This window comes from Dermacentor andersoni, chromosome 7 (assembly GCF_023375885.2).
Source record: "Dermacentor andersoni chromosome 7, qqDerAnde1_hic_scaffold, whole genome shotgun sequence".
Classification (NCBI taxonomy): domain Eukaryota; kingdom Metazoa; phylum Arthropoda; class Arachnida; order Ixodida; family Ixodidae; genus Dermacentor; species Dermacentor andersoni.
In genome coordinates this window covers 28,370,591-28,514,769 of record NC_092820.1, presented here as the reverse complement: position 1 = coordinate 28,514,769, position 144,179 = coordinate 28,370,591, and the positions used below count along the sequence as shown (strand labels likewise).

Genomic DNA, 144,179 nt, shown 5'->3' with positions numbered 1-144,179 from the left:
AATATCTGGCGCGAGTGACAGGGATAGACATTTCCGGAAATTGAAATAAATGAAATTAATGAAAAAAGTTTGGTTTGCTAGGTACGTGTGGAACCATGTGTTATTGCTGGAACTTGCGAACGCGGCGTCTTTCTGCAGGAAAACGTGAGAGGTGGTTTCGAATCAATCTCGCAAACAGAGAAGCCTTTCTGGCAACCGGATAGCCTTGACGATAGCTTTTCTCGGTGGTGAGGGGATAAATAATGTTACTTGTTTTTACGCGATGATAGCAGCGAGACAAGCTTTTCGAGAATTCCGGACTGTTTTGCCAGAATCGAGTTCTAGTACAGCAAGCTAAACATCTTTAATGACACAGCGTGCGCTGAAGGGGCTACGTTCTCTAAGCTGAACTGAACAGTACCATCACGGGCTTATCGCCTGCAGTCAAGACGTTTGGTTTCCATGTTTTTCTTTTTGTAAAGAAATTTAAATAGTACAAACAGGTTGTTGTGGTATCGAGCTGCCCAGGGAATATAAACACAACGGAGAGCGCGGTTTTCCTTAAAAATTAGCCATCTGCTAAAAATATCTGTGGATATGCGCTAGTGTGCAAAAAGGTGATGATAGTGAGGAGATGCTGGGAAATAACAACAAACCAAATTTTCGAAGCACAGAAATTCTTACGTGTACATGACATCGCCATGAACGCCTCTCGCGCATTCGAATACATGTGCATGCATAATATGTCCATGTGCTCTGATGAGCGATGTCGGTCTAGAGATGCCGCAACACATATTTCAATTTTAGTATTTGTGATTCATCTTTCTTGCTCTTTGGACCATGATTTGCTTGTACAAGGTGCTCTAAATTAAGCTTTGTGGTTTTCATAAAATTAGGCACTGGAAGGCACGCGAAGACCACCTGTGCAAATAAGTTATGTGGCCAGGGGGACACAAAGTGAGAAAATAATTGCAGCTGTCAGCAGCCCAGTTAAATAAAATTGAATAATGAACTTTTTTGTTGACTGCAGTAGTTCGGTGTGTTTGTATTGAAACGTTAGAGGCAGCCGCGTTTCTGCGCGGTATCAATTGGAAGAATTCTTCTAGCCTGTCTGTGCTCCGAAATATCCGACTCCAAATTTTGATTGTAGTTCGCATAATTACGCATGCGAGAGAGTGAGGATCGGCGCCAAGCTCCTCCCTGGTGTGACGCGGCTGTTGCGCGCGACGTTTAATCTGACAACGACGCTTAATCTGACAACTGTCCCCCTTCCCTTCTCGGCTGGCGAAACAAAACATCCGAGAATTCGTAACCGCTGTCGTAACACGCGACCGCGCAACCTGCAACGATGGTGGCAGCTGCCATGCCGAGATAACGGCTCGAGCGGAGAAGTGGAGGGCAGTGCCCGTGCGTAACGGTGACTAGACGAGCGGGCAAGGTTCTCAGTGGGGCTACGCAAATGCAGTGGCTGCTGATTTCCAAGTATGGCAAGTTTTATTGAAATAAAGAGCAACAACTGCACGGCACGCCGCGCTGTCATATCTTGATTTCACCAGCCGAGAAGGGGGACAGCTTTACCAATGCCTCCGCCCCGCTCTCAGACTAAACGCCGCACGCAACAGCAGTGCCACACCAGGGAGGAGCTTTGCTCCGATCTTCGCTCTCTTGCATGCGTAATCATGTGAACGACATATAAAATTGGAAGTCGGATAATCTCGCAGCAGTGACACGCTAGAAGGATTCTTCCAACTGATACTGTGTAGATACACGACTGCCTCTAACTTTTCAATACAAACAAACCCAATTACTTCAGTCAACAAAAAGCTAATTATTCAATTTTAGTTCATTGGGCTGCTGGAAGCGATAGTTATCATCTCACTTTGTGTCCCCCTTGCCACAAAACTTATTTGCACAGGTGGTCTTCGCGTGCCTCCCACCGCCCAATTTTAAGAAAACCATAAAGCTTAATTTTAAACGCCTGGTATAATGTTCACTCTTGAGCAATACAACTGAGCTGTTAATTCAACGCTTCTGGCGTCCGTTTTGACTAGCACCCGTTGTCGTTATAGAGCTGCTTGTTGATTATATTAAAGCAACGCGGCCATCAACTTGCGCTGATCGGGCTTGTCCTCCTTCATAAACTGATCGCATCGACGTGGCACGAATTATGTATTTAAGAAGTTGTTCATGGGCTAGTTGATTCTACCCATCTGGAACACATCTTGCCGCATATCCTGGATTTCGTAGCCACCTTGAGAGTACTTCTTTAGGCATCACATTACGCCTTGGCTGTGTGACAGTTCACTCATTCATCTTCTGAAGCACTCATTTCACGGACAGCTTTGTGTTTAGAGCTGAAAGTTGGTGTAGTTGGGTTTGCGTCAAGTGCATTATAAGATTTTACAGCGAGAAAGACGCTTGGAAAGGAAGCAAGTGGGCAGAAGGACGCTGAAAGACTCTTGCTTTCCTAGTCTATTCTCATAATGCACTCAACAGAGAGTTGTGTTCGTTCAGTTCATTACACAGTTTTTCTGCAGAGTGTGTACGGAAACTTTCGTAGCTATTACGCCTATGCTATACATATTGAAATTCTATAGCGCGCGCTGTACAAAGCTATCAGTCGTGGCTCCTTCGCGCGAAATTGCTTTGGCCGGTTTACGAAAGTTGTTGGTTCAAAAGCTCAGTTTTCGTGGGTCGTCAGTAGTCGTAATGCGAGATCAACTGAGATTATTGCATTTCCCTGACACTATAAACGCAGTGTGAAAAAGGGCTGCTTTTACTGACGTGTTGTACTTATGTTGAGCGTTTACTTTTCCTCTCCTGAGAAATTCCTCTACCGAGACTTGTATTGATTGGTATCCAGTGCATTTCATGGCGTCGTTTTTATGTATTAGGGTTTGCTTCCTTTATTGGTCCTGTTGAAGCACACCTCAAGTTCTTAACGACACCGCTATGCTTCTGCCAATGTTTACGCACTCGTTCTTCGGTAGCACACTGATCTCCGCTCCTCGGTGCCTTCGTAGCTGAAATAATAGGAGCTGAAATACTGCCTGGCAACGATGCGTAGGAGGGAGCAAAAGATGAAGCCAGGCTCAAAAGGGACGAACAGTGGCTCGAAAGCCACACTGGAAAATTGTATTGGCCGTCAAAAACAGAGAGCACGTAAGCACAATATTTTCCGGCGCAGCCTTGGTCCCCCGGGAGTGCCGAAGGCTGCGGCTAGCTCCCTGCACTGCCAACGACACCGTGATCACGTACATCCCCGTAGGACCGACCGGGTGCCAGCAGACGCAGCAATGCCACGGCTGGCAGTTTGTCTTCCCCACGCTGGCCGACTGCCAGAGAGTCTGCTTCGGTAAGTGGTGCGCGCTGCTATATTGAGCGGACAAATTTCGTACGCGCGCTGATGGGCGCCTAAACAGCCTATGGCGAATCGAAAAATTAAAGCTGCAATCATCCTTGAGGATTAGCTATGTCGTGCGAAGCATTTCTGAAAGATGTAGACGGTGCAAGTGTGTACAAAAAGAGGGGACGATGTATATTCCTAGGGGTGGGCAGCGCAACGCGGACGAAGGACAAAAGGAAGTGCAGGATACGTGTGCTTGTATCGTGTACTTCCTTTTGTCCTTCGTCTGCGCTGCGCTGCCCACCCCTAGGAATATGTTCAGTCACCAACTCGCCCATCTTGGTGTGTTAATTCAGGAGACGATGATTTGACAACGACGATGTGGCGAGGACTGCATGGCGACCACGGGATAACGATGGTAGAGCTACGACGACTATGAGATGACGACGATCGTGTGACGACGACAACGTGATGCCGATGCCGGAGTGATGCCAACGTGATGACGATGATAAGATGATTAGAATGGTATGACGACGGCATGACGACAATAATGTGACGTTGACAGCGTGTCGAGGATGCGCAGGCATGACGGCAAAGGAAGGACGAAGGTAGAGTCACCACGACGGCGTGACCACAAGAGTATGACGACACCGCCTTGACGACCGCACAATCGCTACGAGAAAATGACGATGAAAGATCACGACGGCATGACGGTGACCTTGTGCTGACGACGCGATGTCGATAATGGCAAGGCGAGAATAGAATCAACACGAAAGTATGACGACAACGGCAACGAAGACGGCGTAGTGACGACAATATGACAACGCAGTGACAGCAACAGAGTAAAAATGGCCGAATGATGGCGATCACATAACTCCGAAAGAATGACCACAGTATCAGGAAGGCATTGGAATGACAACAACATCATTACAATGATTGCGTGCTGGCGTTGAGCTCCCGTCCGCACTCACGTCAGCGCTCACGGGCATCACCTGCCACCGCGAGCAGCCTTATTTCGTGCTATATCCGATGTTTGTTTACACAATGTACGGTGTCGGCCAATTGGGCCGTCCTAATTTGCACTGTATCCAGTGTTTGTTTGCATTATGTCGAGCTGCTTTTTGAGCCGAACAATCTTCGGGATCAGCCCGCGTTTTAGATCGCAGCTCTTGGGCGCTTGTTCCTGCAGTGAGCGTTGGCGTCCCTCGTAACCGAGCGAACGAGCACAGCGAAGGATGAAAAACGGCGATAGCGAGGAGAGTGCGAGGAGGGAAGCGGAGGAACAGGGTGTGGCAAAAGCGTGAGAAGAAAAGCATAGTGCCGCGCAAGACGGGCTCTGTGGAGACGATGGCTATGAAATGGCGCCAGGGTAGCGCGCGTCGTCTGTTCCCTGATGACGCCACCGATACCGTATATGGAAAGAAAGCGCTGCAGAAGCGGAGATCCGTCTGCGGCTGTTGCTGTGAATCGGGCCCCCGCATCGCCCACGCACTGCCTCTCGCGATCTCTTGATTAGCGAGGATGTCGTGCCACACTTCGCTCCGTTTGCAACGTGCCGCACGAGACAGATTGTCCGCGCCAGCCAACATATTGCGAAACGAAAACAAGTATCGAGCGTCGCTAAAGTTAGGGAGTATCATAATCGCCGGTGAATTTTTTTTTTCGTGGACAATGTTGACACGTTCTTGAGTGGGACCTTGCTCTGACCATGGTTTCGAGTAGGCAACGAAATGCTTGGAACGTGAAAACAATTGCGCGCTCATTTTCGGTCGTTTCAGGTCCCTTTCGGCCCTGAAATTTTTTTTATCACATATTTTTTCTACCATGTTATTTCGATTCTTTGCCGCATAAGAAACCGAAATTTATGAAAAAACTGTTTGTGTTTAGTTTCGTGTAATGTCTGGGATCATGTCCTGAAATGAGGACATGAGGGTCCAGTGAGTGCAGAAGAGACAAGAGTGTATGTTTTGTAACAGTTTATTTTCCAAGGTACAAACATACTTCGACGCAGTAAATAAGGAAGTCGTTAGGCTTGCCTTTTACATATTGTTTTACACATTGTTTTATGTGTGTGATCTGCTCATCAATGCATAACCGTTCCTTCAACATAATGTCATGGCATCTTTTTTGGAATGAACTGAGCAGCAGTCTCACTTTCCAGAGGCGGTCACTTGCATCGTTCTCTTGATTGACATCAACAATGTGTAGGCAGTTGCGAAGTTTTTTAAAACGGTTTCCGGACATTTCCACATTTGCGAACATTTCTGTTTTGAGAACGGGCTTCCAGTATGAGCGCAGACGGGGGTATTAAACGACTCCCATTAGCAAGTGTAGAGAAATAAGCTTCCTTATTTCCTCTTCATTCGATTGGACTGATTTTCCTTCTCTGAACATCGAATACATGTTTGTTTTGTTAGCCAGCTCAGCAAACACGCTCTTCGGTGCGTAGCGCGAGAAATATTCGTACGGAGTTGGCAGCTCGTCAAGACAAAACTAATTCTCGTCACAAACTACTATAAAATCAGCAGATGGTTTGTCAAAAGCTCTTCTGGACCATGACAGTTCATTACATGGTTGCTCTTCATCTGATTCTCCAGAAGTTTCCGACGAATTAAGGACGCAGTCATCGCTTCCTGTTTCCTCAGGGATGAAGTCGTCATCTTCGTTATCATCTTCATTCTCCCCAACGTCTGATAAATTTCAATAATCAAGTTGGGCGAACATTTCATCTGCGTCTTCGAGCGGCACAAATAGAGACCTGCGGGCCCTAGTTGCCGGGTAAAAGAAGTGAGGTTTCATTCCAGCACCTGAAAAAAATTGGCGGAAGGCTTAGCTTGGTTAAGCCTGGAAGATTGCGAAAGCAATACCCTTGGCTGCGCCTTCCTTGGTTCGGCTAATGGTGGGGACATGGTTGCCCTTTGTTAAGCTTATGGCTATACTCATCCGACATAGCGCAAGGCAGCGCGCCGACCACTGCGAGGAGCCGAGCAGTGTTGCCACGACACATTAAAAAATAGCAGATTTTTTTGCGAAAAATCAGTAGAAATCAGTAGATTTTTAATTTCAATTTTTGCACTCAGTTTATGAGCCCACGAATTCAGTGCTTGTATTAATACTCTGTTGAAGTATTGTAGCTTCCAGGAAATAGTACAAAAATTGACCCCGAGATTCTTAGCGATACTTTTGAAAAACCCGGGGATCTAGACAGCCATTGTCAAGCACGAATTTAAACACAGTGAAGCCCTCCGATGGCCTATTCAAAGGCATCAGATGGTAGTTAGTACCTGAAAGCCTTAGAGTATAGTATCTTCCAGACAGGGGTAATTGGAGATCGCTGGGAGAGGCCTCCATAGAGGCCTCCGTGCTGCAGTGCACGTAAACATGATGATGATGGCAATGATGATGATGATGATGATGATAATGGTGGTTTCATAGTTGTGGGGTTCGGTAGTGAACCCACTTCCACAAATTCACCGCCTCACCTTTTCCCATAGAGCATAGAAACCCTATGCCTTTTCCCCACTTGGCTCAAAGACAGAGGTAGCGGCACGTTTCAGAGTCTCGAAACGCAACAATGTATGTTAACCTCGGAGCCAACCACGTTTTTCTTTCTCTCGCTAGGTGGCATCACATTAATATAACCTCTGGACTTACTTTTGGAAATGCGGTTGTTTGCTTTAAATCAGGGGTACAATCAGGACTCGACGGGAACCAAAGGTCAGTGGGTCGCCTCGCATTGGGCGCTCACGGGAAGACTACAAATGAAGCTGTGCAAGGGGATATGGGCTGGACTAGTTTTGAAGTGAGGGAAGCTCGCAGTAAAATTGAGTATGAAGAACGGCTGAGGAATATGGAGGAAAGTGAATGGGCTGGGAGAGTGTTCAGGTATCTGTACAGGCAAAACATTGATTCACAGTGGAGGAAAAGAACTAGGAAGCTTACCAGCAAGTATGCGGCCTGTGGGGTTGGCAACACAGCAACAAAGAAGGTCAAGCGGAAAGTCAGAGAGGCTGAATTAATCTCATGGGTGGCGGCAATGGAAAAGAAACCTGCCATGAGTAACTACTTAAGAGGAAAAAACGAAATCAGGAAAGAAACCATTTATGATAACTCAAAGGGAAGTTCATTACTTTCCGAAGCGAGATCGGGATGCCTTAGAACACGCACCTATAAAGCGAGACATAAGAAGGAAGAAGAAGCATGTGCTTGCTGCGGTAAAGCTAGGGAAACAACGGAGCATATTTTATTAGAATGTCAAGACGTGTACCCAGCGGTCGATTTAGGCACCACTGGCCTCCTTGAAGCCCTTGGGTTCAGCGGGAGCAGTGGTAAAGCAAACAGGTCCGCAAGAGACATCAGTAAGAGGCGATTGGAAGATTGGTGGAAGAAACGTAGGGTAACGACAAAAGACGGAGACGTACAAAAGCACAGTTCGCAATAGGGGATCAGAAAATTTGGACGTGGTAGTTCATAGTGTTTTTTTTTTCTTCATTGGTTAACCTAGGTAGGATATTAGGCAGTATAGTAGCAAGAGCTTGGTGGCGCAAGCCATCGCCCCGTTCCAAAGGGGACGCTCATAACATCCATCCATCCATCCTCTGTAACCTCTATAACCATCCATCCATCCATCCTCTGTACTGAAAAAGTTGCAGATTTCGCTTTCGTTTGAGTAGAAAAGCAAGAAAATCAGCAGATTCAAGCGCTTTATCACTGAATCAGCAGAAAATTTTAAAAATCAGTAGATCTACTGATAAATCAGCAGCCGTGGCATCACTGGAGCCGAGCTGTAGCCCCATTTATCCTCCTAGCGTGACGTCACACCAGCGAGCGCCCCCTCTCTGTAGCGCCGCAGCAGCGGCGCGCAAGGCTTCGCCTCCACCAGCGATGCCGCGAGCTGGGGCCCCGTCTCTCGGTCAGGCGTGACGTCACACGGTCACGTGACGCGCAGCTGTGTAAGGAGGCGCCACGACCACCGATGGGCCGAAAGTGCGAGCAGTATTGCTTTCGCAATAATAAACAGAAGTTGCTTTACTTCGAGGCGCCACCCTAGCCCAACACGCAAGACGCGGCACCCACTCAGACCTCGTGTACTCAGATGAGTACACACATTATTATGCATGTGGTGACTCAACTACGCATCCGTGCGGAATGTTTTAGATGATTATATCTTCTATATGGAGTTAAAACATTCTCCTAAATTCTCAACTCGCCAGTAACAGCAGCTTGCAAGTGAAAAGAAAGAAGAAACACACTTGCTTGGCCCAGCTTCGACGTCGTCGTCTGCCATCTTTGTTGTCTGTTGCCGGTGCTCTGGCCAACGCGAGCGCACGACAACTGATGTCCATGGCGATGGACATGCCTGCTGAGTTATTTCAGTTTCTGTTTTTGTTTCGTTTTTCTTGTTTATGGCGCAAGCCATGGCTTTAAGGTCTTGTTCTCGTTTGAGGACATCAGGGCCGAAAGGGTTGTGTGGTACGAACAGCGTCACACGCGTGGTGCCATCAATGTATAAGTTCTCCGGTGGTCATACGAGGGACATCAATACTGATTCGTCGGCTAGCCAGCCTTTGCCATGAAGTTGCATGCCTGCTCTTCCGCATCTCTCTGAATTCGCCTCGTTTAGCATGTTTGGCATTGCGTGTGCGGCAGCAACAGCATGCAGCCGTAAAGTGCGAAGTACTGCTAAAGTGAAGTTGAAAACATTTTCAAACAAGAAAAAGTGCCAACGTGACTTTTGATATTTATTTAGTGTTCACGTCTCCTCTAGAGAAATACGCGGCGAGGAGGCGAGAACGCCTGTGCAAAGGCTTGTAAAGGCGAGACAGAAACCAGTGTCTCGCCTGCGAGCTGAGATTGATTTTGGAGGCCCTTTAAGTCCTTAAAGCGTGCATTCTTGCTTGAAGAAAAACATTTCATTTGCATCAGAGAATATGATTATGGCTATATTACAGCATAAAAGAATTTGTCCTATCATTTTCTAGCCCTGGGTTAAATCTATGGCTAGGTTACGAAAAACTGAAACGCGCTTCATGCATGAAAAATGCTTTAATGTTTACATGTTTCCGCACTGCACGAGCTCTTACTTGCCAAATGAGCCGCTTCGAATGTTATGATACCCCGCAAAACACTCAATGTACTATTGTATTCCAGCAGTAATAACATGCGGCGGGGAGGGGGGGGGAGGAATTGACAGCATAACAAAGAAACTTGAGAGGAATGTAAGGAGCGTGCAACCAGCGATGCAACGAAGTAACGTAAGCGTAACGTTAAGAGGAAGCTTCAGCTCGGATCCAACTGCAATGCCGGCTATTCAAATACATGTAAAACTCAGAAATGTTTTTATTGATTGAAGACTGATTTTAATGAAATTTATCGGAGTTGAGAGGAAAAGATAATCCTATGTGACTGCATGAAGCGGAATTTTGATTTCGGGCCTGATTTTTTAAACGATAATTTACGAAAATGTGTAACTTTTAAAGTATAGACACAGATAGAAGCACGAAGTTTAAAAATCTGTAACCCTCTATCCAAAGCAGATATCGAAGTTCCATAAACAGCATCCGTTGGAAGGTACGAAGAGGACAGATTTGATATCTCAATTTATATCTTGCGTGAATTTGTTGCAATACTTACAAGGGCTTTTAAGATGTCCTGCTCACATATTAGTGGTGTATTTGAGAGCCAGGTATAATACATTACTTTTGTCCGCATTAGACGTACTATTTAAGGCGGTTGACAAAGGCGTGATATTATTTGCGATGCTCACTTAGAGTTGTAAACTTGATAGTTTCGCTTATGAAAATGTCTGATTTTCCAGAATTCTTATGAAAAAAAAAATGACGGCCTAAATAAAGAATCCGCTTCCTACATTCAATACATTTTACATTTTTTTCTTTTAAACGCAACAAATATAAACTAATTTCTTCAAGCAAATGGAGGTAGCCAATGCAATAGTTGTCACTGAGAGGAAAAGAAGGAACTGTAAAAGCCATGTAACGCGTAAAGAAGATAACAGGTATTTTATTTGAGTTAGAGAATGGGGTGCCAAAAGAAGGGAATCTCTGTTGAGGACGACAGGGAATTGGGTGGCGAGAAAAATTAATGAATTTGCAGGTATTACATAGAATCAGCTGGCGCAAGTGCAGTGAAATTATAGATCGCTGAGATCCTGTAGTTCAGCTAATTAAGTTGATGATGATGGCGATGAAGTACTGCCTAGATAACTGGATTTATGCACCTGCATGATTCAGCAGCATGAATCTTTGAGTGTTAACCGTCGTTCCGGAACGCCATACACTGAACATGGTACTTTAAATTAGAGAGTGACATGTCAACATGTTTTCGTCGGACAACAGCACATGGTATCAAAACCTGTCTTTGTCTCGCGTAAACGTTCCATACGGACTTGGGAGTTGAGATTCGGTATGTTGCCCAGTTGGCGACAGGAGCGTAGAAGTTATTTTAATGCGAAAGCATTGTATGTCCTATGAGGCAGAAAAGCCGACGTTGTCGGCAACGAGTGGCAGTAAAGATCATCATCAACTTGGATTAAGGTTGATTAAAGTGGATTAACGTTGGTTAAGGTATAGTAAGGTGGATTAAAGTGGAGAAGTGTGGATTAGGGTGGATTAGGGCGAGAAGGTGGAATAAAGTGGATTAAGGTTGGTACAAATGCGAGCAAGGTGGATTAAGGTAGAGTTTCAGTTTAGTGGTGACAACTTTCGCAATTCGAATTCCGTAAGGATACTTCATTGACTGTCAGTTTTGTATTTCGACTGATCGCCATCGACGTCACTGCGGTTTTGCGCGAACGCAGGCAACATGTCGCGGGGGTGCGGGTCCCCGGCTCCGTCGGTGCACTGCAGCAACTGGTCCCGCACCGTACGTTGGTTCTACAACGCTTACACGCTGGTCTGCCAGGAGTTCCGCCAGCTGTGTCTCTCTGGCAGGAACCGGTTTGCGACGTATGACCAGTGTCTGCGCGTATGCGTGACCTCCTGATGTGGCAGCCGTCTTGGCCAACACGGGTGCGACGGCACGTTCAGAGTCCAGAGTGCTCGATATCGAAGCCATTCAGAAGGAAACAAGGCCGCACGGTGTACGGCGCATTGACATCGATAATCATGTACTACGACCTCGCGAACTCTAAATATGTTCGATACAACAGCCGAATCGCTCCAGACAGTGCAATAGATAATAGAAGAAACGAGACTTGCTTGCTTTTCCTGCGCACATATCTCGCATCTTCGTTATTATTATTATTATTATTCGTCCAGACGTGCAGTAAACAATAAACAAAACAGACTGAGTACCCGCTCTTCAGGTCACCAACGTTTGCAGGTCCGTCCCGCCAGCATCGACAGCGATGATAGTCGAACCCGTCACATCTCTCCGTGGCACCACGTGACACGAAAAATGGGTTAATCCTAAAACAGCCGAGAATAGGCAAATGTCACTAAGTGTTCTCGGGTGGTCTGGAGCCTCTGCGCAGGTCGTTTGCCAGTCTTCGCGGCTGGGTTTTTTTACTAGCAGAAAGTGAATTTACGTTGTTTGCTATTGGTTAACGCTTGTTGCGAAAACAACAACAACAACGATAATCAGGTTGCGGCTGCTTGCTGTTAAAATAAGGTGAAAGGATTAGTTACCAGCCCAACCAAAGCCCTGGTGACCATCAATGTATAGCAGAACGAGCGGCGAATATGGCCGCTGATGATGATAATTCATTGGCATTCCCTTTTAAACGGGGTGGTGAGAAATAGTCACCTAGCCTGCTTGGGTTACTCAGGTAGGCTATACGTGCTTTTCATTCTAGCATTTTTGTATACGTTGCTTTCACCTTTTTTTCTTCCCCACAACTCCTCTATGTACCTTGTAGAGCCACCTATGCCTCTAAGGGATCCAGTCGTACCAATCTCTTCCCTGCTTTTTAAAGCGAAGCTTTCTTTGCCTCTTTCTTCGACTTTCCCACTGCTGCTGCTGTCTAGCGCACCGCGTCAGGAGGTGGTTCAGAGCGTGTGCATACATGACAGGAGCGCGGCAGAGAGCAAAGGCGACGCGAGAAGCTCATTTGGGCCTCTGCACCACGTCAATGTGCACAATGCCCTCTAGAGCTCTGTGCGTCGCCGCATTAGCCTCTTGACAGCTGTAATTATCCGTGACCCCCAAAAAAGCACTGCCGAAATTGCAGCGCTTACCTTGCTGCTAGCGTGCAAGTCCAGAGGGAAGCTAAAGAAAATGGTACAGGGGAGGGGGATAGATAGATAGATAGATAGATAGATAGATAGATAGATAGATAGATAGATAGATAGATAGATAGATAGATAGATAGATAGATAGATAGATAGATAAACTTTATTAAAAGAATAATCAGGAAAACCGCTAATGGTCGGGGCCCTTAGTCCAGGGCTCCGCTGGCTCTTGCCATCTTCTCAGCTCTCGTAATCAGCTTGAGCTGGTCGTCGAGGGCCGAGCTGGACAGCAGTGCCTCCCATTGCTCCCTCGTTGTGTTCGTGTCTGGGTGTTCTATGTTGTGTAGTGTGCACTCCCACGTAATGTGGTATAGGGTTGGTGTGGCCCCACACCATGGGCATTCGTCCCTGTAGGCTGTGGGGTGTATCCGATGTAATATGTGTAGGTTCGTGTAAGTCCCTGTCTGGAGCCTACGCCAGGCAGCGGCTTCTTCTGTCGTTAGGTTTCGATGGGGTGGTGGATATCGCAAGCGACGCCCTCTGTGCTAGTTCACGATGGCTGAATACTCGAGGTCGACAGGGTCCAGGTCTTCTGCAGCCGGCGTGATGAGTGCTCGGTTATGTACGAATCCTCGAGCTGCTCTGTCGGCTTGCAGGTTGCCCGTGATGCCAGTGTGGCCCGGTATCCAGATGATGGTTTGGGTGGTGAAGTCCTCAGAGTCCTCCTTGAGTATTCCGGCTAGGACTTGTGCAGCAGGTCTTCCAATTCTACCCTGTAGGAAGTTGCGACAGGCCTGCTGGGAATCCGTGAGGATCGTCAATGATTGGTTTGCGTGTAGGCCCTCGCGGATGGCTAACGCGATGGCCAGCTCTTCGGCTTCCTTAATCGTGCAGGGGCGGGTCGATGCCGCGGAGGTAACGTGGCCTCGGTGGTCGCATGCCACTGCAACTGCGCCCTTGTTGTTCGTCCCATACATGGCGGCGTCCGTAAAACGGGCCGTTGTACTGAACCTGAACGCTTTCTCCATGTACTGGGCCCTTGCTCTCCTCCTGCCGGAGTGTAGGTTAGGGTCCATGTTGCGTGGTATCGGGGCAACGTGAAACCTGTCCTGGACGTGACGAGGTATCAAGCAGGTTTCTTGGGTTCGTGCTGTTATTGCTGGGAACCCCAAGGTTTGTAGGACCTGCCGGCCCGTGCGAGTCCGCGCAAGTCTCTGTTGTTGCGAGACGTAATGGGCCTCTGTCAGTTCGCTGAGGGTGTTCTGCAACCCTAGCGCCAATAATTTTTCAGTCGATGTACTCATCGGCAGGCGCAGAGTGGTCTTCAAAGCCATCCTCAAAAGTGTGTCGGCCTGCTTTGTCTCGGACAGTGTGAGGTGGTAGTAAGGCAGGCTGTACGTGATTCTGCTCACCACCAGGCTACTGGCCAGTCGGAGGGTGTCCTTTTCCTTCATGCCTCTGTTTTTGGATGTTACGCGGGAGATCATGCGTGATACCGCCTTGACACTGGTTTTAAGGAGTGTAAGGGTGTGTGTGGCCCGCTGGTTGGACTGCAGCCACATGCCCAGCACCCTCAGCAATGGCTTCTCTGGTATGAGGCCCCCGTTGAGGCGTACCTCGAGTCTTCTTGTTGGGTCTGTGGGGACTGTGTGGTTACCCCGGCCTCGCCAGATTCGTAGGAGCTCAGATTTCTCGGGGGAGCATTGTAGACCCCGTTGGCCGACGTAATCTTGGATGAGATTTGCTGCAGTTTGCAGCCGTTCTTCTTTTTCAACGAGGGACCCTGTTGTGGTCCAGAGCGTTATATCGTCTGCGTAGATTGCGTGCCGAAGACCTGCTACATCCTGCAGTTTGCTTGCGAGACCGATCATGGCGACGTTGAACAGCGTGGGAGAGATGACAGCACCTTGTGGTGTGCCCTTGTTGGGAGGGTGGTACACTGGAGTCTGGATCTCTCCCATCTTCAGCTCCGCCGTGCGGTGGCTCAGGAAGCTCTGAACATACTTGTACGTTCGCTCGCCGCAGTTGGTGTCGGCCAGCCCTTCTAGGATTCCTTGGTGGCTGACGTTGTCGAAAGCCCCTTTGATGTCGATTGCTAGGATGACGTGTTCGCCGCTGCGGGAAACGTTACTGAGGACTTCTTCCTTGATTTGAAGTAGCACATCTTGTGTGGACAGGCCTGCGCGGAAACCGAACATGGTGTCCGGCAGGTGCTTGTTATCTTCCAAGTGTCTCCGTAGTCTCGTGTTTATAATTTTTTCGAACACCTTGCCGAGGCAGGACGTGAGCGATATGGGTCTGAGGTTTTCAATTGCCAATTTCTTGCCCGGTTTAGGGATCATGATTATTCGTGCGTGTTTCCACATTGCCGGTACAGTACCTTGTTCCCAGTGTTGGTTGAGAAAGGCCGTGAGCGTGGAGATAGACTTGTCGCTCAGGTTTCTGATCATCGAATTCGTGATTTGGTCCGTGCCCGCCGCTGTGTTACGGGTGGTGGCTGCGATGACTGCTCTTAATTCGTTTTCGGTGATAGGTTCCTCCATTAGTGGGTTGGGTTGTCCTGTGTAGGGTGTTCTACATGGTTGTGTGGGAGTGGGATCTCCATAGCACTTGGTCTTGATGGCATCGATGAGGTCTTGTTGGCTCCCTGGGTAGGTGTGTAGTAACCGTTCCAGAGCCCTGTGTCCTTCTCCTTTGGTTTTGGTGGGGTCCAGGATGGCTTTTAGGATGTGCCACGTTTTGGCCGTGTCCAGCGTGCCACTGAAGGAGTCACAGAATCTATACCAGTTCGCTGAGGCGAGTTGCATGGCATATTCTTCTGCTTCCGCTGTTATTTGTGCTATGCGCGTCCTCAGTTTCCTGTTATATTTTTGTTTTTTCCAGCGGCGGGTAAGGCCCCTTTTGGCATCCCACAGGTGTAGCAAGTGGGGATCCACCTCTGGGGTCTCTTCCGTTCTGGCGATTTCCTTTGTGTGGCGTTGTTTATGTCGACGGAGATTGTCGCACCAGTCTTCCAGGTTCGTGATTGTGTCGGCATCCTGTTCTTGGGATTCCCTGATTTTTCGCCAGTCAGTGAGTTTAGCTGTGCCGATCTGCCTGCGTAGGCGTCCAGTCTGTAGTGTTATGTTTAGTATGTAGTGATCGCTGCCTAGGTTTTCGAGTGTGTTGAGCCATTCGGCTCGCGTGGTTTGAGTGATGAAGGCGAGGTCGGGAGTGGTGTCGCGTGTTACGCTGTTCCCTTCCCTCGTCGGTATGTTCGGGTCTGTGATGAGTGTGAGGTGGCATTGTTCAATTAGTGTTTGTAGCTGGAGACCCTTCCAATCCTGCCTCAGGTACCCCCATAGCGTGTTCTGAGCGTTGAAGTCGCCGATGATTACCAGGGGACTGTCTTTAGCGAGGCGGAGGGTGTCCCCAAAGAGTTTTCCGATGTTTGCCCGCCTTTGGCTGGGGGGCAATAAATATTGAGGATGAAGGCGCTCTGTTTCTGATTGCCTTTGTATATTATTTCGAGAAGTACATGTAGTATGTCCACGTCGTCTATGGGTTTGTGTTGTATGTTTGTGATGTTTCTGTCTACTAGTGTGGCTACCTTCCACTTGTCGTCTTGACTTGTGTGGTATTCTTCGTAGCCATGTAGTGTTGGTCGGGTACCGGGCTCTTGTAGGGCTATGACCCCCGGTGGCTTTGAGGAATGGGCGATCAATTGTGTCAGCAGCCCTTTCTTCCTCCGGTACCCACGGCAGTTCCATTGCCAAATTTCTAAGTTTTCTTTGACTTGCCTGTATCGTCTAGGCATTGTTGGACGTTGTGGTCGGTGATGTTACGATTTGGTTCGGGGCTGCTACAGGTGTGGCCTTGTAAAGGTTCTGTCGTAGCGTCTTTCGTAGTTTTATGGAGTGAAGCTGGTTCCTAAGCTTGCTATCTACAGTGGATTCCATGTGTTTTATTGCTGCATCTGTGCGTTGTATTGCAGTCTGTGTTATTTGTTCCAACTGGGCGCGTGTAGCGTCCATGAAGGCTTGCATCTGGGTGCGGATGGCATCGACATGGGTTTGTAGGTCAATGATGTCCTTGTGCGGAGCCATCTCTTGTGGTATTTGTGTGAGCTGTATCACTTGTTGTTTGAGTTGTCTGTTTTCTTGCGTGAGTGTTTGTATCTGTGCGCGCATGGTGGCGAGTTCCTGTTCCAATTTAACAGATGGTGGCGTCTGTGGTTTCTTATACGAGGGGGAGGCTACTGCTGCCCAGCTTACCTCGTGCTCTTTGGTGGTAGTCCTCTTGAGTGAGGCTTCCTTGGTCTTTCGGTGGTGTTGCTGGGGCCCCTTGTCCTTGAGTGCCGCGGTGGCTGGTGCTGCCTGCTGTCCTTGTTTGGGCGTCGACCGAGATCGCCGTCTGGGCGACCGAAAGTGAGACCGGGGGCGAGAGCAGGAGCGGGACCTGGACCTTGGGTTGGAACCGGACCGGGATCCGTAGATGCTCGGAGACTCCGAGTAGTCGGAGTCTTCCCGCCCGGAGCTGAACCATCGCGGGCGAAGGTCAGCCGCCTTGGTCGACTGAGTGACCGGGCGAGGCTGTCGTTGGGTTTTGGGTGTAGTGGTGGTGGTGGTGGCTTGTTGTTGCACTCTGTTGCGGCCGTGAGATGGGCCCCTCCGCACAGGAGGGGCCCATCTCACGGCCGCAACACCAGACCATTAACCCAGACGCCGGAACACAAGTGTGTCCGGCGTCTGGGTTAATGTGGTTGCAAACGTTGCACGCACGAACCGTTGGGTTGGGGCAGACGTCTGGTCGGTGTCCGGTGATTCTACAGATGGAGCAGAACTGTCTTGTCGGCTGGTAGTCTCGGCAAGGCATCTCCCCTCCGTAGTAATACACAAATCTAGGCCCCTGGGGTCCCTCGAAGTGGAGTAGGGCTGTCTGGGATTGTCCCAACATACGGGCCCGCACGATGCGGACTCCATGTGTGCGGACCCGAAGATTCGCCATAAGCTCTTCTTCGCCGGTGCCTGCGTCGATGCCATGTACGACACCTTTAAGCAGGCCCTCGGGTGTTGATAGATACACCTTCACAGGGTGTGATCGTCCGTGAAAGGTGAGGCTCATAATTTTCATGACGGTGGCCGCCGTGGCCTCGTGAGGGGTGCTCACGATGATGATGTTCGAGCCATGTCGCAGGCGGACGATGAAATCATCCCCCTTGCAGGTCGGCGCACCTCCGGTGGCTTGGACGATCGCCTTGGCCACCTGGTGGGTCTGTAGTTTTCGAACTATGAGGCCCGGGGTCGGGCGGATAATGATTTTCATGTCAGTGCGCGGGAGTGGAGGCGCGCGTCGGCGAGGCCTGCTCCTTGCAGCCGCGTCTTCAGAAATAGGTGTTCCGGCTCCGCGCTCTTCGCAGGTAGCTTGCGACGTGGCTTTCGCGGCGGCGGCTGGCGCCTGGGTTAGAGCTAGCCCTAACGGTGTGGCTTTCGATGGCGGGGTTTGCCCGACTGGGTCTTGCTCACCAGTGGATTGTTGTTTTTGAAGACGGCGTTTCCGATGAAGGGAAACGACCGTTTGCCACTGAGATTCTTGATTGTGGAGCTGCTCCGAGAGGACGGGAGACGGCCCAGGCAAGGCCTCGTCAGGCAGGGGTCTCGGGTGACTCTCGGATACGACTTCCATGGTTTTGGTGTCGGTGGGTTGGTGGGCAATGGTGCCTGGGTTTCCCGCGATCGTAGCGTTCCGGGCTGTGTCGCCCCCACAGCTCACCGTAGAAACGGTGGCTGCTTGCGGGTCTCCGAGCTCCCGCGCGCCAGCGTTCGGTGTTAGGGCTAACCCTACCGTCGGCGTGGCTGAACGAATAGGGCTCTCGTTGGTCTTAAAACTGCGGCTCACCGATGTTCGGTTCCGTAGAATCCCCTTGATGTTTAGAAATATATTCCGCTGATCCCAGTGGTACCAGCGGACTTTGGACGGTTGGAAAATTTGAAATAACGGAGCCGACGAGGGGGAGAGGAGGCACAGAATGAGTAGAAGGGACGCAGTCGCGAAACGACTGCGCAAGAGCCTTGTCACTCTTCCCTCGCAGTTCCAATACAAGGTGGGGGGGTGAGATTGGCAAAAGGGGACGTCAGAAGGCAAGAAAACGCTACTACTATAGACAAGACCAACATTGGATACGACTGCGATTGTGGGCAAATAGATTGAAGTTCAAGGTGCGTTACGGTACGCACGCATATTTGCCCAGCGACAAATCACGCAGGGCTGCAGAAGCAGAGCCGGATATTAAAGCGCACCGCAGGGTCCAGGCGACACTACGAAAGCGGTCGGTCCACTGTGGAATCAACACTTCTGCACCCGCCGCGGTAGCTTTTCGGCTATGGCTTTGCTCGAGATCACTGCCCTGATCCCGACCGCGGCAGCCGCATTTCGACGGGGAAAAAAAAGAACGCTTGTGCACTTAGATGTAGGGGCACGTTAGAGAACACCACGGTGTCAAAATTAATCCGGAGTCCGCCACTATGGCGTGCCTCATAATGCGAGTGCGGTTTTGGCACACAGCACCGTAATTCAAATAAAGTTTCGTACTTCTGTCGCGACGCGATGTGCCATGTGAGGCAATGACAACGCTCAACCCTCTCAGATGTGAAGTATGGCGCACAACAACGCCTCAAGCAACCCCCCCCCCCGCCCTCTATATTCTGTGTACTACGCACACAAACAGCAGTGGTGCATGCAAGGTAACGTTTAACATGAACTCACCACTCTCCTGTTGGACTAAGAGTGCCAGAGGTTAAACATGCGCCGTCGATATCACCGCAAATTATCGTCAATCAACGCTAACATGCTAAGAAAGCTTCGCTTATATCAATGCCCACAGTGCGTGGGACGACTCAGCGCGGCCTAGGCCGATCGCGGGAGAGGCAACTGAACGCAAACTGAACGCGCATCTTGAACAACGATCTACGATCGCGCCCCCGGAAGGTGTACACTCTAAAAACAAAGAGAGTTCCGGGCACTCTCTTTGAGGGAGTAGCTGCTTGTCCCATATTTCACTCTCTTTTCGAGAGTAGATCGACCCTCTTTGAGAGAGAGTAGGTAAACTCCTCCTGACAGAGTTTTGTTACTCCACCGCAAGGGATTGCTAGTACTCTTCCGCAGAGTGCTAATACTCTCCCCGCAGGGGTAATAGTACTCCGCCAGACCGAGTACTTCTACTCCCCCAAACAGAGTGCTTGTACTCTTTCAGGACAGAGTGCTAGTGCTCTTCCCAATACCCTCTTAGCCAAGTCCTGGCCACGCATGCAGGCAGGAAATCAGATCAAATTAGGGCCGCTGATAAGTAGTTCATTAGGCGGCTCCTCAGAGACAGTGGCCAAATTCCAAGCGGCCTTCAGAATAGTTCAGAGCATAGTTACGCAGGATTTTAAAGCCATTTTTCCTGGCTATTTGTTGCCTACCATGAGGCGTGACTGCTCTGAAGCGGCCTATGCGTATGCGTCCCTAACGCCACTGCGGAGAAAGAAAAAAAGCTAATTAACACTTAATCCGCAATTATCTTGGCAAATTTCACAATCAGGAGTCACATAATCGAATTAGAACACAATTCTCAAGGGAATCACATACTTTTGAAGAATCACAGTGCTCTCTACATCACGTGGATTCGAACCAGCGTACACTCGCATCTATACAATTCAAGGCACACATCCTAACCATTAGACCACAGCGCCACCACGCCCAGTCATGTTCTTTTAGAGGTTATATATATACCAAATGTATTTGAGGAATCGCCTGCGATGGGTGGGGTTTCTCTGCAGTGTGCTGTGCTGTTGTGTACTGGAATACGTTTGCGTTTGCATCATTTCCATTCATTGCTACGACTAACGAAGGAAGACAACGTAGACGACAACGTGATAACTATTCACGGCTTGTCGTCACCGAAGGAAAATAACAAATGTGCCGTTCAGCTCACGATCGAGTGCTTCTCCCGTCCATGCATATATCTTCTCCGAAAATACGCGGATACAAAGTATCGCGCCAACCATCCACGTATGTGAATTTAATTCGCGCGTATACTGGTGAGCATTTCTGTTTATTTTTTCCGCCAGTTCCATTCGTATATGGTCAACTGCGACGCCAGTACCAGGCATTGCGACGTGCGTCACGCTGCCGTGTAGGCGTTCTTTTCAAGTGCATTAGTTTAAAGTTTGGTTCAGTCCGCTGTGAGCTGTTGTTCTGCATTAGCAGCGGAACGTTAGCGTTTTGAAGCGCATGCATTCCAGCATTTGGAGACTGATTATGCCGATAGCCGCGTCACATGCATTGGCACGCATGTTTAAATGACTAATGTGTCCACTTGTTGCGCGTGCACTGCTCGTATCCTGTGGCAGTGCTCTTTCTAAAAGCTTCGAAGACCATCTATACTCATACGTGTGTTCAATATATATGCACAGGATGGACTTGCCGGCTAGTTGGTTGAGCATTTTAGAAGAAGAAACAGCGCAACACAAGGAAGACGCAAAAACATGGACCACACCACGAAGCGCTGGTGTGGTTGATGCTTTTTTTTCGTCCTTGTATTTGCGCTGTTTCTTCTTCCACGATACACGCACACCACAGGTACCCGAAAGTTCAGGAGCATAGGCGGTTAACTTTGTTTTCCCCGTTTTCTCTCAGTGTCAATGGCACAGTGCGTTGCCCGGAATTGTGCACGCTTACCCCCATATGGAGAAATGCACCATAACTTGAAGCACATGCTTGACTTGATCTAAATGACGCAAGTCGTGAACGCACCAAACGAAAGGCAGTGATCGTCTTGGGGGACGCTCGCACCAGGCGTCCCAGAGGAAGGCTGATTTAGCTGTTCATATGACACAACTCTGACACGCCAACTCATATTAGCAAATGCACAGGCATGCCCAAAAGAATAAGCGTATGCAAAGCGCCCCTGCAATTGTAATTCCACACAGCAGCCGTTATATTCGATGCCGATGCATAACTAGCTGCTCGACAATTCATCGAGTTCGTAGACATAAGCATCCTTTCAGTTTCGCACCGTGCTCGAAAATCGCAACAGGAGACAAAACCAGACCTATAATCACACCATTTCAATACATGAGCAAAAACAGTTCAGTCTTAGGGATAAACACTGTGCGAGCGATTTAGTGCGCGACGGCGACGAGCGACGGCTTCGAGCGACAAAACGGGCCGTCGCTTGAACAGATGGCTCGGCTCTGGAAATCTAGAAATCGTTGCTCGTCGCCCGGAAGTGCTATGAGCGACTAGCCAATAGCGCGAAGCCGGAACTGGACGTACATCGCTCAAATACTACCGATTGTCGCGCGGAACGAGCAAATGATTCAATTTTTATACGTGCGAGGATGAGAACCTACTGCAAGACCTCCGGAAATAGTTTATGCTACTTTTTTATAGTAAAATACATCAACGTAATTCACTAAAGCACGCGTCACGCGTGATTGCAGCCCTCATACCGGCAACACCGGGGAGGCGTCGCTCGAAATCGTCGCTCGCACGGAGTACGACTTGTAGGCGACGAGCGAACGCGACAGCCATCTCCATGGCGTCGCTTGTAGCTGCCGCGCGCAAGATCGCTTACATACATACATACATACATACATACATACATACATACATACATACATACATACATACATACATACATACATACATACATACATACATACATACATACATACATACATACATACATCTTTATTTCAGCAGTTCACATCTTATTACACATATCGTGCCCGCATAAGCGCAAGTCGCTTGTGGGCGGGTCACGGCAGACATGAGGTGCTAGCTCGCTGCTAGCAAGAGAAGTATTACGTATATGTTACATATCTCAACAGCTTGAAGATAATACTGAACAGGAATATTTTACTGTGTTAGTAGCATGAGAAAAAAATAATTAGAAAAATAAAATTTGCCTCTATTTCTTTGGGAAACACATAAAAAATAAAAAAGATCACAATCTTTTTGCTTATAAGACAAAAGTGTAAATATTGATAGAAACTGTTTAAAAGAACATAAGCACACAATACCTGTCAAGTATTTTGAGGATGAAGTAACCAAGCTTTAATTTGCTGTTTGGCTTCTTTTTGGGAATTCTGTTGAATTATTTCTTTCGGCAACTGGTTAAAATAAAACGGAACGTAATATTCTCGACACTTTTTACCATAGTTCGTATATATACGTGGTAACTGATAAAGGCATGTTTTTCTTAGCGTTTTAGGTTTACTCTGTATCATTTTGTAGCGATTCGAGAAAATATTACGAAGAAGTATCACTTTTACTGGTGTTGGGCTGCTGAGCACGAGGTCGCGGGATCGAATCCCGGCCACGGCGGCCGCATTTCGATGGGGGCAAAATGCGAAAACACTCGTGTACTTAGATTTAGGTGCACGTTAAAGATCCCCGGGTGGTCGAAATTTCCGGAGTCCTCCACTACGGCGTGCCTCATAATCAGAAAGTGGTTTTGGCACGTTAAACCCCATAATTTAGTTTTTTTTTATCACTTGTACAAACAGATCCGAAAAGGACTCAACACCTGCAAAATTACTTCTTACGTCATTGTCTGAACAATCGTAAGCGGTACCATACAGTATGCTCGCAGCTATACTATGCAATAGCTTATCCACTCGATCTACTTTCGTTTGTGAGCAGGAACCAAAAACTGAAATACCATATCTGAGCACAGACTGGCCTAGAGCCTTAAAAACTAACCTTCGCAACTTAACAGGCTCGTTAAATTTCAGTGTGTATAATTGAGCTGCTACCGTTCGTAAACGCTTCATTATGTAGTCAATGTGGACATCCCACAACATACGGTCGTCAAAATGAAGACCAAGGTACTTAACCGTAGAGGATAGCGGTAGAGACAGGCAAGAGCATTTTAAACACTGAGAACCGTGTAATTGAATGGACAGGTCTAGGCTAACAGTCTTATGAGGATTTCTGAAACATATCATGGTAGTTTTGACTTTGTTTAAATATATTTGATTAGCATTTAACCAATCAATCACACGTGTTGTGTCTTCTTGAAGTAGTTTTACGGCTGCAGAATACGATTCGTGTGATATAAGTAGTGCAGTGTCATCAGCGTATTGAAATATTGCAGCGTTCAGTTGTATGTTGGCAATGTCATTTACGTAAATGTTAAATAAAAGAGGTCCCAAGACCGATCCTTGAGGTACACCATATCTAACTGATGTAAAATCACTATATCTATTTTTTATAAAAACTACATGCATACGGTTTGAAAAATATTTGGAAAGAATTTCGAATAAGGACCTCGGAAACCAATACTTTCTAGTTTGTACATCATGATGTTGTGTTCTATGGTTTCAAAAGCTCTTGTCAGATCTAAGAAAATGGTGTTTATGGTGTTAATGGTGTTATATGGTGTTTATACTTTTTTCAGCATAAAACATGGATTCCTCATGCGTTTTCAGTAAGTTCAAGATAACGCGCCCAATTGACCTCGTGCAGCATGCAGCTGAATGCTTGCGGCAAAGTTTCTAACTAGCACAGGTGCTGCGCGTAACATCAGTGGTCGCAGATTCCCCCTGGGCGAGACACCGTCAAGCGCGCGGCTTATTTATAACAAAAGCATGCTGCCAGCAAAATGACGCCTTCTGTTATGCGATTCCTTATTTCAACAGCGTTTCGTACACAGTAGACTGCAAACTGAATAAATTCAAACACACAAAACGCACGCTAATCACGCTCCGCATAGGCTCGGAATCAAGGGCTGGTGAACAAACCATTTTAAGCGGCCTCTCGCCTGGCGTCTTATTGAACATACCATAGTTCTGGCAGCGTTTGCGATTTTCAAAGCTCTTACGGATTACGGCTAAGTGATAAAATCACATGCAGTTATCGCGACAACTGGCTTTTTCGATTGACATCGAGAGACACAGCGCGTATGCCTAGTCCGTTGTCAATCGCGTCGGCTAAGCGCAGCGACGACTTCCTGGCGATAGCATGTCATATACGGAGAATGTGCACCTAAGTTAGAATTCACTTACCGTGGAGGATTTGTTGTTATATCCAAGGCATGACGAACGACTGTCGTGTTTTCGCGGCGACGCGAGATGGCTGACACACGATCTCCCTTGGACGGCCTTCGTCGCTGCTCGCTGGACGGATCACCTTTCTCCGATGCTGTGTTGTTCCGCGATCTTGAGCGCGCGCGCGCGCGCGGTGGACCAACTCCGAGTGAAAAAGTAGAGCGCTCGCTACGCGTTCCTTTGAACTACGGCGGCCTGTTCTCTTAGAAGCAAAACGATGTGTTCTTTGCTCAGCGTGCATGAGTGATACATTGCCATGTTCGGGGCCAGCCACCTACAGTTGAAGCAGAAGATTACGCTACGTTTTGTTCTCTAGTGCCGCAAGAGTAGAACGGGCATTTTACTCTCTCTCTGAAGGGGAGAGTGAAAAGCACATTTCACTCTCTCGTTGGTGACAGAGTGAACAATGCATTTCACTCTTCTCGCCATCTTGCGAGAGTAAAACAACGCTTTGAGGAGTAAATCGGCCGCTTCACTCCTGCGATACCCTTCCTAGTTTTTAGAGTGTACGTTACCTATGGGTGTCTCTGGATGAAACCCTTTCGCATTCCATTAGGATGTGCCAAGTGGTCTTCACGTTTTTGCTGCAGCGTACACAACCATTATCTTGTTGCAAATATTTGCTCTGCGAGATCGCCACGAGATCGAGTAGAGTCGCCCCCTAGCGGACACTGGCTGAACCACGATAGTGTGGATAGCGGGTCGCGTCGTCTGCTAGCCGCTATTTGCACGTGCGCGTACGGCGCTCATATTATTTAACGTCTGTTTAATCCGTGCTTGTAGCGCAGTCGTAAATGGCGATATGGATTTTTAGACGACGTAACGACCCATTTTGACTTTGTGCTGTAGTCTTTGCATTGCAATGAAATCAGTGACTGCATATGTGTAAAGTGCGCGATGTGTGATTGTCGCGCCTTTCCGTTCGTCAAAATCATTCAAACTTCATTGCCGCATTGTCATTCAAGCATCACACACACACACAAACGCACACACGTACGCACACACATACACACACACACACGCACACACACACGCGCACGCACACACACGCACACACATACACACGCACACACACACGCGCATACGCACACATACACGCACACACACACACACACGCACACACACACACATGCACGTACGTACGCACGCACACACCACACACACGCATTAGGTCTCGGTTTAAACAAATAAAGGAGTTCGCTGTGATACCTGAGCTCTGAGCGCAAGATCGCTCAGCAGTAGGAAAGAAAATCTTCAGCGCTCATCCGATGTCGCAGGGTACATTTGATCTACTGCATGACGGTGGTTGTGACTGCGCTTAATCGCGACCATCCCTTAGCTGGTCTTAAGGCGCCTTGCTATTATCACACAACACAAATAATTTTTGTCCCGCAAGTGAAGTTTCGCGTTTTGGCACTTTATCTTCTACAAAAGAAAAGCGGAAATAGGGCATTACAAAATAATCTCCACTAATATTTCAATCGCTACAACTATTCTATAACATATCTTATATATATAGCAAGGTTACCATAACATATATATATATATATATATGTATATGTATATATCAAGGGTCCCAGAAAACTGGAAGAATGCAAACAATGCACTAATTCACAAAAAGGGAGACGGTAAAGAATTGAAAAATTATAGGCTCATTAACTTACTGCTAGTATTACATAAAATATTCACTAAAATAATCTGCAATCGAATAAGGGAAACACTGGACTTTAGTCAACCAAGGGAACAGGCTGGCGTCAGGAAGGAATAGTGTACAATGAATCACATCCATGTCAATTATCAGGTAATCAAGAAATCCACAAAGTACATTAAGCCTCTCTATGTAGTTTTCCTAGATTATGAAAAAGGTATTTATTTCAGTAGAGATACCAGCAGTGAAATAGGCATTACGTAATCAAGGAGAACAGAGCGCTTACGTAAATACCTTGGAAAATATCTGCGGAGATTACACATCCACGTTAATTCTACACAAGAAAAGCAGGAAGATACCAATAAACAAAGGGGTCAGACAGGGAGACACAATCTCTCGAATGCTATTAAATGCGTGCTTGGAAAAAGTATTAGAGCTATTCAACTGGGAAGGCTTAGGAGTGAGTATCAACGGCGAAAATCTCGGCAACCTTCGGCTTGCCGATGACATTGTTCCATTCAACAACACTGCAGACGAGTTACAACAAAGGATTGATTACCTTAACAGAGAGAGACTAAGAGTGGGGTTGAAGATTTATATGCGGAAGACAAAGATAATGATCAATAGCCGGGCAAGGTAAGAAGAGTTCAAGATCGCAAGTCAGCCTCTAGAGTCTGTGAAGGAGTACGTTTACCTAGATCGGTTACTTACAGGGGACTCTGATCATGGGAAGGAAATTTACAAAAGAATAAAAATGGGTTGGAGCGCATTCGGCAGGCATTGTCAGATCCTGAATTGAAGCTTACTATTATCATTAAAAAGAAAGGTGTACAATCAATGCATTCTACCGATGGTGACATGTGGGGCAGAAACTCGGAGATTGGGAAAGAAGCTCAAGAACAAGTTCAGGACTGCGCAAAGAGCGATGGAACGAATAATGTTAGGCATAACGTGAAGAAACACGAAAAGAACGGTGTGGATCAGAGAGCAAACAGGGATAGCCGATATTTAATTGACAGTAAGAGAAAAGAAGTAGAGCTGGGTAGGTCATGCAATGCGCAAGTTAGATAACCGGTGCACCGTGAGGGTTACGAATGGGGACCAAGAGAATGGAAACGCAGACGAGGGCGGCACAAGACTAGGTAGGGTGATGAAATGAAGAAATTCGCAGTCGCTAGTTGGAATAGGTTGGTGCAGGAGAAGGGTAATTGGAGATCGCAGGGAGAGGCCTTCCTCCTGCAGTGGACCTAAAATAGGCTGATGATGATGGTGATGATGAATTTAACGGGCTCTTTACCATCACATTGATACGTTGACGGTACAAAGCGGGCATAATTTTTACAAATAAAGAAACCAACGTAATAAGGTTCGCTCCTGAAATGATTTGAAATTATTCGCAGCATTATCATGCATGTAATCACGCAAAAAATAATAATGCCAGAAGTCAGTGTTTTATCTTAGCGCAAGAAAAAAAAAAAAAAGAACTGTGTGAAGTGACACAGCGATCCCGCCAGTTCGCGGTCATTCATAGTGGAGTACCATGTTTATTTAAACTAATTTAGTAATTACAATGTATTTATTAGGTGATAGAAAAGCAAGTAAAACGTAGTCATGTATGCGTACAAGCGGTGAAGAAGAGTCACAATAACAGCTACTTTATCTTAATTTTACAGGAATACAGTCATTGTTACAACCGGCGCAAGAATACAAGAAAGTTCAATGGCACAGCTGCAGCGCCACAAGAATAGGCTGAGCGCATTCTGAACACCAACAAAAAGCACCATGGATGTACCAGAGCGGAAAGTGCATTTAGCGCTCTTCTCACGTATAGTAGAAATGCTCGGTGCATTTCGTGTGAACATGTGCTTTTGAAGGGCAATATGTTATCAGTTGAAGGTAGTCGGAGCGTTTCATTGCCGAACAATCAGCCCAAATCGCTCACAGAGAAACGTCACCGTGTAAGTCTTAGTGCGCGCTGCCGACCACCTGCACATATGATGATTTATTGGTATCCCCTTTCAAACGGGGCGGTGACAAATGGTCACCTAGCCTGCTTGCTTTAATCAGGTGTACTGTGAATCATTTTCGTTCTAGCGTTAAAGGGAAGCTGAAACGGCTTTCAAATTCCATAAATTGCTGGGGTTGGGAAAAACAGACCTATTAATTTACGGTTCTCAAATTTTTTCTTCGTTTTGTTAATATAAGGGGCGGAAATAGCTTTTTAAATCCCCCCGCGGACACGCCCCCATCGCTTCCCGGAGTGCCGGGTGAGGAGGCAGCCGGAGGAGAGAACCGGCGAGAGTGACGTCATTCCCGGGGAGCGTGCCGGCGGACCGGCGTGCTGGCATGTGCTGGCGTGTTTCTTTCCGTCCTGCTCTTTACTAAACGACGCTACGAGAGATCTGCCGCCGCTGACGTTTGCTTTCTTTTGCGATTTTTGTGAACTGTGCTTTCTTCCTGTGCTGCGTGAATGCCTACAGCCAAGGGCGCCCAACATGCCCTCGTTCTGTGAAGCATTCGGCTGTGCGAACACAAGCGGCCGAGACGATGTGGTGTTTCACATGTTCCCGAAAGACAAGAAGCTTGCAGCGCAGTGGGTCCGTGCGGGTAGGAGAGAGAATTAGAAGTACGTTCCATAATGCTTACAACTCATCTGTGAAGCCTGAACAGAACAGCGTGCTACCAGTGGGGAGAAACTCCCCAGTTTCAGTGGCAGAGGTCATTGGCGCCATCTCTGTATTGGGCGAACCCGAAAATCCGTTTCCCTTGCATGGCCTTGTAGATCGTCGAGCGCACGCGTGCCGATCGAGGTGGCCGAGCCCTTCCCCCTCAACTCCTCTGATATCGCCCTCCTTCGTTACTGCCTCACCTTCGACTGCCTCCGCGCGCACGCCATGCGCCCCCCCCCCCCCCGGCCCGGCGCCAGCTCAGCCCGCTGCATGACGTTTCATGTTTCGTTATCTGCTGTTATCACGAAGCGCGCGCTGCTGTGCGTTCACCAGCGTGAGTAGTTTCGTCAGTATCGTGGTCCTCGGTAGCTGTGTGCTTGTGCTCCCCGATGTTTCGCCCGTTTCACGACTCGTACCGATCGTGCATCGTGCAGTGGTGCACAAATACTTCAAAAACAAGCCCTGCAAGGTTGTTCCGGGTGCCTAAAGACGACAGGTGAGCGCTCAGACCCAAGGACATCAGAAGGCGCATGTACACGAACACAGCCCTCTCCATATGTGTGCTCCAATGAGGCTCCGGACGTGGTTGCGTCTTGATTATGCTACACTTGCCTCTTCCCGGTAGAGAAGGCTGACAAATAGATGCTCCTCCTGATTGTCACCTGGTCTATGACTTGTGTTTTTCCGTGCCAAGTTTCATTCTGCAACTTCAGTAACTTGCCCAGCTTTCCATACCGCCCTCAGTGCTTTTTCTGTGTGTCACGTTCTACAAACGTACTAACAGCTGAAAAATTACTGTTCGTGCCTGTGTACTATCTCAGTAACCACCGATGGGAAAACCGCGTGAACAACCTTCATGTGTAGGCACGATACACTTCTTTTTCTTCTGGAAAGCATGAGCATTGCAAGTGTCCTACATGCAGATTTTTGCAGTTCGTGTTTACTATACAAACGAGTGCCCAGTAGATACGACTTAGTGCCTTAAAGGGCAGCTGAAGAGTCTGTCGAATTCAATAAGACGCTTATATATGGATGCGGGAACCTTATAAACCATGAAGGTAAACTTTTGGGGGGGATTTTTCATTTAGGACCGACGCAATCATCAGTTAAAATTGCGCTGTAGCTCCGCCCCCCTTCGAGCGCCACGCGCTGCTGCTGACGCTGACGATGCGAGCGGAGACCGGAAACCGCGGCTTAGTGATGTCAATACTGGTGTTCCGCTCCTTCACAGTCTCCGCGACTGTGCCTGACCGGGCTTATTTCTGCGTGCGTGCCGTCCTAATCTGCTGAGTTCAACCCTACATTCCTTTATTTGTGTGTACATAGGAGTGGTAGATGACGTGCGCAGCATCAATTGAACTTGTAGGCCGATCATGCCGGCGTTCTGTGCAGCCTACGCTTGCACGAACACCAGCAGCCGCGACGATGTTCCGATGTTCCATTAGTTCCTGCAAGACAAGAAGAATTACACATAGTAAGACAAGACAAGAATTATACATAGAATACATTTACATGCATAGAATACATACAAGACAAGAATTTTATTGCTAAGCATTGCATTCGGGTCGAAAGAAAAGTCGTGTTGTTGGCCTATTTTACCTGGTCTTGGATTGAGGAATAAGCCTTTCTGCGAATGTTTTCTATGTGCTGCTGCAAAAGCCGACTGTATCGTATCAGTTCAACGAGCACAAGCTATCTTGGCACGCTGGTACGACACGTGCCTTTCCTTGCCCTCTATTTCCACTCTCCCCTTTCCCTCGCTCTGGTATAAAATGCCCAGCGCAATAAACATAAGAGTTCACTGTTGTCTTGAAACGCCTGCGGTTGGTTTCTTCGACCGGGACCCGGTCGATACATGGTGTCAGAAGTGGGATGCTGAAGCCCTGTATGCCTGCAACAGAAGACCAAGGACATGGAGTACGTAAAGCCACCGGAACCTCTGGGCCTGGCGACCAACGGAGGACGGACGTGGAAGCTATTCAGGCAAAAGTTTGATTTCTTTCTGGCAGCCACGGAATGCTCTGAAAAACCGAGGTCAGAGGCAGCGAAGACAGCACTCTTCTTCAGCGTGGCTGGTGAGGAGGCCCTCGAAGTTTACAATAACTTCACGTTCAGCGAAGGCGAGGACAAGCAAGACTATGCGACTGTCATAGCTAAACTTGAGGAATACTACGTCGAGCAACAAAACATAATTCACGAGCCTTACGTCTTCCGCTCTCGACTCCAGAACGAAGCTGAACCTTTTGAACAGTTCCTTCGCGCGCTGAAGAGACAAGCACAGTTCTGCAACTTCGGAACGATGATGGACGAGATGGCGCGGGACCAAATTGTATTCGGTACTAACTCCCAGAAGCTTCGAGAGAAGATGCTAATGGACAAGTTGCTTACCCTGGATAAAGCTGTTGCTCTATGCAAGGCGGCGGAAACGTCAGCACGCGAGAACGCGCTGTGGAAGAACACAGACGGGGAACTTCACGTGCTTGCAGCATCGTCGAGCCGAAGCGCTGCGCAAGCACCATGGCAAGTCTTTAAATGTTTCCGCTGCAGTCGAACACATGCAGCACGACGCTGCCCAGCCTACGGGAAAACATGCTGCTTGTGCAAGGGGCGTAACCATTTCGCATCATGCTGCGAAACAAGAGAGACCGTCCGTGAGGTACAGCACGATTTTAAGACTTTGGACCAAAACGACGATTTCAATGTGTTGGACGTCGCCATCGGTAATGTTATCAGTGACCGGGACTGGATCATGACGGCAAATGTTGAAGGCAAGGACATCAACTTCAAGATCGACACAGGGTCTCAAGCAAACCTTATACCACTGTCGCTTTTTCGAAAATTGAAAGCCGGTTCGCTGAAGACAAGTCACGCAGTTCTACGGTCGTATAGCGGCAGCGTCATCAAACAGCTCGGCAAGTTTTCGACGCACGTTACCATTGGTGACCGTAAGATATACACTGACTTTTTCATTGTTCAGAAAGACCACAGCTCCCTCCTTGGTCTAAAAGCCTCAGAGCACTTAGGGCTTATCAAGCGGAATGTCGATGCTGTAACAACGAGCAGCAGCTCAGCGGTCGTCGAGGGATTTCCGCAGCTCTTTAAGGGAACAGGCCGTGTACAGCGCGAGTACAGGATCACCCTTCGCGAGGATGCTGTGCCCGTCATCCAGCCAGCCAGACGAGTGCATTTGGCGCTCCGAGAATCTCTCCGTGCGGAACTACAGCGAATGGAAGCGGAGGGCATCATCGAAAAAGTCAGCAGTCCGACAGATTGGGTAAGCCCACTGGTCATCGTGCTTAAAAAAGACAAGTTGCGGGTATGCATGGACCCAAGAAAAATTAATGAATCCCTTAAGAGGCAGCATTATCAGATGCCCCGCCGAGAAGACATAGAAGCGGAGCTTGCAGGCGCGAAGATGTTTTCTCGCCTTGACGCTAACACCGGGTTTCATCAGATCCCTCTGGATGAGCAGTCTTCCAAAATATGCACGTTTGCAACTCCATTTGGCCGTTACCGGTTTCTTCGACTGCCTTTTGGCATTTCATCGGCAAGCGAAGTGTTTCAGAAGGCGCTCAATGAGATATTCGATGGCCTGCCAGGTGTGCGTGTATATGTGGATGATGTGCTCATTTGGGGTGCTACCAGAGAAGAACACGATGGCAGGCTGAGAAACGCGTTACGAGCAGCAGCAAAAGCGGGGCTGACATTTAATGCGTCAAAATGCTTGTTCGGTGTTGAGGAAGTCTTATTTCTTGGTGACATTATCAGTAACAGGGGCATACGTCCTGACCCTGCTTTGGTCGAAGCTCTGCTGAAGATGCCGGCACCACAGAACAAGCTAGCAGTACAAAGGCTCTTGGGCGTTGTCAACTACTTCGGCAAATACGTGCCGTCGCTCTCTCAGCGCACTTCCATTTTGTGTTCGTTGCTAAAAAACGATGTTGTGTTTGACTGGACGCCTAATCATGAGAGCGAGTGGGAGGCTATATGCAAAGAGCTCAGTAAATCGCCACTTCTAGCAATTTTCGAGCCCGGCAGAGAAACAAAGATAACATCAGACGCTTCTCAGTACGGTGTCGGCTCGGCACTCATGCAACGTCACGGAAGTAGCTGGAGGCCTGTGGCTTACGCTTCAAGAGCTCTGAGCGAATCGGAGCAACGCTATTCGCAAATCGAAAAGGAATCTCTGGCGCTGGTTTTCGGATCTGAAAAGTTTTATCACTTTGTATACGGTCACCCGTTCATCCTTGAGAGCGACCATCGCCCATTAATTGACATACAAAAAAAAAAAGCCATTGCTGATATGCCGCCAAGAGTACAACGTTTCTTTCTGCGGTTGTTGAAATATAATTACACCTTATCTTTTGTTCCTGGAAAGCAGATGGTGGTGGCAGACATGCTTTCCTGGGCACCTGCTCCTCAAGATGACACAGCCTCGCCCACAAGTGACGTCGAAGTTCACGGAGTCACCGTAGTATCGGCACTCGTAAGTGAAAGAACCGCTTCAGGGCTTGCAAGTGAGACCGAGCGTGACGTATATCTCAACCAGGTACTACAAAAGCTAGGGCAGGGGTGTGCTGTGGAAGGTCCGCTAAAGCCTGTTGCTTCTGAGCTCTCTGTAGTAAAAGGAATTCTTTTGAAAGGAACGAAGGTGGTAGTGCCAAGTAGCATGCGCTTGGAAATATTAAAGCGCATTCATGCAGGGCATCTCGGCATTGGAAAATGCAAAGCCCAAGCAAGACAGTTAGTATACTGGCCAAATCTGAATGCTGACATTGAAATGCTGATCCACAAATGTCCAGTGTGCCAGACTTATGCGTATAAGCAGCACTCAGAACCACTCATCTTGCGCCTAACACCCACACAAGCCTGGTACCCTGTTGGTGTTGATTTGTTTCAGTACGGCGGCCAACATTACCTGTGCGCCTATGACTCAATGTCCAACTTCCCTGACGTGGAACTATTGCCTAATACCACAGCCAGTTCTGTGATACAAAAATTGGGGGCCATATTTTCTCGTTATGGTATACCGACCTAAGTTTGCACAGATAATGGCCCTCAGTTTGCCAGCCATGAATTTGCGCTATTTGCTCAGCAGTACGATTTCAAACATGTCACATCCAGCCCAGAGTACCCTCAGTCAAACGGTCTTGCCGAGAAAGGTGTACAAATAATAAAGCGCATTCTAAAAAAAGACAAAGGATGCGAATGAAAATTTTTGGCTTGGTGTCCTGAATTACAGAGCAAGTCCACTGGAGGATGGCCGCTCACCAGGGGAGCTGCTGCAAGGAAGACGTCTGCGCACGCCCATACTGGACTTCGGACCCCTTGCAGCCACGCGAGTCAGAAAGCACAAGCAGGGCAAGCACAACAGGCGCGTACTTCCTGGCCTCAAGAGCAACGACGTCGTTCGCATAAAGGGGACGGCATGGGCACGAAAAGCCAAAGTGCTCGGATCAGTCGGACCACGTTCCTTCTATGTGGAAACGCAGGACCGTAACACCCTACGCCGTAATCGGCAGCACCTCTTGGCAACGAGCGAACCTTTTGAGGACACTACAGACGAAGAGTATTGCCATGAAGGCTAGGTTCCGGCCTCTCTAGAATCTCGCACATCCGACTCAAGTGCACCAGTGGCAAGTTGCACGCAGCCACCTTCGCAACAAGTTAGTTGTACGCAGCCATCTTCGCAACAAGTTAGTTGTACGCAGCCACCTTCGCAACAAGTTAGTTGTACGCAGCCACCTTCGCAACAAGTTCTGCCACAACGAAGGTCGCTGCGTCACACCCGTCCTCCTGAACGTCTGGGATACGATCAAAACTTCCAGCAGACAAACCAACGGCGTTGAAGGGGAAGATGTATCGTATCAGTTCAACGAGCACAAACTATCTTGGCACGCTGGTACGACACGTGCCTTTCCTTGCCCTCTATTTCCACTCTCCCGTTTCCCTCGCTCTGGTATAAAATGCCCAGCGCAATAAACATAAGAGTTCACTGTTCTCTTGACATGCCTGCGGTTGGTTTCTTCGACCGGGACCCGGTCGATACACCGACTACCTTCTGTTCCCCTTGCCACCGTTACTGAAGTTGTGGCCAAGTGCGAAATAATGTGATAATGTGTATTTCAGTTTTTAGTACAATGTTATTTTTTTTCTGCCATGTATTTTTCAATTTGTTCAGCCGTAATGAACATGTCACGCATTTCATAAACTTTCGTGCAGATTTATAAGTAAGCTCTTTTTTTATATGGCTCTCAATCAAACAATGTTAGCATTTTATTCTATTTTTTAGATAGTTTGCGTATCATTGTTTTTGCCATTACCAGTGAGTTTTCCCTTTTTATAGTTGTCATGACTATGTCATAGATGTTGTCCAGTTTTGTGCATATATCAGAAGCTTGTCTACATTTCAGTCTTGAAGGCTTTATATAAAAATCTTGTCGTTTTTATGTGTGTGTACATGAAACGGCCTTCGCGTTTTCTAGCGCTTTCTTTTGTTAGTTCACCGTCTGTGAACTTTTGTGTTTAGAACTCTTGTATATCTCATGCACCTTTCACTTTTGCTCATTTTTTGAGCGTGTATCAGACCACGTTATCAGAAAGATGTTTTCAGAAACGAAGTCAATAAAGCGAGACCAAATATCTGTTGTATTGGAAGTGAAATTTTTTTTTATGTCCCGGCACATGCTGGTATACGTATGGGCAACACTGCGTGCGTGCCAACGCATAGCCAACGGCGCACCACGCGCCAGCTCGCAAGCAATGCCAATGCGCTGCGTAGCGCGCGCATTGCTTGCGAGCTAGCGCGTGATGCGCCGTAGCACGCGCGCGAAAAAAAAAAAAGAAACGCGCCTCGTACAGATTAACGAAAAAAGTAAGCGGCGCGCGCGCCATGGGGGAAAAGAGCGGAGCGGATCGGCATAATAAAAACAAAAAGAAAAAAAACGTTTGAGAGAGGAGGCGCAGCGTGACTGCTCTTCCTGTTGTCATGATAACGTAAACAATCGTGTGCGCCGCCATTTTGCTTCTGCGTCGCCCATTGGTTAGGGCCGTAACTGAAGGGGACCTTGGTGCTAGCGTCAAAAGAGCGTCTGCTCAAAAACAACCGATGGCAGCCATGCGGAGATTCACCCCCCTGGCGCTACGCTCTGAAACGGCGGCGCCGACCGGTGATCCCCGTGAATGACGTCAAAGCGGTCCCGATCAATCAACGGCAACAGCGGCGTTCGCGCGATGCCCTGAGGCGCTGGTGTGCGTTTTCTTGCAAAAAAACAGCGCTTGCGTTAGTTTCCGCCCTTTTTAAACTAGATATTCGTGTTCAATGGGCTCAAAACTGTAGAATGCCGCAGGGAACTCATTTTTTTCGACAAGTGTTTCAGCTTCCCTTTAAGGGCCCCGTGTCGCAGAAAATCCGGCGTCGGTGTCCGGCGCCGCGACCTCCGGGTCTCGCCGGGCGGATCTATTCGCATTCGATTAGGATGCGCTAAACGGTCTCCGGATTTTTGGTGCAACGTGCATGAACTTGTTGCAAATATTTGCCCCGGTATGGTTTTCTTTTTATTAGGCGACCAGGTGGAGCCTCAAATACCAAGGCACTGCCCTTTGTGTTATTGTACAGATTTATCATTCTAATTTGTTTCTTCCCATTCTTTCAAATCACCGTGACCTTGTTTTGTGCCTATTTTTTGCGTCCGATTGGCCATCTCTGTGTCTTTTACTTTGTTTCTGATGACTCCTCGTTGTCTATTTACACTTTCAATTACCTTGTACTTGCTTGCCTACTTCTTAACCTCTAGCTCCATTCTGTATCCACGCGTTTCCGGTACAGATAACAGTACACTTTAACCGCCCATTTATTTTGATTCACGTTCCTGAACCTTCTGCAAAATTAATTTTGCTCTCCGTTTCTCTGACTTGAAAAGAGGCCTAATCTACGTCGCCCTGCACTGCATCATTTGTGCTTTTACTGCGGGCACCCAAAGCCAACCAGCCTACCTATAATTGGTTAGCTTCCAGCCCCGACAACATGTCACATTTTAGGCAAAGAATGGCGCTTGTGAACGTTAGCCCTGGCACGATTACTCAATTCCAGATTGCACGCACCACCTCATATTTATTGTTGTCCCAAAGAGCTTTATGTTTCAGTATTGCTGCGTTTCGGTTCTCCTTTACTTTCAGATTACCTGGGCAGGCAATTGATTCTTTCCAACGTTTATGTATACGCCGAGGTAATTATATTGCTTGACTATTGGTGTCACTTGCTGTTAAACTGACGCCACGTATCTACTCGTCTCGATATTAAAGATGATATAATTCCCGATTTCCTTGTGCTAACGCGGCGATGCTGCCGCCTCTTTGCCAATATCAGGATGGCAAACGCTACCGTGACTTTGTCATCGACTGACCTAAGCTGATAAGGCGAGAAAAGAAGCAGCTCGAGAGTGGGCGCGTGCTTCAACCGCGACCAAACATACTCAGGCGGCGGCCTCGTATGGCGCCGCCGCGTGGACGGTACCTTGGAAGCGTTCTGCAATGAGGACAAAGAGTGCCAGCTGCTGATAGCTCTGTGCACTGTGTTCTCGCCGCTTACTTAGCATTGAAGAGAAACGCACAGGCCTGTATCTTGAAAACAATCTGCGAAGGTGGCAGAGTGCGGCGTGGGCTGAGAGCTCCATGAACGCTGTGTTCTCGCCGCTTCGTTGGCGTTGAAGCGAGAGGCAGCACACAGGTGAATTCACTCGCTGCTGCCGGCGCTATGTTGAAAGCGATCGTCTTACTTGACGGACGGACGGAGGACGGCCGATTTTATAGTTGGGCAAGCATGGAAATGCTTACGGGTTTAAAAGAATGTGCAGTAAACCATCGTAGACGATTGCCAAGGTCGGCGATAGCTTTCTTGTGTGACACTGCTATCACTGTGCCATGCCGCGATTGACAGCGAACCGTGCGCGCGCAATTTGATTCGACGAGACTTTCCTGGCATAGAATCGGTCACAACATTAAAGAAATTTCGATGCAGTTATGCGTGTCTTAACCGTACGTTATCTCGATAACGTCACGCTGCGCGTGACTGCTGTCGCCTACGCCAGCCACTCACGCGCCCCTCTGTCTCGTCTCCCGCACCTGCGCTTCCCTTACCTTTCTTCTGCTCTCCTCCTCTTTACCTGTTATCCTCTCCAGTTTATTGCTTGAAAACGCCGTTCGTCCAACGATCCAATGTGCGCATATTAGACGAAGGAAAGGCACGAAAAAGCTTGTTGACGTGTGTGCAAAACTTTACTCACGCAATTTTTGTTTTTCCCGTGTGAGATGTTAAAGTAAGTGAATGGTGCTTTACTATATCAGCTGTTTCTACACGTCACGGCACAGTCAGCTACTGTCTTTCCTGGAAGAGCACATGGCAGTTCGGCAGTCGGCGCCAAAAGGCCGCAGGATAGGGCGCGTCTCCACTCCAGGGCTGTGAGCGACGACGTAAGGCAAGGCGATGATGGTGTCGCGTTACGCGAGCGTCCGGTTGATGGTGGACAGCAGGACCCTCCAGGCAGCCGCGTTGAAAGGACAGCGGCCGCCGCGGTTGAAGGCGTCGCAGTCGCCGCCTGCCTCCCCCACCTGGCGCGCGCTCCGTAGGCTGCGGCTGAGCAAAACCTCGTCCATGAACGTCAGGCTGCGAGCACATCGAGTGAAGGCAATCAGCAACTTCCCCGTCCAATGCCCTCGTTGTACGAATACTTTCAGTCAGGCATGTAGGCAAGGGGCGGGGGCCGGGAGGGTCCGCCCCCCCCTCCCCCGAAATTAAGCGGCTTACCCCCCCCTCCCCCTATCGGGCCAAGGCACCACTCCTCACACATTCCTAAAGCGTCGACAAATCAATCTACTCGGCGGCCAACATTTTGCTGCCTTTTACAGCAAAAGCAGTGTATGACACTTCCGTAACCTTTTCCGGCGTCCGTTAACTGAAAATATCATCATGTGGGCCGATCCTGGTGATAGTGCAGAAAGGGTGCAAGATCAATGGAACATACCCTTGTGGACTCGGGAACCTATAACGCGCCCTTCGGAATTTTAACGCCTGCTTCACTTCCACCGCGGGTCGGCCCGGCAATGCACTACCTTCGGGATGGATCCACATTAGGGGAGCGCTTAACGCCTGCTTCAGCCCCGCCGGGGGTGGGCCCGGTATTGGAATACCTTCGGGATCGGCCGACGTATAACGAGTTAATGCCTGATTCACCTCCACCGCGGGTCGGCCCGATATTGCACCACTTTCGGGATTGGCCCACGTATGCGGGATTCTTAACGCCTGCTCACTTCCACCGCGGGTCGGCCCGATATTGCACTATCTTCAGGCCGACCCGCAGCGGATGTGAAACACTTTGCTTTTCGTTTGAGAGCTTTGACTGTCGTCAGCTTTCGCTGCCATTCCATCTTCACGGAATGGAATATGTCTTCAATTTGTTTGCTCCTTCTGTATGGCGGTAGCTATCGGCATCTCCTGGGGTGTGGAGGCCAGTTTTGTCATCGATTCGTTGCCCGCGTGATTAACTCAAATGAATTCAGTTGTCATCATCTATTGCAGCAGGCAGGGCGTAGTTGATTGTTTTAATTATAATGTTTTATTTTATTTATAATGCACAACACAATTTTTATGTCGCCATCTATTCAACGATCACGCGCATCCCTGTTGCTTCGTTAGTTCAACCTTCTTTGTTTAGACTGATCCAGCGCCAGGAAAGGGATTCGGCTCATATTCGGCTGGTCTGTATGCTCGTGGAAGGAGTTGTGGCCGGAGAAAACGCCAGTTACGTTTAATTTTTCCTTTTGCTTCATTATTTCGTCGAGTGACGGTTCGTCACGACGCTGGCAGATCCTCGGAACCATATATCCGCGATATGGGTTAGTTAAGGTGGAAAATAAAATATTGCGAAACAGCGTCGATCATCGGACCCTGCAATAACCCGCAAACCAATAAGCAATACGACTGTCAGCCATTACCTCGCCTCGTTTTTCCCTTATTGTACAGCACTTTTCGTGCAAAATTGGCAACTGGAAACAAGAGTCGCAAGGAGATGAGAAATTAAGCGATCTACTAAGCGAGAAAGCCAAGGCAACAGCCAAACAGGGAGGAAAAGCGAAAATTGTTTGTGAAAATATTTATGGCTCAACATCTTTTTGTTTAAAAAGGAAGTAGAGAAAACGCCGCCGGAACTGGAGAATAATTCCGTGTGTTTTGAATGATGCTTCTACAGTTGTCAATCGAGCCGCCTGACATAGCCACTTCCCTGCTATGCTAATGGGAGGGGGGGAAAGTTCTAACCTTCCGCGGTGTGCGCAGTACGTCTAGAACCGCAGCGTCATGCGCTCTACGCAGTTGTATGGGACTGGTGACCACGAATCGTTACGCAACTTCCCAAATAACAACACGAGTCGGTTTTGCTACTTGGTAGAGCAGTAAACGAGGGATGCAAAAGAACTGTGACCGTTCCGCAAATATACATTTCTCTAAAGTTCTTCCAGAGCTAATTCAAAAAAATGTTACTAGAAATCTTTATTTTGCACTTTCGCTTGTTAACTTGTTCTTGGCAAGGTTCCTCCTGCGCGTCTTTCATGCGCGAGTCGATTTGATGTGGTTCTTTGTTTGCCAAGTAAAGAAGGTGTATCTCACAGGCGTACCTGTGGGGTACACGTTATTTCCATTCTCTTTTGCGGCTTTACGCGTCTTTACAACAAATGGTGGGCATCATTGACATTTGTACTAGTAAAAGTACCCTCCACCTCATTTGCAAAGAACCGTTACCTTGGGTTGCCCCCCCCCCCCCCCCACCTCCGAAAAAGAATCCTGCGCACGTGCCTGCTTTTAGTGATGGTGACCGATAGTTGCTGCGTATCACACATGAATCACCACTCTTCTCAGAATTCTTAATTAAGTTGCTGTTTTCGGCATTTAAGAACCAACAGCGCTCATTATGCGCTACAAAATGGAACACAGAAAGGGAACGCAATTCATTTCAGAGTAACCATGCCTGAAACATAACTAAATACACGTGACGATCAGTTTCGCGAGAGCTGGGACGTGCCACGTTGTCGATCCAAATGCGGTGATCGGATGTAGGGCTGTCAACTAGCGTATTCGCTCACTAAGAAACAGATATAGTGGTTGTATACCACAACAATGTTATTAAAGTGAAAGCCTTAGGAGTTTATGTGTTAATTTTGGTAAAATAAATTATGGGGTTTTACGTGACAAAACCACTTTCTGATTATGAGGCACGCCGTAGTGGAGGACTCCGGAAATTTCGACCACCTGGGGTTCTTTAACGTGCACCTAAATGTACGTACACGGGTGTTTTCGCATTTCGCCCCCATCGAAATGCGGCTGCCGTGGCCGGGATTCGATCCCGCGACCTCGTGCTCAGCAGCCCAACACGATCGCGTCTATGTGCTGGCGGTTGCTTTGGCCAAATTGCGCCGTGAAGAAAATGGTCGACGCCGCGAAGAGTAAAAAATCATGCGAACAAATGCTCAGATAGACGTCACATTTCTCAGGGAGGTTCCTGTAAACAAAGTAAACTAATGGCTTTGAAAAGAAAGTTTGGCACATAGGCCTCTGGGGTGCGAGACGAGCGGGCTTCCCTGAAGCCATGGCTGCTCCACGATACTGGTTTACTAAGGGCGTGCCTAGTGCGTGCCTGACTGCACATGTTGCTCCTGCCACTGCTGCTGCCACTGCACTGGCTGCTGCTACCGCTGCTCGCGCATTCGTCGTATTCTTCCACCGCTGTCTCCGATCCCGCTCATCGCGCCAGCGTTCCCGTGCTGCCTTTCCCACTGCGTAGGCGCTGACGGCACGGGCCCATTACCAGTAGGGGCGCCGATTTCGGTGAGTCCTGTCGTGCGCTCTGATGGACAGTTGCCACAGTTATTCATAAAGGTATCTTAAACGTGACAAAAAGTGTGCCAAGTGTGCGCTCATGCTTTCGGCCTTAACGTTTTACAAGCGTGTAACAGTTCATTTTTTTTTTACTTCTCTGCTTTGGTGGTAATTTTTTTACGATGGTTCATGCAATAAATTATTTTAGTCACATAACGTGTACGTTTTTTTCAATATTTTTCAAGTAAGAATCACAACCTGGTATTATTATACACAGACGGCTTTTACACAGCTGCATTACTAGCTGTCACATGTGATGGTCAATGGATGTTTTTAAGATTGTTTACGAGGCTTTTTGTCCATGGACCACAGACTTATTTCTTCTACATTTCCAATCTTGAAATAAAAACAATGAAAAATCCTTGAATTGCACTAGTAGTGCACGCTAGTCACAACCACTGTTTTTAGTTTGCGCTAGTCCGGTTCCTGCGGGCACTCTGATGCTGTGGGTAGCGCGACATTTTCTGCAGAAAGTTGCATTGTGCAAGCTAGAGTGCTCGTGCTTGCAAAGCCATAGACAACAAGTGTCTGAGCGCCACTGGTAGTAGCCAGAGCCAGGACCTGCTTTCGTCACGAGGGGTGCTTTACGCATTGAGAGGCGCTTTGTTAGACTCTGGTGCGTCAGGTTCGGGTTGCGTGGTGGTTTGAGCGAGTTCTCACTGTGCTTCTAGTCACTTCCCTCGCTCTCCGTTACACGCAACCAAGACGTTTGCACTATTAAAATGAAAAAAAAAAAGAAAGTGCCGATCCCTCTTGGGAATCTAAGCTGGGACTGCTAAGAATTTGACAGGTTGCTCGCTACCTAGCATCTTTTTCGATATTTCAAAGCGTTACTAGATGGAACATCACGTTTTTGAGAGGCGATAAATCTTCTGTGCAACGATAGTGAGCGTGTGACGACAGCGGAAAAAACGAGAACGATACTGTGAAGGATGGCTAGACTGGTTTATTCTACTACGGCGAACAAACGTGACTACTTGTTCAGTTAGGACGTAGACTCATACAGAATTCTGTACACAATAAAGGGCTTTAGGTACGGACAGACAGACAAAGAACTTTATTTACAAGGTCCTGAAAAGCTTTGCCCTAGGGCAGAGCTGTGAGTCGCTCCCACGTGGGCACTTGTAGGCCGAGCCTAACCGCCGCATCATGGGCTCTCTGGACAGCCCAAGTTTGCCGTGAAAGTTCTGAGCTCTGGATGGCAGAGCTCCAACCTTCCGTCATGCGATTGGGTCCCTGTAACGAGGGGCATCACCAGAGCATGTGTGCGACATTGCTAACAGCCCCACAGTCGGGGAAAGTAGAGCTAAAAGCCTCTGGAGTGATCGTATACAAAAGGGCCAGGATTGGATAGGACTTAGTCTGAAGCATGCGTAAAGGGGACGCCCGAGGTCTAGCCAGTTTGCTACGAGGCGGAAGTTAAGTCCTCCTACCCAGGTGATAGTGCGTAGTGATTTCGCTGAAAGTAGTGAGAGTGTCCCGAAACTCGATAATCCCGGAGTCGGAGCTCGATCCTGCTCCAACGCGGTAGGTTAGTACTCGCGCTTGGGAGTGGGCGATGTCATTGAAATTGGGAAAGGAGTCAAGGTGGGGATCGAGATGCGCCGGAAACCACGTGATGGTGCGCGGAGAGATTATTTTGTTCTTGAGAATCTCGTGAGCCTCCTCAGCGATGGAACCTGAAGCGAAAGCCCTGACCGCCGATCTCGAATCAGTGGAGATTTGTGATCTGCTGTTATCTAGGAGTGCTATAGCAACTGCGACGTGCTCCACTCTGGTTGGTGTTGAGCACTTCAGGGAAGCCGCATTCACTATCTGTCCGTTGTGATCAACGAGGGTAATAGCGAAGTTAGACGGCTGCCCATATTGGGCTGCATCGACAAAACATGCCGAGTAGGGATCGTCTTTGGTACGCTTAAGCAGGGCAGGGCTCGTGCCCTGCGTCTGCTTACGTTGTGTTGAGGATGAATATTACGGGGAAACGGCGAGACTAGTATGTTGTTCCTTTGATCTTCTGAGATTTCATATTTCCGCTCTTCCATGAGGATAGGGTTTATCCTAAGAACGGCCAGGATCTTCTTTCCAGCCGGGGTACACGATAGACGGGCCAGTTGGGCTGACTCCTGGGCCTCGATTATCTCGTCCGATGTGTTGTGCACTCCTAGTTGCATAAGGAGATCCGTGCTCGCCCGTAACAGAATGCCTAGTACTTTTTTGATACTTTTTCTTGTTAGCGCGTTATTCTTTTCTCCTCGGAGTTATACCAATTGTGCATGGCTGCCACATAAACTATATCACTCATGAGGAAGGCGTGGAACGACGTGGAACGGAAGGCAGGAACGAACGGAGGTTGTTTTCTTGAAGGCCTCCACGCCCTCGAGACTCAGTTGATGAGCCTGATCATGTTCTCAGTTTTGGCTGTGAGCTTGTCGAGCGTCGTATTGTTACTGCCATGGGATTCGATGAACATACCCAGGACCGAAATGGTGTCTACTCTGTGGATAGCACAGATGCTTTTAGTGTAGAGTTTGATGTTTATTTCAGACAACGGTTCCCAGCCTCTAGGGTTGGGTCCTCTCCTGACTGGCCTGTAGAGGAGCTCAGACTTACTCGGGGATCATCTAAGCCCCGTATTTTCCAGGTACATCTCTGATCTACAGCCTCCTGTAATCCTAAATGAACATCTGCTTCGCTTCCTCCGGTGCACCAGATTGTGATGTCATCAGCGTAGAGCGTATGATTTATCCCTTCTACGTTGGAGAGTCCTTGCGATAGTTTCTTCATGGGAATGTTAAAAAGCAGTGGTGAGACTACCGCTCCTTGTGGCATGCCTATGGTGCCCCAACTGAAATTGTCGGACTTGAGGTCACTGATTTTGACCATGGCCTTGCGATCCCTGAGGAACGAGCTTAGGTATCTGTGGAAGGCGTCTCCGAAATTGAGCACCGAGATGGAGTTCAGAATGTGAGCATGAGATACATTGTTAAAGGCCTACTCCTGGTCTAGGCTTAAAATGCCTGCTATATCTATTGCGGTGTTGTCAATAATTTGACACTTAATGAGCTTCGTCACGTCCTGCGTTGACAGGGCCGGATGAAAACCGATTATGTTGTACAGAAAAAATCCTTGTTTCTGGATATGCTTGGAAATGCGATTGTGTATGACATGTTCCGCCACTTTCCCCACGCAGGACGTAAGAGGAATGGGTCTGAGGTTCGAGAGACTCGGGGGTCTTCGAGGCTTTGAAATGAGGTTGTCCGAGGCGATTTTACAGGACTCCGGGACAACTTCTCGTTCCCATATTCCATTGATCTCTGTCAACCATTCTATAGAGCCGTCGCCCAGGTTTCTGAGGGCCCGGTTGGGGATGCAATCAGGAGAAGGGGCCGACCTGCCATTTAAATTCTGGAGGGCCTCCCTTACTTCGCATGTCTTGAAGGTGTTATCTAGCTCGGGGCAAGATGAGCCTTTGTAGGGCGGATCGTCTTCGTCACTCGAGTTGCCCAGTGGCAGATACTTGCGAGCGAGTCTTTCAAGTACGGTCTTTACTGTCTCTGATTGTGATGCCTCGTGTAGAACCTTCGCTATCACATGTCGTTGATTGGACTAGGTATTGGCATCATCGAGCAGATGCCTTGAGTGGTTTCCATTTAGCTCCATATCTCATCTGGCCATCCATGGCATTGCAGACCTCATCCTACAGTTGTCTGTTCAGGGTTCGGCCGTGATCTTCTTAAAGGGAGGCTGAAAGCTTTTCCAGAAAAAATGAGTGAAGAGCAGTACGTCGTGGTTTTCAACCCTCTGACTTCGAATATCGCATCGAAATTGAGCGATAGAAAGCGCAAACATATTCCATTTCGACAAAAAGTGCCGCAGCAGACACGCCCAGCTCGCGCGCCTCGTTTCCGCCTGTGATTGGTCGGGCGCCTCGTGACGTCAACAATGTTGTTCGTCCGGACCGACTGCTACCGCTACACACGAAGCACGGTGCAAGGTTGCTTGACGCTGTTTTGCTGAGACGGTCATGGAAAATTTCGAGCGCTTGCGTTTCTCTGAGGAGTTCGGCGTTAAGTCCAAACTCCACGAGAGCCATTTTGCGCGCGACGGTGACGGGTGACGGCTTCGAGCGACAAAACGGACCGTCGCTTGAACGGATCGCTCGGTGTTGTCACTCGATCACTCGTTTCTAGAAAGCTAGAACTCGTCGCTTGTCGCCCGGAAGTACTATGAGCGACTAGCCAATAGTGCGAAGCCGGAACTAGACGTACATAGCACAAATACTACTGTTTGTCGCACGGCACGAGCAAACTATTGAATTTTACACGTGCAAGAATAAGAACCTAGTGCAAGACCTTCAGAAATATTTTATGCTCCTTTTTCAGTAAAATACATCAACTTAAATTGATAAAGCATGCGTCACGGTAGTTTCGGCGCGTATATTGCTGCCCTCATACCGGGAAATCGTCGCTCAAAGCCGTCGCTCGCGTGGAGTTCGGCTTGCAGGCGACGAGTGAACGCAACAGCCATCGCCTCGCTTGTCACGCTGTCGCTGTCGCGTTGCAAGATCACTTGTGAGGGGTTTATACTTTACTCCCTACATGTACGAGCCGATTGCGAAGAGCCGGCCTCTCCAAGAAGCAAAAAATGCTGGTTCAAGCACTGCTTTCCACGCGAACGAAGGCGACGTGTTAGCATCTCCTTGTGTTGGAAATGTTGTTTGGCGAGTATGTTTTTGCTAAGCTGCATTCAGCGTTCCAGTGAGTACGTTTCCGGGCAAACAACTATAGTGTTATGTTCCTGCATGCCTCCTCGTAGAACGTAAGCGGTGATGCGATCTTCGTCATTTGTGCGCCGCCCCAAAGCTGTCGGCAATCTACACAGACGGTTTAAACGCGGGAAAAGTTTACCGGCTGCTGTAGCACGTGTAGTATAGAACCTTCATCAGCGCACCATCCGCACGCTACTCGTAACCGGCGAATCCCGTCGGCTACGTGAGATGGTCGGTTTCTTATGTGTGCCAGAGAAGGGGGAGCGCAGCGTCCTGGCGTGAACAGGCTTTCCAACACATGCAAACTTTACGCTTGCACTGCGTTATGGTAGCTGCATGCAGGCTGTTTCACAACACACGTGCGAATAAAAAATGCGCGGCGCTTGGCAATGAAACCTGCGTCAAGGGTGGGAGATAAACATGCACCTTCCGTTCGGCGTGATAACACGACGGAGAAACCAAAGCACGCATTATTGATAAACTCCGGTAGTAATCGTCACGGAAGTGGTTAGAGCACAACACTGTTGTTCTTGAGAGCTTGAAGTTGTTTCGCTTCACAGCAGCCTCCCACTTAGTTGAAAGGCTTCTTGTCTTGCAGGAAATAATGGAACATCGGAACAACGTCGCGGCCGCTGGTGTTCGTGCAAGCGTAGGCTGCACAGAACGCCGGCATGATCGGCCTACAAGTTCAATTGATGCTGCGCACGTCAACTACCACTCCTATATACACACAAACAAAGGAATGTAGGGGCGAGCTCAGCAGATTAGGACGGCACGCACGCAGAAATAAGCCCGGTCAGCCACGGTCGCGGAGACTGCGATGGAACGGAACACCAGTGCTGACGTCAACACGCCGCGGTTTCCGGTCTCCACTCGCATCGTCAGCGTCAGCAGCAGCGCGCGGCGCTCGACGGGGGGTGGAGCTACAGCGCAATTTTAACCGACGATTGCGTCGCTCCTAAGTGAAAAATTCCCCCCCAAATTTTACCTACATGGTTTATAAGGTTCACGCATCCGTATATGAGCTTCTTATTGAATTCGACAGACTCTTCAGCTTCCCTTTAGGTTTTGTTGAGCTCCGCGATCTTTTTGCGGAGCCTTCGGTTGAGTTTGTGCCCTTTTCATCTGTTCAACAGTGGCGTTTTAGCTTCAGAAGATGAGCGAGGTGGCTATCCATCCTGTCCACCTCCAGTTCAGTCTGGACTTTCTTTGTCGCCGCACTGATATCCTGTTTTAACTGGTCAGCTTACTGCTCTACGCTAAGTACTGAGTCATGTGCCTGTGCTCGCTCTTCTGAAATCTTGCGAAAGTACTCCCAATCTGTAATAGTGAACTCTTTGAGGTCCCCGCTTCTCAGGCTGAGGGATGTGGCCAGGATATTATGATTGCTGCCCAGGTCCACTTGGAGGTTGGACCAAGAGGCCGACTCGACATACCGTATGAAAAAGAGGTCAGGCGTGGTATCCCTAGAGCAGGAGCTGGCTATCCTTGTTGGAAAAGCCGGATCTATTATAAGCGTGAGGGTATTATTGACTGTAGTTTGCCATAGGTCAACGCCCTTGCGGTTGGCTTGTTGGTACCCCTATGCTCCTTGTGGAGCGTTGAAGTCTCCGGCAACCAGGAGTGGGAGTGTATTGGCCTTGCTAGTAGCCCTGTTGAGAATTGCCGCGAATCTTTGCCTGAGGTCATTGGGTGCACTGTATGTGTTAAGTATAAATAAGTATATGTTAAGTATATGTTAAGCAAGCTCCTGGATCAGAACTCCTGGTCCCCTGGAACGCAGGTGGCCCCAAGAACGGGAGCGGGAGCGGGTTTTGGGGGCCTTGCGGTCCCTGGAAGTCGAGCGTTCCGTCGAGCGACCCTAGAAGGGGCACGGTCCTGGTAGCCACCATCCTCGCCGCCGGGGTGTCGGGATCGGCTCCTGGATCTGCGCGAGCTGCTGAGGGCCGGCTTGAGAGGGGTTGGCGACCCAGTTGGTTGGCTGGATTGCTCGCGGTTGCGCCGTTCTCTTCTCCGTTGTCTAACTACAAACGGAATTTGAAACCTTTGCTGGCAGGTTTTGTCGGCCGTGGGACAAGGGCCTCTGCAGAGGGTGCACTTCGGTGTACATTCGTGCTTATCGTCCGGGTTGCTCGCACCACAGCCACGGCAGATTGCATTTTCAGGAGTTGGGCAAACGTCAACTCTGTGACCAAGCCTTCCACATGCATGGAAAACGTCATTTTGTTTGCGATAGAGCGAGAATTTGACCAATGTGGGACGGCATTTTACGTAGTCCGAGACCTTGAGTCCATGAAACAGGATGACTACCGTGCTTGTGTTCTTGATTCTTTTGACCTCGAGGGTGCTTGGATGATTGGGTTGAATGATGGGGCGTTTGAGCTCCTCTAGCTGGATGGTTGGATCAATGTCGCGAATAACTCCTTTGCATGAGTTTTCGGGGGCTGCCACATATGTACTAACTTCGTAAATTGCTTGTCCAATAAGCATCGCTCTCACATCGGCGTAGGCCATGGCACTGCGCATTGATGGTGCGCTTGCCACCAATATGTCTTGCACCTTGTTCGGACATACAATATCTTCCGCCGTATCCGCCTCCGTAAGTCTAGCGGCGGTAGTGAGGGCCTGGGAAACTCTGAGGTGGCCCATCTTCTTGATGTCCAATCCTCCACGGGCACAGATTATGACTCGAACATGCTCTATCGGTCGTCGAAGCAATATGGAAGGATGGTTAGCCGTGTCTTAAGAGCCTGGCACGGAGGTAACAAATAAAATGAGAGAGCATTGCGTAACGCAGCCAGCCTTGGCAAGCAAGCTCTTCGTGATGCCATCCCCTCCGCTTCTTCGCTCGCAAGATCGGCTCAAGACGTGACCTCCAAGGCACAGCATATTTATTGGCCGGGAGTTGTTTCCGGTAGGTTTTATTCGACGCGCATTTAGGCTGCCCTACCTGCTGCAGAGCTGGAGGAGAAAGAACCTACTGCGCGCTCTGATGTGACGATCGCATGTTGGACTGATATGTTTGGCTTCAATCGTGTTGCGCTATGCTCTCCCCTAAGTATTTACGTCCCCCACGGTTTTCAGTCCGTAAGCGTAGTTACCTTCACGAAACACCTAGTTACTGGGGACGTGAATTGCAGCAACAACACTGGCAACGACAACTTGTGACGCTGCGTCCGACCACAACGCGTTAGGCAGGTTTTTGTATTACGTGGGCGTACTTGTCGAAGAAGAGGCAGTTTTGCCCGAAGGCGAATCAGTGAACACGATAGCATGGTTTAGCGTTCAGCTCCAGCTTCTCGCACGGCTTTCTTACCATACGTGCTAATGACATGGCACTGCGCAGTACGCCGGTGAACTCCTGCTGAGGAACAGTGCCCTGACGGATTTGTCGCAACGATAGCGCTACGAGGAATGCCGGCGGCGGCAGCGGTGCCGGCTTGGAACCTTGGTGGTTGAGACGAGCGGAACACCGTCTGCGTAAGCCGGCGCCCAGTCAAAGCATTAGAGAGATTTAGCTTGACGTTTGTTCTTGCTTCGCTGAGGCCAGTGTATGCACCACGGTGTGGTGTACACACAGCTGCTCATCACAAATTATATCTGTATGCGCGCAACCCTAATGCCGGCAGCAGAAGACAGAACGTTGCCCTGGCAAGGGCAGGGCCGGCAAACGTAGTTGGTGTTTCCGCTTTTGCAGCCAAACGCAGTGCGCGTCTTAGGGAGGCCTTCTAACCTTTCGGGCCCGAGCTGCGCGCGCACACCGGTACTGCCACAGCACGACCACGGTGGTGCAAATGTGCCTAGAGTGTCCGTATAATCGGTATCAGAATAAAAATAAAAGCAACTCTGCATGTTAGGTGATCACATGCAGACGTCCACGTCTACGGCAACCTGGTATTGCGCGATGGGCGATACGTTTACGGAGAAACTACAACTCCGTAATGGCTCTAAGTGACACTTGACACAGCGTCTAGTGCAGAATCGTTGAGTTGTTTATGTGTGTGCGTGAAGCGTTAAGGTGACCGTACGCGAAGGCGCGGCCTTGTGAAGGTGACGTTACCTTAGCATGGAGTCGAGTACCTCCACAGGGCCGGCTTGGCGGCGCTGCTTGCTCTGCATCCCGTCGCCGCCGTCGGCGCCGAGGCGTCCCACGGAGCACATGGCCACCTTGAGGCAGGCGTCGGGGTCCACGTTGTAACGCTTCAGCACGGCGTCAAAGCGCGCCGAGACGCTGTCCTCGCTGCGGTTGCCACCCCAGCCTGTAGTAATAGGAACCAGCACACAAACACACACTGCAGTTCCATGGGAGCACATTTAGCTGCGCATGCACATTTCCAAACCGTTGCGACTTCGTAGATGGTGCTACGTGGTCGACTTGTATATGCACATGTTCTCATCACCATCGCCATCAATATTTTTCTTTCGTGACAAGGAAACTGAGCAAGTGACAGAGCCTAACGACACTTACGTCATCGCCATTGTGTAAACTTAATTATCATTCTAGCGTATCCCATTCCTAGGCAACAAAAGGTACAAACAATGCATAGAGCGAAATCAACCAACTAACGGACATGCGCTACGTATGATACCAGTGCCCGTCTGACCGCGCTGCACGTGCACCACGTACTGTCGGTCTGTCCTGGTCTTACGATGGTCAGGCAGAAGCACATGAGACATGGCATTGTCTAACTGGAGGCATGGCCCACCCCTCATGTCGATGCTCTTGTGCACTAGAGACACTGTTGGAGCTCGTACGTGAGGCCGGTTTGGCTGTTAGGTTGTGAAAGCGTTTTAATGCTTAAGCATTCTTTGGCGAGTACCACGGCAATTTTGCTAGCAAAATCGTCTCCGTAACGTGATAAGCGTGACATTTTACCATAGGGATACATACGGATTCATAAGAATGCATGGGGAAGCCTATACTAGGGGTGGGCCAACTTGAATTTGGGCGTGGGCCAACTTGAAATTTGGAGCTGGGCCGACATGAAATTTAGGGGTGGACGAACTTGAAATTTGGGGTTTGGGCAACGAAAATTTGGGGATGGGACAACCGAAACTTGGCAAACAGCGAAAGCTAAGTAACAGCCCAGCCAAATAGTTACACATTAGTAGACAATTATCAGAATTTCTGTTTAATTATTTTCTTTTTCTTTGTTATTTAGTTGTTTGGTTTATAACTCTTAAGAGAAGCCCCCTTCCTCCTCCCCCACTGCTTAGGCCCTTAGCCAGATTCTTGACTGTAGTTAATTTTTTCTGTCTTCCCCGTCCCCCCTGCCGCAGTGTAGAGTAACAGGCCAGAGAGAGAGAGAGAGAGAGAGGCAACTTTATTCGTCAGAGTGGGGAGCAGAGAGGCCAGATAGACGCATCGCCTGGCGGCCATCTGGCCTTCCTGACGAGCCCATGAATTAGCAGGCCAGATCAAGGTATAGCTCAGGCCGACCTCTCGGCCCTTCTGTACATAACTTTCTTTCTCTCTCTACCACAAATACACAGTCCAGCGTTACAGAGTCTGAAGAAGCATTATTTGGCCCGTGTTCTTAGCAATCTGGTAGGCCTTACGTATGCCGGCCCCTGCAGGGCGCAAGGACATTTCAATGGCTCCGATGCGGCTGTTATTTGTTTATGATAGTGGCACCGAACCGCGAAGTACCCCTTAAGGACTCCAAGTTTCTCGGCTCATGCTCTTGTGGGGTGGCTGATCGGGCTGCGCACTCCATCTCTGCTATTATATTCCAACCAACGTTTAGAAGTGGCTGACCATGTTCCGCTCCTCTCGACAATGTGTCTTTCTGATTCCCCTACTTCGACGAAGGCAGAACGGTAGGCACCTGAAGTAGCAAACCTTTTACGGAGAGAAAACCTCTGGAAGCATGCTGCAGGCGTTCTGTGCAAAGAGAAGATATGAGGAGGTGCTAATATGTATTGAGCATTATCCAGAAATAAATTCAGCTAGGCAGCTCTGAATCGCAGAGCAGATAAGCAATTTTCTCTATCTTAAGTGGTGCAAAGATGAGATACGTATGTTTCAAGCTCATATTTATTTTCTAAGTTTAATGTGAATACGGCAGCACCTTCAGGAACAGCTCACTGTGGAAGAGCATAGGATATACTCAATCTGCTGTTCCTCCGAGTGAAACATTCGATGCAATTGTTGAAATGTCGTAAACATGGTGCAACACTGACACTTCGTATGCTACCGCTAAACGTTGAGTGTGCGACTTCAAAAGTCGCCATATGGCTGTTTAAACCGAGAAACACAACGAAAGTCCTGTTTCTATCTCTGAAGTGTGCCTGCAAGTGTGAAAGCCACAAAGGACATAATGGAGGACGGCCGTATATCAGCCAAAATTACTGTTGCACACCTGGGAAGGTGACGTGAGCGAGCAGGTGCCAATACTGCAAAAGGATGGACAGTTGGGTGAGTTGGTACGATAACATATTATTGGTTTATAGTACTCGTCCTGTCTTCTTGTAGTCTTCGTCTGTGCCCCTTCGAGCTACAAAGCAAGAATATGTTACAGGTGCCAATTCTCACCGAAACTAGGAAATAAGAAAGCGTGCAGCAAAGTGGATCTAAAAATTTTCGACAGCTGAACAAAAGAGGAAACGTGCGCAGACATCAATGGAAGTTCTGCAACATTTTGCTAAAAATCAGTCAAATTTCTTGGACAAACTGGTAATGCAAGTGAAACATGGATTTCTATGATCTCGAGGCAAAATCATCCTTGTCATTGCCTGCTGGCGCTGTAGGGTTGTGTTTAACAAAAAGTCGAGTCCCTTTATTTCCAGTCTCCTCGTTCATTCACAACGAAGGTCTGGAATCTGGCAGCCTTGGTGTCATTAGGTAACATGCGAGAGTTTTTTAGCGAGATGCCTCTTCTTCTAAGTAAGTGTTAAACGACGCTATCGGACAAAAAGTGATATGCCACATCCATGTCATATGTCATGGCCCTGAGTGGCGCTGGCTAACACTCCTAGGGCTAGATCTAGTGCACATATATATACAAGATAGTGGATGGATTGATGGCCGTCGCCGTAGCACAATCGGTAGTGTAAGACACGGGTAATTCGTAGTTTGTGGGCTCGTCTCCCCTCGGCGACAAGTTATCTCTTCGTGTACTTTCATTGTCCCTTTTCTTTATTATTTTCTACATTTAGAGTTCAGCCATCGTTAATTACCTCTAAGCTTTCCTAGCCTTTGTTGCCTGTTAGCTTTATAGTGTCATGATTAACAAAACATCGCGCCCCCCTGTTTCCCTCCACCTCATTCAGGCTAAGGAATGGCTGCACATTGGTTCCCTCAGGTCAATGTTCCATGTGCAATGGTTGGTGCGGAAGAAAATGGCAATAGTCTATTTTTTTAGATAAGAAAAAAATTCCGCTGTTGAACTACCTTCAACAAAGTTCAACCATTATTGCAGACTATTACTGTGCTTTCCTGACAAATTTGAAAAACAATATCAGAGGAACACGTCAATGAAAGCTCTTCAAATGCGTAGCATGACAAAGCTGTTGCATGATACTGCCTTGTCGCGCACTAAAGGTGAAACAATGGAAAACTGACTTACCTAGGCTTTCAAATGATGCCCAATTCACCGTACTGACCTGTGTTCTTCTGACTACATTTGCTCCACAATCTCAAGAAACACCGAAACATGCTATCATTTGGGAGAGTTCTGGTGGCAACTAATCTTACAAATGAGTGGTTGCACCATCAACCGGAATAACTTAGCTTGCAGGGACTTAAAAATGTGCAAATTGGCATAGCAAAATGGGCTTAAAATTGGCATAGCGACATGCAGCATTTTTGTTTCTACACTTAAGTTCTCTTTGAAGCCTAGCGGGTCTAAAGCGAGATCCAAGGTACGTCATCTCGGCGCAGGGCCGTGTTGTGGGGTTCGTTTTGCAGTTGCCTGTCCTTGTTGGATGTTTTGGGGCGATGACATCATTACACAAGTGGTCGCTGCGAGCCAAGGCATCACCCCCTGGCCACCAGCCATTCTCTTCCTGCCCAGCGGTTGTCAGTGCTGGACAGTCGAGATTTTCCGGGCCATGGAGGCGCTGTTAAGAACGGTCCGCTGAGGTGTAAGTTTTGCCAGCCAGTTGCGACAGCGGCGTCAACTTTTCTTGGACAATGCGCGACGTCTGCCACTCTGCGTCGCGGGATTTCCGAGATGAGTTCGACGAACCAGGCTTTGTGACGGAACCCGCCACTACCGACCTGGTCTGCTGTGAACAAGGGAGTCCCCGAGGGAACGTAGTTCGAGGCCCCTTCCCACGCATCGTTCCTGACGTCAGCCCCGAGTTCTGCGAAGACAGTCTGACCTCGGTTGAGGACCGTGAACCTGTACGGAAGTGTGTGTGTGTAATCCCTCGCGCGAAGAGGCGGCTCGTCAACGGTGCCTGGTCGGCCGTTTCCCTCACCTTGAGATCGAGGTGGGACCGAGTGTTTATAAACCGCTGTTGTGCGGCTTCTCAGGGTACTTTCTCTCGCAGTCATGCTAGACTGATGAACTGCAACGTCCTGATGTAGATACTGTAAATAAACCCATATTCCTCGTTCTCTGTCAAGCCGAGGGTCGTGATGAGCTCGATCATGGCACGTACGTAGTCGGAGGAGGAGTCCGCCAGCCACTCCTCAAGTGTCGCAAGTCTACGGGTGGGGGATAGTTTGGCAAGGTAGCATGAATAGGGACGGCTCTCCGGACAATCCCACAGAATGTGAGCATTATCCCGGAAGCCGCCACATACGATGCAAGCAGGTTTACCAGGCAAACCTTGTAAGTAGTGTTGGAAGTGTGGGGACAAGAGAGAGAGCGTCTGTGCACGCCTCCATAGTAGCACCTCTCTTCGCTTCATGCGCGTGTCTGCTTGTGCACACTTCATGGACTTGGTTCATAAAATCGTTAAGTTTTTCGCGCCTTTCCGACTTGCGAAGACATGTTGCTCATCTTGACTCCGTGGGTCCGGCCACCACAGAGGAGGGCCCGGGAGATTTGCGCCGGATGTGGCATGTGCCACGTTGTTCCCCCTGATCCCTGTGTGACTCGGAATTCACTGAATCCGCACTCTAATGGTGGGGTGTGCGTTGAGGTGCGTTGTTAATGCTGAGTGTAGTGCCGCGGAAACGTTTCTGGCTGCGATTGCCCTGCATGCAGCCTGGCTGTTTGTTCGCATGAGCAGGCTTTGTTCGTGTGGATTTGGCATGGTCGCGGCCTACACGACAGCTGTAAGTTCCGCTTGATGTTGTGATGTAATATTGCAGTGTAGGCCCCATGATATGGGTGTAGAGTCGTTTGCCACCCCTGTGCAGAAGCCTTGATTATTTGTAGAGGCGTCCATGTATAGGAATCAGTCCTCGGTGTCGTCCTTGACGTGTAGTGCTCGACTCTGTCGTCTTTCTGTTTTTGTGTCTGCCCCCCATATTACGAGGTACTCGGTCGACAGTAATACGGTCTAGCGTGTCCCACGGGGGATATTGTTGTTCCCTGTCTGGGCATTGGGGGATATCGTAGCCTAAATCACGCATAAATGCCCGTTCCTGTCTAGCTAGCTTCAGGCAATTAAATTTCGCCTCTTGGTGCAGTTGTTTCAGCTCGTCCAGTTTAGGCAGCACTGCCGTCTCATCGACTCGGTTGGATCGCGAATATGCAAGGGTGCCTAGTATAACTCTCGTTATCTGCTGGAGCATGGCTTTAAGTTTGCCTCTTTGTGTTTTGGTAACTTGTAAGTATGCATATTGGTCCATTATTCGAGGTATACCCAAGGCCATGGTGAGCCTTCTGAGTTGGTGTTCTTTGATACCTCTCACCCTTTGTGTTGTTCTTGTAAGTAGCCTCTTGACGTCATGGAGCTGCTGAATTGTTTGCCGCACCCAAACATCCGCCTTACCATTGTCCTGCAGCAAAAAGCCCAGGACCTTGATAGGCGTCTTTCTCGGGATGATATCTTGGTTTACTTGCAGTGTTATCGGTTTTCATTCCTCTTCTGCCTGTTGTTCGCTATGGTTGGTTAGCACTATGTGTTCGCACTTGGCACTGGAGAAGGCGAGGCCCCTTTCTTGAAGGTATAGCGCCGTGAAATTAATACCTGTTTGTAGTGTCTCTTGAATTTCAGCTGGAGATCCTCTGCTGGCCCAGAGCGTGACATTGTCCGCGTAAATTGTAAAGTGAAGGTCTTCTACACGCCTCAAGAGAGTTGGCAGCTTGCCTAATGCTAGCGAGAATAGTGGGGGTGAAAGAATCGACCCTTGGGGTACACCTGTTGTCAGGTACCGTTTTTCGGGCTCTTATTCATTTACCTTCACGGTGACTGTGCGGTTTCTAAGAAACTCTTTTACGTAGTTCTAAAGTTTTTGACCTGGTTGCATGGTTTGCAGTCCTTCTAGTACCGGTTGGTGGGTAACGTTATCAAGTGCTGCTTTGATATCCAACCCCCACTATGGCTCTCAGTTGGCTGCTGCTCTGTGCTCCATATATTTCTTGTATGGCAAGCTTCGCAACCTGTGTGCACATGTGCTTTCGAAAACCAATGACTCGAGGACCGACAGAAGTGCAAGATTCCTGCTGCCATAGCAGTCATGTAAGGACCATTCGTTCCATAATAGGTCCCGGACATGATGTTAAAGAAATGGGTCGAAGGCAGCTAATTGCGCTTCGGGTCTTATTGCGCTTTGGTATTGGGATCACAGTAGCCATTTTCCAAGTCTCCGGCAGGTCACCGCTTTACCAAGCTTGGTTGATGGTAGCCAGGAGCTGTTCCAGTTGTGTGTTTGGCATAATGCGTAGCATCTTATTGTGATGCCGCCCGGTCCACGTGCCGTGTATGTTTTGCTTGCATTGGTGGCTGCTTTAAGCTCCCCAATTGTAAATGGCTGGTCTGCAGGTACCTGGACGCAATCTTGTATGGATGGTAGCTGTCGCTGATCTTTCTGTAAGGTTGCCGAGGGGAAGAAATGGTTGGCTATTTGTTCTGCGAGATCATACGCTCCGATTTCCACCCTCATTTGGATTGCTTCCAGTTGGTTCTTTCTCCTGGGTTGCCCAAGAAGCGCCCGAAAAAGCGACCAGGCTCGGCTTGTGTGCATGTTGCTTCCAGCTTGCTGGCATATCTACATCCAGTTGTCAGTTGCGAGTTTGTCGGCGTATTCTTGCGCCTCCTTGGTGATGCTATCTATACGGGTTTTTAGGAGCTTGTTCAGCTTGTTCTTTTGCCATTTTCTGAGTAGCTCGTGCCTATTGTTCCATAGGTTAAGTAGGTGTTTGTCTATTTGCGGGTGGTCTTCAGTTCTTTGTACAGTCTTGGTTAGGCCCTTGTACGCGGTGCATAGTGTTTTCGCCCATTGTTCCAGGTTATCAGTACACCCTCCTTGGAGAAGACTCCTGAAAATATCCCAGTCTGTGATACTTGTGTCTCTAGTGCGATTTCTTTTAGTCGCGCATTGCTTCTGTGGTGTGGGAATGATTATTTCTATGACGTTGTCATCACTACCCAACGTGTCCCCGGTGTTTTTCCACTCCACTTCCTTAGCTGTCCGGCCCCAAGTAAAGTTTGGGTTTGTGTCTCTTTCCACTGAATTTGCAACACGAGTGGCAGTTTCTATGTCATTCAGAAGCGATAGGTGCGCATCACTTTCGTTTTGTAGGAGCAGCCTTTCATTTGGTGTACTATGATTGTAGTCCCACGTCTCATAGTGGCTGTTGAAGTCGCCTACCCACAGCAAGTCCTTCTTGCTATGTTTTGGAGCAAGCTAGTCCATATTTTGCGATAAACCCCTCCATTAGAAGTACGGTAGGTGTTACTAACGGTTACGTCGTATCGTTTGAATAAGCGGCATTTAACCAATACGCTTTCCTCTTCCCCGTTGTTCATATTGTTACGGGGATGTTTGGAGTATAGGACTGTATTTACAATGTATATACAATCAGAGTCAATGGTGTTAAAATGACTGACTAGTAACAATACGCAGCAGCCAGCGTCTCGCCGATCTTCTTCCTCTCTCCCTTCTTTCATCGTTCCATAACAGGACCCCCGGGTGGCGGTGTAAGCTATCACGCACTCGGTACCATTCTGCTGTTGGGCGAGAACAGCGCCAATGCCGTGGTCACTTGCTTCAGTGTGACTTCGGTCGATGCAGATGGGTCAAAGGGGGCAATTATGAGAGGGGTGGTTAGAAACCCGATGAGAGAGGCGAATGCGTGAGCTTGCTCGAGGCCCCACGAGAATGGCGTGTTCTTCTTCAGAAGATCTGTCAAAGCCCGAGCAACGTCAGCGAAGTTTTTGACGAAACGGGGAAAGTAAGAATACAGGCCGACGAAGCAGTGCACGTCAGAAGCAGAACGTGGCACAGGGGAACTGCGTACGGTGCGAACTTTTTCCGGATCGGGTTGGACGCCGGATGTGTCAACGACGTGTCCTAACACGGTAATCTGACGGTGCAAGAATTGACACATCGTGGAGTTCAGTCGGAGGCCCGCTTTTCGGAAGACCGCAAGAATGGCAACGAGTCGGGTAAGGCGGCTGCCGTATATGGGAGAAAAAACAATAACGTCGTCAAGATAGCAGAGACAGGTGATCCATTTGTAGCCTCGCCGAAGAGAGTCCATCATACGTTCAAATGTCGCAGGAGCATTGCATAGGCCAAAGGGCATGACTTTGAACTGATATAAGCCATCCGGCGTGATGAAGGCCGTCTTCTCGCGGTCCATTTCATCAGCTGAAATCTGCCAGTAGCCGGATCGAAGATCGACGGACGAGAAGTATTTAGCTCCATGCAAGCAATCCAAGGCGTCATCGATGCGTGGTAGTGGGAAACGCCTTTTCGGGTGATCTTGTTTAAATGGCAAAATCGACGCAGAAACGCCAGGTAACATCTTTTTTTTTTCACATGGCCGACAGACGAAGCCCAAGGGCTGGCTGATGGTTCGATGACCCCTTTGCGGAGCATTTTGTCCACTTCTGAAAGTGGTTTTGGCACGTAAAACCCCATATATTATTATTTTGTCCACTTCTGATTGGATGACTCGACGTTCAGCATGCGACACACGATAGGGACGCCGACGAATAGAATTCGTGTCTCCAGTGTTGATACGGTGGTGAACAACAGATGTTTGTCCTAAAGGCTTGTCGCCGAAATCTAAGATGCCAAGGTACGATTCGAGGAGGAGGCGTATGTCCGTGGCCTGTGCAGAGGTGAGATCAGGTGGAATTATTTTCGCCAAGGCATCCGTTAGGGAACCAAAGCTGTGAGCTGCAATTGGTGCTAAGAAACCGCTCTCGGCATTCTGTCAAATTCGGAAGTATTAGAAACTCTGGCCAAGAACATGCCGGCTGGAAGCACTTGAGGGCACAGGCTAAAAATTCAGAAGCGGAAGAACGACGTTGTTAATAGTAATCGTCACCAGCGTATGCGGAAGAGCAACGTTCCGGTTCAAAAGCACATCGATGATGGGGCGAAGGAGATATTCACCGTCGGGAATCTGTGGCTGTGTGGTCAAAGCGACTTAAGTGACTGCCTCAGGTGACAGACGCACATTTTGAAGCGAATATAAGTGCGGTGGAGCAGTGCTTGGAGCATGGACAACTTGAGGCAGTTCCAACTGAAGAACGCCGGTTGCGCAGTTGATGAGAGCGGAATGATGGGATAAAAAGTCCAACCCAAGGGTAATGTCGTGCGGGCAGTTGTCGATCACAGCAAAGAGAACAGAAGTAGGGTGGCCGGCTATACTTATGCGCGCAGTGCACATTCCAAGTACAAGCAGCACGCCGCCGTCAGCCACACGAAGCACTCGAGCAGCTGCTGGAGTGAGGGCCTTCTTTAAACGTCTGCGTAGGCTAGCACTCATCACAGAAACGTGGGCTCCAGTGTCGACGAGTGCTTGAACAGGTAAGCCGTCTATTTTAACGTCAATTACACTTCTCTTTCTGGGTACAGACAGTGGATCTGCTGCAGTAGTGGGCAATGTGGCACCACCTCCGAGGGCTGCATTTCTTAGTTTTCCGAAAGGGTGCGGCCAAAAGCCACAGGGGACGAAAGACGACGTGGCTGCGGCGAACGGGAAGATGGGCGACGTGTTGGCGGTGAGCGAGACGGGTGTCCGTGCGGCGATGGTGAGCGACTGTACCACGTGTTCCTAGCAGAGTAGAATGTTTAAAGAGCAAGGCGCAATAGACCAGGACAGAAGAAGAACATGGCTTCTTCTGTCCTGGTCTATTGCGCCTTGCTCTTTACACATTCAAGCATGAACCAACTAGCCCAAGCAAGAGCTTTATCTAGCAGCCTTGTCGGCCCCCTTAGACTCGGCGGTGGACGAACCATTGACGGCATTTCCATTAAAACGGCTCAGGTTGGTCAGCGTGCGAGTTGTTAAGAGCGACGATGACCAATGCGGCGACAGGTGAAACATACCGGCTGGTCGTCCGCGGTTCTCCACTCAGTCGGGCTGCGATAACGAAAAGAGAAGCGTCGGGGTGGAGCGAAAATAGTAGAAGGGTGTTCGTAGGGGGGCTCTGGGGTTGGCGACAGCACAGACAGAATGTAGGCCAAAGTTTTCAAGTTCCTGTCGAACGATGGCTTGTACGAGGGGTACTGAAAAAGGGGCAGCATTGGGGCTACGCGAACGCCATCGCGTCAGTTCACGTGGGACGATATGCACCAGGTCTTCTGATGGCGACGCATGCTTCTGTGCGGGCTGATCACACGTAGACGTTGCGGCAGTATTGAGAAGTCTAATGAATGGGTGCAGGAAGCGTAGGCTTGTGGCCTGCTCGAATTGTCGGCACTCTTTGATGATAACATCAACTGTAGAGTAGCTTTTGCACGTGATCAGACTAAAGGCGTCGTCAGCAATTCCCTCTAGCACATGTCCTACCTTCTCAGGTTCTGTCATGTCGCGATCGGCTTTACGACAAAGCGTCAGCACGTCCTGGGTATACGAAACATAGGACTCGGTGGAGGATTGGGCACAAGGAGCCAGTTCCCGCTTTGCGGCAATTTTACGGCCGGCTGGTTTGCCAAACAACTCTGCTAACTTCTCTTTGCATCGGTCCCAGCTGTTCAGCTCCTCTTCATGGTTTTCGAACCACACCTTTGCCGTGCCTCTTAGGTAGAACAGCAGGTTAGCTAGCATAAGCGTAGGGTCCCATTTGTTGATTCCACTCGCACGTTCGTACATAGCCACCCACTCTTCAACGTCGACGCCATCAGCCCCGCAGAATGTTCCGGGATCCTTGGGTTACACAACCACAACCGAAGGAGACACGACGTAGCAGGCGGTGATGACGTTGGAGGCGGCAACGACGTTGATCCCGAGTGCTCACCGTCATTCATGGTGAAGACGGTGATGCGACGTCCACTGCGGAGCTCCGTTTCCTGCCATGGTACCCAGCACCTCCACCAATGTGTTACGGAGATGTTTGGAGCATAACACCGTATTTACAATGTATATACAAGCAGAGTCAATGGGGTTAAAACGGCTGACTAGTAACAACACGCAGCAGCCAGCATCTCGCCGATCTTATTCCTCTCTCTCTTCTTTCATCCTTCCGTAACAATATGACTCAGGTCCTCGTGTAAGGCCGTGTGTTGGTTCACCACCAGTGTCGCCGTCATTGTACGATAGCTAATCTGATCATCATCGGTTCGCTTTCAGGGGAGGTGTGTAATACTTGGATTGCGGTAGGCCGTGTAACCAGGTATGGAGATCGGTGCATTGGTCTCCTGAAGAGGTATTACGTCCGGCTTATGCGCAGTATGTGTTAGGTATTGTATTAGAGAGTTCTTTTTGCGGCGTATTCCTCTACAATTCCATTGCCATGTAGTAACTGCCGTTTCGTGTCGTGAGTTACGGCTGCTGTCATTAATCTGCATAACTGCTAGAGTGGCCTTGTTTATAGGGGAGCGCTTCCTCCCTTGGCGGAAGTCGTTTTCTAAAGGTTCGTTGCAAATTTCCCACGCTTTGCATTAGCTCGGCAAGTTGTTGTGTAATAGAAACGAGTTGTTTTTGCATTTCCGCTGTTATTCTGTCACGTTCTACATTTCCTTTTCTCAAATATACTTGTTCTTTTCGAATTTCTGGTATTTCTTTGAGAATGTAGGCAAGCGTGTTGTCGTTGGTTGTTTCGTGGGTTGGGTTTTGCTGTGTTCCTGTATGCAGCTTTCCTGACCACGATTCCTGTCGGGCATACCACTGAGTAGGGTTATGAGGAGGGTTAGTTTTGTTTTTGTCGTCAGTACGACCCTGAGGAGTGGGAGCTGGCGGAGTTACCTCTGCCCTCGGCCTCCATGCTCCTTTGCCTTCTGCACCACCCTGTTGACGTTTCTTGTTATTTGCGTTGTTCGTTGGTGGTGTAGTGTCCTTGTGTGGTTGTCGCCTACTGAGGTCAGGCAGGCTGCCGTAGTTTTCGGAGCGCCTCAGCACGTTCTCAGGTGTTGATTCTCTTAGGCAGTCGAAGCAATTCTGTGTCTTCAGCGTTCGGTAGTTGGTGTCGTTTTTCGGTGGTGGCTTATTGCGGTATGCTTTCGGGTGTCGATTGCTGGTGTTTTCTTTCCTAGACATCTGTTGCTTGCATTTTTCGGCCGCCAATCTGGCCATGCGGTCTGTTTTTTTTTTCTTTGGACAGTCGGGATCTCTGGCCCCATGAGGCCTGCGGCAGTTCGCACGCTTCATTTCGCACTCGGGCAGTGTTCTGTCCGGTCTTTGTTCTGGTGGGACTTGAAGGCCGCATTTCTCACACCGCACAATATTGCGTTCTTCCCAATGGTGAAGCATGTTGTGCCTTGGGACGGAATGGCTGTATTTTGGTGACTGATCTCCCAAGTAGGGTAGCTCTGGTCCCTTGACAGTGATGAGTATAGCTGTTGATCGGCCCAGTCTTCTCGCTGCTAGAAGTTCCCGATCTTGAAGCGTTATGACTGTTTTCAGTTCGTACTCCGGGACGTCAAGTGGGAGCGCTTTAAATACAACCCTTGCTTTGTCCTGATCATGCGCCACGTATGCTGTTATTTCGTGTTGTTCCCCTCCGAACTGCAATGCTTTGAGTGCGGCGAGCTTCTGCGCCGCAGATTCCCGCCGGCTTTCCGCAACTACAAGGTTCTTCAGATGTCTAACGTGGATAGTGATGTCTTGAGATTCGGCTCTGGTAAGTCCAGCTGCTGCCGTGATGGCAGCAATCACAAGGTAGGGCATGGCTTCTGTTAAGTTGATTTTAGTCCCCAGCCGCAGAATGACGGTCTTCGGCTTGGCATGGCGTATCACGGTTGGTATAGTAATGAATTCTTCCTCACCGTTTTGATCGTGCGGTTCCATAGTTGCCTCTTCGTCCATGACGCTTCAGGCGTCGACCTGTCCAGCCGCCGGCGAGGCTCCGGCGGTTAGAGTTAGCGACTCCTTTCACACGTAGTCTTCGGAGGAGCAGCCGTAGAGCTTCGAGATAACATTGGACTCTCCCCAAAATGCGTCCTGAGCTGCCGGCACACTTCGCGTTGCTTTGTGCCGAAAATGGCACCAATGCTGTTGATATTTCTGGTGATTTCAACGAAGCCGTTCCGTCACGCGTCTTATCGCCTCCAGCGTTCTGGCGTCTCTTTCTCCGCAAAGTGTAGAAGACAGGCTGGAGCCAACGCCATGAAACGAAGGTTCAAGCAATACCCGGGCGCCCGCTACACCGACGCGGCCAAGTATGCGTATCAAAACGCGTACGCTCTCAGCGTCGTCCCGAGTTAGCATTGGTAAACATCAAGGCACGCAACCCGGAAACTGCTGAAGAAGCGGCAATTGCTCTCGCCACCACCACATGCACAGATTCAGCGGTTATATTCACCGACTTTCAGGCCACCTGTAGAAATTTCTCGAGGGGCCGCATCTCGGCCGGTGCACTCAAGATGCTAAAACGACGAAGCGCTCCGCTCCCGTACACCTGCGTAACCGTGGGTACCCGGAGACGAGGGAATAGAGGGGGACGAAGCGGCCCACGCGGTTACCCGCGAGCACGTCAGCCGGGCTACCCTCCCCCCACGCGCTCTCCGACCCGCGGCGGCAGTGGGGGAGGCCGTACCCACCAACTATTCGGCCATATTACAACACTACAGGCTCGAGCGCCGGGTGTACCCTCCACCCCACTCAAAACTCGGCAGAGAAGAAAGCTTGATCCTGAGACGACTACAAAGTATCACGTACACTCCCGAAACGATAATGCGCCGCCTCTACCCGAAGCTGCGCGGCTGCCTCTGCGCACTCTGCAACGTACCCGACACCCTGGCACACTTGCTCCTGAAATGCCCGTGGCAGGAAGGCAGCGAAATGGAACCGGGAGCGGATGCGAAACGAGTACAACAAACAAACGAAGACCACCTATTCGAAACGTGGGAGGCCAGGCTCGCCCTCGGGGACCTGGAAGACCAACGATAACTCGTTGCCAGGGCTAAGATGGCAGTTGAAGATAGAGGGTTCCTGCACCTTCCCACCTCAGGTTGATACCGGGCCTCACTCGGGACACTGTTTCGAACAATAAACGTTTCTTTTTCTCTCTCTGGTGTTGCACAACAATAGAGAATAGGAATTGAAAGCCCCCTTCTCGCTACTTGATCTAGCGGCATACCATAAGATAAGAACACACGCCATGCGCACTAACAGGTGATTTGTACGCGTTAATTGGCAAACTATAGAATACATGCAGTATGTCGAAGTACAGCAATAACAAACAGGAAAAAAAGATAGAGTGACCGAAAACTGAATTACTACATTGTTAGCCCCACTTAGTGCGTGTTTTCATCTTCTTTTGATCAGCCAGGACCTGCTCTCCAGCTCTCCTTCCACACCTACGGTGCATTTCTCGCCCTCGCAAACAAACAAAAAAAAAGAACGAGAATGCCCTCGTATGTTTGAGCTCGACGTGGTGGTCGTATCGGACAATGAACATCGTTTTCCCCAAGCGATTAGTGCGTATGCCTCGTTGCGTGTTCACGAGTGTGTCGAGATACCGGCCACTCTATCTTTTGCACTGTCTCTTCTTTCATGCAGTTCGACATGTTGGTGGATTACTGCTACCGCGGCCGCCCAGTGGCCATGGTGTTGCATTGCTAAGCTCGAGATGGCGGGTTCGATCCCGGCCGCGGCAACTGCAGTTCCATGGGGGGCGGGATACAAGAACGCCGTGTACTGTGCATTCGGCTCATGCTAAAGACCCACAGGGGTGCAACGAGCATGCAGCCCCACCCTACGGCGTGTCTCTAGTCAAATTGGGTGCTTATGGCACGCAAAACTCGAGAATTAAAAATTATTAAGCACGTATTTTCTATATACATTTATAGGGGAGTCTCGGTAAGCGGAAATAAGCGGTATTGGCGTTTAAACAGTGCAACAGACTTACAGTTAGGTGGATTTGCATAAAGACAATGCAAAGAAGCGTTCCTTAAACATGGAACCACTTTTGTTTTCACTCGCCGGATAAACGGAACCACGAATCTTACCGAAAACCAATCCGAGCAGTCAATCTCAGTGGCAGTGCTACACGCGCCTCAGTTTGAGCCATTCAATTACGGGTTTTCTTACTAGTTCTCCAATTCTCGCCAAGGCGGCTTTTGCTGGCTTTTGTGGGTGCAATGGTCAATGTGACACTACCATGGACGTGGGTACTGCTGCAGTTTTCTTGCGTTGGCGATGTCGGCAAGCTGCGAGCTTGCGTAGCCTGTACCCATGGGGGAACGTAAACGGCCCCGCAATGGGCTTGCGCTTTAGACGAAGACTAAAGTTCTCGATGACTTCGACAGTGGCTGCTTCACTAAAACGGCAATTTATTTTTGAGTAATGACTTTTTTCCGTAATTATGTTTTGTGCTGCTAGCTCTAGTCTTCGTCTTCGCGCGAGTAAGAACTATGTAAGAGAAAGCTTTAATTGTTATCAGATCTGCTACACCTGATATCTGCTGTTGGCCGCAAAACATCTGCTCGTTTCAAAAGGGTATCGTGTTTATCGTCGAGCTCAATCTCCCCGTAAAAGAAACATTTAATAAACGAAACTTATTTCCTTGGTTCCGTGATGTTCGATTAATGAGAGTCCATTGCATGTTAATCAACGCACAATACAGTCTCGGTTGTCTGGCAACAGCAACGGTGTGTGTTCTTATGTTCTCGTTCCCCCGTCTGTCCTGCGCCGCAGCCCAAAAGGTTGCCCCACCAGCAAGCGCACCAATTTATGCTAAGTGAGTTTTGTGAGAATACGGCCACAGATTAAAGTTAGACCTAGGCTTTTCGTCAATGGTGAATTTGGCTTGCGTCCTTGAAGCGGCACAATCTCACAGAGTTAAAAAAAAGTTAGAGGACATATTCGATTCTTAGCGAAGCGAAACTTTATGGAAGGCAATTAAATGTCACGCAGTTAAATTCGTTGCGTTTAGTTGTGTTTATTTTCATCCCATGCAACGTGTAATGTCATCCAATGTGTATGTTCTTGCGCATCACATGTCACAAGCTAGCGGGAACTGCGGGAACTCTACACTATTATGTCGTGTCGGAACGATGCGATACTGATGAAGACAGAAAACTGCAAGTTGGTTCATGCCTAAAATTGCAGCGCATCCAAAACAAAGACGAAGGCTAGACCCAACAGAAACCTTGACTACCAACTAGAGAACTTATTGAAGACACAAGTTCATCAATATACATTAACAAGTTCCTAATATTCACTGCAATTGCGCGTGCACTTGAACTGCACGCACAGTTGAACAATCGAAGTGTATATTAGGAACTCGTTTAGTTTATAATAGAAAGTCGTTTGGTGTACATTGAGGAACTCGTTTCCTCGGTGAATTTTCCTGTCGGTAATCAGCGCCTGCGGTAAATGTAGACGAAGGCACACGCCTTCGTCTTCGTTTTTCGTGCAGCGTTGTTACCAAACATGGACGCGATACTGGATACACAAGAAGTGCGCATCTGACCGTGCCGACGTGTGGCGGCCACGAGGATCGGCGAGGGTTCGGCGGGAGTGGCCGCGGCGACTGGGGCTGACGTCAGCAGGCTCACGTTGACGGCCAGACGCACGTAGGGCAGCGGCCGGAACGTGCTACTCAGTGTCACTGCCGGCCACACGACGCCCGCTACGCACAACACGGAAAGGGTGCCTTCGCTCTCAAGGCAGCACTGTGTAATTGTGCGCAACTGCCTATACTGTCTCGGCACATGGCCCTTCCCATGATTTCGAAGCTAAGCTCGCGCGAATCGACAGGGCGCAATCGTGGTACCTGCAACACTCGTTAAAGAAACTGGCCTACGGGTGCGATTACAAAATGACCATTTCTTGGTACCTTTGTCACAGGCTGATCAAAGTTGAAAAACAAAGAAGATAATGCAGGCTTATGAGCTTAAGTATATTATGAACTGCTTGTTTTCTCTTAGAAAAAGATGCAAGGTATGTGCGATGTATATTCGTAAACTACGCACTTTTGTCACTTCCATACTCTGTTGTCGCTTGAGCATAAGCGCACGTTTTATTTATTGATTTTGACTTACTACAGTCCTATTGGCCTATAGCAAGAGTGGTGAAAGAAGTAAACAGTGAAAAAAGTTGACACGCATGGAAAACAAGGAAATACACGAAAGAAAATACATATTTTACATTATGAAAGCAAGGTGTAGAATAATACAGCGCTTATAAATGCCAACCGCAAACAAAAGAAACCCAGATAGCAAGCAGGAAACGATCTGTGAACAATAGATATTTATGAAAAATCAATTTAGGCAACTGCTAGGAATGACTGGAAGTGGGTAAGTAGTTACAAGTGTCGTCAGAAGGAGAAAAAGAAACTATATTTAATGACATTTCTGTGAGAATAGAAGGGAGGTGGTGGTAACTTCCCGGTGTCTACAAGTAGATAATTGTTTGATAAAGTTACATATTTCTCGTCATTGATGAGCAAGTTTAAGGAGTGAAGTTCAGTGTTTGACGGAAGCCCGTCTGGTCTTGTCTACCTTTTCACCAAGTTGAAGGAGTCGGCACACCAGCGACAACAAATCTATTGTACGTTTACACATTGGAGTGCCGAGTTTCGTTGCCGCCATTCCTGTGGGAAAACTAAACAAGTTGCTTTTTTGTATGCATCATCATAATCATAATCATAATCATACTTTGAAGTACACTGCAGGAAGATGGCCTCTCCCAGCGATCTCCCTTTATACATCTGCCTTGCGCTAGCTGATTCCAACTTGCGCCAGCAAATTTCCTGATTTCATCACCCCACCTTATTTTCTGACGTCCTAGATTGCGATTCCCTTCCCTTCGCACCCATTTTTAACTATAATCGTGTACCGGTTATCTGCCCTCGGCACTTCTTGTCGTGCCAGGCTATTCGATACTTTAGTACTGCAGAATGAAATGATAGTACGCTTTTCTTTTCAAGGTCCCTATCAGCATTTCGCAATGCCTGTCGTATGCACCTCCAACCCATCTTGAGTCTTCTGTAAATTTCCTTCTCATGATCAGGGTCCCCTGTGAGTAACTGCCCTAGATAGACCTACTTCTGCTCAGACTCTAGAGCACGGACTGGTGATCATGATATCTTGTTCCCTTGCCAGGCTCTTGAACATTACCTTTCTCTTCTGCATATTAATCTAGAACCCTAGTCTTACACGCTGTCGTTTAATATCCCCAAACATTTGTTGCAATTCATCTCAAGTGTTGCTGAAAAGGACAACGTCCAGCATCTATGCCTACTAAAGTATCACTTTCGACATCCTTATAAGCGTTCCGGACCACCAAAGCGTATGAGAGTATCGGGCGTACTAACGATCTGTATAGTAGCAATGTAGCATCTTCAGATGCAATAGGTAACTGACGACGATACCCAACTTTTATAGTTTTACCACAAATTGAGTTGATTTGCTTCTGCCGCGATACCTTAGTCGTAAGACGACATCTAAGTATTTGAATTTTGATACACTCTTTGCACTGCAGTGGGCGTAGCCACGCTGCTGCTGATGATGATGATACTCTGATATCAGCGTCATTATAGAAATAATCAAAACATGATGGGGTTAGTTTGGTGCTGAATGACACTAAAACTGTCCTCCAAAAATTTATATTCACTTTTGTCACATTATGTACAGAATGTTAGGGAAGGTAATTGAGACACTAATGATCTGTTGTACAAGTAATTATGCTAAAAAAGAGCACAATCATGTGCATCTAGGCGGATATTAGACGTGATAGTATGCGGGAGATCGTTCATATAAATAAAAAGACAGTCAGTAATCCAAGACCAATTCCTGCGGTACCCCTTAAAGCAAAAATAACATGTGAATGATGTGAATGAATGACGATGTGCTTATCATTGATGTTCCCCTAAAGTTTACGTGAATACCATATTAGGAAATAGGCTTATAATTGCACAAAACTTGTCTACCACCGACTTGACGTTGTGCGAAAATTTCGGTAAGCTTACAAGAGGTCTTCACCATGCTCGAGTTCAACTATTTTGGAAATATGGCAGATAACAGCCGTATACTAGGATGTGCATTACGATTATAGTGCACAGTGAGGCCTACACATATTTTTCGTGCCTAACTTTGAAATGAAAATGAGTTTAACTTAAATATTTATTTGCTTTCTTATTAATTTTTGCTTTTTGGCCGCACTGTAGTTTTGCCACTTATACAATGCATGAGTACTAGCATGTAATACATTCCTGTATCTTTACGTGAATTCACGTTATCTTCGCGGTGATGCGGCGTTTTGCGGCTCAAGGGTCAGATGTGGCCAAGGAACACCAAGCAAGTGGTGATGAAATATCGATGAACCAATGAATTACGTATGGTGGATGTAACATAGCTGTAAAAAGGTCTAGCCGCAGACGTTGCTAAAAATTAAATTCTGAGGTTTTACGTTTCAAAACCACGATTTAATTATGACGCACGCCGTGGTTAATTTTGACCAGCTGGGTTTATTTAACGTGCACGCATTGCAACGCTGCACCACCGTTTCTGCATTCCGACTCTACAGGGATGCGGCCGGCGCAGCTGGCATCGAACCTGCGACCTTGAGCTGAGTAGCACAACGGCAAAGCCACTGATCAACGGGGGCGCGTAACGGTCGCTGTAAAGTGTGTGAATTATGTATGTATTAAAACTATGTCAGTGACACGTGAGGTGTGCTATAAAGATCGGATTTAGGTTACAAACGGGTAGTGTACTAAAACGTGTCAATGGCAACAGTTCGCGTGAAGCACGACTTCTTAACAGAGCCCTTGAACGCTAGGGCACGGAACGACGCCCTATAAGAACGATAGTGTCACAGCAGCAGCCTCTGGTGAAAGGATGTGCTGGAAATGTTTTGGACTGATAACGCGAAATGAGCCAACATCATGTAAGAGGCTTAAACTTTTTTCCTGTCAACAACAAGCCTGTGCGAAAGAATATTGCCGGAAGGAGAGGAATATGTTGTCATTTAGCATAAAAGTACGTTATTATTTAGGGCTCTGCTTCTCGACATTCTAGCCACGCGTAGACGATGGTCAGCACCTCCTGCCATATATCGCAGGCTGGCGGTCTACCAACAGCCAATGAGTCAATGTGTGTGCTGTTACATGTGACGTATTCCGAGTCACCAGAAGATGACGTCAGTTTGTTGCGCTTTTGTATTTCTCCTATGTTGGGGTTGATAATATGCAGCCTATTAAAGGTTTCACTGTCCCGCATACGTCGCCAATACCGCTCCAATTTCTTGCGCAGGAAACGCTGCAAATCTGTAGCAGGTACAGCTATACGAGAATTGCTACGTTTGGTTGCCATCGAAGTGGTGATTTCATCGGCAAGCATATTAACGGCGATAACGTTGAAGCCAGGCACTCGGCACATTATTGCATGTCGATGAGATGTATAAATAGCGTACAGGAATGAACAAAGTGAAAAAATTAGAGTTTTTGATTCTATTTTATAGACGCTCAAGCTTTTACGACGTCTAAAGAGGCAGTAAATTCCTTGATCAGTTCCACTGCTGGCGAATATTGCAAACGCCTCTGTCACAAAGGTATACTAGTTTGCATAAGTAGAACATGAGATTGTGACAAAAATGAAACGACTGCTGCGTAATATACGCCGACATGCGACTTTTATGCGTCGGCGTGAAATTGCGAGCAAGACTACCGGACAAAAGTTAAGGATGTGCATCCTAATGTGCATCTCTGGTGGTGACAGCTTCGTTGGAGTCATTAGGCGACGTTTGATTTGTGGAACACCCATGTCTTCACTGAGATTCCTCACATGCAAGGAGAAAGACTCTCTGTATTGGTCGAATATAAAGAAAAGTGTAGCTTACGTCAAATAGTTTACGGTTGTGTAACAAGGAAGTTCACAGTTATAGCATATATTCCCTAAATATGTGGAGCTGGAGTATGTTCTTTGCAGGTGCAGTGACCTCTCATTTTATTCCACGTAGATACTTTGCATAGGACTTGTTCTGAAGGCCCCTGCGACCAGGCGAATGCATATATGGTCAACAGCATTCAGCATCTTCAGGGCACTCGGAATAGCACACTGATAAACTATGGCACCATAGTGTACGCGCAATCCCTGACAATATCATTCCGCAATGTCATTCCATTGTCTAACCGAATGCACTCTTTACTGTACTTGCTTTCATATAGAAAGTGTGTAGTCGCCAGTAGGCGTTTTATCGAGAAATGATAAGCTCCGGAGATCTTACGAAGCGAGTAGCCAGTACCACTTTCCGTACGTTGGTCATTACCAGTGAGGCACGAGACAACGTCATTAGGAAACGTGCACTCATTAAAAATAAGCGCATTACGATACGTGGACCCCGTGCACGTCTCAACTGTATAGATGTACCGGATGTTGCAGAAATTCGGCATTCAAGAGATGCTGCCTCGTATCGGCGCAAGCCCACAACTCAAAGCCGAAGGGCTACAAAAGCGGCGGTGGCTTACCCGGCGTGAATCCGACGTAGCCGAGCGTACCCGGGAACCAGAAGACGAGCGTAGCCGCGCTGCTGAGCAGCACGGCCAGGGCTCCCAACACGTTGTAGCTGACATGCTGGCTCAGCAGGTCCAGCGCAGACTGCAACGCCGGCCGCAGCATGCGCCCGAACACCGGCAGCACCTGGTGGACCTGCAGTGCAAGGCGCTGCCTTAAACTCTCCCGAATCCTTCGTAAAGTTTACAATATTGGGCTTATTCCTCAATTTTACGAATTTTGTTTGAGGTTCTCCGAAAAACGGAGTACCTTCGTGAAAAAGTTTAAAGGCGGAAGCAATCGGTCGCTTTTTAGGGGATTTGTTCTACTTTCGTACTGTTGCAGAAAAAAACAGTGCCGGTCTGCATGCCTTTATTGGACGCTTGCACCTGCTTGCCTGGCTTTTAAACGTGTTTTCATTTCTGTAGTGCTTCGCTTGTCTTGTTAACGCGGTAGTGTTAAGGGTCCCGTGTCGCAGAAAATCCGGCGTCAGCGTACAGCGTCGAACATCGCTATCGGCATCGGACGCGGGTGCCTCGTGCCAAACGTATCCAAACCAAGATAATGCATTAGCAACCATCCTGCTGTTGCTATGCCGGCGCGTCTCGTTAGGCCTACGGGCGCCGGAAAACCGTACCAACTAGCCCAAGAATCAGGCCTGTTGATCTGAAAAATTGGACGTGCTATGGACTAATAACTAACGTTTCAGGTGAGTTTAGAGAAAGGGAAAGCTGATTTCAATAGTTACTGGTGATCAACTCGAGTCAAAGCGCAGCCATCACGAGAATTCACGCTGAGGCGGGAGTCATGGGTGCCGTCATGTTCGACAACGCTATTTCTTAGCGTCCGCTAACATTGCGAACGTTAAATTAGCGAAATAACGTACATTATCATAGCGCACGCAAACCACAGGAGCCCAATAACGTCCGGAGCAGGCGTAGTGTGGACCGCACCATTTCATTACGTACGTAATGCGTTTACCTTTGGTTGCAAACGATATTCTGAAACGGCCTAATGAGCCATGCGTTACCTTCGGACGGATAGAACCTCCGCCTCGCAGCACAGCAGCCCGATGCTCTAACTCTTAGGCCACGATCGGACGCACGCTTAATTTCTAGAGCGATAGTCACTCTTCGATATGTCTGATGCGTGTGTCACGTGCCAGTTTCTCGCATTCTTCTCTCGTGGCAGCTGGCGCTTTGAGACGCTATGTTATAGCCTTGCTACACGGGCGGCCTTAGGCGAAGGTAATGTAACGAAGGTTAAACTAAACACGGTTAGCGGAGTTGCACATTGCACAAGCGGCGAAATGGTGGTCGGGCCTGCATACTGAGCTTGGTAACCTACGTTTAGAGTAACCGACTTTTCCCAAATGGTGAAGATGGCGGACGGTAAGTCAACAGCTCGCAGTGTTAGTCCTTCGTAGGTCTCCTAAAACCATGTGAACTGATTTGACGTGACTACGGAGGCCATGATAATAATTTGGGAGGATTGTCTGGCCGTCCTGCGGCGAAATACTAGGAATGTGCGTCTCTGCATGCGAGGATGATGTAACGCACACAGCACTCTTCCCGCATACGAAGGACGGTACAAAAAGAAAGAAGCGCAGCTGAATCGCGACAATATGAGCGAGTGATACCGGTAACTGCCTATACCAATTGAATTATGCGCGTGACGCGGTTTAGCGAACATGCATGACGAATTATGTGCATGAAAGCCTGCCGTCATTATGGGCCGATGCGTCTCCGTCGAAGTTCCGCGCAGAAGCGCCAGCTGCATCGATCGCTTCGATAGCAAACACGGCGAAACACCTGACAAGTTGCCAGACGTGGCGTGTCTGCGGGCCGTATTGCCTTGCTGTTCAGGCTGTACCCATCTGGTGTGAAACGTAACGTTAATTTTGGTGCTTGATTTACCATTTTCCACAGCAATGTGTAGGAATTCTAGTAGAAATTCGAACTAACGACTTGTTCATCGTCACCGTCAATCATGAATATGAATGCCCGTTTAAGTCCTTCGGAATGTGGTTGAGGTTAACTTTGTTTCAGTGAGTAACCTCTCGTAAGTTTACCCGCCGTTAAGGGCACATGTCTAACAAGGATGTCAGACTGCACGGCTTTCGAGGTTAGTCCCTATTTTTGGTGAGAGGAATGGATGCCTGCAAGGTGGTGAAATCCGCCTATCATGCCACTGCATTAAAACGTTTATTCTATACACATTGTCTGGAGTGGTTGTGTCAATGATTTAATGTAAGGAGTGGCGGTTACCCACAAAAATGTGAAAGTGTGCTCCTTCATAGCGTTCCTGAACGGCTAAGATTAAGTGCAAGAAGCACGGTTGGGCCTATCGGGAAACGCGTACAGCACATAACTGGCTCTCCGGTGACCTAACTGATAACAGGCGGGGATACGGTCAGCGGACCCGGAAGTCAGGCCGCACATGGGTAAACGCGAACGCTTGTGTCCAAAGCTTTCTGAACTTTGTGCATGCTGCTAGCTTACTCGCCCTGTTTTAATACTTATTTTACCCTTTCTATAGGCTTGGCGGCCCTCTGTACAAGAAGTAAACAAGTGGTTGTCTAATAAGGTAATAGAATAGGTAATAGGTAATAGAAAAGGAAAGGAAAAGTGATTTAAGGACGGCAGGATGGGTGATGTTATTGGATTAGGTAATATAGAGATATCATTTAATATATAATCAATAATTATTTGTTCAATTGCTCTGAGAAGGCGGCCTGAAATTTTCTACAGCGATTTACTTGCAAATATTTTCTTTTTAACCGTTTCGAAATATTTAAAGGGCTGCGACCTTGCCAAGCTGTCATTGCAGTCTTTTTCATTTATTTTTATTTTTTTTTCGCGCACTCCTCTGTCTGTATTTCTGTATAGATGAAAAATGAAGATTGATGAATTGATCGACTAAGTGATAATGTGGAGGTTTTCTCACGGAAAAATGGAGTAATTAGAAATTGCTGGAAGTGGCCTTCTTCCGGCAGGGGGCTGATGAAGATGAATACGTAGATTTGGGTGGCAATTTGTACGACGAATACACTTTCTTTTGTGGCAAGAAAGCGCCGCTAACGGGATGCTTGTTAGGACATACCTCGTTGAGCGTGTCCTGAACCGTAAGCTGGGCCGAAGGGGCAGCGTCCTTGGCCGCAGCAGCGGTTGCCAGGAGCGCCGGTGACGTGAGCGCAGCGCACAGGAGAAAGGAGGACACGGCCCAGTGCATGGTTCAGCGCTCGTCTCTGCTCCGTCCAGCGTTGAGTACGGAAGACCACGAGCGGGCACCTTGTGTGATGCTGCAAGCAGCACTGGGAGCGCGAATTCCCCCAAGGAAAGATTATCACGCAGTGGCGATTTGTGAAAGCGCTATTCGCAAACAAGCTGCGATTACCAGTTCATTAGAGTGTTTTAGCAGAACGTTTTTGACGGTCCGCTCCGCTCTCGCGTACCCGCTCACAGTTAGCGGAGCGGCGGACGAAGAACCAGTTTTAGCGGAGCGCCCGGCTGCGTCCGAAAGGCATGTGCTCGCCTGACGCGCCACCTTGCTGCAGAAGGTAAAACCGCTATGAACATAATACTCAAGTTGTAAGAATTGCCGCAATAAAATAATATATTTGGAATTAGTCAAATGTCTGAAGGCATTTCATGCAATACATTGCATTTTTATTTCTTATATATATATATATATATATATATATATATATATATATATATATATAATCCTCACATTAACGAAGCCGTTACGCTGTGTTGTAGCCAAGGCAAGGTTTATTGCTATTTCAGTACACCTAAAACGTGGTCGGCATAAACAAACGCGCGCACATGGCAGGGTTCTCTAACGGGTTCATGGCCACGACCTCCCGAAGTAGAAGATCTTCGTGTCTCCTAAAGTGTACTCTAGGTTTGCGCTTTACAAATCCGCATTCAAACGAGCTCGTTGACGGGCCAGCAGCACTGGGGGCAGCCGTTTTGCTTCGCTAGACCCGCTTGACCCGCTCGCCGCGCTCCGCTGAGAAAGCTTTCTAGCGGAGAGGGGGCTCCCGTCCGCTCGCCCGCTCACGGCTGAACGGGTCGCGCATGCGCACTTGCGCTTCCGCTAGCCCGCTGAGCGGAACGGACCGTCAAAAACGTTCTGCTAAAACAGCCTATTGTCGCAGAAGCGCTGCACATTCCAGCCCGTATAAGTTTACAACTGGTTTAACATAGAGGCGTCATTTAATATGCCAGGCGATTTGCTACGCTAACTTCTGTAACATATTAGCAAAGATTGTGCGTGCACCCGCCGTGGTTGCTCAGTGGCTATGGTGTTGGGCTGCTGAGCACGAGGTTGCGGGATCGAATCCCGGTCACGGCAGCCGAATTTCGATGAGGGCTAAGTGCTACAACACCAGCGTACTTAGATTTAGGTGCACGCTAAGGAACCCCAGGTAGTCGAAATTTCCGGAGTCCTCCAATACGGCGTTTCTCATAATCAGAAAGCGGTTTTGGCACGTAAAACCTCGTAATTTAATTAAAGATTGTGTGTGTGTGTCTCTTTCTCTCTATCTGTATTGCACAAAAAGATACTATGTAGGACATAAGGCCTCCGAAAGTTCACAGTGGTTTTACGGGTAGCACTTGACAGAGAGTATAAAAGTGATACAACAAGCGAATTTAAACCTTGGAAAAAAAGGAAAGGGGACATCAATTTACTTCTAAGTACACACGTCACTAGAGTGGTAGTTCGTTCTATTCGGTTATTCATGAACATCGAATACCAGTGCGCAAAAAGAGGAATGAAGATAGAAGAGACATCCAAGACATGAAAGATACAGATAACGACCAGTTAGAAGTCAATGCTGTGTTTCTTCTATGTTCGTTCCTCGTTTTACGCATAGCTATTAAAATTATGGGTTTTTACGTGCCAAAACCACTTTCTGATTATGAGGCATGCCGTAGTGGGGGACTTCGGAAATTTCGACCACCTGGGGTTCTTTAACGTGCACCTAAATCTAAGTACACGGGTGTTTTCGCATTTCACCCCTATCGAAATGCGGCCGCCGTGGCCAGGATCGCATAGCTATTAGAAGATCAAGTTTATCATCTAAGGAAAATGATCATCTTGATGAAACTTATTCACATGATTGAAATTTACAACTTAACAGAACTGTGCATTAGTAGGTTTCAAGACAGTACTCAGGTTACGCAAAAAGTACAACGGGAGGTAACTTATACACATGAATTCGGGATATGGGGTCTGGTTCGATTGTGCCGCCACCACGCATCACTGCAACATTTTGACGCCTTGTTAGTAGTGATTTAACTGCTTAAATGTCTCCTATGTGTAGGAAATCTTTTTCTATTTCAATACATTTCTAGAAATGTATTTCACATCGGTGGTTGCAACGGTCGTTCCTATGCGCTGCTTTTACTGCGTTATGCAAGTGATTTGCGCTAGGTAGGAGTTCGACGAGCATGAAAGTACCATGCCTGGTGGACCATCTTTAACATTTCATTGCGTGCAGTTTCTTTTATCTGTCCATCCACGATCGTAGGATCTAGTCTCAGTTTATGATAGAGGCACCGTTACGAGGAGTATTTTTACAAGAAAAGTAGTCTATTCAGCACGTGCGTTTTTCTCATTGGTGCTTATATGAAGTTCGATGGAACCCAGCTCATAAACTTGTTTACTATAGTTTTTGAGTTCTGGAACAACCGATAAAAGCCGTTGCATTATTTTCCGGACTGCCGTGGATAGTTTGAATACGTTTTCGCTTAGCTCAGGTATTACCTCCCAGCACCTTTCTTTAACGAAGACTTTCCTGGGCACTTCGCTTTGCGAGGTGCTTCTTGCCACGTAAACAACTTCTGCCATTGGGTACGTCTCATTGCATGTGTGTATCTATTCTTTCCAAATCCCACAGAATGGTTGCGCCACTATGCAATATGCGGTATAGAAGCCTTAGATGAATCTTCCATAGGAAGAATAGCACGTGCGCTGTCTTAACTCAGTGATGAAATGCGAAGTGCAACAATCTTCCAATGGAAATACCAGATGACTTGAATCACGGATCTCGTGTTTTCGTCAATACGTTTTACCAACCGATTTCGTACATCTGAACCAAAAGTGTCAGAACCAATGAGGCTCCCAGGGTACGAATACTTTAGGTCATCGGCGTGCGAGGAGTACAGCAAAGTCAATGTTTACAGCCGGACACAGCTAACCTACAGGCCCCATTCGGTGCGAATTCATGATAGAAACCAATACGTGTGCCTCCATGTTAAGATAGTGGTCTTAACCCTTATCGGTGGCTACATCGCTCTATCCAGTCGGCTAGACGGCGACCGACAGCGAGACATCCTGACGGCGACTCTTGGACCCTGGATTATAACTGATGACTTCAATGCTCGACATTTGCTTTGGGGAAGCTCCAGAATTTGGAGAAGCACCAAAAACTTGTGGAATTTGCTTCTGACCAGGAACTGAGCATCATGAACGATGGCAGTGCAACGTATTTGCGTGGTTCCACTTATAGCAGTTGCTTGGATTTGACTCTGGTGTCGTGACGTCTTGGTCTATATTTTTGCCGTTTTTTTGACACTGAGACTCACGGCAGTGACCATATTGCCTCCTACATGAGAATCATCGGGTTTAGCAGCTCCTCATTTTCTACTTCTTGACAGGTAAAATGGTCAACGTACAAGACAAAGGTCATAGGACATAGGAATGCAAGGAAGGTCCAGCCTGCAACAATAATGATCTCACTACAAGTGTGCTGAAATGGTCTAACTACACTTCTATATGCACAAAAAACGTAAAGATGTAGACGTGAAACTTGAGCGAATTTGAAGAATTCGTAGAAAGGCTGAGAGATGATACTGGCGCACCAAGTCAATTCATGTCATTAGAGACGCTACACGTGCAAAAAAGTAAATCCAGTGCCGTATGGACAAGCTGGATGGAAGACATTTTGCGAATCCCTTGACCCTCGCAAGCCACAGTCCATCATATCGAGGACGGTGTGCGGTGTTCGCTCGTATCCACGACAATGACATACATCCTGCGTCCTAGCCCTCCATCATGACCGTTCCTTAGTTGATATAGCTGAATACTTCTGCCTGAAGATTGCGGGTAGTGTGGTAACCATCAATATTGAAACTTTGGGCCACGTTCCTGTGACACGCTTCCCAGAATTGAGTGTGTTCTTCTCATTTGAGGACCCGGATGCTGCTCTGGCAACATGCTGGCGATTGTCGTTGCCGCGGCCGAATGGCATCACATACCCTACTTTATGCCACCTAGGTGAAGATGGCTGAAATCGACTTCTGGAATGTTAGTCATGAAATGATGGCATCGTTTCTGAATGATGGAAGTACATCCGCTTGATACCACTCCCGGGGCCCTATACCGTAAAACTATTCCAATATGTTTTTATTGCAATCTCCTGACGTCAAATTTGCGTAGCAGCCGACGCAAGCATCGGGCGGTGATCCGCAGGGTTGTCTGAAGAGACCTATAAAATGCTCATCTCGCTTATAGGAAGTCACTTTTGTTTGTTTTAAAAACGAATAACACTGCCAACACCAAGCGGCTTGTCTTATCTAATTGGCTGACAAGAGGCGAGGAGCACGCGCAAGTGGAGAGGGATTAGATGGGGCTGAGCCACTGCACTCAATATAGATAACCAGATGAAGAGGGTGGTGCCGGCGTCTGCGATTGGTCCGCTTTTTCTTAGTTATCTTGCGGTGTGGTCGAAAATTGCAGTGGCATGCAACGGAAGGTTAAGAATGCCGCTAAAAAGGATCCTCAGCAAAGAAAATTTTACTGAGCGAGGTCGTAATCGTCCCGAAAGCACTCGAAAACGTTACACAGCCACGCAAAAAGTTTTATCATACGCAAACAAACTCATGCTCTACGGCAGCTGCGAGTAGCCAGTGCCTGAGCGATTGGCGGCAGCCATCTTTTATTCCTTTCGGAACGGGGCAGCCTGCGGCTATTGAGTCTTGTTCGGCATATTAATGCATCTTTAACTCGCACACGTCACTTTGACGCAGTGAGTTCTTGCGGTTTTGTGACGTCGTGTGACAGGCAGGTGAAGTGGGTGTAGCCTGAAAACCTTTTACCAATAGCCGAGGGCTAATAGCGAAAAGGCGTCGAATCAGAAATAATTGTTTTTTTTTTGCTCGGTCAAATCACGCATAATCAGCGTATGCACGTCATACCAGATGGGGAGCCATCGCGGTTTTCGTGACGTTGCGTGACAGACAGATGAAGTAGGGGTGGTCCAAGAAAGCTTTTGACCAATCGGGGATGGCTGATTGCAGAAATGGAATAGAAATGTTTGGAATAGTTTTACATTAAGCGCCCCTGAAGCCTGGAAAATCATAAGTTTACCTAGCGCTGTCCAGCTGCGTTGGGAAGGTCATGGAAAGAATGGTTCTCACACGGCTCGAGTAGTATCTTGAGCACGAAAACATATATCCCAAAGCCATAGCTGGATTTAGAAGAGGCTGCTCCTCTGTTGACAAAGTCATCGACCTCGTGACATCTGTGTAACAGGAAAAGCTCGTCAAACGTATATCGGTTGCACTTTTCCGCGATGTGAAAGGCGCCTGTGATAATGCAAAGGCTTGTTCACATTGGCGACTGACAGAGGTCGCGTGATCAAGCTGGTCGCAAATGGTCGCTTTTCTCGAAAAGCCAGCCTTTTGGGCCAGTCGCACGACCGCATTCGCAAAACTGCTGAACCAATCAGATGCTCAGAAACAGGGCGTCTGCGTACGCTGAAGCTTATATTACGAAGTGATGGCATTGCAAGCAGACGCGAACAGCATATTGCGAGGCGACTGGCCGATCACGCTTACCGGTGTGAACATCGGTCGCTTTGAGTGGCTTTTCGGTCGTGCGACTTCCCCAAGTTGCCTGTGTGAATGAGCCCTAACACACGAAGCCATTCTTGATGACCTAGAAGACAATAGAATGGGTGGATGAATGTTTCGAGGGATATGGGGATATGCATTCAAAGGATCCTTCTTTGTGCGAAATACGGATGGCCGATCCGGTGGCTATTGCCGTGGCGTCCCGCAGGGCGGGGTTCTTAGCCCCACTTTGTCCAATCTCGCATCCACAGGATGCACCGAGCTTCTGCCACATACAGTCAACCTTTCTACATATGCTGGCGACATAAGCATCTGGATCTCGGCAGTTACACGTCCTCATGTGCATGCACGGCTCCAAAAAGCAGTGACCCTGACATCGCCGTACCTGCGCGCTCAAGGCCTCAGCGTTTCGACCGAGAAGTGCACTTTAGTCGCTTATACCCAAAAGCCCACGACCTGGTACCTCAATTATATTGACCGCCAAACAATTTAATACACAAAATCTCACCAATTCCTAGGCGTTATTATCGACAGAGACCTTTCATGAAGCCCCCCCATCTCATACTTGAAGAGGCTTCTGTGTCCCATAACTAAGGTTTCTTGCCGGTAAAACGTGGGGCACTTGCGTGGCATCGGTGCTCCTACTATGAAGGACGCTCTTGCTAGGATATTTCCGATATAGCACACCAGTGATATCCAATGCTAAATAAACTAACATTCGTGTCCTACAGAGCTTTTAAGGCCAAACCCTTTGAAAATGTCAGGGCTACCACGGTGTGATTCAAACGTAGTAACAATTGCCATTGCGATAGACCACCCACTAACAACTTCTGCAGTCGACGCACTCTGGGGCATGTAAGCCATATATCCAGAGTTCCTGACCACCATCTTGCTCGCTTGCCTGAGAGAGACCCAAGGATTGAGATAATCGCCCTCAACAAGAACGCCGTCTCCTCTGTGGCCCCTGAGAAAGCGTCCTGTGCACCTTGCTGTTTACGAAATCCACCTTTCTTATTTTCCTGTGCTGCCCTCTGCCGCACGCCGCTAGACACGTTTTGGAAGGGTGCCGGGGCTTTCGCCGCTTGATTTGGGTGTACGCGCCCACGTTGAGTGCGCGTCAGTTGTGCATTTCGTGGATCGCGAATCATTATTAATGGCTTCTCTGTGACAGAATGTCGTTTATCGAAGCCATGAAGCACTCAATGACTACTGGGTGAGCAGGCCTGAGTGCACTGTTGTGCAAACAGTGCGGCCGATAAAGGCACGCGGAGGTCCCTTTGCCGACACGGCTGCCTTGCAGTTTATTGTCGCTGATTTCTGCACTTGGAGTTCGCTTTTTGTAATCTTCTTAAAGTTTATTTAGACATTTTGCACATTCAAGAAGTCTTTGAACGCAGCCTTCTGCGTTGGATTTATAGAAGCGATGCACTTGTTTACGTCGACATCTACAGACACAAATCGTTGTTAGCGTCAAATTTTGTGGAAAAGGGGCATCGCTGATATGAAATAATGTCGAAACGTAGCAAAGCATACATATCTGCGCATTAGTGTTGTTCCACCCTCAGACGAGTCAACATGAGCGGCCGAACCACTCAAACAATGGTAACTATAATAAAGATAACATATTACGGGCTATTAATTTATTTCCGATTCTCGCTTTCCTTTAACTCCATCATACTTACAGTTTGCGCGTGCTATAAAACATTATTATAGAAAACTGTGCTGGCATAAATTACGTGCTGTGTTGTTTATATGATATAATGATACCATAACTGATACCGTTGGTATAACTAAGCGAGACGGTTGTTTATGCTGGTGGCCGATCGCATTTGTTGTTGTTGGCGGTTGTTTATGCTGGTCTATACCGACATGCACCGTCTCTTGTTTCCTGCTTGACGCAGAGGTAAACAGTACACCTCTGGAATTCAGAAATGTGTCAGCCCAACAACACGTACAGACCCACCCAATGTGACCGGCAGCCTACCGTACGGTGCGGTGAGGTACAGATATTGGCGGAGCGCTCTGTCGCCGCTTGCCGCCTATTCTGTACGCGCCACGCGAAGTGCGGTTGATGAAGGACAGAACTGAACTATAAAAGCAGTTTCCTTCGTCCTAACTGCCTACATTTCAGTTCAAGTCCACCGGTAGCGGGGTGCATGAACACGACGGCGCCAGGCTTAACCTTGGCTGAACATTGGCTCAAACGTCATGTGCACGGCTTGAGAGAGTTCAAGCTCGTGCATTTGAACTTCGTAGGCATGTTCTCACTTACCTAGAGCGCGATTAATTATATACACAAGCGAAGGCGCTGTCGCGATTGCGTTGTCAGTTCGAGGGCCGATCGCGCAGGGTTCGGTCGAACGATGGTCGGCACACTGATTTTGTCGATGCCGTCGACAAGAATGCCCGTCGCAGTGCGACAACGCGCGCTCGTCGGTTACGTCGTTGTGGGCATGGAACGATAAAATGCTTTCAGTGACGCAATGTACTGAATAGTCGGTCAGTCGTTGTTGTAAGGGACTTGTCGGTCTTGTATCGGCCCATTGTTTCCGCGTCTTAATACGTGAAGTCAGGCACTCACTGCCACCACCAGCAAGTGAGGAGCAACGCTGCAAGAAGATTTCATCAGCAACGTGATGTTTTTAAGTGCCGCCCAAGTGTAACGCACGGGTTTTTTTCGTTAAATTTGCCAGCCATCAATGCAAGGCGAGGACTACCTTGTTCACGGTGCAGTCCGAACCACGCGGACGAAGTCCTGGCCACTTTCTGTTTTAAAGTGGAGTCGCAGTTTTACGCTACGCACGTTTTCGGCATCGAAACGACGTCGAGCTAAGGAGTTTCAACGCGGTACATGGCACCAGTGTTTGCTGCGGCGCGCGTCCGAGCGCTTATTTTATTTTTCGAGGGGCTTCCCGACGTGCGGTGACGCGCGCGACCCTTCTAAAATGTTTCGCGACTAATCCGTTTGGGCAGGGCGCATGCGCCGTCGCGCCATGAAAGAAGGCGGATTACGAGGAATGCTAGCCTAACCTGCGCAGTTATCAAGCAGATCAGATCGCGGCTTTTACATACTTCGCACGCTAACTGAATCCATAGTCATGCGGACGGTTCGGTCTCGGAAACTTCGACGAGCGTCATCGCAATACTATCTCGATCACTCTTCATCAAGTTTAAGACTTCGCAAGTCACGACGCCTACGGGTTTTGAACTAGCCGCTCTTCGCGCTGCTGTGGAATACATTGAAAGAGAACCGCCTAGCAAATGGGCATTACTTAGCTATTCGAAAGAAGCCTGCAAAAGCTCGCGAAGGTTACGACGGGGAAAGTACGACCAACTGGTGTCCCAAATCAACGAAGTTTGCCATTGCGTTTCTGAACGAGGACGTGATATAATATTTCAATGGCTGCCGGGTCATCGTGGCATCGTTGGCAACCATCTCGCCGATGACGCTGCTGGACATGCTCAGGGTGGAGCACCGACGCTCCGCGGAACTCTGACCGTTGATTATACAGCCTCGATTATATAGTATCACTAAAACTGCAGTTACCAACAAACCTTTCACGACGTGACGCAACACTTCTGTGTCGGCTGTGGGTAGGAGTAGCCTTCACTAAGTCGTACAACTATCGCATTTGAGCAGCTCACTCACCCATGTGCACTAAGTGCAAGTTTGAAGAGGCCATCGACGATCTCATATGTCGCTGTTCTCGCTTCGATAACAACGCCAGACCCTCCAGTGTGTCTTGAATAGACTGGACTATAGACCATTTACAGAAGCAAAGGTCATGGGAGCGTGGCCTCACAGCTCATCAGGCCAGAACCCCACTCGAGGTCTTCTACCGTACCTGAAGGTGACAGACTTGAGCGGTTGACTTTAGATATGCTGCAGCTGGCTTAGTGCACGTGAATGTGCCATCAAGAGTCGTGTCCTCTCTTCATCTTTCTTTCACTCCCCCATCCGCCTTCCCATGTGTTGGGTAGCGAACGGGAACTAAGTCTAGTTAACCTCTCTGCCTTTCCTTCCTCTCTTCTCTCTGTCTCCTTTAAATGAACTGAAATGTGCGCCGTACTTCCTACTGCATAAACATTTCATCAATAATGTTGATGACAAGCGCCAGTCCTGTGTACTTCTCTGCCTTGTGTTGCCGTTTCTTTAGCGCTGCTTTTGCTATGATAAATATTATTCACTCGACAAGCGTCACACATCACCTTCGTCATCGTGACTGTGAGCGACGATGCCGCGCTCGTGTCATCTGGTGCTGTTGCTGCTACCTGGCCGACTTAAACAAGGTTCGTGTCAGGTAAATTCCAACATTGTCTTTGATCTGGGTGGGCTTCTTTTAATCTTCGTACCATTTTCTTCAGCTACTCGAAACTGTCGTATTCGTGCGTATAGATGCTGCGGACGCAATGTTCCGAATGAAGCAATTTCTACACAAACACAACATGCGATGAAGCCTATTTAATGTTGAATCTGGGCAGCAATAAGTTTTCCGAGTATTGTTGTGGAATACGTTCTGCCTGCTTTTTTCGTCTTGCCGAAAGCCAAGTTCATCTTTTCTCGTCCCGACTGACGATCGCATAAACCGCAAATTGTGGTGTAATAGTGCTTGACTCCACCATTTTTGTTTTCAAAAGTGCCTTTCGTACCTCATCACTTTTCCAAACAAAATCAAACTTGACGTGCACGAAGAATGCCGTAGTGGTTATACGGTAGCATAATGATTTAATTGCGTTAATGCGCATTACGCTGACATCAAATTTCAAAATGCATCGCTATCAATTTCCACGGGTACGTAAGTGTACCCATGGAACCCAGTAGACTTCTATGGATTATGCCAGACTTGTTGCTTTGTGAGAAAATGTCTTCTAAGTAACCCTAGTAAAGTGATTTGAGAGCGTGAAAGAATTGTTACGCCGCAGTCCCTAAAAAAAAAAAAGCTCCATTAACTGACGGCACTGCCTAGCGTTCGCTACGGACAGATGCAATAAGTGGTCGATGTCCCATCTTCATGGACATATTTATGAACATTCGGACGGGCCGTAGTGATAAATTGTAAAATGTGGTTTCGAGTAACGGTATCTTTTGTCTGACGTCACGAGAAGTTATTCTAGGGAAACGTCAGTTCACGTAGCTAGAAGCGCTTTAACACTAAGCACTTCTTCAAGAGAGGAAGGAAACTTGGTAACGAATGAGTCCTGAATACGTCAGCATGAGAATCAGCGCACGCGTCGTAAATAATGCTCTTCACTAGAGACCGCTTGTTGAAGAGTTGAATTGAATTTGGCACCGAATCGTTTTATAACAATTCGATATGATACCGTAGGCTAAGTCGCGCAACGCACAACGCCATGCAGATTTACCGGAACACAAGAGAACACAACAGTTATACTTGACTTTCGGCAGTGACCCATGGCTTAACTTTGACCGTTTCGGCTTTCAGAATGTCACGAATTCGGATGGCGTCCAAGACAGCAGGGCCCGTACTTAAGAAATTCTCTTACGTATGAATTGCTCGTAAGAGCAAGTTCCAGCCGGTCTTGATGTTGTGCATAACATTAGCGAAGGCGGCCAGTCAATGAGAAAGATCACGACCCGCCTCGTTGGCTTAGCGGCTATGGTGCTGCGCTGCTAAGCAGGAAGTCGCGGTTCATCTTGATGGGGGCGAAATTTAAGAATGTTCTCGTCCCGTGCATTGAGGGTACGTTAAAGATCCCCTGGTAGTCAAAATGAATTTGGAGTCCCCCTCTACGGCCTGCCTCATTATGTAATCGTGTTTTTGGCACATAAAACCCGAAAATTTAATTCAAAGATAACTTAGAAACGAGAAGATTTGTTATAATATCAGAAAAGAGGCAAACATGGCGTGAGCAACACGTGTGTCTGCCTATTTGAAATCGAGATTAAGTTTTTTCGATTCCTTTTCTTCGTCGTGCTGAACATGGTACGGGCTTGTGCATTGCTCTGTACGCTTCGTTCTGCTCGGCTGGCGGCTTCCAATAAATCAGCTGGGAGCACAGTGCCCTTGGTGCCCGCTCCTCTTTTCTTTGCTTTCCTTTCAGATGCGGTACAATGGCCTCGCCAAGTGTCAGCCAACTTGCACGAGAACAATGTGTATTACGCTTTCTTAAATTTGACCCCACTTTTTCGGGAGCAACGAACTCACCGCGCCAGCCACTCTTGTCCCTGTTCCTAACGTGCAGGACATAATATCTTAAATTATTTTTAGCAAATTTACGTAAGCCTATCTGCGTCCATCGTGGCTGTTTCTCACTCCCACCGGGACTGCCTCGCCAGGTCGCTTGTTCTCACGGTCGTCGCGACGTAGATTAGCCATGCCCCACGGGCCGTTTGGCTTATTTGGGATGCCGCAGGTAGGCTGACAATTTCTTTGCGGATTGCATGCCACCTTCGAAATTTTGAAACACACTTGAGAGTGCACATTCCAGGCGTGCGAACTAGTAGAGAAGCGCTTTTTGCTTCTTCGAATTTTAGGACTTACTTCAAAGCCCAGAACGACATGAACAAATTGTAGCGGCTTTGGAAACATTTAAGGACAAACTACACGTACGCTTGCCGGTGCGTGAAAGTTCGCGCCAAGGTTCGGCGTGCCTCGCAAGTAATGGCGGTTTGAACCTACAGGGCGGGCGTCGCATCGCGTCCACTTGGCTCACATTGTCACCTTGGTAGAGATCGCTTCCTATTTTTGTAAAGCAGCCAGATCACCGATATTTGTCTAGAGAAGACAGCCAGACTTAGAACAGAGTTTATAGCCTTACGTACATTAAACGCAAGCACCTTTCCGGTACGTTTTGGTGTGCGTCCCGTCAAGACCTACAGTTTAACGTACGGGAACGCACGCGCAAGAAAGCTTTATTGAGTATGACGTTAAAAAACTAATTTTGCCCAAAGAGAAAATGCTGCAGTCGTGCCACCTTCCACTTCCAGATCCAGTGACCGATGCAACACGTGCGCGAACACGAGCTCTGCAAGCGCCCACACAGAAATCTTGACATCGTAATTGGCGCAGCGTTCCTTCGCAGCGTGTTGCTCTGATCTCTCCGAGGGTTTGCGGTGCTATTCACGTTGTGTGAGCACAGTCTCAACAAATGTACTCACTCATTTTCTCGGGCGTCGTATTATAAACACGAGCAGAAGCACCACATTACTGCATCTTTGGTAAACGCTTCTTAGTCCACAACATGAGTGAAATCGTGCTTGAGGAACTGCTCCTAAATGCGTCCTCTACCCACTAGTACTGTCCGCTGCTGCTCTTGTCGGCGCTCAGAACAATGTTGCTTTAGGACCCCGTGATTTATATTAAAAAAAATTAAATTATGGGGTTTTACGTGCCAAAACCACTTTCTGATTATGAGGCACGCCGTATAGTGGAGGACTCCGGAAATTTCGACCGCCTGGGGTTCTTTAACGTGCACCTAAATCTAAGTACACGGGTGTTTTCCCATCTCGCCCCCATCGAAATGCGGCCGCCGTGGCCGGGATTCGATCCCGCGACCTCGTGCTCAGCAGCCCAACACCATAGCCACTGAGCAACCACGGCGGGTATTTATATTTTAGAGCGAAGAAATAAGTGTGATTGTTGACCTTCTCTGAAACAGAAATACCGCCACAATTTTTATGCGGAGTCCGCTTATTCGGCATCGAAGATTAGCTTCCGCTAACCGTGCCGCTCCCCCTTTCGTCGTAGAGGCCGCAACATATCTTAGCAACTAGCAAACACGCAATAACAGAGACCTGTATCTCCTCATTGCACAAACTGATGGCTAAAAATAGTTTTTCACTCTTCGTGTTTTATTTGTTGCGCCCCGTTTGCCACAATTACCAGACGACCTGCACCGTGGAGAACGGTTGTATACTGAGCGCAGCGCTACTGTTGCATCATGATGCGGAGAAGTAGTGGACTTCGGGGTCGGCACACCTACTTCTCTAGCCTCCGTAATCCTGTTGTGCTATGCGGCCGCGTTTCGTTAGGCTTACGAGCGCCGGAAACGCTGAATGATATCAGAAATTGGACGCGCCATGCGCTCATAACTGACGTTTCAGGTGAGTTTAGGTAAAGCGAAAGCTCATTTTAACAGTCCCTGTCGATCAACGCCAGTGAGAACATAGCCATCACGAGTACTTCCGCTGAAGCGGGAACCATGGTTGTCGCCATGTTGGACAGCGCTATTTCTTAGCGTGCGTAAACATCCGATATCTGTGCTCGCGCAGCGCTTCGACGCGCATGATCTGTCCTGCACCATCTGCGCATGCGTGAGGTGCGTGAGCGCTAGCTTTTGCGCGCCGGCACGCGTACGTGTAGTTTGGCCTTTAGTGTTTTTTTTAATATGCTCTACACCTTCGGTGCAGCTTACTGAGGAAAATATTTTAAAGATGCGAAGTTCCTCGCAAGTGAATGGTACTATGAGTTCTGCAAACTCAGATTTAGTAGCTCATGACGCCTTCGAATGAAACGTCGTTAACATCTGGGTTATACGATGTCTTCCGTTATGGAAAATTTTGATCGTATTATTAGTGTGAAGACCAGACAGAAGCTAACCATTACTGGGCAACCCTTTGCAAACATCGCTAATGTTACTATCTCTTCTTCTGCATATGAGAAGTTAGTGGTTATGCTACAGGGTAGTGCGCCCTGCACGCTGCCACTCGAATCGATGGCATAATTTCTGCAAATCATTGTGCACGTTTTAAGCGAGAAAACCCTTATGTCTTTCAAAATCCCAATAGAAAATAACATTTGGATTCAGTGGATTTCACATGACCGCGTGGACGTAAAAAGGCGCACAATTGCGGTCCCGTATTTGATATGTGTCCACCGTAGCTAACATGTAATATTACAGCGCCTTTGTCACGTAGTACATGTATGCTAACACGGAAGTCGTGTGCAGGACCAGTGAAGGAAAATAAATCGTAGTTTCTCTTCATTTTCTTCAGATAGGGAATGAATGACCGTGAAAAGAAATCGGAGTTATTTGAAGTATCGGGCTAGTTAACATGTCCATTGTAGATATTGGGATAGATACAGCAGTTCGGCAAAAAACGTAACCCTGCGCACACAGAAATTACTAAACGTAAAACCATGCTGAAAAAATGCATACATAGAAATAATGAATAACAATAATACAATGAAAAAGAGTAACGCTATAAATAAAGAAAAGGCAAGCCACAAAAGGTTTCTCACCTTGTTGGGAAATCCGAGAAGTAAGGAATACAGGCGTGGCTTTGTCAAGGATGCGCTTAATCTTCACTTGACTGACTTTCTTTAGGACGCTCCGAGTAGGGGCTGGCGAAACCTTGAGAGTGTCCGTCGTTGCGAGGTTGCAGAACAAACTCGCCGTCAGTTTCAGTTTCCCCGGCAGCGAGGCACGTGACCACAATGCGACGACTCCTATTGGTCAACGGGTCTATCGCTATCTGTGACAGGAGGTGCTGGGCACGACACGAACGTGGCACCAGATCGAGCCTTCAGTTCTTCGTGGGGAGCGTTTTGAAGCCTCGAATTCACTCGAAAGTCGCCCTCATAACAAAGCTCGGATACGCGACGCTTCCCGTTCGCTCTCGCATTGCTTCTTCGACGCCATGTCAGCGGGAGTCGAACCCCAGTCACCTTCTGTGAGGTCCGGCTTTTCTCTTGTTTCAAAAGCTCTCCAGCAAGCCAAGTGCGATCCTCGCACCGCACAATAGCCGATGCAAAGCGTGTCGACACCGCGTCGCCAGAAGCCCGTTGGGAGACAACCCTCTCGGCGCTTGTCATCGGGGGCGCCTACGGCGTCTTGGACACGAAAAGAATGTTAACGGCAAACGTGGACTGGCTGTCGCCCCCTTCTGGGCAGGAGAGTGTACAGTCATCCATCCGGGGCCGAGAAGACCTCCCACAAGTCCTTCTCTTCTTTGTCCCAATGGTTAAAACGTACATTTCATATGGACGAACACAACTACGAAGAGACAGCGCGTACTGCGTGGCAGATGACACGTGGCAAGCGACATCCGTCGTCGAACAACGGACCGTCCGCGTGCCACTCACCGGCCGCGCCGACGTCAACACTGAATAGCCTAGGATGGAACAGCGGGAACGAGTGCAGAAAAAAAGAAATAGTTACGGGGACCGCAAAAGCACTGCGTGGGCTTAGGGTCATTGTTGTTCGCCACCCACGCGCTGGCGGGCGAAAGAGCCAGGAGGTCCTCCCGCGACGCCCCGACTCGCTTTCCGGGAACGCGAGGGCGGGTGCCCCGTGAATGGAAAAAACCAAGGTGGGCTCGTTTAACTTCAGAAGATGCAAACTAGGACCTATGGACGGCTGACGCTGTTGCTTCTGCAACTCTTTTCCTTTAGTGTTTGCTTATATTTGCATTTCCAGGGGAGTTGGTGAGAAGCGTTCCCATATCTTCTAAGAGCGTATAGCTGCGATCGCTTCCGTGTGCCGCTGGTTGCAGACCTGTTGGTGCACTGCGAGTAGAGCGCGTTGGTTGACAAAGGTCGCAGGCCAGCACATTGCGCAACTTAATTGCGACTGAACCTTATACTCATACACCAATTACCAATTCGGTAATACTCGCTCTTGTTGCGTTGTTGCAGCGCAATCAATAACACGCACGCAGGAAGAAGCCGTGTGAAAGGGACACTAAATACAAACGATATAACACCAGAAGATAGACTGATAAAGTATTATTTGAAAAATATGTCTTCGTTTATTTTGTCATAATAACTTCATTATTACTACACACAATGATAGTCCAAGTCTCATTTTTTTTTATTAAGCACCAAAACCACAGCGCAGGTACGCCAGTGTGACGTCACGATTTGAAAGTACTTTTTTCTCTTCGCATTTGTGCCGCGTTGACTCGGTAAGACTTCCCTAAACTCTCCACATTCAATCTCAGGCTCCTTTCGAGCACAACGCAGTCCATTTTCAACGCTGAAGACTTAGCTATGCTCCGGCGTCGACGCCCCGGCGAGGTGATGCGGGACCGTTTTCTCAAGTACAGAGCCTCCTCACTGAATGGTAAAGCCGGATCACATTTGCCTAAGCACTGCAATTCATATCTGTGTGAGCCACGACTAGACAAGATACAGATTCTTGGAAGAAGCAGGAACACCACGGCACGTGAATTGCTATAGGCGTTTCATATTAAAGAACGAGGTTCGTCTTGTATTAGCGACACATCCGTTTTACTTTTGCATGCAGAAACAAGGTTTTTTGATAGCCGGCTGTGATTAGGGTGTTGAGCGGTTGAAGCTGTATTTATGTTGCGCATTCGCCTGCGTGTATATATTGCATGTTATACAATAGAGAATAAACAATCAAAATTTTGCACTCCCCTTGTTCCCTTCCGTCCTTCCTTGTTTGCGCCAAAGCGATCATATTTATGGCCTACTCAGCCTCCTCCTCTGGCGCCGGCAGAGCTGGGAAAATATGCTTTCCAAGTGTATCGTGATACAGATACGAGACACTGAGCCGGTAAGAATTTGAGATACGGATACAAGATGCTGGTAGATCATTTACATCCGATACAATACTTGCCAATGGCAAATTAAGATATGTCGATTCATCAGTTAATTCCTCATTATAGCGTCACCACAGTGCCGGCTAATGTACAGTTATTCACGCCGCTATTTCTTCCGCAAGCAGCCCTCACTCATGTAATATTTCTTCTACTACGGGGCAACATTTTTCTTTGACGTTTGATATTGCCAATGAGCAACAGCCTATGGGGGCCAGCCAGGGTTGCATGGTATTAACTCAGGTACGCTGCGCAATAATCGATTTTTCGTGCAACATGTTAAGTTCACTGCTTTATGGTCGCATCAGAAAGTGGGTGAGCGTCTTATTTTACTGCGTGTTCGCTTGTACATGTTCGTAATGGTACCAAATTACCCTTTAGTGCGCAATCTGCGTATTATGTACTGAATAGGTTGCGCGTGTTCTACAAGCATACCAACGTTCTAAAAACAATACGTCGCGCTATGTATTAAATCGACAAATCTGTCCCACAATAAATACTGAATGCACAATTCGTCAAATACGCTGTAACAAAAAAAAAAAAAAAACACTATTACTTCCCTTTTGCGGCAACAAAGAAAAGACAAGAAAAAAAGCCCTCTAATGAAAGTTATGCAGTGGACATTTCATTTAGACAAGACGGTAATGTAAAGCGCAACATTTGGTAGGTGTAATCCGTCCTTGCCCGTGGCATCTCCCAGAGTTCGCGACTGCGCGTATTTAGCTTCCCATCTGTGTATTTTAAGTTCGAGATCGTACTTTCTTTGGGGTTATTTATGCGAATGATCGTGCTTACGTAATTGAGATGGAGGTCAGATTAGTTAAGGCAAGGATAACGGATGTCTGCCATAGAATTCCGGCGTCGGTCATCAAGAAAGCCACTAAAGATGTTTCATATTTAAAAGAGCGCCAAAAAACACGGACAAGGAAGGACACAGAACGAGCGCTGACTGCCGACAACACCTTTATTGAAGCATGCACAAATATATACATTTCGCAATGGGCATAAAGAGAGTAAAAGAAGAAAGGGAAGGTGAGTCATCATCGTTCAACTCCTGCTGCGCATGCATCAATAACATTAAACTTGAGCAATGTTAGTGACATGTTAGTCGCACATTCAGCCACACAAACTATAAACAAAAATAGTGACCTGTTTCACTAAGTGTCCCTTAATTCATACAATAAGGGTTCTCTCTTCTTTAACATGTCCAGCCTGCTCCATTGTTAGCGGCAGTATGGTGTACAATCTTTACAACGAAGTGACCAGTATTACGTACGATTTTGGAGGTCCCAGGCATTTTCTTATGTCTTTGACTGTACATGTCAATGCCCATCTATCTGTCACCCTGAAGGTCCAAGCCAAGTAGGTCCACTTGCTAAGTTTCTGTTACTGAGTAAGATGCATGCCAATGAACCGGCAATAAGTGCTACATTTTTTTTTCTCAAAGTATAGATCAGAAGTCACTTCTTGAAGCAAACCAGCTTGGTGCCTTTATACAAATGCTGCTTAGTCACTAAGAGTCGTACCATAACATGTTTGAGGAAAATCAATTAGAACATTGATGCTTTAATGTAGTGCTGCTGTCGTGCTTAACACTGCACTGTAAGTCAATTATAACGCAGTATTTTCTCATTCCAGTTACAGTGGAATCTTGTTAATCCCATTGACTCCTGCTAAGCTTGTGCAATTTTTCCCCCATGCAAGCATGGACTGATTTATCTTCTGTTTGGGAGACAGTCGTAGTTTGTCCAGTGACCCACTGGGCTATGTGAATAATGTACACAATGATGCCATTTCAGACTTTTCTATCATCATGATGTCGATGGCACTGTCTACAAGACTATCACCACTGTATTGCCCCTCTTCAGCGGGCAAGGCAGCAGCAGCACTAATAGGTGTGGTACCATGATAAAGCTTACTGCCTATGTTCTGACCATCCCTTCATAGCTTTATTGCCCACATAGTCAGTGCCTTAATTTTATTCCTACATATGCACAGGTGGTGTCCCAATCCTGTAGCCCTCTGGTGAATGGGGGTATTGAGATGAACCATCGCCCTATTAGACCAACTAAAAGTTCACAGGATAAAAATTGTAAACTTGATCCCCCACTTGATGAATGGCTAACGTCATGAACTATTGTAGTGTTGATAGCTCAGATATGTTGAGATAATTTTTGCTCTTCAAAATGAAAAAAACACATGACATCACTGAACTGTGGCTGTTCGTCAACTCTTGATATTAAACAATAGAAAATCTTCTTCCTGTGACATCGATGCGAGCCTTCCGACTCTAAAGTTTGCTCTATGCATTCCTCTGCGTCATTTCATCAATGGCAACAGAGCAGGCGTGTACCCAGTAATTTTTTTCAGGGGGGGGGGGCAACCATAGGTCTCTTTCCTATGCAAATTAGGGGGGGGTACCTTTATTAAACAAATATGAATAATGCCCACAATTCACCATAAAGACACATAAACCCGAAAAGAGAAATGAAATTAAGGTGCACCTCACAGGTAGGCCTGTGAAATGCACTTCTACTTTACATGGCAAACAAGGAACCACATCAAATGGACTCACGCTGGAAAGAACCACAGGAAGAACACTGCCAAGAACAAGTAAACAAGTGAAAATGTAAATTAAATATTTCTGTAGTAGAATACATAGCAACCATGGCACATGAACCACGCGGGGTTGTGTTACTTAGCCAGCCAATCACAATAGCAAACAAAATCAACGTCATGTGGCCTTTTCAACAATGTGTTGTGCTTGATAGATCCGGAGAGCCTGCTGTTCTTGAAGAGCCTTTTCATTGGCGGAAGCAATGACGTGTGCAACAGACACGGACAAAGTGTATGGAGTCTGAGCATTTCACTCTTCAAAAGTTTGCGGTACAGTTCATTTCACCGCTGAACCCGTTTTACTCATGAAACTTCACTGCCAACTGCACTGAAACTTGAAAACAAATAGTTGCAGCAAAGCAAGCATTTTATAATTTTCAGTTCAATAAAGAATTCGACTTTCGCCATTATACTTTAATAGGCGAGGGAAAATGCATAAAACTACGCGCTAATAATTTTATTTTTGTGGTTACTGCCTTATTTGCCTAAGAGGAAAAGTTTGAAGTATGAATTATTTGCAGCCTCACAGAGGAACAGTGGCTGGGAGTTATGAGGCCATGGGCAAAGCTTCGCTGCATACTTAGGTTGCATCCGACTATAGTTGCGTTTTTTGAATTACCTCTAGAAGAATTATAGAGAAATATATATTTGCGGCACAATCACATTTCTTTAGATCCCTCGTTTACTGCTCTACCAAGTGCCAGAACTGACTCTTATTGTTATTCGGGAAGTTGTGTAACGATGCGTGGCCGCCAGTCCCGTGCAACCGTATAGAGCGCAGGACACTGGGGTTCTAGACATGCTGCACCCACCGTGAAAGGTTAGAAAAAAGCCCACATAAGCACAGCAGAGAAGTGGCAACATCAGGCAGTTTGACTGGTAACTGTAGAAGCGTCATTCAAGACACACGGAATTGTTCCCTACTTCTGGTGGCGTTTACTCTACTTCTTTTTTAAATAAAAAGATGTTTATCCATAATTATTTTCATAAACGGTTAAATTTGTTAATTTTTGCTTTATTTTCCTCTTTGGCTGTTGCCTTGGCTCTCTCCCTTAGTAGATTGTTTAATTTCTCAGCTCCTTGTGACTCTTGTTTCCAGTTGCCAATTTCGCACGAAAAGTGCTGTACAATTAGGGAAAAACCAGATGAGGTTACGCATGAGTCATATTGCTTATGGGTTTAAGGGTTATTGCAGGGTTTCATGATTGACGCTGTTTCGCATTATTTCATTTTCCACTTTATCTAACCCATATCGCGGGCATATTGTTTCAGCTCGCCAGCGTTGCGGCGACCCGCCACGCGAGGAAATAATGAAGCAAAGGGAAAAGTTAATGGCAATTGGTGTTTTCTCTGACTGCAACTCGTTCCACGAGCATACAGACCAGCTGCTGACTAAGAAACGAATCCCTTTCCTGGTCCATGTATCAGTCTAAACAAAGAAGGTTGAACTAACGAAGCAACAGCGATGCACGTGACTGTTGAATAGATGGTGAAAACTAAAGGCATCTTGAATTCATCGCGCAGGCACCGAATCTATGAGAAAACTGGCCTTCACACCCCAAGAAATGCCGATAACTACCATCATCCAAAAGGAGTGAAAAAGGCAGCAAAATGGCAGCTCAATAGCTGTCAAATATCAAAATTCATTTGGCGATGCTTAAGGAATGTGTGAGGAGTGGTGGCGGGGAGGGGGCGGGCAGGGCTGCCACCACCTGGGTTCGTGCCTGCAAGAGAGGAATACTTAATGTGTTGGAACAAGCTTAAATGGAACCTGGCCTTTACACAAGCAAAATAGTCTTGCAAATCACCAGATGCTAACTGTGAGGGCCTGCAGTTACCATGCTGATGGTGCAAAACAAGCTGACAAGAATTAAAATCAGAAGGAGACAGGGTAGCTATGAATCTTGAGAATTTTTAGCTCTGCTCATGTTTTTTGTAAGCACTGCCGGCATTTCAATTTTTTTTCTCTGGACCCGTGTTATTGCATTTCCTTTATATACCAACAAGCAAATGAGCAAATCTTTTTGCAATATTTTCACTTAAACTTTCTACAGTTATTCTTAACATAGTTGGTTATTCAATGAACTGCCAAGATTGTATGACTTTTTATAAGACTCCATTTTATAGAAAGGCATATTTATCGGAAGAGCACATCTTTATGATGCTGGATGGTGGTGACATGCTTAACGGACGCAGGAGAACAGTTCATTACAAATGCGGTGGAGTATGAAATAGTTTTGATAGTCAAGCACTGTTATTGTACATGTCTATAAACTAGGTTTTATGTATTTCTTTTTCTTTCTTTTTTGCACAATATGCCTAATGACAATTCTCTATTTCAGTAGACTCTGTTTCTATGCTGAAGTGCATGGAACTGCTACACTCTTATATACACCCTTTCAGTTGTATTTTGACCCCAAACAATAATCATCATCTGTGTCGCCCGTATTTCCTTTCTTTAACACTGAGAGCTCGGTACTTCCTAGTCACGAACGGATGCGCTTTATAAGCCTGACAAAGCATTCTCGACAGGAAACCGCAGAGTTTTCAAGGGAGGAAACGCAAGCAATGCAGACGACGATTATCGTTATGGGACAAGATAAGCTCCAAAGGGTGTAAACTTTTTTTAAGAGAGTAGACCTGTGTCACACGGCCACTTTCGATCTCGATCAAGTCCCATCCGCATCGAAATTCACTACCCCGATGGCTTCCCTCCCGCAGATGCCTCAAAGGAGCCATTCACGACTGAGAAATTCTATCCCGATCGAAAGTGTGTCCTACACTCCAAAGGGTGTACCTTTCCCTGAGAGTGTAAGCTCTAAGAAAAGTTTACACCCTTTGGAGTGTATATTTGCCACAACATAATTGTCATCTGTCTTGCCCGCATTTCCTTGAAAACGCTGCGCTCGTTACTTTCCTGTTGGGAATGCTATGTCATGCTGATAACGTGCATGCTGTTCGTTACTGGAAAGTACCGGGTTCGCCGCGTTAAAGAAAGGAAATGCGTACAAAACAAATGACGATTATCGTTGTGTGGCAAATATACACCCCAAAGGGTGCAACTGTTTTTACACTCTTAAAACGGTTGCACCCTTTGGGGTGTATATTTGTCCCACAACAATAATCGTCATCTGCCTTGCTTGCGTTTCCTTTCTTGAAACTCGGCGCTCGCTACTTTCCTGTCGAGAATGCTGCGTCACACTGATAGCGCGCATGCCGTTCGTGACTGGGAAGTACCGGGCTCGCAGCGTTAAAGAAAGGAAACGCGGGTAAGACCGATGACGATTATTGTTGTGGGACAAGTTACGCCCCAAAGGGTGTAAATTTTTCTAAGAGTGTAGAGTGTAAGAGTGACGATTATTGTTGTGTGGCAGAGATAACCCTTTGGAGCGTACCTCTGCCACACAACGATAATCGTCATCTGCCTTGCTTGCGTTTCCTTTCTTCAAAGCGCCGCGCCCGCTACTTTCCAGTCGGGAATGCCATGTCATTCTGATAACGCGCATGCCGTTCGTTACTGGAAGGTACCGGGCTCGCCGCGTTAAAGACAGGAAATACGGACAAGACAGATGACGATTATCGTTGTGACAAAAGGGTGTAATTATGCTTAAGAGTGTATGCTAGCCACCATACCTTTACGATAAACATATCTTCTCTGTAAAAAAAAAAAAGTTTAACACAGCGATTTTTAGTAAAAAAAAGTTTAGTTCGTCTGGCAACAACAACAAAAAAGTCGCTTCGAAAGATTGTGCGCATCTATAGCCAAGCCGATCCATGCCTAAAACTTCCCAAAATGGCCGACTGCATCGTCAACATCGTTAATACACACTAAGCGTTCACTTGATTTTTCGCTGCATTGGAAATGCAAGCGGTTAATTTCGCCGAATGAACTGTCTCGATGCTTTACAGCGCCCGTCTCGTGCTTCTGAAAAGAGCTTGTGGTATTGGCGTGAACAGACAGGCAAGTGGACGTCTTTATTCTACAGTTATTGAACCGTTACTTATCGATACATCTTCAAGTTAGCCTACAAGCTGTCGTTAAAAGTTCCGTCTTTCAGTAGACCTTGTGCAGCGTACTCTCAGCTCAATGCGAAATTCTTGACTGCGTTCTCGAGTTTTGTTTAACGGTAATGAGAAGGAGTTAGATAATGCACAGAGGCAAGGTTTTGTCTGGTCTTGCAGAAGTCCCAGGTGCTTCTTCCGCCGCGTACACTGTCGCAATCGTTACACGTCTGAGGAACCAGACTGGCGGCGCATAGGTAAAGCCGGCTGCCAGTGCAAGCCACAGTCCCCTACCTTGTCGCTGTAAAGAGGAAATTTGCGCGTGTACTAAGTGTACGCAACGTTTGTTTGTTTAGTATAATTTGGCGGTGCCTCCAGCAGACAAAATGTGGATCCCGTACTGCTCCGTCGGTTTGGGCTCGGCAATGCCTCCGCGTTATGGCGTCTAGATAGGCTTCTAGACACCATATCCGCGTGGCGGGCGCGTTTAAGAGGAAGCTTTAGCTCGGGTGTTCCGATCTAAATACATGTAAACGGAGTATTCGTTTTTCTCGGCAACCACTGCACCAAATTTGACGAGGTTCGTTACATTTAAAACAAAAGCTTAGAATCTAGAATTTCTGCATGGTACACAAAAGCAAAGCGGGGCATGGTGCTTTCAGTGCCAATTTTTTATAAAACGTAGTTTTCCATTATAAAGGGGACTGTAATGCGATGTCTTGAAGTAAGGGGTTGTCTTATATTCAGAGTCAACTTATGTTTCAATACGAACGAAATTTCTTTTAATGAAATTTACCCCTGCTGTTTAGTTCCATATTGTGCGTAGAAGCAACAGTGCGTGCACTTTCAGCTGCTCAGTTTCTCTTCAATGCTGCTCTCATTTTGTAGAGTTCATCACATGTGCATTTGCAACACATTGGCGGAGGCAATACGAACTGCATTTCTCGCTAGCTGGACAAATCGGAATGGCAATGCATCTTGGAGAACAAGACTCGAATTGTGAAAGTCTGGTGGTAAGTCTGAAGTAATATATTTTCATTTATATTTGGTGTTAACTTTCCATCGCAAACTTTCTATCCTATTGAAGAAACATTTAGCCCCCTGTTTGGCCTGTTTTTTTAGGGCCTTTGATCAGGCCCCCTAGCAAGTTTTAGTTTACACTGCAATTTAAAGCTTCTTGAGACCCGAATACAGCCATGGGACATAATTACTTTTCAAGGTGATTATTGCCTCCTGGCATGTTACGAACATGAAAGATGTTATCTTTTTTTAATAATAACATAGTTTTAAATAACTGGCATCCTTTTTAAATATCACAGTCACGTACGCAGGCTAAGAGCTGCATCTCCAACAAGTAAACATCTCATGTTCGCTATGGTAAAAACTGCATTTCATTGCCTGAACGCAGAGGTGAAGATGGAGAGATGGAGTTATGTGTAGTAGACTGTTACTTTGCTGCTGCATCCTGGATTTTCATGCATTAATGAGGAATTCAACAGACTTCAAGGTTGCTTCCTGCTGTCTGTGACAATGCAGAGGTCTAGGTCAATTTAGAGTGAAATTTCTTGAAAGTAGATGAGAAGAATATGAGTGTACCACTTTTGACAGTTCCACATGCATTGGACTTCATATCCACAATGAATGTTTTGAGTAATGACTTCAGACTTCTCGCATTGCTTTACCGAAATAATCTTTTAAACTGGTTTATTATTAGAGGAGACAGAAGAAATTGAATGCCCTCTTACCATACCACCATGAGGTGAGCATGACTGCCAACAGAGACACTCTCTCCCTCTGCCTGGAGTAGCATCCGCAAGCGACGTTCCTTCCTTGCCTTGTCACATACTTGAGCCGAAGAACCACATCGGGTTCACGTGACTAGCACCACCCATTTTTTTTTTTCTTATCCAGTTTTGTTGCGTGGCACATTTTCCACCGTGGCATTGCGCATTCTGAATTGGGCGATTTACTGAAGTAATGCGTCATGGTGAGCGACACTTTTAAGACTGTGTTTTGCGTCGCACTGTTTGTTTGTGTTGCCTTGACTCTGGCTGGGTGTGGCACTTTCTCTAGAGGGAGGAAAGTGGTGTTTCATTTGAAATTTCAGCTGTCTGTATGACATGCACAGATTTGTCATGAATACCTGTGTCATGTGCTGTAAGGCTGTAAACTTAAGAACAGCATTAAATATGTTCTATTAGTGGTGAATGCAACGCATACTTATCTTTTGCGCTCAAAGAAAATGTGAACAGTGTACAGTGCTCCCACTTCTGCGTCAGTCTGATAAAAAGGCCAACAAAGAGTGATACTGCACTAAATCAAGTATCTTGAAATTTGTAGACATACTAGGGATGCTTCTGCAGCAGGCATGATTGACCAGAGAGGTTAACAATGTACAGCTGCTTGCGGTGACCAAATGCACAGCACCATCAGCTTTGTGCCATGCTATAATTCTATCAAAACTGCCTAAAATTCTTGCAGCTTTTTAGGAAAGGATTAGTGGCATATAACAGTGTGCCTTTTTTTCCAGTTTTTTTAATGTATATTTTGCTCCCACGTAGCTGATGCGACTCAAAGGTTTATAGTCCTGAAAGCTTGTTTGCTTTGTTATGAATGTTACCAAAAACTTGCGTGTTCAAGCTACCCCTGCCCACACCGAGCGCCGACCCAGTGAGTTTATTTAGTATAGAAAGCTAAAACAATGTAGTGGCAGCACTATTGTTATGAATCTGTCGTAATGATAGATGTTGCTGATTTTATGTATTGCTTGTTTTCATCACTCAGGAAATCGCCCAAAATGCTAGGAGGTGAAAAAAAAAAGATGTATATAATGTTCACAAGATATGGTTATGTGCTGAGTAGGGACTGGGTGGTGGCAGCCGATTGAGGGAACGAGCTCGCCTGCGGATCTTGCAACCACAAGAGAGAGGTTCAAGTAGATTTTATCGCATAAAAGTGCAACAAGTGAATAAAAAAAAAAGCCTGAGCATGTCATCAAAAGATACCATTGGGAACAAAAGTCTATGGATCTACACGCACCATGAAATACCCAATTTTTTTTCTTAGTTGCCATGTTGGCGTACACTGGTCCACAGTAAAGTTGCAGAATGGGGCAGGGCCCTCCATTTCATTCCTACTTGACAGAGTTGAGATCTCTTAATTCCACTCTTCTTAACTCCCCAGAATGCAAAGAGTTGTACCATTCCTCCAACTTTAAATGAAATTCTTACTATAGTTGTTTACTAGTTGTGCCTTACAACAAAAAATTTATTTTTGAAGTTCTAACAACATTGCAAATAATGTTATACTTTTTTCACGAGAACAAATTCGCTTTGTGACCTTTTACTTTTGCAGTACGTTGCTAGCTGTATAATCTCTCTCAAATCTACTCTTTTTGACGGTACATACATGTTACCTGCGCAAGTTTAATTCATGAATAAATAATGTGATTGCAGAATATATTCAGTAATGTTAATCTATAATGGCATCAGTTGGGCAGATGTAGTTGGAATGAAACGGGCACACAGTCCTGTAGCGCTAAACCTTCACTTAGAATAAGTCTGCAAAAACAGGTATCTTTGCCAATTACTCTAAACTAGACTAGGCCAAATTTGTTTACATTTATAAGTTTTTACTGAATACTGGCTCTTTCAGTATCTACCTATAGGTCACTACCTCTGCCGTAGTACTTGCCAACAAAATGGTATTCTACTTATTGTGAAATTCTGAACTCCTGGAAACTGTTCCATGGACGAGCTTTAATTGCACTTAAACACTAACTTTTAGTTGCCAAGAATGATTCTATTTAGCAAGAGCATGCTTGGACTATGACTGAAGGACGGAGGCCAAAAAAGTTACTGCCCTTCCACTGCTGTGAAGCGGGGTGCAAGCGAAGCTTGGGATTTGCGGCACTTTGTAACGCCTCACGGCGAGGTCGGCACGTCATTGTCGACCTCTTTTTCGAGCGAGTTCCTAGTGGCATCCATCAAACACTGCCTGTTCCCACTGCCATTCCTTCAACGCAGCCTGCTCTTCGGCAGAACAGACCAAACGCGGCCTCCCCATCTGACTGCTGGGCCTGAACTGGTGTGGGAAACTGCAGGTGTCAGGTGAGCGAACACACCCTTTCACTCCTCTGGAGGAAGGGTACGCCCGTGATTGGCTCATGCCTTGCGCGGCTTCTACTTACCCTCCTTAAAGGCAGTGTTTGATGAACTGGCAGTGGCCGAATCGGTTAGCGTGGTGGTCTCGCAACCCGGGGATCGGTGGTTCGAATCCGCAGCCTGATAAGCAATTTCTATTTTTCCGCAGCTTGGGTTTTTTCGTGCAGTAACACCGACACCAGTGAGGCAATACAAGCTTCTGTTGAAAAGGTCGCAAATGGTTGCATCTTATGCCAGTTCCTGTTGATGTGGACATTCACAATGTTATTTTTCACTGTCAGAGGTATCCTTGAAGAAAAAAAGGGGGGGGGGGTGTCAACAAAGTATCACACTACAGAAGCAACATCGACGTACATGGTAGTTGAAATAAATTGATGATTAAATGTTGATTATGCTGTCATGTACGACGCACAAATTAAGGTGATGGATCTGGCGAGCTTCAAGATCACGTGTCAGCACTCTCATTGGCTTGTTGAGCATGTGCAGTGTCGGTAAGATTAGCATTTCTTCTCTTCAGTGTTGACTGCTGCATTGTGACGTGGTGGAGCATTGCCATTACGAATCCCCTCACAAACTATGAGCTACCAAGCTGCACTGAGACCAGTGCACCAGTTTCACGTCTGTGCGCACTCAAGGATGACAGCACGCATGCATTGTTGGATCTGGAGGACAATTCCAGTTGCTGTCCCCCAGATTTTGGACCTTGCCGAGGTTGAGGAGAACTTTGAGATGAAAACTGGAGGTTTATTTACATTATTTACAGTGAAAGTACAAAGAAATTAAGTCATAAAGTCATTACAGGCCGGCAGCAACTCGGACGCTGCGGCCCGTGACAAGAAGCTCGAAAGAAATGAATGAAGGAATGCTCTGGTACTCCCAATCTCTGGCTTTTAACCCCTTCGGTGTCTCGAAGTCACGTCACGTTCGGCCAATCAGCGAGCCCACTCAGGTGGCGTCATTTTCGGCCAATGGTAGGTGCCCGTGCAAGTGCAAGTCACATTCGGCTCAGAGGGTCGCTCCTTGGGCTCCAGTTGTCGGAGGGACTACTTGTCTGCGGTATTGCCTTCCTGGTCTGCAACTGCCGTCACAAAGGTGGGCGGGGGGGATTGCTCCCAGGGCTTCACGGTGCATTATGGCCATCGTTGCCTCGCGGCTTGCAAGCACCGTCACAATAGGCGGATGGGGGGAGACTGGTTGTCTTCGAGCGCCCTTTCAGAGCTGCAAAGCAGCTTTGCTCGGGACCTACATTACCTGGAACCGTGCCAGGCCCCCGCAACACTTTCAGGAAGAGTCAAGCAGTGGGTTTGGACATGCCGCGCCTCGGGAATGTGGTAGATGTGCTTCTGCGCTCCTTAATTAGGTGTGGCGCGATTCGATGTGGTCTGGTGAACTCGAAGTAGGCTCAGGAAAACGTCCCATATCTAACAGCATGCGCACTCAAATGTGCACACATACAAATTCTTGATTACATCTCTCATTGTACTGTTACACTAAGGTACGTTTTAATACTGCATAAAATTACTGCTTAATTTGCATATCACCTAGCATTAATTAGAAAAAATTCAGCATGTGCATCATATAGCCGGCTATAAAGAAAAAAAGTTACAGGGCTCCTTCCAACACATCATGCTACGTTTCGCAAGGTGTTCCAACAATGAAATAGATGATTGCACAATGGTGGCCGCTTTTCATAAGTTAGCTTCGCTGGAATGCATCCGTGTTAGTGGCAAAGCATACAAATTTGGTTTCGTGTCTTGGTAAAGTGTGCAAGCTATTTCCGGCCCAAATTTCTTTTTAAAGAGTTGCACGCATTCATCATCCTATCTTAAAGTTCAATGCAGGATGAAGGCGCCTCCCTGCAATCTCCAATTATCTTGCACTAGCTGATGCGAACTTGTGCTTTCAAATTTCATCCTTGATGGAACTTCCCTTCCCTTGGCACCCATTCTGCGACTCTAATGGTCCACTGGTTATCTACCCTATGCATTATATGGCCTGCCCAGCTTCATTTTTTCCTCTTAATGTCTACTAGAATATCGACCATCCCCGTTTGCTCTTTGATCCACACCGCTCTCTTCCTGTCTCTTAACATTTATCATTGCATTGCTCTTTGTGCGGTCCTTAACATGTTCTCGAGATTCTTTGTTAACCTCCAAGCTTATGTGCCATACTGCATGCTTAGAAGAACGTGTCTACCAAGTTGACATTTTCAAATTCCCTGATTTTTTCAGGTTTTCGCCAAGTTTCACAGAACTTTGTTTTATGTCAAGATGGGCTAACACCATGTCACCTGATGCTGTCACTCTCTGGTAAGCATGTTAAAAAAATAAAAACAACAATCCAGTTTGAACAGTAAGGAGTAGTGTTTATTTTATTCAAAATAGAAAACTGAAAAGAGGGGTTTGTAAAATGCACAGCTACTAAAATATCGAAAAAAACTTGGTGCCTTTTTACTCTGTGAAGGATGACCAGCGAAGCTGTGTATGTGGGCCCCTTAATGGTGAACTGCACCTCCGCCGCGGGTCGGCCTGGTATTGCACTACCTATGGGACTGGCCCGTGTGTGGGGAGTGCTTAAAGCCTGCTTCATCTCCGCCGCAGGTTGGACTGGCATTTCACGACCTTCGGGATCAGCCCACATATGGGGAGTGCTTAATGCCTGCTTCACTTCTGCCTCGGGTCCGCCTGATATTGCACTATCTTCGGGATCGGCCCACCGTATGAAAAATTGTTGGTCTATGCGCGGATGCGATCCGCCAGATCCTAGCCATAGACAGCTTTGCTGTAAAAAAAGTGGTCTAGCTCACGGCAAATAGAGTAGAACATATTAAAATGCGAATAAAAAGAGATGCTGTTAGTAATGGCCGTACGGGGTGGCAACGTGCCAGCTATTTCAGCCCGCTGCACGTGTTCCAATCCAACCAGACGGGGTGCACTTCAGAGAACTGCGGATAACCGGCAGCCACGTGGCGCGGGGTCAGCTCAGGAATGTGGTACTCGGCAGTGCCACCCTTGACGGAGCAGAGTTCTACGAAGCCCTCTGACGTCGGCTCCGGACCTTTACACCTGTGTGTGTGCGGCACTGAAACCTGTGCAACACGTGTTTGTGAGCCCTCCTCCAAAAGGGCGGGTCATCTACGGTGACGTCGAATGATGGCGGGGGGAACAAGTGCTTATAAGCAGCGTTTGCCGGCTGCTAGGGTGTGCTTGTCGTCATGAGCTGAGTGCTCGTTGTCATGCTCGAAATGTACTAGTGTGCTGTATGCGTCGTCTTGCATGCTCCATGTGGGAGTCACGCTAGACTGGCGATGTATATCATGTTTTAAATATAAATCCTGCAAATAAACCCTGCTCACCTAGCCCTGTCGTCCCAAGGTCCTCCCGACAACTACGACCGCTACAATCCCGATAATGCATACAAAAGCAAATAGAGCTATTTGTATCAACTGATCGCAAGCTCATTGGTATTATGCCCGAACTTTGTCACAAGTGAGATTCTCCAAACAACTGGAAAGTCAACCTCAACTGTCCTGACATACTCTCAGCCTGCGCATGCCTCAGTGTTGCGTTTCACTGCTTTAAGGGGTTTATTTTGGTTTGGATGTGGGTAACCTGCATCTCAGCGTCAGCCAACACTTTGCTTTTTGAGCTCAAGCTCCTTCAAAGAGGCGGTGGCACTGTTCCTTTCCTGGTCATTCCTCAATGCAATGGTCTTTCCTATTCTTGTCCTGGCTTTGATTAAGGCCATTTCAAATCTGCAGTTGCAGCACATTCGGAATGCGGATCAATGGTGAATATCTCTGCAACAGTGGGGACAAATTATTAGTGATTGAGGACCTTAACCAAAAAAGTGTTAGTGGGTTTGAAGATTAATATGCAGAAGACAATGTTCAAGAATTCACATCGCCAGTCAGCCTTTAGAGTCTGTACAGGAGTAATTTTACCTAGGTCAGTTGCTCGCAAGGGACCCTGATCATGAAAAGGAAATTTACTTAAGAATAAAAATGGGTTGGAATGCATATGGCAGGCATTACCGAATCATGGCTGGGAGCTTACCACTGTATTTGAAAAGAAAAGTGTACAATTCTTGCATTCTACTAGTGCTAACATATGAGGCACACATAAGAATCGGGTAAATACCGTAATTAAATGTTGTAATGTATGGTTCTTGCTTGAAAAGTTTCCTAGGGCAAGCATAAATGGGAGTTGTCGACACGCGATCACAGGTGTTGAATGCATACATTGTTTCCTAAGCATTGCCGGGGTAGACGTGCTGCCACTAAAGGGGTCGTTATTGGGTTCACCATAGGGGTCAACAGCGAGTCATTGCTCAAGTTCCAACTATCCCGCGAAGGCCAATTTTACAATCAAAATAAGAGATTCGGGACTGTAGAAATGTATGACCGCCGGCCAGGATTGAATTACCCGGAGTCCAATTAACAGAAGTCGACTGTACCATACGGCAGTGGACTTTGCAGCAAGAATGTATCTCCTACTACACATAGCAGAATATTGGCATGCTGCAGTGCTCAGTGGCTACAGAACAGTAGACTCCTATTAATTTTATCCCGGCTGAAAGTCCCAGCCGGCACACGTGCATTTCTATAGGTCCAAACTTTATTATTTTGATACTAAAATAGGCCTTCACCCAATAATTCCAATTTGAGTAGTCGGCATGCATGCTGGCCCCTACAGTGAACCCAATAAGCGACCCCTTTGGTGACATACCTTAGAGGACAGTAGATGTGTTAAACAGACTTTGTCTCCTGCAGGAAATGCCTATTTTTTGCCTGCCCAGGAGGAGCTCCAAGCAATAATCACAGATCAAAGCGTCTGATTGCGGTATTTACCCATTTCTAATGTGTCGTGCTTAACAAAACTTCCTTGGCGATTTTCGTATGCTCTACCGCATAACACGAATATACTGCGGCGAAGCTCACTTTGGAAAACTGGTTGCAATGTGCAACACATCAGACCCTTCTCCATTTCTTTTAAATAAAAATTGTGTGCGCATTTGATTTCTCTTTCATTTTAGAGGCTTTTGTCCTTTCTATGCTAGTTTACAATTTGGACACACAGACAGCGGGCGTGTGTTTCACTTTGGGGCATGTTAGAATCTGTACGTAAACCATGGCAAATAAATCAGTCGTGTGTGTCAGCATTTCATCTGCACCTTCTTAAATTTGACCCACCAGATAATTCAGTCTGTCTCGTCGGTCCCGTCACAGTCGAATTAATGGAATGAAGTCAACTGCATTTTGCTTGCTGCTCAGAAGTATGAGCTTGAATAAAAAACATAACACACAGGACATAAGGAGACAAATGAAGTGCTGCAACATTTGCCAACTGGCCTAAGTTAGCACTATATGAGCTTGAACCCAGATGTGCCAGCTGCATTAAGATTGTGATAAAATGTAAAATCGCATGTGTTGAACTCAGTAGGTTGGTTTTCCTTCTTGAAAAAGTGTTGCAGAGTGCCTGTTGAGGATTCACTGAATGATGCTGTCAAACTGTCAACAAGGCTGCCAAAAAATTATTCTTAATACAACCCTTTCATGGACACAGCAAGGTAACAAATTGTTTTGTGTGTGTAGCATTAAGAGTATATTCGTGATCAGATATCGTTCTTAAAAAGTGAACTTTGAAAGCAAACAAGCATTATGTATGAATAAAAAAAGTGGGACATATATGTCTCACTGTCTAGATACACTATTTTTATCAAGGAGACGGTTACATGATCTAGTCACCCGCTTCTACCTTCTCATGGCTGCCTGTAAAATGGTGAGAAGCAGCATGTGCATGTTTGCATGCTTTTGTGGTTTTTACTGGACAGCCTTTACGCCAGCAGCGCATATTGTGATTTCCCATTCCGGTGGTCGGTCACATCAAGATGTTGGGCATGACAATAGAGGTGAACGGCTCGAACACCATCGCAGTCGCTAAGCTCGCCACGAAGGCTAAGAACGCCACACGCCTTCTGAGACGAGTAGCCAACCGGCATCACGGGCTCAAGGAGGACAGCCTGCTTAGACTTGCACAGGCCTTTGTACTCAGTCACTTCATGTACATCGTGGCCATGCACTATTGGTCCAAAGTGGAGAGAGACAAGCTTGAAACGCTCCTGCGTAAGGTCGCCAAGAGAGCCATGGGTCTACCCATGCACACAAGCACTGGACGCATTAAGCATGTACAACACGCCGAGCGACATAGCGGAGGCACAGGAACGGGCACAGATCACCAGGCTGTCCAGCACACTTGCGGGCAGGTGGATCCTACGAGAAATTGGTGTTGCGCTTCGGGAGATCGAGTGTAACAGCCATGGGCTAACACCCGACAAGAGGAAAAAGATCAGGGCAGCCCCTCTGCCCAGGAATATGAACCCAGAGCACAATACCGACAGACTTGGTCAAGCCAAAGCACTCTGACAGGCAGCCGCCTCCGGGAAAGCATGCTGCTTTACGGACGCAGCTAAATATCCTGGCAAACGAGCCTATGTAGCAGCGGTGGTCAACAAAGATGGCATGGTCATCAACGCGTGCACGGTCCGCACTGATAGTCCTAAGGTGGCCAAGCAGGCGGCCATCAGCCTTGCACTCCTAGAATTCTGTCCTTCGAAACAGGGAGCATATCCTGGACCGTCGGCACAATACTTGGTACTCATCAACTCACCCCACACTATGTCAACTGGTTCCCGGCACACATGGGACCATTCTTCCAATGGCTGCTCCCTAACCTCAACGAGACAGCACACGAGACCGCACGAGCTCTAACTCACCGTGCGAGCCCGGACTCCCTCTCGGCAGGATGGGCAAGCGAGCGCGATCCCCTCGTCACTCAGAACGATCTCACCCAGCATTATAAGTTAGTCAAGAGAACCGTGCCGCTACCGCACAAAGCACTCAATAAAGCACAAGAAGTCACGTACAGGTGGCTCCAGACGGGTACCTACCCATGCCTGGCCTACCTGCACAAAATCTTTCCGGATGCGCACCCTCACAATGCGAGTCGCTACTGTAAGGATATAGCTAGCCTTGATCACCCCCCTGGCGCCGGAACCACAGGGGTGAGTGGAACCGAGCTCTACACAGCTCGGACCTTGAAGCACAGCTCTGGGCTGTCCATCAGGCCAGAGCTGTGCATGGCCTCTCTGTCCCGACGTGGGAGCGGCCCGCTGCATAGTAATCGCGCGTACCGACGGACCTCAAGAAAGTTATCCATCCATCCATTATCACAGCAGTTGTCAGAAAACATTCTGCAGGGAACAGCTAAAACACTATGCATTTCTCATTATAGTGCTATTTTGTGTGCGTGAGTTTAATAAATAGATAATTTGCAGGTGTGTGTATGGCAAATTGAGATGCTAACTTCACCGAAATCATAAAAGCACACGGCACTCTACTTAAAAGAATCTGAGCATTTGGCCACTGTTGTGTCACTAATGTGCACTGTCCTAGCCGTCTTCATTACCAAGCAGAAATACAACCAACAAACTATTTTTCGGGCATGCATGAGAATTCCGGTATCTTTGCAACACCGCCACGTACCCCATAGAGGCAATTAATTATAAGGACAGATGAAATTTCGGATGCTGAAATGCTTTGCCTTCAAAGTGCGGAAGGCACGACCATTGTCAAAAATGTTGTATAATGCCGGTTTTCAAGCGTCAACTTTGCTGCAATATAGCTTGCTACATGAAGAAGCTTATGCAATGTATTGTGGTGAAGCATACCAGCAGTGGAAAGGGGCCACTGTAACATGGCATGATATGTATTTCTTTATTTACACACATACATACTCTCTCCTGTTACAGCACAAGCACCAAGAAGCCTAATAAATGTTGTGGTTTGTTTACAAAATTAAGAAAAATTAAATTATGGGGTCTTACGTGCCAAAACCACTTTCTGATTATGAGGCATGCAGTAGTGTGGGACTCCGGAAATTTCGACCAACTGGGGTCTTTAACGTGCACCTAAATCTAAGTACATGGGTGTTTTCGCCTTTTGCCCCCATCGAAATGCAGCGGCCGTGGCCGAGATTCGATCCTGCGACCTCGTGCTTAGCAGCCCAACACCACAGCCACTAAGTAACTAGGGCGGGTACAAAATTAGGTTCCTTGCCTACCCAAATAAAGATGTTTGCAACATGATGTGCATGGTATACCGTCCTTGGGAAGACAAGCTTAATTGGTTGCTGTTGGCTTTGTGTCTTGCTTCACTCTTGAGCAGCACTTCCCTTCACTAGCACGTCCCTTTAAATGGCAGTAAAAGGCATGCATAACTTGTTTTTTTGGACTGCCTGATTTTTTAAATGTTTTGTTTTCGCAGTCCTCAGGAAACCACCCCCAAGAAAAAGCACCTTTGACTGTAGCAGTAATCAGTGGTTTGCCTAATTGGCAAACAGTTCAGGATGCCAAACAGCCTCGAGACAGCTGTACCTCTGATAGAAGGCACTAATACACAGTGCAATGCACTGTTTCTGCACTCTGGACAACTGTGATAAGAGCTGTATTATGTTACCTATTATAACTGCGTGGTGACAATACAGACAGGATATGCAGGGCATGCAGCGATGAGGACAGTAGCAATGGAATATCACCAGTGTACAGAGCGCTGAATTCATTCTTGCTCTGTTTACTGATAACTGAGAACTGCATGAAATAAAAAAATGCGAGAAAAATTAAGAGAAAAGTCCTAAGTGTGAAGGAATACTACTCATCATATCTATTGCAATTATTCTCAAACAGCATTCCCTCTTTTTTGCTTTTATTATTAATGCATTTATATAGTAATGCTCACCTGCTGTTCCATGTGTTCCATCGACACATACACAATCAGTTGTGGTGCGGTCATAATGACTAGCATAAAATCTCTCATCCAAAAGGTCCTTATTTTTTCTCTCAAAAATTTCACTTTTGTAAGGTTGTCCTTGGTGGATCCTGCTTGCTTAACAGGTTAATGCAGTGGAACGTCTCATCCACGTTGGACCGCACATTATCCAGTACTGCATCCATGGACACGCCTTCTCGCAGCTTGTCTTGAGAGAGTAAAGAGAAAGTGTATATTAGTTGAAACATAAGTAAATATTACCGAGCACGCAAGGAAGTGAAATGGGCACTGATGAACATTTTTAATATCATTATTTAGAATTCCTTTAATTGAATAATGAGTTACATTCACTTACAAAAACCTTTTGCAATGGTGTGTAGTAAATAGTTCAAGCTGTCGCAATTTTTGTTCTTTTTACGTCAACTCTTTGCAAGGACATGGTGCTATGCAGCCTTCAGCTGCTGAAGAGGCAAGATTACATATTTAAGTGTTTCAATGTTTGGTGTCATTGATAAACGGTCATAGGGATCGTCTGCACCAGTGTTATCAGGTACGTAAGCGAATAAATTTATTGTGTGTACCAAGTTTACAGCTAGGCTGCCAATTTCATCCTTCACTGTTAGTAACCTTGTTCGAACAAAAGACATTACTGAACCATTGTGAAAGCATTGCACTAGACTGGACATGTGAAGATTGTGGTTCAGATCCTACCCAGGGCAAAAATGTCTTCCAACTTTTATTTCCTTTGCTAAATATTGCCATTATTTACAATTTCTATTCTTCAGTTAGAACTTCATTTTCCAATTACATTCCATAGCATAAGTTATTGCCACTTCCATAGTGGCATGCCACCATAGAAGGGCAAAACAGGGTCGGCAATCGAAAACGTGTAGCATTTCCAGATTAACTTAAATATAAACATCACTGTTACTGATTGCATTGATGCACATAATTTTATTAATGTCAATATATATATATATATATATATATATATATATATATATATATATATATATATATATATATATATATATATATATATATATATAATGAATTAAAGCTTTCAGCAATTATTTATATAGTTGAATTATCAGTCATTCATCCATATTGACACGTGTACTTATATTGATCGGGCGACCACGTTTCGCCGCCTAACAAATCTTATCGCACAGCGCGGGACGCGTCTGCATGTATCCGAAGTTTCTAGAAAGTTATCGATGCTTCTATCCGCTGTCTGTTGTCGCCGAGCCTTGTCTTATCTGATTTCATCGCGTGACTCGAATGTTGTAGAACTTTGTGGAAGGCGTGCGGGTCCCAACGATTAGTCTGGAACATTCGATGACTGCTGTATAAAAGCCGACGCACCTGACCCGCTGATCAGATTTCCGACGATCGCCGACCGTGTTCGCCGCTATCGTTGTGCTATAAGTGTAGCCTGTTTTTGTGGGCACAGGTTCGCCAAATAAAAGCTAGTTTTGTATTCCGCCGTATTGCTGCTTTTCTTCACCGTCACTACCACGTGACATCTGGTGGAGGTGCTTTTCCTTTCATGTACCGGACGCCCCCGACAAGCCGTGATCCAAGCCCGGACCGCAAAGAGAACACCAACGTAGTCCCGGAGCATCGAGCAAGCCGCCGTCTTCAACAGCTGCCCCCGGAGCACGGACTTCTACCTGAGAAGACCAAGAAGATTGTGGACAAGGCAACCCCAATGGCAGCCCCAGCGTCCCCCATCGTGCTGCAGCAGCCCAGGGAACCTCTGACGTTCCGCGGATCAACATTCGAGGACCCGGAAACCTGGCTCGAGACGTATGAGAGGGTCGCTACGTTTAACGGTTGGGACAGCGACGACAAGCTGCGGCATGTCTATTTCGCACTGGAAGACGCCGCCAGGACCTGGTTCGAGAATCGAGAAGCCACCTTAACGACGTGGGACCTGTTCCGAAGCGGCTTCTTGCAAACGTTTACAAGCGTCGTGCGAAAAGAGCGAGCCCAAGCACTACTAGAAACCAGAGTGCAGCTGCCAAACGAGACGATCGCGATCTTCACGGAGGAGATGGCCCGCCTTTTCCGGCACGCCGACCCGGAAATGTCAGAGGAGAAAAAAGTCCGCTTCCTGATGCGGGGCGTTAAACAAGAACTTTTCGCAGGACTTATTCGTAACCCGCCGAAGACCGTAGCTGAGTTTTCTGCAGAAGCATCGACGATCGAGAAAACTCTGGAGATGCGCACCCGGCAATATAACCGCCAGGGGCTCACGCCGAAGTACGCCATCCAAGGACTGGATTCCGGCGACCTTCAGGAGACAATCAGGGCCATTGTGCGTGAAGAACTGCGCAAGGTCCTGCCTTCGTCGCAGCCCCAAGTGGCTTCGATCGCCGACATTGTGAAAGAAGAGGTGCACCGATCGCTTGGAGTTCCCGAGCTGCAACCACAATTACCGCAGCCGCAGCCAGAAGCGATGACATACGCCGCCGTCGCACGCCGTCAAGGTCCCCCTCCGCGACCACGCCAGGGCCCTGCAACGACGCAATTCCGTCGTCCGCCGCCGCCGCCGCCAGCACGCCCACCCGTCGCCCAGCGCACCTACGCGAGGAAGACGGACATTTGGCGAGCTCCCGACCACCGCCCGCTCTGCTATCACTGCGGAGAAGCCGGCCATGTTTATCGCCGATGCCCATACCGGGAGATGGGACTGCGAGGTTTCGCCGTCAACGCTCCGCGCCCGCAGCAAGGTGAACGCCCTCGCGATATCGCCGACTACCTCGCCGCTACTCAGTGGAGCTCTCGACGACCGTCGCGTTCGCCATCACCAGGCCGCTACCTCTCGCCGCAGCGCCGACCATACACTGGCCCAGCCCGGGGCCGGTCAGCGAGCCCATATCCGGAAAACTAAAAGCAGCAACCGATGGAGGTGCGGTTGCTGTTCGTCGAACTGACGAAGATCCTCCGCCGCCGACGAAGACGCCGAAGAAACCATCTCGACGACATAATAACGACACGCCGCCGTCCCGAGGAAGTCAGGAAGCCAAGACTACACCGACGAAAGACGACTTGACGACGCGACGTACCAACTTCAGTTCAACACGACGCAGCCGTGATCCGACGCCAAGACCCAACTGCAACGCAAGACAAAGAACCACCGAACTCGACGTGCTTCTAGATGGCCACGCAGTCACCGCCTTAGTCGACACAGGCGCCGATTACTCAGTCATGAGTGGACACATCGCCGTCCAGTTGAAGAAGGTTAAGACTGCATGGGAACGCCCTCAAATTCGGACCGCTGGAGGACACCTGATTACGCCGACAGGAACGTGCACGGCAAGAATTACCATCCACGACCGGACTTACCCTGTCACCTTCGTTATCCTCCAACAGTGTTCACGAGACGTCATTCTCGGCATGGACTTCCTCAACCAACACGGCGCAGTCATCGACCTGAAGTCGAAGTCAATAAAGCTGTCGGAAGATAATGCGATACCGCCGGAGAGCCCTCGTAGTCACCACGCCTTGAGTGTGCTGGAACATCAAGTGAGCATCCCGCCTCGCTCCAGCATTTTTATTTCGGTCGGCACCGAAACACCCGCTGACGTAGAAGGCGTCATCGAAGGCGACCAACGTCTACTGCTAGACCGTGAAATTTGCGTCGCAAGAGGGATCGCTCGACTGCACGGAGGACACACGAAAGTGTTGGTGACAAACTTCAGCCAGGAGTTCAAGCACATCAACAAGGGCACGACGATCGCATACATCGAGGAAATTCTGGAAAAGAGCAATGCGTTTGTCCTCTTGGATTCTGCCGCATCTACCCCGACGACCGTAGTTCCCGAGCCAGACTTCGACATAAATCCAAGTCTCCCCACGATTAAGCAACAGCAGCTCAGAAGTCTACTTCGACGATACAAAGAGTGCTTTTCGACGTCATCAAGGATTCGACAAACCCCAGTCGCAAAGCATCGCATAATAACCGAAGAGGGCGCTCGACCTCTCCGCCAGAGCCCATACCGAGTTTCGACGCGAGAACGTGAAGCTATAAGGCACCAAGTCGACAAAATGCTGCGCGACGACATCATCCAGCCGTCCAAAAGCCCGTGGGCATCTCCTGTAGTCTTGGTGAAAAAAAAAGGACGGAACCCTGCGTTTCTGCGTCGATTATCGTCGTCTGAACAAGATCACGAAGAAGGACGTATACCCCCCTCCCACGGATAGACGACGCACTGGATCGGCTCTGCAACGCTAAATACTTCTCGTCAATGGACCTCAAGTCTGGCTATTGGCAAATAGAAGTCGACGAAAGAGATCGCGAAAAGACGGCCTTCGTCACTCCAGACGGCCTCTACGAGTTCAAGGTTATGCCATTCGGACTGTGCTCGGCTCCTGCAACGTTCCAGCGCGTGATGGACACAGTTTTAGCAGGATTGAAGTGGCAGACCTGTCTCGTTTACTTGGATGACGTCGTCGTCTTCGCCGAAAATTTCGACGACCACCTGAGGCGGCTTGCAACAGTACTAGAGGCCATCAAGTCATCAGGGCTCACTCTGAAGCCGGAAAAGTGTCGATTCGCTTACGATGAGCTTTTGTTCCTAGGCCACGTCATCAGCAAATCAGGAGTACGCCCCGACCCACAGAAGACAGCTGCCATCGCAAAGTTCCCGCAGCCCACCGACAAGAAGGCAGTGCGCAGATTCCTTGGCATGTGTGCCTACTATAGGCGCTTTGTCAAGGACTTTTCACGCATCGCGGAGCCGCTAACACATCTAACCAAATGTGATGTCGAGTTCAAATGGGAAACGCCGCAGGCCAAGGCATTTCAAGAACTCAAACGACGCATGCAGTCGCCGCCGGTACTTGCACACTTCGACGAGGACGCCGATACCGAAATCCACACTGACGCCAGTAGCCTAGGCGTCGGTGCCGTCCTAGTCCAGAGGAAAGAAGGACTTGAACGGGTGATATCGTATGCTAGCCGGTCGCTGTCAAAAGCGGAAAGCAATTATTCTACGACTGAAAAGGAATGCCTCGCCATCATTTGGGCTACAGCTAAATTCCGCCCTTACCTCTATGGCAGGCCATTCAAAGTCGTCAGCGACCACCAGGCGTTGTGTTGGCTAGCTAACTTAAAGGACCCTTCAGGACGGCTGGCGCGGTGGAGCCTCAGACTATAAGAATATGACGTCACGGTAATATACAAGTCCGGAAGGAAACACTCCGACGCCGACTGCTTATCACGCGCCCCCATCGATCCCCCGCCGCATGACGACGAGGACGACGACGCCTTCCTTGGGATAATCAGCGCGGAAGACTTCACTAAACAGCTACGAGCAGACCCGGAGCTAAAAGGCCTCGTGGAGTATTTGGAAGGGAACACCGACGTTGTCCCTAGGGCATTCAAGCGCGGGTTGTCTTCGTTTACGCTTCAAAACAACCTACTCGTGAAGAAAAACTTCTCACCAGTCCGCGCCAACTACCTTTTTGTTGTTCCGTCGGCGCTGCGTCCAGAAGTACTGCATGCCTTACACGACGATCCAACTGCTGGGCACCTCGGATTCTCCCGGACACTGTCGAGGATACATGAAAGGTATTACTGGCCGCGTCTGACCGCCGACGTCGCCCGTTACGTCAAGACATGCCGAGACTGTCAACGACGCAAGACACCACCGACAAGGCCAGCAGGGTTATACTACAGCCGATCGAACCTCCTCGCCGACCATTCCAGCAGATTGGGATGGATTTGTTGGGGCCGTTTCCGACGTCAACATCTGGGAATAAGTGGATCGTCGTGGCAACGGACTATCTCACCCGCTTTGCTGAAACTAAAGCTCTACCAAAAGGCAGCGCAGCCGAAGTGGCGAAATTTTTCGTCGAGAACATCCTGCTGCGACATGGTGCCCCAGAAATCCTCATCACCGACAGAGGAACGGCTTTTACAGCAGAGCTCACCCAAGCCATTCTGCTGTACAGCCAGACAAGTCACAGGAGGACGACTGCCTACCATCCGCAGACGAATGGCCTCACGGAGCGCCTGAACAAGACCCTCGCCGACATGCTAGCAATGTACGTCGACGTCGAACACAAGACCTGGGATGCCGTCCTGCCGTACGCAACATTCGCTTACAACACGGCGGTGCAAGAAACAACACAGATCACGCCGTTTAAGCTGGTTTACGGCAGGAATCCGACGACGACGCTCGACGCCATGCTGCCGCACGTCACTGACGAGGAAAATCTTGACGTCGCTAGCTATCTCCAGCGCGCCGAAGAAGCCCGACAGCTCGCCCGTCTGCGGATCAAGAACCAGCAGAGGACCGACAGCCCACATTACAACCTCCGACGACGCTTTGTCGAGTACCAGCCCGGTGACCGTGTTTGGGTTTGGACCCCTATACGCCGACGAGGACTGAGCGAGAAGCTCTTGCGTCGCTATTTCGGACCGTACAAGATCATCCGACGTATTGGCGCACTGGACTATGAGGTCTTGCCAGACGGCATTTCGCTGTCACAGCGGCGCCGCTCACGGCCTGAAATTGTCCACGTTGTGCGACTCAAGCCGTACCACCAGCGTTGACGAACTTTGGCACTTCGCGTAACTGACCTTCGGACTTGATTGCTTTTCGTTGTTTTGTTACTTATGTTTAATAAGCGTCCTTTTGTGTTTCGCTCTCTTATATTTGTAGCATCGGGACGATGCTTTTTAAGAGGGGGGTATTGACACGTGTACTTATATTGATCGGGCGACCACGTTTCGCCGCCTAACAAATCTTATCGCACAGCGCGGGACGCGTCTGCATGTATCCGAAGTTTCTAGAAAGTTATCGATGCTTCTATCCGCTGTCTGTTGTCGCCGAGCCTTGTCTTATCTGATTTCATCGCGTGACTCGAATGTTGTAGAACTTTGTGGAAGGCGTGCGGGTCCCAACGATTAGTCTGGAACATTCGATGACTGCTGTATAAAAGCCGACGCACCTGACCCGCTGATCAGATTTCCGACGATCGCCGACCGTGTTCGCCGCTATCGTTGTTCTATAAGTGTAGCCTGTTTTTGTGGGCACAGGTTCGCCCAATAAAAGCTAGTTTTGTATTCCACCGTATTGCTGCTTTTCTTCACCGTCACTACCACGTGACAATATTTACAAGGAGCAGACACACCTGTGAACGTATGCTTTGAAGGCTATGCAGTCATGTGGGTTTTTGAGTTAAAGGTTAAATTCAGTCAAGTAGAGTACTGACTGGACACTTGAAGCTGTTTTACGGGTTCATGTCTAAGCCTAATTATCGTTATCATTCCAATCATGTTTCATTCACGTAGCTGATTCATGAGCATTTAAAATATTTAGGTACCATATTTTCCAAACCATAGGTGCCGCCTTAATTTTCGTCCAAGCATCTTGTACAACAGTGCAACTTATATATGCAAGACCAACATGAGACATTCTTTTTCTCCAGCAATGTACTTGCAGTTTATTTTGTCTGCTGGAATGTGCAGCTCATAAAAATTTTTTGTTTACTGAAGTTTAGTGCCCTGAAATGGGTAAGTATGACATTTTAGGATAAGTGTATAAACATGCACAATCGCATTTCACGATGCTGACCCAAGTTAAAATAGATGCATCTTATACAATGAGTTATATACACATTTTTTTTTCTTTGAAAGTTGTGAAAAGAGGGGGGAAAGGGGGTGACTTGTACAACAGTTCAAATTATAGTCCAGAAAATATGGCACATGGTTTGTGAGCCCTGCATATAGTAGAGTAAAATACAACTTGAGCTGATGAAAGTTTCACATGGACAGTACATCTGCTGTGGATGACCTACAGTAGTGGCGAGAGGTCGCAGTTTCATCGATGTCTGTAATAGTTGCACTTCAATTTAGGCAAAACGGCAGACATAATTATGCACAATGCACCTTAAGTAAACCCAAGTGGAAATGATTCCAGCTTACTGCTGTTTTGAGACATTGAATCCCACTAGGATCATAAGCCATATCAATCCAGGTAACTGCAAGCCTGAAAGATAAAGCAGAAAGGGAAAAAGCCACAGTCTGCTGCGTGGCATACAGTGCACCAGGAGGCACTACACCTTCCTGCTTGGTACATGAAGTGATGCAAACAAGTATAAACAATAACTAAAGTCGTTGCCTGCAATAAGAACAGCCATATAAGTCAAATAAAGGCCACTGGCTGTGCCAAGGTAGTTGTTACCACTGTGCAATTGGAGAACGGTTCCCTTTTTTCTCTCTCTCTCTCTGAACCCTTCAGGCATTGATACAATGTAGCAAAATGATAAACATGTTTATGATGTCATTAACTACAATGCCCTGCAGTCAGTAAAGGTGGCCTCGAATTATGTGGACATGAATTTCAAATGCACTAACATGTGCTCCAAGTTCATTGCATGGTCTGGCATGAGTATTGCCTAGTATTTGTGATGTTGAAAACTCGACAACCACTCTTGATGTATTATAAAGCAGAGCAAAAGCGATTTCTTACCAGCAATAGTAGCTCTTTCCGACTTGGACAGAAAAACACCACCCAGTTCAAAGTCGTGGCATCTGTGCTTGGATTGGAAAACCACATACACACCAGTGTTGTCTTCAGTCACGGCCATTGCCGCAAAACATCTTTTTCCACACTTAACACTTGAAGGCCGCTTCAGCTTTTGTTTACTTGTAGCTGTGGAAAAAGATAACCGGGTGGTTTATTCTAACTTAAGCACTGGACTTCCAACACATGCTTAGTGGTGGTTCTACTGCGCCATTTACACCATTTAGCTACAATTCAACTTGCCTGAAACCTGGCTACGCAAACTGCGCAAAGGTGCGGTATTTTCACGCTTTCAGGGCAATGCAGCGTTTTCAGCAGGGGTATGAGAAGACTTAAATATAGGAACCAAATAGTGAATGTGCAAGTAATTCAGTTTGAGATGCATCATCTACTAGACTTTTCAAATATTCAGTAATATTTGCAGTAGTGCAATGGATTGCCCGACATCAATGCATTGCATGCAGCATTTCAAGGGCACTTGGTTTGTCTCGGAACAAGCACACAAATAAAACAAATCTGGGTTTTTACATGCCAATACCACGATCTGATTATCAGGCATGCCTCTCTCAGTGAAAGCTTCGTCCTGGCTCTCAACACCGATCGAAGCAATTACTATATGCAATGCTAACAGGGTATGGTGACAAAAGCAGCATTTATAGCAAGCACAATGGCATGCGCTAAGATAAGACCCATTGACCACTGGAAGGCACACAGTTTGCATTGCATACATGTGTTCTTGCACGTGGTTCAGAACTGTATGACACTTTGTCATCTTTTAAGTACAGGAACTAACTTCTGTGCACGCTTGTGATAGTTGCTGACTTGTGAAAAGAGGGGGAGGTTACTTGTGCCAGGTTCAAATTATAGTCCAGAAAATATCTTGTATGGTTTGTGAGCCCTGCATATAGTAGAATAATATACAAGTTAAAGTGATGAAAGCTTCACATCGAAAGCACATCTGCTGTGGATCTTGTGGACTCGTACAGCAGTGCTTCATCAGTTATCAAAAACCCGCACGAATGATCTCAGAAACAATCGCCAATTAGCCAATCGTACCAATATATTAGCGCCAAGCTTTCTGCGACGGCTTGCAGCCCATATCACAATCACCAAAAGCTAATTTCATGGCACACTACCCTGACCTTTGGCCCTAATCAGCACTGCTTCGTCAGGTCGGTTGGGTATCAGCAACCAAAGCTACAGTTAGCTGATTAATCGACTCATATCTATTTGCAGAGGCCAGCAAACCACCTCGCAACAAAATTGAGTGCATGGAATGGTATCAATGTTGTTCGTGCCCACTACCGCCATCTTTGCATCCATTTGTGCTATGGCACCTCCTTCTGGATGCCGTTCATAGCCTCGCGGCAGTCTCTTGTCGAGCTTCTTGCGTTGTTATCGGGTGTAATACACTTGTGCATATTGCCATAGTGCTTGTGAAAGCACACATGTCATTTGCAATGCACATAAGACATTCACCTTTACTTCTTTTGTTGTGTGACAGAGCAAATTGTTCTAGTGCAGTCGTAATTTCTTGCCTCTCTGACGCCTAGGCACACAGCTGCTTTCATTAGCCCACAAAATTTTTATTTGTTTACAATGGCTTTCTACCTACTCAAATAAAAGTATTTGCAACATAATGGCATGGTACTAATTGGCTGGTTCTAGGTGTTAAAATTTTCTTAAACGTGTAAGCATTTCTATGCTTACCCAACGTCCATCATGCAAGATAAAAATGTGGGCCGATCCCAGAGATAGTGCAATACTGGGCCGACCCACGGCGGAGGTGAACAGCCTTCAAGCACTCAACAAAGTTAAAAGTGCATACAATATAGATAGAGCATGCAGCAGCGAGTGGCTTTACCTTTGTTCTGTCTGTTGCTACCACGAGATCGAAGCAGCGCTCACAAATCTCTCAGCACACACCGCACCCTGCCCCTTTCGCAGATCGCTTTCACGATATGGGCCCACTCTTCAAGGCAAAGCCACGAGAACACGGTGTTCAAGATATGGTGCACGCGGCGCATAATAATTTGACGTGCACGGATAAGGCACTAAAGAGCAGTACCAGCTTATGATCAGAACGTCGTCAGCACACCTGGTGCCACTATCCGCAGCAGTCCATGTTGCTGCGATGCTGCTGTTTATACCGGTCATATTAACTTCCATAACACTCTTTTTTGTTCAAGTACCCTAAAGAGTCCAGGAGGCATAGGGGTGGGGGATGTTATGATTGGCCAGCGGGGATAGTGACCTTCTGGCTTCGCTGCAATGAATCGCTTCGTGAAGCCAACAACACGCCCCCTTCGAGTAGCCCTACGGAGCCAGTAAGGCTAGACACGTTTGGCGCACAGGATTGTTAGCTGGTTCGCTGTCACCTTCAGGGACCAACTGGAGCAAGAAAACTCCTGGAAAAGTTTGTTCTATGGCGTTCCCCCATATACTCTGGTAATAGTCACGGTCGTTTGACAGATTCAGCAGCTAACTGCAGAGTCAGCTCAGGAACTAAGACGTGCCAGCTTGAGTCAAGCGTGACAACATCTGTCTACGAGGCCCCACTCGTTTCGGTGTGTTCAGTGAAACAAAAGTGCAACAAAGTATATTAACCTTCGCCCTTAAAGGCGGGTACTTGGACGACTTTGAATGCTTTGATTGGATGAAGGTTGGATGGCAGCTTTCCCTGGCCTAGGGATCTAGTAAGGACAGAGTGTGTTTAAACAGACATTTTCGGCTGTTCAGTGTGCATTTCAGTCGTGCTAGACCCCTACTCCTCGTTCTTAATGAGAACAAGTTCCTCCCTTCAACAACATCCTTAGCAGTGAATGAGTCGGACGACGGTATGGGCCAGGTACGCCTTTTTTCATGGCAGACACCAACTCATTATCAGATCTCAGCTTTGGTACGTGAAGTGTCAAAATTTGAATGTTTGATTTAAATGCAGGTACGGCGGCTGCCTAGTTCCTGCGTCATTTTAGATTACCTTTATCGTTCATTTCTATCTTCGTTTTCTGCTTGGGCTCCCTGGGGCTAGACCATAGCAGTTATGGCTAGACGCGGCGATGAAAAAATAGGCGAGTCTAGAAGCGTTGCCAATTTTGGTTCCTCAAAGTCAACTTTGCCGTAATACACTGCGGTGAAGTATACCACGAATGCAAAGGTGGCCACTGTGAGGGGACACAGCACGAGTTCCTTAATTATACACGTGCGTTCCAGTTTTCTGTCAGTACGAGCACGGAGACAACTAATAACCAGAACTTTATTTCTAACAAGTTGTTACAATTTGTTGGGGTTCTTCAAGCGAGAAGCTGTTGCAAACAGCTTGAACGTCCTTGACAGCACAGCAGTCAGTGTAGAAGAAAATAAAGCATGTATATAATCATATATTATATATAGTGATATACTACACACTATATTAGATCGTGCTTAACAATGGTAATTGCACAGTTCTAAAATAGTAAAGAGGGTGGACAGTGCAACTCTATGTCTCAACCGAAACTAACATGAACACAGTATATATATATATATATATATATATATATATATATATATATATATATATATATATATATATATATATATATATATATATATATATATAAAGAGAGAGATAGAACAGCGCATTAGTAACTCCAGTTATGGATATCCATACATTTGTTCCCGCGCACAGGCATCATGTAATGAACGATTGTAGACCAAAAATTATTTCGCGTTTCTTTCCGGATAAAGACATGAACATTAATAATGCCTTGGTTTTCATACTTATTTGGAAGTTAAGGAACATTACAGGTTAGCGATTGTATTAGATAAATTGTTAGCCTTTTTGGCACGAGCCATCTATTCTGGCGGGCTAGTTGGTGCGAATCCATGAATACTTTGTTTAGCGCAAAAGAACAGACACAAGAAAGACGATAGGACAAGGCGCAGCACCTTGTCCTGTCGTCTTTCTTGTGTCTGTTGTTTTGCGCTAAACAAAGTATCCATCTATCCTGGCTGTAGTCCCGACAGTGACTTTACAAGTGAAGAGAATTTGTTAGAGGAAAAAAATATATGAATGCAGTAAAGGAAGGCCATATACATCTGGCAGTTTGATAGCGTTAAATTTGGTAAAAAGTGGTGATGTTGCGTGGAGGTATGGAACGTTGGCAATAATTTGACGTGCACGTTTCTGAAGAAAAAGCTTGTGTGTGTTAGTGTTCACAGTGGTGCCCCACACACGCATGCAGTAGTTAATGTGAGACGCAAATAGTGCCTGGTAAATTTGTAATTTCAACTTTTCTGGAAAGAAATAATGATTTTAAGGCCGTTGTGGCTGGACCATCCCAATGAAGTGGAAAGGAGCGCGTTCGCTTTAGGAATGACATTGCAAGCCTCCAGACCAGAGACAAAGAGGTTGGTATCATCTGCATATAGAATGGTTGTTGCCTCGCTTTCTGCGAGGGTTCATCGAGCAATAAGGTTCCCAAAGAGCTCCAGCCACACTGGAAGGTGTGAGGTGAAATTCGGCAACACTGATGCACGCGGCTGTTCCCCCCCTCTCTATTCCCCCCAGCCGCACTTTGCCTCGCTGCACCGCTCATTCTTGGCCCAGCACCCGTCCGATATGGAGGTTCCCATTGTTGATCCCGCCAAGTACGAGATTCGTTCCGTAATTCACTTTTTGCACGCCAAAGTGACTCCACCCATGGATATTCATCGTCAGTTGACAGAGGTGTATTGCGACACGTGCATGTCCGTTCAACACGTCCGAAAGTGGTTCAGGGAGTTTAGTGCCAGTTGAAAGAAAGTCCACGATGATGAACGGAGTGGAAGACCGTCAGTTTCGGTTATCAAGATGGCCCAATGCAAAGTGCTTCAGAAGAGGAGGATCAACATCTGTGAACTTGTTGCTCAGATTCCTGGGAGTTCTTACGGTACAGTAGAAAGAGCTTTGACTGAAAAATTGGAGTATCATAAGTGTTGTGCTCAATGGATGCCGCGGCTATTGACATCAGACTACAAGGAGAAACGCCTTGACTGTGCTGGCCAGTTTCTTCAAAATTGTTAAGAAGATAAGGAAGGATTGTTGGGCTCCATTTTTATGGGAGACAAATGAAACAAAAATCCTGATATGAAACAAAAATCCAAAGAGTGGCGTCACCCAGAGTCACCAGTCGCAAAGAAGTTCAAACTCCTGCTGGCAAAGTCATGGCCACTGTTTTTTGGGATCGTAAGGGAGTACTGCTGATCGATTTAATGGAACCTGGGACAACAATCAACTCTGCGAGTTATTGTGCAACACTATGAAAACTCAGGCAAGCTATCCAGAACCGCCGGCGAGGACGACTGGCAGCCACTGTACACTGCTTCACGACAACGCCCGACCTGACGTCTCCCGTCAAACCCGGGAACGTTTGACAAACTTTGGCTCGACTGTCACGCCCCACCCACCGTACAGTCCGGACCTCGCGCCTAGTGATTATCACTTGTTCCCCAAGCTAAAGGAACATTTGAGTGGCCAACGCTTCCGGAGCGATGAAGAAGTCGAAGAGGTGAAACGCTTAATCAATGGGTCGGCGGCAGACTTCTACGACGCTGGGATACAGAAATTGGAGCACTGTATACAAAAATGCGTAGAAAAAGATGGCGATTATGTAAGTTTCATCTTTCCAATAATGTAAATTGCTATGAGGATAAACAGTGTTGTCTCTTTCTAAAATTGATGGGAACCTTATTTCTGGATCAACCCTCGTATGTCCATCCATCATGTCATTAATGTAAATGTCGAAGGTGACCTAAAATGCTGCCCTGTGGGACATCTAACAATATTGCCCTGTTGGAGGAAATACTATTTCCGATGACGACGCATTGCCTGCAATCAAGCAGATACGAACAAAACAAAAGAATATGCCATTCCGTGTACACCGTTGGCAGTCAACTCTGTTAATAGAATCTTGTGTCGCAGACGGTCAAAAGCCTTGCTGTAGTCAATAAATATCCAGACTACTAGGTTTCATTTTTGCAGCTTCTTGATTAACACCTGCTGAACAAGCAGTGCAGTTTCGGTAGAGCAGGTCATCAAAGCTGTTTCGCCATCGCCAGGGTTCGTGCCACGCTCCAACCATGATTCCTCGCTCCTTTGTGCCCTCCAGAGGGGCACGGTCATGGCCCCCCAAACAAGGGGCTTAAATCACCACTGCAACATAATTGCAATTTTTCGCTTTTAAATATGCTTCAACGCAATACACTGCATAAGCTTCCCTGCTTAACTCAACTGTAATGCGGCAGAAGTGACTTTAGGAACACTTTCTAGACGTGCCAAACAATATGCGCATTCTGGTCGGAACTACACCTGACTTAACATTCCGACATGTAGACATGGCTGGCCCTTGTGCAGTTTAAGAGTATGGATACGCATGCTGGTTGTGGCTTGAGAAGATGCAATTTCTTAAACAAGTTTCAATGCCAATGCCCTAGACTGAGCTTCACCGCAATGCAGTTGTGTTATGCACTGGAGCTTCCGTAATGTATTGCGGTCCATCACTGCAGCAACGCCAGAACCAGCTTTGAATGGGTGCCAGATGAGTTATTAGATGTCTCGGTGCGCATACTGTGACAGATGACGGCGCGTGTGCGCATGTATAGTCGGGAACATGTGCAAGGCTGCGTTGCAGTCTCGTATATGGAGCTTGCAAGATGGGCGAAGCAAGGCCCAAATCACCACAACCCTGCCGGAAGTAGCTCTAAATCCCTGCCTGTACACTTCTTAGGGGTCTCGGTGCTTTTACAGTGATCGGAGATTGCACATATAATATTATATTTTCAAAACAGCTCATTGGAACATCTTCCTGTTCGTGCTACGCACACAAAAACGAGGAATAAGAAAAAAATTGTGCAGATCCCACACACTGTGGGAATCAATGTAAGTGAAGCTTTCCATGCTGGATGCTCTGACTGATGATATTTAGCAGTGTTGACGGATAAAGCTTAATTTCTTGCAACGTTTAGGCTAACACGAGATTGGCGAATTGATGTTAAACGTTACCTTGCGTGCACCACTGCTGTTTGTCTGCGTAATAGGCAGAACACAAAGGGAGAGGTGTTTGCATGAGGCGTTATTGTGCACCATATCTTATAACCTCTGAGATGGTTGAGCGTTGTCATTTCCTCACATGGCACATCACATTATGGCAGAAGTATTAAACGAATTGGATTATGGGGCTGTACGTGCCAAAACGACACTCAGATTATGAAGCACGGCATAGTGGCAGACTCCAGATTAATTTTGACACCGTGACACCGTGATGTTCTTTAATGTGTCCCAAATGTAAGTGCACATGGGTTTTCTATTTTGCCCCCGTCGAAATGTGGCTCCCGCGATTGGGATCAAATCCATGACCTCTAGTAATGCCATAGCCGCAGAGCTAATGCGGCGGGCACAGAAGTGTTGATTTCACAGTCAACCACTTCTGTAGTGTTTCCTGGACGCTGCGGTGCACGTTAATTAATGCAGCTCTGCTTCTGCACGCCCTGTGTGAGTTGCCCGCTTGACATACTTGCATGGCATTTATTTTTCATAAATAGCAGCAACACTATATGCTATAGTATAGCGTATGCTAAGCAGCGCACATTTTTTTAGTTTAGTTGGCCTGTGAGATGTTCGGATCTCAGAGGCCATGTGCCGTCATTGCGGCTATCTCGCGACTGTAGCTATAGGTGGTGCTAACATGTCGAATGTTTCTTTCATTAGGCTTCGACTCGTTCGAAATGAGAAGCGATCTCAAAAACACCACATGGTTATCCAGAATACTCTGTCGTCGAAGCAGCCTGAGACTAAGCGAAAGCCATTTACACAGTCATTTGCTAAGAACAAAGTGCATTTTACAAAAGCAACGCCAAATTCAATTCGAAGTGGGCAGCCGGGCCGCCGCCATGTTTCACGCAAACTCCGCAAACCACGCAAAGACGCTAACGCTAAATCTGAGAAATAAAGAGTGCGTACACTATACGCGATAGGTCGTTTAGCGTTCTGCGCGTGCGCAGTGATGACCCACTATTTTATAGCGTACACTAAACTAAATGTGTCTATTATGCAGCATGTTTTAGATGCTTGCTAGTTTTAAAGTCCAAAAGCTGAGATACAACAGCGTCACACACTATCATGTGAGGAAAACGAACCGCTGCATGCAGCAAGTAGCATCAGCATAAGCACTAGATTACAGTCTAACAGCTCTACAATGAAGACCACAATGAATTTGCCTGTACAACAAAGAAACTTATGCGTCCCTGGCGGCTGATTTATGTTTATAAAACGAATGCCACACCAGCGCCGCCACTTCCCTGTGAAGATTTCACCAGGGTAGGCTGTGCGCTAGTGCTAACAGCAGCGTATTTGAAGAGCGTGCTGATATTACTAGTCCTGTTGCCCTGCTCCAGGATTCACTCAACTCGTATGCTACTTGTTGTAACGCATCAACGGCTGACGAATGCATGGAAAGGCCACGAATGTCAATGAAGGCGACCAAAAATTTTGACAGCAAGGGAGGCTTAGTGGCACTAGACAATCGGGGGCTTTGCTTTGCATGGCTCCTGCATTTGGTTGAAGAGCAAGCTGGGAACCTCAATGGAGCATAGGGTGGCTACAGTAGAACAAGCTGTCAGGGATATTGTGCGGAGAAAAATTATCAGCCTATCTCGTTAAGTCTTTCTTGAATTCTTGTTAAAGATTTCCTTTTGTTGAAAGTGCTTAGCTATTGTGAACAGTGAGCTGTGCAACCTTTTGCACAACGTGACCTGCGTAACGAAGGATTTTGAAGGTGCGAGCACTTTGTTAAAAAGGCGTTTGACTACATAGATACATTCAGAGCAGCGCCTTCTACCCTTTAGCCCATTCAGAATTTGTAGGTCCTATGTTTGTAGGTCCTAGGTTCTGCTGATGTACTGCAGTGAAGCCTTTAATATGTGTCCCAATGTCCGATGCTGCGGAGTTCAATATATCCATTTAATGTCAGAACAAGTTTGATGTATGAAGTTTCATATACATGTCATTCTCTTGGTGATTCACCACCTGTTATTTAAGCAATAATTCCATTTATCATTGTTTCATATAACAAAGTTCAATTGTAATGAATTATTGCTATATGACATTCTTTCCATTACTATAACTAATACTCTCAAGCTTGGAACCTCCCAGCTTCCTCATACAGTTGGCCAATGTGACAGCACACCTGACGCAACAAGCCATGTCGTACACTTACTCTGTGCATATTCACAGCCCATGCAAGCTTGTGCTGAAAGCTTGTTGCTGCTTGCAGAGGTAAACATTTCACTTGACTGTTGTAATGATCTTGCTGACTATGTGATAGAATAAACAGTTACTCCACAATAAAACAGTATCAGGCCATTTTGTAAACATGAGTTTGAAGTAAAACTGTGCCATGCATCGTCGAAAAAGGAAAACAACATTACAGGGATGAGCATAGTTATCGTGGGCTTGTCTCTATAGCTTTTATGTCTTGCTTTGTCCACATTATGCTGCACAGTTTTAGTTGAAGCGGTTATTGGCTGGCAGACGTCTTCCCATCATGTTACTACGAGTTTTGATGAAAGCAGTGTTGGCCAGCCTCTCTACCCCTGGTTCTCTGGCTTAGGTGGTGGTGCCTCCAGTGGTTCAGATTTGAATGGGTGCAAATTAATTTTCCCTCTCAGTGAAATCATACCAACTTTCTCAGGTTACCTGGCTTCTACAATTCCTCCTAAGTTGGACTTGTTCAACAGCTTTACCGAGTACTTTAAGTAGGCAGTGTATTCTATGTCTTAGGGCAAACAGAAAATTAGCATAAGCACTCTTGCTTTCAGGCTGCCATAGACTGCGAGTTAATAGTGCAGTCCAGATCAACATGTCCTACCTTGATCCCTCCAGCCTATGTGCCAGCCTTCCCTATGAGCCACTACTTGTGCAGGTGAACATACCTTCTTTGTTCCATGCAAAACATTTTGTTAACTGTTTTCAGGAAAAAGTAGTTCAAGCATAAATGGCTAACACATGCTCTTCATACCAGGGTGCCATGGATAATGGAGAAGATAGGGAAGTACAGGCTAGCATCGCTGTCCAAGATCCATCCGGCATCTTCTCTGTCACAGGTCCATGTGTCCTAACTGCTGGTCTTCAATGGGAGCTGACACTAGGAGGTAAACGCACCTCGTCTGTAAAAGAAGACTGTGCAAACATACCCAGGACTTTCTAGTTATGTCTGTGGTTTCAATGTTGTGATCAGAAGTCATGTATTAAGCGAACCCAGCTTACAGTATTATAGCCAGAATACAATGGTTTAGTAACACTGCAGTTGTTCTGCGATTTTTTTAGCTTGGTCAGAATCACAACAGAACTGAAGGCAGCAGAATTGTGCACCAAAGGTGCAAGTAATTTTTGATAAATCCAATGCTTAAGGTGACCATGAGCTTATTCAACCTAAATTCCTAACGTCTACTTAACATGTCACAAGATGTTAGTGGAAATGAAAAGACCGCCATTTATAGTGATAGAATCAAGCATGCTGTTTGTAGTTCAAGTAGGAATGATAGTTTTGAATTGGCACAGAAAGTTGCAAAAAACTGGCCATGAAAGCTTTTTACTTGAGATTTAGTCCATGAGGTCACTGTGTAAGTCACCTGTTATGAAGAGCAGCGTACTTATTGCTTAATATTGCAGCCTTTGTATTACATATATGTTCCTGCTTTATTGTATGCATATTAGGAAGTAAATAAAAAGTTCATACTAACAAGCGGCGCTGCCTTCAGGGCAACGAGTGGAAGGGCAGAGTGCTGATGTTCCTCACTGCATGGTGGCGAACGTGAGTGTTTTTGTATGAGCAGGAGTTTGCAGCTGAATACCCTGAGTACTGTGCCACAGATGGCTGGCAGCACTACAGTAATAGCACTACTGGCATACTACTCAGGTTAGCTTGATTAAATAAAATGAAAAAGCTTTCACTTGTACATGATGAAAGCAGTTGGATGGGAAACCATAAAAGGATGTACCTATTATTGTAGAAATACTTCAACACTTCTGAAAACATGAACAGCAAGAGCATTGGCTCTACACAAACACTATAAATTGGGAAGGGCCCATTTCCTCCCAGCACAATCCTCGCTAAGTAGACGGCAAGCAACGGCATGGCGCCTCTTAAAAACGGATACATATTCAAACCCAATGGCCTACCACTGCTACTACCCGGACCTTAACACGAATTGATGTAGATTCTGTCAAGAAAGGGCAGACCTACACCATATGGTTTAGGCTTATACTCAGATGCCCACGCAGAATAAAATACACAAGACCAGAAAGCAGTGGAAGACCGCGTAGCTCAGTTGTGCACCGGAAGACCAACTTAAGTGAATCCAGCAGGCCGAAGATGCCGCCATGGTCCAGGGGCTCGAGGCCATCATCTAGGTAGAGAGGCCTAGGTCTGAAATCTGCTGTCCTAAAATAGTTTATTCCTCCTCCTCCTTAGATCTAGGGCTGCACTTGTCTGCTTTCCACCAATGCCAGCGTATAAGTTCTATTATGCCCACCTATCACTATTTCTGGCAGGTTCCCAGATAAAAAAAATTTATATCAAGAATTTTCCACAGCATTTTCCACATTACCTCTGTATGGTTGGATACACTGACCGGTAAGCTTTCCATTGCATTTTAAAAAAATGAGTTCCACAAAAACTGGTGTTCAGTCCATTTTACTAAATCTATAGGTCGCTGTTCCCAATTATAGTTAGCAGGCACGAGTAAGTGTGGTTGGTATTCTGGCAAGGTCATTTAAACAAGCTTACAGAACTGTTTTAAATACACGACTGCTTTCTGATGTTTTACTGGCATTTCAATTTTCTTTCTTTTCTTTTTCAAGAACTAAACTTAGGATGAAGTTTTCATAGTACGATCATGCTTTTGGAGATTAATAATAGGTAAAATACTGTAAAGTACTGGTGTTTCCAACAAACTTCCTCATTTTCAGCCACGGTGCTACCTTGAGGTGCGTGGCCCACATGATGACTAGTGTAGTGCATTTATTGTGTTAGTGCAAGTAGTGTAACCTGTTATGATATGACATGCTAGTCTTGAGTATTTTCTTGCAATGTGCCAGCACGCAACATGGGAATATTTACTGTGAGGCAATTCGCTACAAAGCTCGTCCTGGTCCAGAACTCGAACCCGGGATCACCGCCTTTCCGGGGCAGCCACTCTAACATCTGAGCTAACCAGGCAGCTAGCAGATGGCAGGGCAAAGTCCAATTGCCTTTGCATCGAGTTGTCAACGAATTCGACTTCGCCCTGCCATCTGCTAGCTGCCTGGTTAGCCCAGATGGTAGAGTGGCTGCTTCAGAAAGGCGGTGGTCCCGGGTCCGAGTCACGAACCAGTTCGAATTTTCTTCAACTACGAGGCTTTTCTTTGGAGGAACCCGTATGGGTTTCCTTTGTAGCAGTTGCTATGATTGGGTGGATTTGTCATTTTTCCCTTAATGAATTACTTCTCTCCACCTTGCGGGTTTTTGCAGAACTATTACGTTAGTTCAGTATAGTACACTAACAGAAGACAGTGATGTGTATGAAAAAAAATAGTTTTATTTCAAATAATGCATACTAACTAGACGTGGTGTATTTATCCGCATGAACATGGAATATTAAAAGCTTAAACGGGCTGTGCTTTGATGTGGATGAAGTGGTAACTGTGATAGTGCGGTGTTCTTTTAAGCAGGATTATGATATAATTGTAGGGAATTGTCATAGCTGGAAAAGTTTGAAGTACCAATTAACATCATACCTGCCAACTCTCCCAATGTGCCTGGGGGACTCCTGAATTCCAACCAATTCTCCAGTTGTACAAACACGGCCACAAATTTCCCAAATATCTGCCCCGACCCCAATGCAAAAAGGAGTATCATGCAGCACAGCCGTGTCATAATTGCCATTGTGCACTAGAAAGCTAGCTAGCTGAAGTGCCATTTAAATTCAAAACATTTGTGTGTAGGCCTAAGTAGCCAAATTCGTTTCAGATGGAGACATTCATTGAAGAGCATGTGTGTGAGACAAAGGTGTAATAGGTGTTGCATAACAGCCGGGTCTTTTAGGTCAGCTTTGCAGCACTTGATATAATACACAAATGATGGTGAAGCATATCAAGAGTCGAAAGGGGCCACTGTAACGGAACCTAGCATGCGGTCCTTAAATATACATGCGCACACGCGGAGTCTCCGGTCACAGTACAAACATTGAGACGGCTAATAGCTGTACTGGCAGCCATTCAGTCTCACATTTCTGTGAGCCAAAAAAAAGAGTGATTTCATCATTTTACTGTCGGTGGCCCCCCTCCCAACCTTTGGTTGGCGAATTTTCTTTCGAGGTCCCAAAGTTGCGAGGTTTGATTAACATGGATATCGACAGGAAAGAGAGAAGAATGCAGCCCAATATGTCCCCTGGCTTATTTATAGCATTAACAGAAGTTTAAATTTGCACAGATATGAAAGCATACTGACTGACAAGTTAGCATTTCTTTTTTCACTTGGTTTTACATCGTAGGTCGACACCCCTGAGAAGGCTTCCTTGCAAGCTCGTGCAGCAAGACTTGCCTCTAAGCAGCAAAAGCAAAGAAAGGAGATGAAAAGCCTGCAGCAGTCAAGGTGGCATTTTCAAAAAGAGAATGCTAAACTGAAATCCGTTCTGAAAAGACAAAACACACAATATATTTTATTCAGAAAGCAGGTTTTTGTGCTTGATATTCTTGGTGCTGCAAATCAGTTGTTTTTGCAACAACGAATGGGTAAGCAGACAAGGGAACAAACACCAACAGACTGCTTGCTTAAGTCGAGATATTTTGCTCTTACTTTAAACTTTACTCTGAACAGGCATACAGGTACACGAGGAAAGTGTTTGATGCATGTTTGCCACATCCTTGAACTTTAGGCAATTGGACAATAGCAGTAATAGAAAAGCAGGATTTTCCAAGGAGGGTGTAAGTGCGCTTAAGTTGCTCAAAGAATAGCAAGCGAGACCATCAAAATATGTGGAGCCTTGTAGTTGACAAGATGTCCATTAAACAGCAGGTAGTGTGGCAAGAGGGACATTTTGAAAGCTATATGGACATGAGCAAAGGAGCCACAGGTGACTGCTTGCCACAGGCAAAAGCTGCCTTTGTAAGAATGGCTGTATGCATGAGCCACCGTAATTGTTCACTGGAGTCTGATCACATGACCTAAACTCGCCACTCTGATGTGTCTGTGTCTGCTCAATGTTTTTCAAACCAAGCATAACAAGTACGGCCGCATACAGGTTGCACAGTGTATTGCACATTTTAAAGGAGAGTCATGCAAGTCGTACAAGTCATGCAACTACGTCATACCTGCCTTGTTGAGTAGGTGCGTGGATCACGTCTAGGGCTCACTGTCATCTGGTAGAGAAAAACTGCAAAACTCAAATATTAAACAGTACCGGGTGGCACAGTTCTTTCCTTCTTTCTAACCATGCTATGCATTTCATTCAGTGGAATTACACCAGAATGGGCTTTTGTGTGAACTGCACATTATATATCTTTTTACAGCTTTGTCAAATGGACAGTGTACAGGAACATACACAAAGATTACCACATATATCTGCTGGGCAAGGCAAACAGCTGAACATTGGCCTGACAGTGACTTGTTTTTGCCTTGAGAATGATTATGGGTGTGTTGACAAGTTTGGCCGGACTTGTCCTAGGAGCATTCTTAGTTTTGATGATTAAAATGAATTTTTTGTGCCTCATAACCGAGAAAACTTGCATAATAATAGTTTTATGAAAAACAATAATGTCTTCACAAAATAAGGTAGAAAAGAAAGCAGGAGTGCCCAGTCAGTCACAAGTGCTTTTTGCAAATTTTGCTGAACCTGCATTTTGTTAGCCCCTAAAGAAAGAAGTGCTGTCGCTAGAGTTTTAAGAATATTAACTGATTACCACATGAAGAATAAAATAATCACAAAAAGGAAACATTGAAAAAGATTGACGAAAGTTCAGATTTTTGCTTCCACATGTACAAGGAAGATGCCTTAAAATTTTTCCAGCCTGTTGCGATAAGAGCCATCAAGTTTGAGGAAAATACATTTGCTCTTGTCGGAGCTGAAAATTCACAAGTGCTCCATGTTCAGCATGTTTGAATTAGTGCTATGTTAAATAGCCTTTTTCAAAAAGAAAAGCTTTCCTTAATTTTACAAAATTACGTGTATTGACATAATTACGCAATCTAGAAAAACATGTTCCTATATTTGTTTGCTAGTGCATTTACAAAGCAAGTAGTGTGACTGAATAAATGCCACCACTGCTGTGACATACAGTGTTTGTAGGTGCTTGATGCAAGTTCTTTTCCTTTAAGACACCAGAACACTTCATGATGGCTCGACGATCGCCTAAACAGAAAATTTATGATTGAGAGCTTTTGGAACATTCCTGGGCAGGGGTCGCAAAACAGTGCATGGGTGCAGTGAGAGAAGAATGGTGGGGCATTGTCACGGGGTTTTAGAGGGCCTGCTCCTGATATTAAGCAATGAAGTGCATCTCTTGCATGTGGAGAGCATCCAAGAACAGTTTACTCTGTTGAATGCAGAGCTATCACTTTATGAATGAGAGAGAGTGCGCAGTGGAACTTGCGGCACCGAAGTGAAGTAAAAAGACACTAATGGAAATGAGATTTCATCCTCCCAGTGCCTGTTTAAAGACTTGGCCATTCTCCACCAGAAGTTCATCTATTTGTTTGTGAAATGAATTCTTTTTCTTGCAGAACTAAGATTCTTTTCGTTGTCCTGAACACTAGGGTGGTAAAATACACTTCTTGAAATCAAAATTAAAAATTGTCGCCATATGTGGCTGGCTTAAGTTATCTGAACACACCCTTATGCAAGACATAAATAAGTCACACAGATAGACATCTTTAATGCTGTGCAGCAACAGTAAAACAGTAGCCTCAGATGAGACTACACCTTTTAATTGTTAATATCCTCTGAATACAGGTGCACTTTTCAGCAGCAATCTCAAAAGTAACGGGAGACAGAGACCAGGACTATGTGCGCCAGCATTCAACAGGTGCAGCGGGGTAAAAAAACGTGTTTTTGGAATAAGGCTTCTGCCTTGATGCCATACACTAGGCCATGCCATAGGTTTGGGCAAGAAGTGCTGCCTCTCTGCCCATTTCCTCCCGCGTCGAGATCCAGCAGGCAGCATGACAATTGCGTAATACACTCGTCTTCTGGTTTCCCTGTCACTCGCGCAATGCGTACTGCCCTTCCCCAGACTTTAAAGTTAAGGAAAGCATCTCTCTCTGCGGAAGAGACACTGGCTCCCTGACTTTGGCCATGACTGGATTCGATGAATACTTGCCACAACCTATGAGTGACCCATGCCCAACTATCGCAAACAAGGCAAGGCTATTCACTATGTTTTTAGAAAGTGAACCTTCTCTGTGCAAGTGCTACTTATTGCTCTCCAGAATAAATAATGTTGTAGCTGGCACCACTGGTTACCCAATTTGTCAAAACCCAACGTAGCAATGATTACCTGCAGTACGGGTTGCGGAGTACTAGGGAATGCGGGTGTGTGGCTAGATCAGGAGCTTGCCTTCAGCCCTCTGTTTCTTCAGCCCTGTTCAGAGATGGGTAACATTTTGTTTATTGACAGTGGCGTACAGATTCAACTTCGAATTTGTTCATTTCGTAGTACTCACTGCTTGCCCTTCCTTCGTTTGTGTGCGAGTGGATGCATGTGCATGTTTTCCCTTTCTCTCTTCTTTTGATCTCTTGGTATATAAACATGCCAACTACTTGGCTATCGCCAACAACTTGGCAATAGCATGCCAAGTCTGCTCAGTTAACTTCTCCACCTACCATTACAATTTCTTGCGAGTGCAGACATATACTGACATACTGGTTGATGTGTATGGTTTGCTTGTGATAAATTTTTTAAATTTTCAGCTTTGTAATAGTCAGTAAGGCTCTGGAACAAGCTGGCCAATACAATGGTAGAGGATTTTAATGAAGCTGTAAGGGCTCTTGATTTTGCCAAAATGTGGTATGTTGCAAAACAGTGTGTTGTATATTTTATGACCTTTTCTTTTTGCTGAATTTTTTGTCGCATTTCACTCATTAGTAATAATATTGGAATAGCCTGTTACAACACTTATACATATTAAGCCTCTTGTTTTCTTCCATTCTTTTGTTTTCAATACCATGTAATTTGCTTCACATTAGTTAAAGTGCACGTATGGGCAATTTCAGGAAAATAAACATGGAATTAAATACATTCTCAGAACATGCAAGTTTTGTGCACAGTGGGTGAGCTGTGGAGTGTGAATAGTGCAACGTGCAGTGCATGTTAAGAGAAAATTGCCCTAGGCTAGTGGTATGGCATAAAGCAGCACCAAGATTCCTAGGAATTCAGTGCAGTGGAACCAAAATGCAAAATATACCTTTTCGTTCACTATTGTACCTAGTGCGCAATGAAAGACTATAATTAAAATGTACAGAGGAAATTTTTCACCTGATCACAGGACAGAAAACCAGTGATTCCCTTATTTCACAGAGAAAAAACATGATTTTCATCTCTTTATATAAAAAGTGGGGACAATCAAAACAATCCATGGCACATAATGCAAGATAGCTCCATCTCTTCTTCAATCATTTCAAAATTAAATTAGGGGATTTGAAATCCTGCAAATGCCCAGTGGAATGCTATAATGGGTGATTACGGATTAATTTTGCCCATCTGAGGTTTAACATGCACCCAAAGCATGTTATTCAAGCATCTTTGCATTCCATCCCCTGCAGCTACCATGGCCATAATCGAAGCTGCAACCTCTTAGCCAGCAGGAACATTGGACATCCTCTAAGCCACTAGAACGGGTCCCGAAATGTATACCTTGACCTATGCCCATGAGCAAGAAGTATATGGACCAGGGATCGTGCAATAAACTCAATTTTCTCATTCGCCTGTAAATTGAACTTGAAATTTTAGACGCTAATGCCACAGGTGAAAAATTTTTTTGGAACTAATATGTCTATACACGTAGATAAATACAAGGTTGCTAGAGACTGATACTAAGCTGGCAGAAAAATGTGTGTTGGAACTATTAAGCACATTCTAACATGTCTTGTTTCGCTCTCAGGCAATGCATGATGAGCATGTTGAAAATGCAATTAAGTATTTACATCTGAAGCTTTAAATCACCAGAAATCATCTGAGTTAGAGATATGAAACACATGGGAAAAAAAGAAACAAATTCTGCCCTACAATTCAGCCCACTGCAAATTGCTTCATGAAAAGATTGTGCAGTTGTGCCATAGCAACAATCTCGCCAAGTGGCACTAACAAATGGTTCAAACTAGGGGTGGAGGAGACTGAATGCCCGGTCACTTCCGGAAAGGCGCAGTATATATATTTTTTATTTCTGTTTTGAAGATTCATGCAAAGGCTTAAAATGTTGAAGATTCCAGTTTTACGGGAAATGATGAGACATGATAGCCTCTTCATTGCATAGCAGTCAACACTCTTGTACAGGATCATTCATAGTAGATGCTGCATCCAACATTAGCTTTAATGATAGAGTACATAGAACACAAACGGAGCCACTAGCACGACTATCTGAAAGTGCGGCACGTCAGCATGCTGCATCAGCACCCCACCTTTTCTTTCATTGGTGGCGGAGGGCTCTCCTGGATCAGGAGCAAATGATGTATGACGCATGCTTCCTCCTTTCCCCTCCAGCCATGCTGAATCTGTGCTCCCATCCCCATGGCACACTTTCTCCTGTCCCATCAGGTGCCTCCTCAGTTCGCAACTGCATCGTCCTCCTCTCCAGTTTTTCCCCTTTCTTGCTGTACACAAGGTGACAGATGTGTTTTCCTTCTCATGAGCGCTCTAATGCTAAGACATCACAAAAAAAAGAACAGAAAGCCATAATATCTATGCAGCTGCCAAAATTAGAAGTAATATGTCGTACATTACATGGAAGGCAAACCATGTTGTACAAGATCCTGCTTTTGTGCAGCAAATACTGTTGGGCAAAGCTGGAAACAGCTGGCTGTGTGAACATAAAAATGCAAGGTGCATGATAGAAGAGCATTTGATCTCAGTAATTTATGCAGTAATGGCAAGAGGACAACAAGGGAAATGATTCAGGTAGCCCAGATGGCGCAATAAGACAATGTATAAGTATGCCATCAATTGGTCTCACTATAAAAGAAATGTGAATATGACATCGGCCTTTAATAGGACAAAGAATCAGTGGTTCCATGTAGCATGACTTAGGGACAAAGTTGCTTCTGTACATTTTGGTTTTGGTGGTACACTGCACAGTAGTTATATAACTGTTCCTTCTGCGAATTATACATTAAATTAGAAAAAAAAAATCCTATTGCGCTGTTTTTAGGTGCCAAAACCACGATGTGATTATGAGGCATGTTGTAGTGGGCAACTCTGGAAATTTGGAGCACCTGGGTTTCTTTAAGATACACTTAAATCTAAGTACACAGGTGTTTTCGCATTTTTCCCCCATTGAAATGTGGCTGCCGTGGCCAGGATTTGATCCCGCGACCTCGTGCTTAGGAGCCCAACACCATAGCCACTAAGCAACCATGGCGGGTAAATTCAGTTAGAAGTCAGGGTTATCAGTGCTGTTTGTTGCTTTCATCTTTTGTTTTACGCTGTATGTACACTGGATTTATGACGCTGTTTGTACTTCAAGAGGTTGTGAAACGGTTGTGTGACTGGCCCAAGTTTATTATTGCAAGAGTAAAGGTCCAACATGGTCATAGAGACAAACATAACGGCTCTCAGCACATATTATACGAGTTGTGAAAATAGAGTGCATCTTTATAAACTTGATTGAATACACAATAAAGAGAAAACTAATTGACATTTCATATTCTTTATTTCATGTAATATTCATTGACACTCAGTATTTTCATAATACAATGTACACTGACCCACAAAATATTATGGGGGTGCGCGAGCACGTTGCGAAACGGCCCTCCTCCGCTTCTAGCGGGGCACCCCTGGTGTCGAGACTGACGCCTGCGCACATGCGCCCCTCCGAGACTGCAAGCGTGCATGTTTCCACGCTTACTCCTTGCACCAGCGATATGCGAATGTAGCCGCGAGGTGCCCCTCTTGTGATTGGCACTGTGGCGGCTTCGACGGGCAAAACTTTGTTTATACAATGGAAATTGAGAGTTCATTTTCTTTTCGCCGGTCTCCTTCTATAGGGGGCGTTTTCCGACATGCTCTTCTGTGGGGGAATGCCCCGTTCATAAAAAGAAACAACAAAGATTGGACACGAAATGGTGCAGCTCAGAAAAAAAAAAATTACTTGGGTTCGCCACCGGGCCGTATGTGTCGGCGCTCGTGACTCGACAAAAAGCAGCCGCAGCAGCACGCACAAGCTCAGGCTTCACATAGTTTTGCGCCAATCGCAAGAGGGGCACCTCACGGCTACATTTGGATATCACCGGCGCACGAGGAGGAAGTGCAGAAACATGCACGCTTGCAGTCTCGGAGGGACGTGCATGCGTGCAGGCTCGATACCATGGGTGCACAGCTAGAAGGGGAGAAGGGTCGTTTTGCCACACGCTCGTGCACCCTGTAATATTTTGTGGTCGAGTGTACATACCAGACATGTTGTCTGTAGTGTTTATTTCTGAAATTTGATCTTTTGGGATGTATAATACATATAATAGGCATCTTAGCTTTGTTGCACATTAAGAGGAATTTATTTTATAAATACTATATAATTATCTGATAAGATGAATGTTTCTTTAGGTTTCACGCATTTCTTTTGCTACATTGTAAATCTATATCCTAATAGATTAGTGTATCGTATGTTATACGTTTGCCGATAGGAGACTTACTGCTGCCATGCGAGGGCCTTCAGGCACATTAAAGCTGTATGTTGCAGCTTTTCGCCTGGAGGACACTCAACAAAGTTTGTTGGAAATAAAACCATTTCTCGTATGTTAAGTCGAAAATTCTATTTCAAGTCGCTGCCTTTAGACACTTCGTGCCAACCGCCATTTTGGCAAGGCTGTGTGATGTCGGGGAATAAGGCTGCTTCGATGGATTTCAAGACCAGATAGCAGCCTTCCTTCACACACTCTGGCACCAAAAAAGGCAGCACAGGTGTCAGTGTTACTTTTGCTACAATTCCTTCACTTGTGCTATAAATAGCAGCAGCAAACTGCCGAGAGATGCACATGCAAAAGCAAAACAATGCATGAGGGCCATAACATATTTCCCAGCTCCTGAAATCAGTTCCAGTGTTTGCAGTAGGCAAAAGCATGGCCTTCAAGATCAGATTACCAGTGGGAACAGTTTCCGAGGGTGCCAATTAATTTCATCAAGACTCAGTGTTGCCACACTGCTTTTGATACAAGTGTGAGAAAAAAAAAATTTAAGTGAACATTTTCTAACACATTGAATGCAGTCAAATTTTCTTTCTGTTATGCTTTCCTTTTATTTGAAAGCAAAAAAAAAATCTAAGAAAACAAGACGCAAAACAGAAAGAAAAATACCTCAGTATAGGGCGAGCATCATTACACAGTGTGTGAAACCAGATGTGCACGCCTGTGAGGGTGATGATTGGCCAAGTGTGTGCACTATACATTCAGTGATGCTACAGGCACGCGCTCTGCTGTTTGCGTTTCATTTGACGCTGATAGTACATCCACACAATGTAGCCACAGGGACAAGTGAGCAGTCAAGTGAAGCTTTTTGAGATTATATTTAGCTGGATCATGAAAATAAAATGTATTAATTAATCATACGCCATGGCAGATACAAGCACAAGTACACAAATTACTGTGCATGACAGGAGTGGCTGCGAAGATGTATAAGGCCTCACACAAAGGCTGGACAGCAGACAAGGGACGATGATATTTAACTAATTTCACCAGGAAAAATGACTTCGAAGTTTGTGCATTAAGTACAAAGAAAATCCGAAGACACCTAAGCACTTCTTACGAGTTGTGAATACTTTAATGTCCAACTGAACGCCACTGCCGAGTTATGAACTCCTTGCGGGCAAGCGGGCACGTTAAGACGCTTGGCACATATTGATTTAGCCTTACCGAGGCGCAGTTAGAACGCACACAAGAGCTTGAGCAGACAAGGAACACAGGCTTGCGAGAGGGAAGGTGATGTGTTGTCATAGCAATGCACTCTCCCCTCGCGAAGTAGCGCGGCAGCAGATGTTCCCCTTCGCTCGCTTTCCTCTGCTTAGACACGAGCCAGCAAGTGCAAGCTAAAGTCATGAGCGCGCCTCGTGTGCTCACATGGCGTCACAGTCAATGGCAAATTAGGCACCGTTTTGCTGCTACAGATGCTGCCGGCTTTTTCCCTGAAGGATCCATTTAACACTCTCGCATAAAAAAAATCCTGTCACTGACCACATAATAAACAGCAATAAAGAAATTCCATTAAAAGTATTGCATCAAACCAGCTCAGAGCACAAAAGATTGACCAAAACTGTCAGGTTTGGCTGCTGAAAATTAATGTCTTGTAGCAAGGTTTAACGAGCACAAATGATATGCAAGAATACTCAGAATGATGCGAATGCTCAGATGCTGAGCTCTGCTCTTGTGCAGGAGCTTGGCAATGCATCTGGCATAAAATTCCAGTCTTCTGACTACTACTCTGATTTCATGAAAAGTAGGTTATTCTGGCAAGAGTATAGGACAACATCACTGCAGTACACTTTTACTTCACCGTGTCAGATCAAAAAGTCAACAGACGTCTGAAGTGGTTCAACCACAATTCACAGCCGGAGAACAGGATAGCAACTATAGAATTTGGCGAGATGATTAGACAACAGCGAAAGGAGAGTGGACGAAAGTTAGAGGTGAAAGCTGTTCTGTTTGACTGTGTCGAGGTGTATTGGAGTCGTCAAGCAACAGGCAATAGCGATGGTGGTTCCTAGCGTGCCGATATTGTTCTGGCTGCAAGGCACATAATGGTGATTATTGCATTTTATAGTGTCCCATTCTTCTTTAGATGACAAAGTATTTAAATTTCTGTATTGGTTACATTTGCAGTGACGTCCAAAATCTAGAT

At 47.0% G+C, this 144,179-nt stretch overlaps 1 protein-coding gene and 1 long non-coding RNA gene across 6 annotated transcripts; one reads left to right on the top strand and one right to left on the bottom strand.

Annotated features, from left to right (window-relative positions):
* Positions 1-38,158: 38,158 nt before the first annotated feature.
* Positions 38,159-90,778, bottom strand: LOC126535348 (uncharacterized). Of its 2 annotated transcripts, XM_055073119.2 has the most exons (6): positions 90,625-90,778; positions 75,660-75,858; positions 72,533-72,713; positions 67,535-67,693; positions 50,661-50,859; positions 38,159-38,568 (listed from the first exon to the last, which is right to left on the bottom strand). In XM_055073119.2, exons 2-6 carry the CDS (start codon positions 75,786-75,788, stop codon positions 38,403-38,405), a joined length of 834 nt encoding a protein of 277 aa, XP_054929094.1. In that variant the 5' UTR covers positions 75,789-75,858; positions 90,625-90,778; the 3' UTR covers positions 38,159-38,402. The 2 variants fall into 2 exon arrangements, with proteins under 2 accessions (XP_054929094.1, XP_050038195.2); XM_050182238.3 differs by lacking the exon at positions 67,535-67,693 and having other exon boundaries at positions 90,625-90,777.
* Positions 90,779-94,666: 3,888 nt separating this feature from the next.
* Positions 94,667-131,182, top strand: LOC140219409 (uncharacterized). Of its 4 annotated transcripts, none has more exons than XR_011895637.1 (4): positions 94,667-94,840; positions 99,471-99,522; positions 100,452-100,576; positions 105,958-106,076. It is a non-coding gene; the product is annotated as an uncharacterized lncRNA (long non-coding RNA). The 4 variants fall into 4 exon arrangements; XR_011895639.1 differs by lacking the exon at positions 94,667-94,840 and adding an exon at positions 131,128-131,182 and having other exon boundaries at positions 98,900-99,522; positions 105,958-106,035; XR_011895638.1 differs by lacking the exon at positions 94,667-94,840 and adding an exon at positions 106,327-106,535 and having other exon boundaries at positions 98,900-99,522; positions 105,958-106,035.
* Positions 131,183-144,179: the final 12,997 nt, after the last annotated feature.

What these genes read in the sequence shown, in the direction of transcription:
- LOC126535348 (XM_055073119.2), bottom strand. Translation starts at nt 75,788, where the DNA reads ATGCACTGGGCCGTGTCCTCCTTTCTCCTGTGCGCTGCGCTCACGTCA. An exon ending in CTACGTCGGATTCACGCCGG is followed by an intron (nt 67,694 to 72,532) that starts GTAAGCCACCGC and finishes TGTTGTGCGTAG; the next exon opens with CGGGCGTCGTGTGGCCGGCA. An exon ending in GTACTCGACTCCATGCTAAG is followed by an intron (nt 38,569 to 50,660) that starts GTAACGTCACCT and finishes ATGTGCTCGCAG; the next exon opens with CCTGACGTTCATGGACGAGG.